The sequence below is a fragment of the Trachypithecus francoisi genome, unplaced genomic scaffold (genome assembly GCF_009764315.1).
Source record: "Trachypithecus francoisi isolate TF-2019V2 unplaced genomic scaffold, Tfra_2.0 Lachesis_group1, whole genome shotgun sequence".
Taxonomy (NCBI): domain Eukaryota; kingdom Metazoa; phylum Chordata; class Mammalia; order Primates; family Cercopithecidae; genus Trachypithecus; species Trachypithecus francoisi.
In genome coordinates this window covers 49604987-49749165 of record NW_022681454.1, presented here as the reverse complement: position 1 = coordinate 49749165, position 144179 = coordinate 49604987, and the positions used below count along the sequence as shown (strand labels likewise).

The 144179-nt window shown below is 41.0% G+C and overlaps 3 protein-coding genes and 2 pseudogenes across 15 annotated transcripts; 2 read left to right on the top strand and 3 right to left on the bottom strand.

Moving 5' to 3' along the window:
• Positions 1-22431: 22431 nt before the first annotated feature.
• Positions 22432-23566, bottom strand: LOC117085377 (annotated as a pseudogene).
• Positions 23567-47228: 23662 nt separating this feature from the next.
• Positions 47229-96176, bottom strand: HELQ (helicase, POLQ like). 11 transcript variants are annotated; one of them, XR_004437930.1, is made up of 20 exons: positions 95689-96176; positions 93687-94401; positions 89299-89477; positions 87257-87457; positions 86442-86514; positions 83970-84067; positions 81764-81862; positions 80373-80518; positions 77359-77598; positions 72623-72764; positions 72159-72263; positions 70200-70422; positions 68969-69052; positions 68621-68778; positions 66752-66850; positions 64143-64216; positions 62335-62508; positions 58263-58376; positions 56877-57011; positions 47232-47446 (listed from the first exon to the last, which is right to left on the bottom strand). XR_004437930.1 is itself a non-coding variant. In XM_033214204.1 (19 exons), exons 1-19 carry the CDS (start codon positions 95983-95985, stop codon positions 47339-47341), a joined length of 3390 nt encoding a protein of 1129 aa, XP_033070095.1. In that variant the 5' UTR covers positions 95986-96176; the 3' UTR covers positions 47232-47338. The 11 variants fall into 11 exon arrangements, 9 of the variants coding, with proteins under 9 accessions (XP_033070103.1, XP_033070104.1, XP_033070102.1 ...); XR_004437929.1 differs by lacking the exon at positions 58263-58376; XM_033214204.1 differs by lacking the exon at positions 64143-64216.
• A 57-nt stretch (positions 96177-96233) lies between these two features.
• MRPS18C (mitochondrial ribosomal protein S18C) lies at positions 96234-101510 on the top strand. Its single transcript, XM_033214217.1, has 6 exons — positions 96234-96476; positions 97200-97255; positions 98619-98702; positions 100021-100078; positions 101246-101305; positions 101394-101510. Exons 1-6 carry the CDS (start codon positions 96377-96379, stop codon positions 101468-101470), a joined length of 435 nt encoding a protein of 144 aa, XP_033070108.1. The 5' UTR covers positions 96234-96376; the 3' UTR covers positions 101471-101510.
• On the bottom strand, positions 98954-125147 carry ABRAXAS1 (abraxas 1, BRCA1 A complex subunit). 3 transcript variants are annotated; one of them, XM_033214215.1, is made up of 9 exons: positions 124957-125147; positions 121875-121965; positions 117238-117274; positions 112852-112918; positions 110861-111054; positions 109698-109817; positions 108127-108211; positions 103708-103822; positions 98954-99433 (listed from the first exon to the last, which is right to left on the bottom strand). In XM_033214215.1, exons 1-9 carry the CDS (start codon positions 125041-125043, stop codon positions 99072-99074), a joined length of 1158 nt encoding a protein of 385 aa, XP_033070106.1. In that variant the 5' UTR covers positions 125044-125147; the 3' UTR covers positions 98954-99071. The 3 variants fall into 3 exon arrangements, with proteins under 3 accessions (XP_033070106.1, XP_033070105.1, XP_033070107.1); XM_033214214.1 differs by lacking the exon at positions 98954-99433 and adding an exon at positions 101212-103125; XM_033214216.1 differs by lacking the exons at positions 98954-99433; positions 109698-109817 and adding an exon at positions 101212-103125 and having other exon boundaries at positions 124957-125144.
• On the top strand, positions 116873-119343 carry LOC117085375 (annotated as a pseudogene).
• Positions 125148-144179: the final 19032 nt, after the last annotated feature.

Below are 144179 nucleotides of genomic sequence, written 5' to 3'. Positions count from 1 at the left end.
TTAGCTCATGATTTTAAGTTGAAATATTATTGTTTTAACTTATTAGATATATACTGACATAAGAAAACGGGAAAGTTTTGTTTGTTTAAGCAGTACTTGAAGGAAAAATTAAATATGTTAAATGTATAAATATAGTTGGAAATATTTAAGGAAATTTACCCAATTAAATTAACATTTTTTCTTTAAAGTAAGTGTTGAAATTGTCTATATTTATAAGGAGTCTTATATGCTTTTAAAACCATGACTTCTGACTGAATGCAATGACTCATGCCTGAAATCCTAGCACTTTGGGAGGCCAAGGTGGGAGGACTGTTTGAGCCCAGGGGTTCAAGACCAGCCTAGGCAACATAGGAAAACTCTATCTTTACAAAAAAATGAAAAAATAAGTAATTAGTTGGGCATGGTAGTGCATGCCTGTGGTCCCAGCTACTTGGAGGCTGAGGTGGGAGAGTCACTTGGGTCCCTGAGGTCAAGACTGTAGTAATCTGTGATCGTACCACTGCACTCCAGCCTGGGTGGCAGAGTGAGACCCCATCTAAAAACAGAAAACAAAAAACAACTGTGACTTCTTGAAAACTAAAGAAATAATTAGATTTTGAACAATTTGAATGTTAATTTTTAAATAAAAATAACTTTCTGTGTACAAAAATCACCCATGTGGACGTAAGAAAAACAAAAACAAAACCCTTGCACTAACAATATATGTGTCACAGTGGAAGGATCAGCTTTAGATAAGCAGGGAGGAGGGCACGTTGCCGCAAGCATCGATACCAGGAACCGTGTGAGAATAGGAGCCTGCTCCTCTTGCCCAAAGCTCACATCGCCATGTTTTGGTTTCAGTCCCAAACTTAGCTTCAGCTGTGAATTTATCTGTGAATTCATAGGATACATGACCTAAATAGTGACACCCAAATGTCAAAGCACTGCCTCAATCAATTTGCTATTATCATCTTTCTGTAAAAGACACTTTAAAACTTACCATCAGTACCTAATCTTTCAAATAGGGTTCCACCTTGGCCCAGACTCTCTGCTTTTGCATTATTTATCCAGCTATTTATTCCACCCAGATTCTTCTTTGTACTCCCTGGGTACAAATTAGTGCTTTTGGAAACAACCTCAACTTTTCGGTCACTAGGGTCCTATTTACCCTCATTTACCAGAATAATAATTTCTTAAATGGTGCCCTAGTGGCCTGAATAAATGGATGCCCCTTTCAAATGGCCTAATTTGCATGCTGAGCACGATTTAGCCACCAAGCAAAATCTAAGTTCTGTTTTTATTTATCTCATTAATTAACTTTCTAGTTACTTTGATAACTATTCTCAAAGTAGCCATATCATCTTGCTTGCATAAGGGAAACACTAAAGCCACTGAGCTAATGTGGGCTATTTTAAGTTGCTATATGAGAATATGAGAAGTTGTTCCCTCGGTATCTGTAATGGTTAATACTGAATGTCAACTTGATTGGAATGAAGGGTGCAAAGTATTGATCCTAGGTGTGTCTGTGAGGGTGTTGACGAAGAAGATTTGAATTAGTGAGCTGGGAAAGGCAGACCCACCTCTAATCTGAGTGGGCACCATCTAATCAGTCACCAGCATGGCTAGAATATAAAGCAGGCAGAAAAATGTGAAAAAACGAGACTGGCCTAGCCTCCCAGCCTACATCTTTCTCCCGTGCTAGATGCTTCTTGCCCTCGAACATTGGACTCCAAGTGCTTCAGTTTGGGGACTTGGACTGGCTCTTCTTGCTCCTCAGCATGAAGATGGCCTATTGTGGGACATTGTGATCATGTGAGTTAACACTTAATAAATTCCTATATATATATGTATTCTATTAGTTCTGTCCCTCTAGAGAACCTTGACTAATATAGTGTTCATGGGGGGACTGGTTCCAGGACCCCCAAGGACACCCAAATCCCTGATGCTTAAGTCCCTAATATAAAATGGTGTAGTATTTGCATATAACCTATCTACATCCTTCTGCATACTTTAAATTGTCTCTAAATTACTTATAATGCCTAATACAGGCCAGTCACCATGGCTCATGCCTGTAATCCCAGCACTTTGGGAGGCCGAGGCAGGAGGATCACTTCAGACAAGGAGTTCAAGACCAACCTGGGCAACAAAGCCAGATCCTGTGTCTACAAAAACATTTAAAAATTAGCTGTGTGTGTTGGCTTGCACTTGTAGTCCTAGCTTCTCAGGAGGCTGAGGTTGGAGGATCCCTTGAGTCTAGGAGTTCGAGGCTGCCATGAGCCATGATTGTACCACCGTACTCCAGACTGGGTGATTGAGAGAGACCCTGTCTCAAAAATAAAGAAATTTTAAAAAAATAAAGAAAGGAAAAAGATAATACCTAATGCAATCTGAATGCTATGTGAATAGTTGTTATATTATATTTGTGTTTGTATTTTTTTTAACTGATGTATTGTTATTTTGGATTTTTTTTTTTTGAGACAAAGTCTTGCTCTGTTACTCAGGCTGGAGTGCAGTGGCATGGTCTGCACTGTAACCTCTGCCTCCTGGGTTAAAGTGATTCCTGTGCCTCAGTCTTTCCAGTAGCTAGGATTACAGGTGCACGCCACTACTCCCAGCTAATTTTTGTATTTTTAGTAGAGGTGGATTTTCACCATGTTGGCCAGGCTGGTCTCAAACTCCTGACCTGAAGTGATCCACTTGCCTCGGCCTCCCAAAGGTGGCATGAGCCACCACGCCTGGCCTTTTTCTTAATGTTTTTGATCTGCAGTTGGTTGAATTAGATCAGCTGGTTGATTGATGTGGAGGGTCAAGTGTCCATATTCACATGCAAAGGGCACCAGTTTGTAAATGTGAAGGCCATGATATTCCTATATGCGATTTAACAGTTACATTAATTTCACATTAAAGTTACAAAGTCTTTGTTCTCTGGGATATTGTCACCCAAATGCTCTGGTATGTTTGCCTCCACTTCCTGCCTCCAAGAACTGCTCCTCCCACCTGTCCACAGAGTTGATTTCTGTGCGGTTGATTCTGTGCATTTGTTCTATGTGATAGCCACTGTTTCCTGGTCACAGCTGATGGACCAAGAATGGGAATCTAATTTAAGCTCGGTTGCTGTTTTCTGGGAAATTGAGACAGACCCGGCAGGGTACCTATTGATATGCAAATGCATGGCCCTGTAAATGGGTTTCTGAGGCTACTATTTTGGTGTGGTCATCATCCCGTCACATGACATATCTGTAGAGGCCAAGGAGCCCATTTGCAGAGAGAGAAAGGGAAGCAGCTAGGCCTAGAAAATCAAAGGTAGATAATGGCCTAGTAGCCTGGGGGAGACAAAGCAGTTAGTTTCTGGTAGATTTCTGGTTCCTGGTGCCAGTCGCTTGTGAACCTGAGTGTATATCCTGCCTTGGGATCTATGAAATAGCCCTGTGTTTTACAATAAAGCCTCTGTTTCATCCTAGGTTACTTCGCGTGGGTTTCTCTTACTTGTGATTCAAAGAACTCTGACTAGGAAGTAAAGGCAATTTACTAAATATTAGTCACAGAATCTGAATATTTAAAAAATTAACTTATGTAGGAGAAAAATAGTGCAATAAGGATTATGGACCAAATAGTTTCATTAAGTTTTACCAGATTAGGGTTTCCTTTCCCAGCTCAAAGCAAATAAAGTGTTCAGCCAAAAAAAACCAAACTGAACCTGTATAGAAATAACCACATTACAATTTCCCCTTCATATACTCAGAAACTTTCACTTTCCCATGGAGATCCATGAATTCTACAACATAATAGACTCTGCTTAACAGCTCAGTTTGGCATTTAATGAGTGTGTAATAGATTGTGCCAATAGTGGGGATATGAAATGACTAAGAATGGTCTCTGGCCTCTAGAGGGAGTGTCCATCACATAAATAGAGAATGCCAGTGCCATCAACTGAATGTTTGTGACCCTCTAAAAATCATATGCTGAAACCCAATGCCCAAGGGGACGATATTAGAAGGTGGGAACATTGGAAAATGATTAGGTCATGGGGGCAGAGCCCTCATGAATGGGATGAGTGCCCTTATAAAAGGGACCCAGAGAGCTCTCTTACTTCTTCCACCATGTGAGGACACAGTGAGAAGGTGTCATCTATCCATCCATTCACCAGACATTGACTCTGCCAGCACCTGGATCTTAGACTTCCAACCTCCAGAGCTGTGAGCAGCAACTGTTGTTTATAAGCCTCCCAGTCAGTGGTACTTTGTACTTGTTACAACAGCCTGAACTAAGTCAATAAATTAAGCGTACGTTACTTTCCTCCCATTCTCTGCAGTTGGGCTCCATGGGCAGATGGAAGTGATCACAGGATCAGCTAGCAGATCTGGATAAGCCACCTTCTTTGGAGTCTGAGCTAACAAAAAAGCACTAACAAAAAAGAAGAATGGAGACGTGTGTTCCAGGCTGGGCTTTGCCAACACTGACACAGCTCTGTGTCTGTGGCTCCTGGATCTAGCATGCCAAATCCTTTTCCTAAACTAATCTTCCTGTGTATCTTCACAACTAGAAATGGGGCAAAGAGAAACTGAGAAAGAGGCTCACAAGGGTAGATCATTCAAGATTTAGTTATAGGAAATAGACACCACTCCATGTGTTTTAAGCAGAAAAGAATTTTTTTGAAAGCTAATTAAGCACTTATAAAATTATTGAAGGGGCTAGGAGAAAGGGCTCTAGGCTGGGCCTCTGAGATGATTCTCAGGAACACACTGCAGAATTGGCCCAACAGGGAATTAGAGGCAGAAGAGGGTGTGTTGACTTCAAGGACACACCTCCACAATGTTGATCCAGGGCAGCTGCTGCTGGATACCCATGAAGCTAATGGTAGACACTGGAACCCTGCTGGAGAAAGTCCCTGGAGATTGAGAGCGGTGCTTGCCAGAGGAAGACAGCACACATGAAAGATGGTCTCTGTCTCACTCCTACCCTCAAAACAACAACAATAACAATTACAATAGAGCTAACATTTATTGATATTAACTATGTATCAGGGTAATCAATTTGTATGCTTAACTTACTCAGTTCTCATAAAGACCCAATGAAGGCCAGGTGCGGTGGCTCACACCTATAATCTCAGCACTTTAGGAGGCCAAGGCGGGCAGGTCATTTGAGGTCAGGAGTTCAAGACCAGCCTGACCAACATGGTGGAACCCCATCTCTACTAAAACTATAAAAAAATTAGCTGGGAGTTGTGGTGGGCGCCTGTAGTCCCAGCTGCTTGGGAGGCTGAGGTGGGAGAATTGCTTGAACCTGGGAGGCAGAGGTTGCAGTGAGCTGAGATCGTGCCACTGCACTCCAGTCTGGTTGACAGAGTGAGACTCCATCTGAAAAAAAAAAAAAAAAAAGATGAGGTAGATACTGTTATTTATCCCCGTTTTGCAGACATGGAAGCTGAGGTAAGGCAAATTCAAGCATCCCCAGGTAATCTGGGTAGTCAGAAGCTGTAGGGTGGTGCATGCGGCTCATTGCTTAATCTGTTTCGTGTCTAGAACCTGGCTGCAAGGAATTCAGGGAAGCAAAGTGTGGGTTTTGATTTTCCCAACTCTGCAGTTCATGAGAGCACACTAGAAGGGAGTTAGGATGGCAGCTGTGTGGCTGTCCACCACATCCACCCCCATGGGGCAGCTGCAGACCCAGTGCTGACTATGGCCAAAATGCCACAGCAACAGCGAATGGTCATTCAAAGCATCCAATCTATTTGTCATCTCTTGCCCTAAGATTAGCTCACCACAAAACCCTATCAAAGCAATGCAGATGACTTTTAGATTGTATCTGGCACACATTCCTATTTGAACAAGCCTGAAATGAGTTTCTTGCCTGTGATCATTTTGTATATACAAAATTATAAAATTAAGTTTCATGTTTCAAATGTACTAGTCTTTGGCAAAATGAGAAGTTTTTTTTTGCTTGTTTTGTTTTGTTGTTTGTTTGTTTTTTTTTGACACCATGTTGGCCAGGCTGGTCTCAAACTCCTGAGCGCAGGTGATCCGCCTGCCTTGGCCTACTCAAGTGCTGGGATTACAGGCATGAACAACCGTGCCCAGCAGTATTTCCTTTAAAAACAAGCAAACCAACACAGAATAATAATTACAGGAGGATTGGTTGTCAACAGTTCTTTATTTTTCAGGATCAAGCTCAAATGTCACCACGTTTGTGAAGATTTCCCTCCTAGCTTGTTGAATACCTACTTTTATTTATTAATTGTATTCTCATCTGTAAACTATCATTTATGTCTGTATTACTTTGCTAGGGCTGCTATAACAGAGTGCCACAGACTGAGGAGCTTAACCAACAGAAAATTTTCACAATTCTGGAGGCTAGAAATCCAAGATTAAGGTGTTGGGCAGGTGTGATTTCTTCTCCTTGGCTTGTAAATGGTCATCTTCTCCCTGCACTTTCACACAGTCTTCCCTGTGTGTGTCTGTGCCCTAGTCTCTTCTTAGAGGGACGTCAGTCATGTTGGATTAGTCAACGTGACTGGTGTTGAAGTCAACTCTCGTGACTTCTTTTAACCTCAGTTACCTATTTAAAGACCATATCTCAAAATACAGTCACCTTCTGAGGTAATGAGGGTTAGGATTTCAACAAATGAATTTGTGGGGAGACTTAATTCAGCCTGCAACAGTGTCCTTTGCCAACGAAACTATTTTGCTCTCAGCATTTTTCATACCATAATTACATGACAATTTTGGTAAAAATACAGTTAACCGGCTGGGCGTGGTGGCTTACGCCTGTAATCCCAGCACTTTGGGAGGCCGAGATGGGCAGATCACCTGAGCTCAGGAGTTCAAGACCAGCCTGGGCAACATGGCGAAACCCTATCTCTACTAAAAATACAAAAATTAGCCAGGCGTAGTGGCACATGCCTGTAATCCCTGCTACTCGGGAGGCTGAGGCAGGAGAATTGCTTGAACCCAGGAGGTGGAGGTTGCAGTGAGCCTTGCTATGTTTCCCAGGCTGGCCTTGAACTCTGGGCTCAAGCAATCCTCCCCCCTCAGCCTTCCAAGTAGCTGGGATTACAAGCACACACCACTGTGCCCAGCTCTAGTTATATTTTTATAAATAGGAGCTAGATTTTTTAAATGTAGTTAAGTATGCCCTAAAGTTTGTCAACTTTGCTTCAACTTATAGTTTCTCATTTTTTGAATTATAGTTTAGTTTATTAATTTTTGTTCTTATAATTTACGTATCTTTAAAGTATCTTGAGCTTATTTTCATGTTATTGAGGTAAGAACCTAAACAGTTTTTATTTATCTGAATTTTAAACTAATTATTCCAACACCACCTTCTGAACGTGCCCTCCTTTCTTCATCTGACATGTGATGATACATCCTTTATAGAAACTGTATTCTTATGTAACTTTGTGACTTTGCCCCCAGGAACAAGATATAAATTCAGACCATTACCAGAAAGAACTGCAAAACATTTCTTTACATTCTCAGCTGGGTCATGTCTCAGCCATCTGGAAGCAGCTTAGGAAGATCTTAGGCAAAGCTACTTCCTTCCTTACTCTGATCTCCTCTCCTGTGCCCAAGAGTCCACATTCCAGTTTGCTTCCACTCCTAGTTGAGGCTGTGAAGTCATTTAGCGTTCACTTCTGAGAGAGGGAAGATAGGTTCCCCCTCCATCCTGGAGAGCAACTGAACTCACATCTTCAGGGATCTGACAGGTATGGAGACGTGAAGCCATTGTTCTGGTGAGTGGAAGAGGGAGGTGATGTGAGAAACGTGTGTGATCTCTGGGCAGGGCTGAGGCCCATTTGAGGTTGGGGATTAAGAATTTATGATGGAACCCAGCAGCTTCATTGTGTGAATCTTGTTGGTAGCTGTTGGAGAGACTCAAACTCCTTTGTTCATGAATTGAAGACAAGTAGAGAGGTTAAAATCAGGGGAGAGATGAAGAAAGAGGGAAGATATCTGCTGCAAAAAGAGATTTTTAAAAATATTAGCATTCAACAAGAGAGAAAACACTTCATCTTCTGAGGAGGTAGGAAAGAAAGAGTGTGTGTGAGTGTGTGTGGGTATATGTGGGGGGCAGAGGGACATGTTCAGAAACTGGAAAGGGCCTTGCCTAGCATGTCACAGTGTCCTCCTTCTTACTATGGAAGAGGAATTGGGAGGACACCTCTCTCGCCTCCCTTTGTGGCCAGGGTCAGGTTGTATGCTCCAAGTTCTACCAATCTGATGCTCACTTGGCACTTTGAATCTGGACCACATGACACCGAGGATTTGTTCATGACCACTGCAGTGATACTATTGAGATGACAGCAGTGTCTGTTGTCAAAGTGTCCCTCTTGACTCTCATGGTGAAAACAGACTTTATATACTTCCTCCTCCCTTGTTCTCTGGAGCTGCCTTTGTTCCAGCTAATTTTCCAAGTCTGGTCCTCAGGCCTCTGGCCAATATTGTAAACCTCCACTTTCCTCCTATTATAATTGTCAGAGTCAGTTTCTGTCACCTGCAACCAAGAACCTTGACTGATGCTTTTGGGGGAGCTTTGGAATTAAACACAGAAGGTTCTAATCACAGCTCTCGTACTAGCTTTGTGGCCTTGACAAGATACTCAAGCATTCTAAGCCCCAATTTCTCTCATTTTGTAAAACAATAATAATAATAATAATATATACTTACAGGATTGTTGTTATAATCAAATGAAATAGTAAGTGTAGGCCGGGCGCGGTGGCTCAAGCCTGTAATCCCAGCACTTTGGGAGGCCGAGACGGGCGGATCACGAGGTCAGGAGATCGAGACCATCCTGGCTAACACGGTGAAACCCCGTCTCTACTAAAAATACAAAAAACTAGCTGGGCGAGGTGGCGGGCGCCTGTAGTCCCAGCTGCTCGGGAGGCTGAGGCAGGAGAATGGTGTGAACCCGGGAGGCGGAGCTTGCAGTGAGCTGAGATCCGGCCACTGCACTCCAGTCCGGGCGACAGAGTGAGACTCCGCCTCAAAAAAAAAAAAAAAAAAAAAAAAATAGTAAGTGTAAGATTGCCTCAGTCATGCCTGCATTTTTGTAAGGTCTTGCTGAAGGAGTTATTCCTTACAAAGTACTTTCGTATCTTCCCATGTGACCTCCACAGCAAGGTACTGCAGAGATCTCCATTTTACAGATACGGAATCTGAGATTCATGGAGGCAAAGTGGCACCCTCAGGTTCACACAAGGAGTGAATAAGTATGGGGTTTAAATCCAGATTTTCTGATTCATGGTTCTGTTCTTCTAGAGACCTAGCTGTGAGCATGTAGATGGATATGAGAGTTTCATGTTTTTTTCATGGAAAACTTTAAAGACAGGCAATTTGGGGGAAAGAATGTGGAATGTATGACCAGCAAGATGTCTTTTAATCCTATAATTACAGTGAAGAGGAGGAGAATGAGTACTGTCTGATGTACCTCCGGGTCAGAGGGAAAGAAGAGCAAACAGAGGTATGGAGTAGTGGACAGAGAAGAGGCGGCTCAGTGCCTTTTAGGCCCCAAAGAATAAAGAAGAGTGTGGGCCTGATGGACAGAATTCACCATTTCAAAGAGGTCAGAGAGTACGAGGACTGAGAACAGGCCATTGGATGCGGCTACAGAGATGTCCCCAGTATTCAAAGACACCACGGTGTTCCCCAATCTACTTACCTCTACTTATCCGATCATCAAATTGACAAATATTTTAAAGCATTTCTTTCATTCACAAAAGTGGACATAAATAGAATAACATTAATGGTATCTTTCATTAAATATACTGTATTATGCTTTTCACTAATTACCATTAATCCTCTAAATGGTAATGTTCCCAGAAATGGAAGAACATAATAATAATAATTTCTAAAATCACCCCATAAAGATGAAGGCAACTGATGATTTTTAGTACATTTTTCTATTGACCACTAGAAAAATAGCTTTTCTAATACATGTAAGTGCACAATTAAAACACCAAAAAAAAAAAAAAAAAAAAAAATCCTGCAATACAAGTAATGTAAAACTATTTCCTAGTATATGGGAACAGGAAGTATATAATATAGCGAGTGGTTCAGACTCTTTTGGTTTTTTTTGCAAGGTTCAGGAGTATAAATAAGCTCTGTGCCTGATAGGTTTGCTCAGTTCTAAAGTCACATGTAAATGCTGAGCACATTATTTGAAATTAACTTTGGAGGTCAATCAACATGGAGAAGAGAACATGAAAAAACTTTTTATGGTGCTTTGCATGGTCTCCTCTCTATCTCTTCTCAGTATAATAATGACAATGTGTTCTATAATGGAAAAAATATGAAAAATACAATGTGATTCTATTTTCTTGGGCTATTTTGTTTGAAAAAAATACATATATATATATATATATTAGAGACAAAGTGTTGCCCAGGCTGGAGTGCAGTGGCACAATCATGGCTCACTGCAGCCTCAACCTCCTGGGCTCAAATGATCCTCCCACCTTAACCTCCCAAGTAGCTGGGACCGCAGGTGTATGCCACCATGCCAGGCTAATTTTTAAAAAATTTTGGTAAAAGTGAGGTCTCACTATGTTGCCCAGGCTTATCTTAAAATATATTTTAATATAAAAATATGTAAAATATAAATATAATATGATAAGTACATTTTATGAAAATGTACTACTGCCATGTTAACATCATCAAAACTAATGATCTTGGCCTTTTCTTGTCTCTCAAAAGAGAAGCACTGGCTCTTTTGGCAAAGGCTGACTCCAGGAAAATCACCAACAGCATGATCTTTGTGACCGAATCTAGCCACCAGAGGTAAGGTGTAGGTAAGTGATTTGGGTAACATTGTGGTGTCTTTGAATACTGGGGACTTCTCTGTAGCCACATCCAACAGCCTTCATCATTTTTCTCATTAAAGTTTGAGCAGCCATCACTGCTTGAACAGATGCATTGCTGAATTAGGCTGCTTTGCTTTAATCCCTACTTTACCAGCACAATTCCCTTTGCATGGGAAATGCCTCCAAAGGGGTTGGCCTTAAGGGCTGTGCCCAGATGGGTCTCCTTGTATGTTTATCATGACATTTCTCATCCCATTAATAACTATAGCACTGAGTTCTGGTAGTTCAAAGACCCTGACACTTGCCCACCTGCAGGCCTGAGCAAAGGAACAAGACAGGAGAGGCTCTTTTGCTAATTTTTGTATTGCTATTATAAACACACAAAAAGATTTTTAAAAGGAAGAAAAAGAAGAAACACAAAGGAAGGTTTAGTGTCTAAATGTCACGGAAACACCAGGAGTTTAGTCTAGGTTTTGCTGCTTGCCACACAGAAAGCCAATCACTGAGACAATGAGTATTGCCAAGGAGGAAGGCTTTAATCAGGTGCTTCAGCTGAGGAAATGAGAGATCAGTCTCAAATCCATCTCTCTGACCAACTAAAATTAAGGGTTTATACAGCAGAGAAGAAATGTAACTTCATGCACAAAAACAGGAATTAGGGAGGGCTAAGGAAGAGTTCATCCATAGGAAGTAGGTGGTCACTGATGCAGTCGTGATAGATGAGGGGTCTGGTGTCTCATTGTCCAGATGTAGTGATCTGGTAAGTTTCACTTCCTGGATAGTATGTGGGAGACCTGAAGGTTGGTTTCCTGAGAAAGGAACTCACATAAGAGAAATGTAACTTTCTTAAGTTTCAAGACTAGGAGGGTAAATTTCTATGTTTATTCAAAAGAAACTATTAAACCTCAGTTCCATGGGACAATTAGATGGGTTTCATAAATGTGATCTTAATGAGTGTGCCACTTATCAGTGTATTACTGCTCAGCTTAAAAGCTACTCTGCTATTTGCTCTGTGTTAACCCGCTGGACCCTATAAGCAGTTCTCCTTTGCAGCAAGCACTTTGTTAGGTTTTGTCGATAGAGGGTGCAAGAAGGACACTGCAAGAAGAAAGGACTTCTGGCTTTGATTCTTCCATTCATGTGACCCCCAGGCAGGAGAAGCACTGAACAATATAATAACTTCTCTGTGGTGGAGGTATGAGGTACCTGCCGGCCCAGATCCCCTTTGCCATCAGGTGCTCCCATCACCCTTGCCTCCCATCTGCTGTGACTCTGGGCTGATGGACTCCACAGCTGCCCTGTTGCTGGAGAACTACCCTCAGCCACATAGGAGCTACCTTGAACCTGCCCTGACCAGGAGGCTCTGCCACGTTCTCATCCATCTGCCCCTGGTCTGATGACTGACTCACAGGGAAGGAAAAAAAGGCCATCCCCCTCTCCTCAAAGGGACTGACTCTGTGTGGCCATTTGTGTTCCAGAGCACCTTCATGGGATTGAGAGGTGACAATGTGCTAGCAGCCCTCGCTTTCGGCGCCTCCTCGGCCTCGGTGTCCACTCTGGTGGCTCTTGAGGAGCCCTTCAGCCTGCTATGGCACTGTGGGAGCCCCTCTCTGGGCTGGCTGAGGCTGGAGCTGCCTCCCTCTGCTTGTGGGGAGGTGTGGAGAGAGAGGTGCAGGGCTGGTGGGCAGCTCCACCTGCTGCCCCAGTGAGAAATCCACTGGGTGAAGCCAACTGGGCTCCTGAGTCTGGTGGGGACTTGGAGAGCTTTTATGTCTGGCTGAGGGATTGTAGATGCACCAATCAGCACTCTGTGTCTAGCTCAGGGTTTGTAAATACACCAGTCAGTACTCTGTGTCTAGCTCAAGGTTTGTAAATACACCAATTGGTACTCTGTATCTAGCTAACTCTGTGTCTAGCTAACCTAGTGGGGACTTGGAGAACTTTTCTGTCTAGCACTGTGTGTCTAGTCCAAGGATTGTAAATGCACCAATCAGCACTCTGTCAAAATGGACCAATCAGCTCTATGTAAAATGGACCAATCAGCAGGATGTGGGTGGGGTCCGATAAGGGAATAAAAGCAGGCTGTCCAAGCTAGCCAGGGGCAACCTGCTTGGGTCCCCTTCCCCAGTGTGGAAGCTTTGTTCTTTTGCCCTTTGCAATAAATCTTGCCACTGCTCACTCTTTGGGTCCACACTGCCTTTATGAGCTCTAACACTCACTGCGAAGGTCTGCAGCTTCACTTCTGAAGCCAGTGAAACCATGAACCCACTGGGAAGAACGAACAATTCCAGATGCGCTGCATTTAAGAGCTGTAACACTCACCGCAAAGGTCTGCAACTTCACTCCTGATAGCGAGACCATGAACCCACCAGAAGGAAGAAGCTCCAGACACATCTGAATGTCTGAAGGAACAAACTCCGGACACCCCATTTTTAAGAACTGTAACACTCACCGCTAGGGTCTGTGGCTCCATTCTTGAAGTCAGTGAGACCGAGAACCCACCAATTCCGGACACAGGATTAGACTGAAGACATGCTGCAGCTGAGACCACTTCCTCACTTAGCTTTATCCTCCATGCCATCCTGCATTCCTCACTTGGCTTCTCCTGAGAGCATCCACCAGTGAAGCACTGAAACAAGAACTTTCATCTCAGACTCTGGTTCTTGGGAACCCAATTACATTTAGAGCTCTAACTCAGAGCATGGTAGAACTGAGCAGAAAGAAGGGAGACCCTCAGCGCAGGAGCAAAGAGGACAATGGGATAAGACAGAGCTAGGACAAGAGCCCTGTTCCTGTATCCCAAACTCAGCAATCACAATTTACTTCTCCTCTGCTGTGGAAGAGTGAGTGCAGTGAGAGAGAGAGGCGGGGGTATTATGATTGTGGAGCTCCCCTCAGCTGCCAGAAAGAGAACATCAGGAAGGGGAACGAAGGATCACAGTGTCTAACAATGTGACACTGTTGTATTCATTTCCTAGGGTGGCTGTAATGAAGTGTCACCAACTGGATGGCTTAAAACCATGGAAATGTATTCTCTTACAGTTCTGGAGGTTAGAATTCCAAAACTAAAGTGTCAGTGGGGACATCCTTGACTCTCAGACACATACTCCAGTGTCTTCCTCTGTGATCACATGATGTTCTCCCTGTGTGTCTTCACACCATCTTGTCAACCTAAAAATCATCCAAAGGGCCAGAATCTAGTTTAAAAAGTTTGCGCAGGCCTGGTACAGTGGTTCACACCTGTAAGCCCAGCACTTTGGGAGGCCGTAGTGGGAGGATCACTTGAGCTCAGGAGTTCGAGACCAGCCTGGGCAACATGGTGAAACCCGTCTCCACCAAAAATACAAAAATTAGCTGGGCATGGTGGTGCACACTTGTAGTCCTAGCTACTCGAGAGGCTGAGGTGGGAGGATCATCTGAGCCCAGGGAATTCCAGGCTGCAGTGAGCCGTGATCATGCCACGGTACTCCAGGCTGGGTGACAGGGGAACACCCTGTCTCTAAAAACAAAAAACAAACAAACAAACAAAAAAGAGTTTGTTCAAATGCAAAGTTTGAGGACAGCTACTCAGAAAACACAGATTCCAAAGAACGAAAGTCACTGTTCTGAAGTGTAGAAGTTTAGGATCGTTTATTTAGACAAAAGATAGAGAAGCATAACAGAATTTCAGTATCTTTCTACATGAGGCTTAGCGCATAGTTACAATGATTGGATTAGTTGAGGTGGTCTTTTTTCTCAGGAAAGGCATATTTAACATTCTACACTGAAGAGGTAACAGTCACAGGGTCTTCTGTGTCATTTGGTCTGTTTTAGATATGGGACAATGAAGGAAGCAGTTAATCTGTAACAAAAACCAGTGATTGGAAGGGGAGGGGCCTGGTTTCTGGTCTTTTCTAGTCATTAATGGAACATTTATGGAAAAGAGTTAATCTATAATCTAAGAAACAGAAGTTATAAACATGTTCTGTGTCTCAGTCTCCAGGGCTTAACTTTCCCCTGGGCGTAATGAATATAGAGGAGCCTGAAATTTTATTTTATTTTATTTTATTTTTAGATAGAGTCTCACTCTGTCACCCAGGCTGGAGTGCCGTGATGCGATCTCGGCTCACTGTAACCATCTCAGGTCAAGCGATTCTCCTGCCTCAGCCTCCCGAGTAGCTGAGATTACAGGCATGCACCACCACACCCAGCTAATTTTTAAAATATTTTTAGTAGAGACAGGGTTTCATCATGTTGGCCAGGCTGGTCTCAAACTCCTGACCTCAAATGACCCACCTACCTCAGCCTCCCAAAGTGCTGGGATTATAGGTATGAGCCACTGTGCCTGGCCTACAGTATTTATTTATTTATTTGATGGAGTCTCATTCTGTTGCCAGGCCAGAATGCAATGGCATGATCTGGGCTCACTGCAACCTCTGCCTCCCTAGTTCAAGCAATTCTCCTGCCTCAGCCTCCTGAGTAGCTGGGACTACAGGCTCACGCCACCACACCCAGCTAGTTTTTGTACTTTTTAGTAGAGATGGGGTTTCACCATGTTGGCCAGGATGGTCTCGATCTCTTGACCTCATGATCCGCCCACCTCAGCTTCCCAAAGTGCTGGGATTACAGGCATGAGCCACCACGCCCAGCCTACAGTCTTTTTATAAGGACATCAGTCATATTGTAGTAGGGGCCAACCCTACTCCAGTATAAATCTTTACTAATTTCATCTGCAACTACCTGTTTCCAAATAAGATCATATTCTGAGGTACAGGGGGTTAAGTTTCCATCATATCTTTTTGGGGACACAATTCAACCCATAACAATTGCATAGGTCAAATAAGATACCTCTCAGGTTCAGATTCAGCCATGGGGCTGCAGCCAGCAGATGCAGATGTTCCTCCTCTGTGTTTCTGTGGCACCTGTTTCTGTGCAGAATACCCATCTCTATCACAGCACCAGCCACAGTGTACAGTAATCATCAACCCACTTTGATTTCCCTTAGACTGCAATGCCTTCAAGAAAAAAGAGTTTGTTCAAATGCAAAGTTTGAGGACAGCTACTCGGAAAACAGATTCCAAAGAATGAAAGTCATGGTTCTGAAGTGTAGAAGTTTAGGGTTGTTTATTTAGAGAAAAGATAGAGAAGCATAACAGAATTTCAGTATCTTTTTACATGAGGCTTAGCGCATAGTTACAATGATTGGATTAGTTGAGGTGGTCTTTTTTCTCAGGAAAGGTATATTTAACATTTCACACTGAAGAGGTAACAGTCACGGGATCTTCTACATCATTTGGTCTGTTTTAGGTATGGGACAATGAAGGAAGCAGTTAATCTATAACAAAAACCAGTGATTGGAAGGGGAGGGGCCTGGTTTCTGGTCTTTTCTAGTCATTAATGGAACAACATTTATGGAAAAGAGTTAATCTATAATCTAAGAAACAGAAGTTGTAAACATGTTCTGTGTCTCAGTCTCCAGGGCTTAACTTTCCCCTGGGTGTAATAAATTCAGAGGATCCTGAAATTTTAACTTTTTTTTTTTTTTTTAAGATAGAGTCTCATTCTGTCACCCAGGCTGGAGTGCCGTGACGCGATCTCGGCTCACTGTAACCACCACCTCCCAGGTCAAGCGATTCTCCTGCCTCAGCCTCCCGAGTAGCTCAGATTACAGCTGAGATTATTTGGTTTTGCATCCTCAATGCCTGATTGTAAAATCTTCCACTTAGGGTTCACTCACTAAATGCTTGTGGAATAAAAGTAGAATGCTTCCACTTTTGTCAGAGACGTGTGAACCAGAGCAACTCCATCTTAAATAGGAGCTATGTAAAATGAGGCTGCGACCAACTGGACTGTATTCCCTGATGGTTAAGGCATTCTAACTTACAGGATGAGATAGGAGGTTGGCACAAGATACAGGTCATAAACACCTTGCTGATAAAACAGGTTGCAGTAAACAGGCTGGCTAAAACCTACCAAAACCAATATGGCCACGAGAGTGGCCTCTGGTTGTCCTCACTGCTGCACTCCCACCAGCACCATGACTGTTTACAAATGCCATGGCAATGTCAGGAAGTTACCCTATATGGTCTAAAAGGGGAAGCATCAATATTCCACCCCTTGTTTAGCATATCATCAAGAAATAACCATAAAAATGGGCAAGCAGCAGTCTTCGGACTTCGGGGCTGCTCTGTCTATGGGGTAGCCATCCTTTTGTTCCTTTACTTTCTCAATAAACTTGCTTTCACTTTATGGACTCAGCCTGAATTCTTTCTTGTGCAAGATCGAAGAACCCTCTCTTGGGGTCTGGATCAGGATCCATTTCCTGTAACACTTTCATGGAACTGTTGTGAGTCAAGAGCCCAGCCCACTGGCATGATTCAAAAAGCATTAGCTTCCATGCCTTGGTGGCTTTTCCTCTTTGAAGGTGTGGAGACCCATTTGGAACCCCAGATTTGATACAAAGAATATTTTGAGCTGTAGGCATTTGAGATTCAACAGATGCAGAAAGAAACCTACTTGGAGCTTCTCTTATCTGACTTAAAGCAGAAACCTCTGAGAAATGAGGACTGCCATAAATTCCCTCATGAGGTGGCTTCTACTCCCAGGAGAGAGAGAAAGAGTAAATCTACTATAAATTACCTCTCCTGGGGAGTTTTATGGCCCCAAAGAAGCTGGAAACACCACTTGCCTGTATAGGCAACATTATCACACATTTTCTTATCTCCTATTTGTTCTCCTAAAACTTCATTTATCTTTCCTAAAGAAACCTAATTGTTTTTTCCCACAGAAGGCTTTTCGTCTCCCTCCTTTTCCCCTGTTAATTTAGATATATAAGCCTTTAACTTTAACCATTTGATAAGCCAACTACTCCTTTTATTGGCTTCTGGGTGCATACAAATAAACCTTTTTCTCCTGTTTTTTTTAGACAGAATCGTCTTGCTCTGTCACCCAGGCTAGAGTGCAGTGGCACAATCTCAGCTCGCTGGAACCTCCACCTCCGGGTTCAAGCGATTCTCCTGCCTCAGCCTACCAAGTAGCTGGGATTATAGGTGCCCACCACCACACCCAGCTAATTTTTGTATTTTTTTTTTTTTTTTTTTTTTTGAGGCGGAGTCTCGCCCTGTCGCCCGGACTGGAGTGCAGTGGCCAGATCTCAGCTCACTGCAAGCTCCGCCTCCCGGGTTTACGCCATTCTCCTGCCTCAGCCTCCCGAGTAGCTGGGACTACAGGCGCCTGCCACCTCGCCCGGCTAGTTTTTTTTTGTATTTTTAGTAGAGACGGGGTTTCACCGTGTTAGCCAGGATGGTCTTGATCTCCTGACCTCGTGATCCGCCCATCTCGGCCTCCCAAAGTGCTGGGATTACAGGCTTGAGCCACCGCGCCCGGCCAATTTTTGTATTTTTAGTAGAGACAGGGTTTCACCATGTTGGCCTGGCTGATCTCTAACTCCTGACCTCAAGTGATCCTTCTGCCTCGGCCTCCCAAAGTGCTGGGATTACAGGTGTGAGCCACTGTACTTGGCCGCGTTTTCTCCTGCTAATCATGCCGAGAATGGTATGATCATTATTACTCTCATCAGCTTCTAGCGATTTCTGTGCTATGTCTGAACCACAGGAGTCCACAGTGACCCTGTCTCCTTTACACATGACTAACAAACAGCATATTCAAGTGCATTAATATTACAAGAAAAACCTGGAATTGTTTAGAAAAATGTTCCCTCAAAGTGGGAGGGAGCCAAGAGATAAAATAATTTTATTTGGAAAAGTCCAGCTTGGCAAGTAGATGTGTTCATTAAGATTTACATACAGGGCACTCCCGGACAGCAGCAGGACTGCTCTAGAGATCTGTGCCACCTCCCATCTCTAAACTATTTTTAAGCTAATTTTCTGGCTCTTTGCCTACTGTGTTTGAGTGATGAGGCTGTTTTTCTTGATAGGTTCTCAGACACTCCCCAGGATGCTTAGGTTCTCAGGGATACCTGCTCCTCGGCTGTACACCATGGCCTTGGCTCACTACCTAGTCTTCAAGGTTCAAGAAGCAGGTGTGCACCCTTCAGTAACCTGGTTCAGAACCCATCACACTACAATTAAAATGTGTGTGTGGGAAGAATGTATCCCAAAGGGTTAGCATGAATTATCCTGATGAGGAAACGTTTTAATGAACTTTTTTTTTGGCTTTTCTTTATTTTCTACTTTTTCGGCAGTGAATATTAGTTTTATGATAAGAAACCTCTTTCCTCTCAATAAATATTCATTTTAAAACAAAAAAATTAAAAGTTACAAGACAGCAATATCCTCTAGATCACTCTTTTGCTAGTATTTTTGTCTTTTTTTAACCTTCAGTTCAGATTTGACATTGCTGGTGAAGCACTTACATGTGTTCAGCATTCCTTGCTCTTTGGATGGCTATGTAGGTAGCAGAAGGGAAGGTCTTTCTTTGGGATTTTGCAGTCTCTGCAGGGGTTCAACATTTGCTTCCCAACCTGAATCAGAGCTTATTTTATTTTAGTGTTTTGCAATTGCACAGCTAATCACTACTTGTTATGTAAGCTCAGCTATGGGAATTATTTTTATTAGGCATAGCTCCTATTCATGAAGGATAGAATAATTTTTAAAAAAAGAAATTAGTACAATGGTGTAGGGAAGAAAGAGTAATATTTTTTCCTTGCTTGTTGCAAGGTTCATGGCTTACACCCCATAACAAAAAACAAATTAACATGAGAAAAGTGTAACAAATTTATTTAACCAAAGTTGTATGTGACATGCAGCCTTCAGAAATGAAGACCCCAAAAATGGAGGAAACTGTGTATTTTTATGTTTAGGTTTGATGAAAAGAGGATAGTTGTGGAGAAACATGATTGGATAAGGGGTATGATGTAACAGTAATAAACTGGGGGACTTAACAAGGGCTTTGTGTTCAGATTTATCTTGGAATCTCTGTGTCTTCATTCCGTTTCTCTGGCTGTCACATGAAGGTCTTATAACTGAGAAACAAAAAAGAAATCCTAAGTCCCCCAGCTGACTGAATGGACACTCTTTTGGCTAAGAGAACCCCAGAGAAACCTTGAACACCGAGTTCCTGGACATGACAGGATGGAAAGTCAGACACACCTTGTATTAGTTCATTTTCATGCAGCTAATAAAGACATACCCAAAACTGGGAACAAAAAGAAGTTTAATTGGACTTGCAGTTCCACATGGCTGGGGAGGTCTCAGAATCACGGTGGCAGGTGAAAGGAACTTCTTACGTGGCAGTGGCAGGATAAAAATGAAGACGAAGCTAAAGCAGAAATCCCTGATAAACCCATCAGATCTTGTGAGAGTTACTCACTATCACAAGAATAGCCTGGGAAAGACTGGCCCCCATGATTCAATACCTCCCCCTGGGTCCCTCCCACAATACATGGGAATTCTGGGAGATACAATTCAAGCTGAGATTTGGGTGGGGAGACAGCCAAACCATATCAATCCACCCCTGGCCCCTCCAAACCTCATGTCCTCACATTTCAAAACCAATCATGCCTTCCCAACAGTCCCTCAAAGTCTTAACTCATTTCAGCATTAACCCCAAAGTCAACAGTCCAAAGTCTCACCTGAGACAAGGTGAGTCCCTTCTGCCTATACGCCTGTAAAATCAAAAGCAAGCTAGTTATTTCCTAGATACAATGGGGGTACAGGTATTGGGTAAATACAGCTGTTCAAAATGGGAGAAGTTGGCCAAAACAAAGGGGTTACAGGGCCCATGCAAGTCTGAAATCCAGCAGGGAAGTCAAATTTTAAAGCTCCAAAATGATCTCCTTTGATTCCAAGTCTCACATCCAGGTCATGCTGATGCAAGAGGTGGGTTCCCATGGTCTTGGGAAGCTCTGCCCTTGTGGCTTTGCAGTGTACAGCCTCTCTTCTGGCTGCTTTCACAGGCTGGCATTGAGTGTCTGCAGCTTTTCCAGGTGCACTGTGCAAGCTGTTGGTGGATCTACCATTCTGGGGTCTGGAGGATGGATGGTGGTCCTCTTCTAACAGCTCCACTAGGCAGTGCCTCAGTAAGGACTCTGCATGGGGGCTCTGGCCCCACGTTTCCTTTCTGCACTGCCCTAGCAGAGGTTCTCCATGAGGGTGCTGCCCCATCCTTGCAGCAAACTTTTGCCCGCACATCCAGGCATTTCCATACATCTTCTGAAATCTAGGTGGAGGTTCCCAAACCTCAATTCACAACTTCTGTGCACCTGCAGGCTCAACACCATGTGGAAGTCACCAAGAATTGGGGCTTCTGCCCTCTGAAGCCACAGCCTGAGCTCTATGTTGGCCCCTTTCAGCCACAGCTAAAATGGCTGGGACACAGGGCACCAAGTCCATAGGATGCACACAGCGCAGGGACTCTAGGCCTGGCCCACGAAACCATTTTTTCCTCCTGGGCCTGCAGGCCTGTGATGGAAGGGGCTGTGTAAAGGTCTCTGACATGGCCTGGAGACATTTTACCCAAGGTCTTGGGGATTCACATTAGGCTCCCTACTACTTATGCAAATTTCTGCCAGCTTGAATTTCTCCCCAGAAACAGGGTTTTTCTTTTCTATTGTATAGTCAGCCTTCAAATTTTCCAAACTTTTATGCGCTGCTTCCCTTAAAAAACTGAATGCCTGTAACAGTATCCAAGTCACCTCTTGAATGCTTTGCTGCTTAGAAATTTCTTCCACCAGATACCCTAAATCATCTTTCTCAAGTTCAAAGTTCCACAAATCTCTAGGGCAGGGACAAAATGCTGCCAGTCTCTTTGCTAAAACATAACAGGAGTCATCTTGCTCAAATTCCCAACAAGTTCCTCATCTCCATCTGAGACCACTTCAGCCTGGACCTTACTCTCCATATTGCTATCAGCATTTTGGGCAAAGCCATTCAACAAGCCTCTAGGAAGTTCCAAACTTTTCCACATTTTCCCATCTTCTGAGCCCTCCAAACTGCTCCAACCTCTGCCTGTTACCCAGTTCCAAAGTTGCTTCCACATTTTCAGGTATCTTTTCAGTGATGTCCCACTCACTCTACTAGTACCAATTTACTGTATTAGTTTGTTTTCATTCTGTAGATTAAGACATACCCAAAACTGGGAACAAAAAGAAGTTTAATTGGACTTACAGTTCCACATGGCTGGAGAAGCTTCAGAATCATGGCGGCAGGTGAAAGTTACTTCTTACATGGTAGTGGCAAGAGAAAAATGAGGAAGAAGCTAAAGCGGGGCCGGGCTCAGTGGCTCACGCTTGTAATCCCAGCACTTTGGGAGGCCAAGGTGGGTGGATCATGAGGTCAGGAGTTCAAGACCAGCCTGGCCAACATAGTGAAACCCTGTCTCTACTAAAAATACAAAAATTAGCTGGGCATGGTGGTGGGTGCCTGTAATCCCAGCTACTCGGGAGGCTGATGCAGGAGAATTGCTTGAACCCGGAAGGTGGAGGTTGCAGTGAGCCGAGATTGTGCCACTGCATACCAGCCTGGGCGACAGAGCTAGACTCCGTCTCAAAAAAAAAAAAAAAAGCTAAAGCGGAACCCCGATAAACCCATCAGATCTCTTGAGATGTGTTCACTATCACAAGAATAGCATAGCCTGGGAAAGACTGGCCCCCATGATTCGATTACCTCCCCCTGGGTCCCTCCCACAACACCTGGGAATTCTGGGAGATACAATTCAAGTTGAGATTTGGTGGGGAGACACAGCCAAACCATATCATGCCTCATTATACCCCCTCCCTCGCTAACCACCATTTGACTTTTTTCTCTAAGGATTAAACAGAAACCAGCCCTTTGGAAAGACTCATTCCACCCTTCGTTTAACCAACACCCTGACACTGACCATCCCTTTTGCAGTTTCCACAAAACAACCAACTAGTATTCCTTCATGATAAGAGATTACCAACCATGGGCTGGTTCTTTTTTGTTGTTGTTTTCACTCAGATCAAGTTTCCATGTATTCAAAAAATAAATCAAAGTTTAAAAAGTTGTCTCACTAACTTTAGTTTCAAAACTGACTGACATCAGGCATTTCTTATTGTCAAAGTCCACCCTTCAGAGAAGATAGAAATTTCTGAAGTCTACCTTTGGATTCTTTTGGGATTCATTCTAAGGAACATTTTTTACAAGAAAAACCTGGAATTATGTAGAAAAACATTTCCCCAAACTGGGAGGGAGCCAAGAGGGAGCCAACATTTCATTGAGAGAAACGTTTCTTTGTTTTGCTCACATTCTTTGAGGAGCAAGAAAATACTAACTCTCCAGATGTAGGTGTTCTGAAATCAATATTGGGCTCTTGCCTTTGGAATCAGACATCTCATGATTTGGGTTTGCAGTCCTTCCCTTTGGTGTCTTCAGGCTGAGTTTACTTGTAGGAGTACTAGGATTGCTCTTCAATGCTGATAGAAAGCTTCTGCTCTTACCATGATGTCTCACTGTTCTGTGGCATGTTTTACAAATAATCAACAATACACTTTTGGAGTCTCTGAACTTTTTCACAATTTTTGCTTCTTTAAAACTAAGTGTATAATTTCATGCTTCTCGATTAATCAGTTTCTGTATTTTGGGTGTCAATGTGGATTTGGGTTTGAGACACATTCAAAAGTTATCCAGAATCAACAACTGCAAACAGTATGGACATGTTTCTTCAAAGTGCTCTTATCATAGGAGATAGCAGGCTTGGCCCTGGCAGCTGTTGTGCAGTTCCTGCTCTGAAGCTTCAAGGTAGTGCTTCTGTGTCATGGCCGTCACTGCCACTTCCTTGTCACAGGGACCTGGTGAGAAAACACGGCACCAGAAGTTGGCTTCCACCATGGGGTGGTTCTTGCCAGCCTAAGGAGGATGTGCAGTGAGGATTTTCATGTCTCAGCTTCACACATTTTTTTGTTTTTTTTTGTTTTCTTGTTGTTCTCATTCACTCTGTTTCCCAGGCTATAGTGTAGTGGCATGATCACAGCTCACTGCAGTCTCCCCGGCTAATTTTTGTATTTTTTGTAGAAATGGGGTTTTTTCATGTTGCCTAGGCTGGTCTTAAATTCCTAGGCTTAAGTGATCTGCCCATCTTGGCCTCCCAAAGTGTTGGTACTACGGGTTTGAGCCAACACACCTGGCCTGTTTCACCTTTTGACATCAGAGGCCCAAAAACTTCACCCTGGGATCATGCTAAGGCCACCATTTTTGAACATGGGTCTCATGGAGAGGTGTAAGGTAAATGGATGTGCTTTGGTCAAGAGTAGGCCGAGGCAGACATGCAGGCCAGCATGACTCAGCAAGTTTGGAGCACAGGCACACAACTCTACTTGTTGTATAATGCATGTGCGTAAGCTCATACTTGGCTTAAAGCCACTATTGTTTGTAAAAGCTACAGCTGTCCTGCAGACACTGTACATGGGGCACACACTCAGAGGGAGAGAGTGAAGCTCCTGACCCTGTAGGGAGAGCCAGCTATCTTGCAGATGGACATGGGGGGAGCCAGAAACCAGCAAGTGTGCCATGGAATGCAGCTGTAAGTGCAGGAGTGACAAGAGCTGCAGAGCTGGCTGCTGAGAAGGGATGCAGCTGGAGCAGACAGTTGAGACAAAGGAACAGTGTAAGAGAGCTGCTGAATAAAACCATATTTTACCTGCCTACAGCCCCCTGAGTGTTCTTTCAGCTATCTGCCACCCATCCACCCATTCCCCTTGGACCTCAGCATAAGCTGGAACCTGACACTTGGTGTGACAAGAGGCATGAAGGTCAATTGCACATGCGTTTCTCATTTTATAAATATTCATGACTCCTCCTATAGCTTATTGAATATGTATATTTGGCCACCCACTTCAGCATAAATTCCTGTCTTATTCTTCTCACCCTTGAAGTGCCTGTTCCTGGCTTCTAATGGGAGATTATGCTTTTCAGCCTATCAAAATGGCCACTTGCAGGCTGCAACCGTTTATGAAAAATAAAGCTCTTCTTTCCATACTTATGAACCTCATCATTCTTCAGTTGCCACTTTTTTTGAAACAAAGGTGATTTTAAGATCACATATAATTTATTTGAAAATAATACTAATATATATTATAATTTGGTCTTTAACCAAATTATAATAGATATAGTAGCTTTCTGAGCTAGTATATAATAGCTTTCTAAGAACATTTATATATATATGTTCATGTATATGTACATTTCATTTCTTATAATAGTTCTTTAAGAACATTTACATAATATAATAGCTTTCTAAGAACATTTAAACAACAGAGAACTTGATCTTAAACCAATCAAGATTAAATAAGAAAATAAGAATAACTTTGTGTTCAGTTTCCTCATCTGTTAAATGAAAAGAAAAAGAAAAAATAATAATAATTTGGTCAAAGAGCCTATCATGAAACCATGAAGAAATGTGTGTGTCCACATCTCTGACAGATCTTGCACTTTAACCATTGTAACTAAAATGGCATTTGTTTGGGCAATATAAGTAAAAATAAAAACAAAAATCTCCCATTTCAGAAAACTTCTCTACAAAGAGAAGAAAGAAAACAGTGCTATGATTAAATAAGCATTAAACCAGAATGTGATGCTCAGCTCAGACCATCTGCTAAAGAGATTGCAAGACAGAAAGAAACCCACTGACATACAGCTAGCTGGACATAACCCATCACGTTAGGCAGGTGATTTGCAAGTTGGAGTCAGGTGATAGCCAGTTAGCCCATCTCCTCCCAGGAGCCTGGGGAGATCGGGTGTTATCTTCCTTGGTGATTACCTTTCAAAGAAATGACTCCCAGGTCCTTGAGAAAACATTCCTGAATCATGAGCCTGGAAAGAGGCTTATTTAGCTATTTAAAAGACTTACATACATTTGAAAAGGGCTGAGAGAAATTCTTAAAAAAAAAAAAGATAGGGCAAAGTAAGAGGTGGGTCTCTTATTTTCAACAGGAAGAATTAAGTTTCTTATTCACTCTTACACACACTCTGGGGTTAGTTCATCAACTGAATTCGTGTTACATAATGAGGGATAAAAGGTAATTCAGCAAATGTCAAGGATACAGTTTTCCTTTTTGGCAAAGCAGCAGAAACATACTCACTTTCCTAATTGCCTAGGCCAGGATTTTTCAACCTTAGCACTGTAAAGGGGAAAAAATATCTTTCCTTCCCCTCATCTTAGGTTCCTTGGCTGGGGGGCCCTGTAGCAAAAGATAGATTCACAAGAGAAAAGCATCCAAATTTACTTAATACAAGTTTTACATGGCAGAGGAGCCTTCACAAGGAAATGAAGACCTAAAGAAATGGAGTAAACCTGAGTATTTTTATGCTAGGTTTGATGAAGAGTGGACAGTCATGGAGAAATATAATAGAGCAAAGAGTATGATCTAATGGTAGTAAACTAGGGGAAACAGCAAGTCTTGCTTTTCAGATTCTTCTCTGTGTCTCTGTGTCTTTGAAAATAAGGATGTTCCATTTCTCTTGGTGTACGGAGGATACCTCTCATATATAAGGTCTTATGATCTGCTTCAGGGGAAGTTCAGAAAATTCTTTACAAGTGCCTTTCCTTTTCCTTCTACTTTCCTTCCCCTTTTCCTCTCCTCTCCTCGCCTCCCCTCCCTTGCTCCTCCCCTTCTCTCCCCTCCCTTCCCCTCCCCTCCCCTCTGCTTCTTTTCCTTTCCTTTCCCTTCCCTTCCCTTCTCATTTCTTTCTTCTTTCTTGCAGGATCTTGCCATATTGCCCAGGCTGAAATCGAATTCCTGGGCCCAAGCGATTCAGCCACTTCAGCCTCCCAAAGTGCTAGGATTACACCTATGTGCTAGGAGCCACCACGCCTGGCCTGTTTTTGCTATAGGGGTGTCAACTGTGAACCTTACGACAAGTGAGGAGAATTACTTTTTCTCCCCTACACCATTCTACTAATTTCAGTGATTGGCTTTGCTGTGCCAGGCAACCCCAGTTTGGTTCTGTAACACCCCCAGATGATGTCTGATGACCCTGGTCTGACTTCAGCAAGAATCCTGTTAGGCTGGTTTAGCCAGAAGCCCCTTAATAATGTTTTCTTTTAATAATTTTCTATCCACTGACCCGTACCATGCTCCTTGGCTCTAAATTCCCACTTGCCCATAGTATGTTTGGAGTTGAGTCCAATCTCTCTCCCCTACTGAAAAATCCCATTACAGTGGTCCCTAAACATATATGAATGGTTCTGAATAAAGTCTGCCTTATGAAGGGGTTAAGAACCTGCCACCCCACAATATGCTCTGGCATATTGAGTATTTTGAGTTAGAGGCACTAAAAAAATGGCAGATGCAAGAAGATCACTCTGACCTTCCTTCTGTTTCCTAAAAGCAGGAGATGAAGTTCCCACATGTGGGATATTCTGCCTATTTCAGAAGGGAAGTATCATTCTTATCATTAAGGATGGGAAGTTGAGGCTGAGGGGAATCTGAACAAACCAGTCTCATAGACCAATCTTCCTAGCCACTGCACTACCCAATACCCTTTGCTGCGTCACATTTTCACAATTTACTACTCTTTGTTTAATTCTTTATATAAGTGTTCCTCTCTAGCAATGTCTTTGGATTTTCATTTCCTTATGAGGTCCCCTGTGCCATGTAAAACTGTACTAAATTTTTCGTATGCTTTTCTCCTGTTGATCCCTCTTACGTTAATTTAGTTCTCAGCTTGTGGGGTGAAAAAAACAAATCCTGAGGGCATTTTGCCTCTCTTTATGTAGGGGAGGAAAAATAATGCTCTCCTCCAACCTTCATGAGCTCTTAGCTGGCACTCCCTGTAACAAAAGACAGATTAACAAGAGAGAAACAAATGGAAGTTTAATAACATGTGTACCTCCTGTAACACGGGAGATAACCAGAGAAATGAGTGAATCTCTAGAGTAGATCTCAAAGAAAGATTTTAAAACCTCAGGCTTGAATGTCATTATTCTCTGAAACAAAGAAATAAGGATGGAGAAAATGGCCAGCTAAGATAAGATGTCCAGAAAAAGCATCTTAAACAAAGGTACATTTGTTATGCAGATTTAAGTTTATGCCTTCCTTCTTTATTGATTAAGCATCTCTAGAGACTTAGTCTTCCTTCTCTTCCTGGTGCAGAGAGGGAGACACACTTAAAAATGGAGACTGCCTTTATAGCTGCAAATTTCTCTTACACAAAAGGGTAACTTTCCAGAACTTCTCCTGTGTCTGCAGTTTCTCAAAATAACCAGCTCAAAATAAACCTTATGCCAAAGAGGTCTATTTTGGAGTGGCATATTCTGGACTCTGGCAGTCATATTTTGGAGTGATATGTCCTGAGCCCCGTCACTTACTGTGTTTTAACAAGGATCATCAAATAATTTTTTCTTTAGCAGAACTTAGTGTGCCACTGGTATACAGCACTCACAGGTTCCCCTTGTTACCAGAAAGGGGTCCCAATCCAGACCCCAACAGAGAGTTCTTGGCCTCCTGCAAGAAAGAATTCAGGACAAGTTCATACAGTAAAGTGAAAGCAAGTTTTTTAAGAAAGTAAAAGTTTTTTAAGAAAGTAAAAGAGTAAAAGAATGGCTACTCTATAGGCAGAGCACTGACATGAGCTGCTCAACTGAGTATATTTATAGGTATTTCTTGATTTTATGCTAAACAGGAGTGGATTATTCATGAGTTTTCCGGGAAAGAGGTGGGCAATTCCTGGAACTGAGGGTTCCTCGCCTTTTTAGACCATATGGGATAACTTCCTGATGTTGCCATGGCACTGGTGGGAGTGTCTTTTAGCATGGTAATACATTGTAATTAGCATATAATGAGCAGTAAGGATGACCAGAGGTAACTTTCATCATCATCTTGGTTTTGGTGGATTTTAGCTGGCTTCTTTACCACGACTTGTTTTATCAGCAAGGTCTCTGTGACCCGTATCTTCTGCCAATCTCGTATCTCATCCTGTGACTAAGAATGCCTGACCTATTGGAATGCAGTAGAGTATGTCTCAGCCTTATTTTATCCATCCCCTATTCAAGATAAAGTCACTCTGGTTCAATCGCCTCTGACACCCATGCCGTCTCTTTTTCCGAATGGGTCAGTGAGGTGGAGGTGGAAGCACATGCCTTTAACATCCTCTTCTAATCTCCCCCAGCACTATGTTCCTACCTCTCCTCTTCAATTCCTCTTCTTAACACTTTTGATACAGTTATTTATGAGGATGCTGTTATGCCCAGACCGTTTCTTCCCCGAAGAAGACCACCAGAGTCCAGAGTCAAAGCCAAGCGGCAAGGATCTAATAATGCAAGTTCGAACTTGGTCCCTCCGTTCTATAACATAAAAGAGGGCCTCGAATGACGCATGCGCCCACTTTTTATAGCTCGATGCATACAGGATAGGACAGGTAAGGTTACAGAGGTACAAAGAAATTCTTTTGGTCACAGTATCACAATTGGTAATGGTTAATATTCTAAGTTATACAATTAACAGTTTCTATTTGTTCCCGCGCATTTAGTAAAACTACAAACGGTTGTGACCTTATCAGGGGCTCTCTAGGTGGTGTTTCTAGGATGTATGGGGGCATGTGTTTGTACTGGGCTCAGGAAGTTTGGGACAAATAGAGGAATATGTTTGTACTGGGCCCAGGACTAAGATATATGGTAGACACCGGTAATTAGAACAGAACAGAGCAGGACAGAGACTTTCACAACGTTTGTCCTTTCAGCGTCTGGAGTCTATAGATAACCTAATCGGTTAGGTCCGGGGTCGATCTTTAACTAGGCTCAGGGCGCCGCCCGGGCTGTTTGCCTGTGGACTTCATGTCTGCCTTTTAGTCTTTTTATTTGATCTCTTTCAATGCCTTATCTCTGCTGCTAAGCTGCATGTTTTGTTAGGACTGCATCCTGTTAGATTCACCTTTATATCCTCTGTAGCACACAGCAAACCCTCAATAGAAAGTATGGGTGTCATGAAACAACTTCAAACAGGAACCAAACTGTAATCTACCTGTGTCTTAAATTGATGGCTTTCTGGTTTCCACAGTAAAATGAGAGAAAGGTTTTCTGCAGCGTTCAGATTCTGGAAGCTAGGCCTGTTTCTTCCCCCTTAGCTCTCTGGACTTTGTCTTTCCCTTCTCTGTATCATTTCTTGCTTATATTTATGGAAACACACCATGGCCAAACAGCTCTATTGTTCCTCCCTTTGCTGGCCAACAACTGTTTCTCCAGTTCCCATTGTCCTTAAAGGGTACCAGAATATCTCACCCCAGAATATGCCTTTTTGGCTTATGAATTATTTTGAGCTGAAGACAATTAAGAGCCAGCAGGTACAGGAAAAGCTTTTTATCTCCTGATGACTGCCTGAAAACAAAGTGTATTAGTCTGTTTTCGCACTGCTATAAAGAACTACCTGAGACTGGGTAATTTATAAAGAATAGAGGTTTAATTGACTCAGTTCCACATGGCTGGGGAGGACTAAGGAATCTTCCAATCATGGCAGAAGGCAAAGGGGAAGACAGGCACATCTTAAATGACAGTAGGAGAGTGGGGTGGAAGCGCCCCACACTTTTTAAACCATCAGATCTCATGAGAACTCACTGTCACGAGAGGAGCAAGGAGGAAATCCGCCGCTATGATCCAATCACCTCCCACCAGGCTCCTCCTCCAATTTGACATGAGATTTGGGTGGGAACACAAATCCAAACCATATCATTCTGCCCCTGGCCCCTCCCAAATCTCATGTCCTAGTCCCCCATTCTTTACTCATTTCAGCATTAACTCAAAAGTCCACGGTCCAAAGTCTTACCTGAGACAAGGTAAGTCCCTTCCATCTATCAGCCTGTAAAATCAGTTACTTCCAAGATACATTGGAGGTACAGGTATTGGGTAAATTGTCCCATTCCAAATGGGAGAAATTAGCCAAAACAAATGGGCTACAGGCCCCATGCAAGTCTGAAACCCAGCAGGGCAGTCATTAGATCTTACAGCTCCAAAATAATCTCCTTTGACTCCATATCTCACATCCAGGTCATACTGATGCAAGAGGTGGGCTCCCAAGGCCTTGGGCAGCTCTGCCCCTGCGGCTCTGCATGGTACATCCTGCATGGCTGCTTTCATGGCTGGAGTTTAGTGCCTGTGGTTTTTCCAGGCACACGGTGCAAGCTGTCAGTAGATCTACCATTCTGGGGTGTGAAGGACAGTGGCCCTCTTCTCACAGCTCCACTAGGCGGTGCCCCAGTGGGGACTCTGTATGGGGGCTCCAACACCACATTTCCCCTCTGCACTGCCCTAGAAGAGGTTCTCCATGAGGGCTCCCCCCCACCTGCAGTAGACGTCTGCCCTGGACATCCAGGCATTTCCATACATCCTCTGAAATCTAGGTGGAGATTCCCAAGCCTCAATTCCCAAACCTGTGCACCCACAGGCGAACACTATGTGGAAGCTGCCAAGGCTTGGGGCTTGCACCCTCTGAAGCCATGACCAGAGTTGTACTTTGGCCCCTTTTAGCCACAGCTGGAACTGGAGTAGCTGGGATGCAGGATGCCATGTCCTGAGGCTGCACAGAGCAGCAGGGCCCTGGGTCTGGCCCACTAAACCATTTTTTCCTACTAGGCTTCCAGGTCTGTGATGGGAGGTGCTGCCATGGTAGTCTCTGAATTGCCCTGTAGACTTTTTCTCCTAAAAAAGTTTTAAAAGGCTATTAAAATTTGGCTCCTCTTTACTTATCAAAATTTCCAGAACAGGCTGGAATTTCTCCCCAGAAAATGGCTGGCTACCATATGGCTGGGCTGCAAATTTTCCAAACTTTTAAGCTCTGCTTTGTTTCAGATAATCTCTTTGTTTGTCCATATGAACACACACTTTTACCAACAACCAAGTCATATCTTGAATGCTTTGCTGCTTAAAAATTTCTCCTGCCAGATACCCTAAATCATCTTTCTCAAGTTCAAATTTCCACAAATCTCTAAGGCAGGGGCAAAATGCCACCAGACTTGTTGCTAAAGCATAGCAAGAGTGACCTTTACCTCAGTTTTCAGTAAGTTCCTCATCTCCATTTGAGAGCACGTCAGCCTGGACTACATTGCCCATATCACCATCAGCATTTCTGTCAAAAACCATTCAACAAGTCTCTAGGAAGCTCCAAACTTTCCCATATCGTCCTGTCTTCTTCTGAGCCCTCCAAACTGTGCCAACCTCTGCCCATTACCCAGTTCCGGCATTGTTTCTACATTTTCAGGTATCTTTATAGCAGTGCGTCACTCCTGGTACCAATTTTCTGTGTTAGTCTGTTCTCACACTGCTATAAAGAACTACCTGAGGCTGGATAATTTATAAAGAAAAGAGGTTTAATTGACTCACAGTTCCGCAGGCTTAACAGGAAGCATGACTGGGAGGCCTCAAGAAATGTACCATCATGTTGGAAAGGGAAGCAAGCACCTTCTTCACATGGTGGCAGGAGAAGGAGGGGAGGTGCCACATCACTTTTAAACAATCGGATCTCCTGAGAACTCACTATCACAAGACCAGCAAGGGGGAAATCTGCCCCCATGATCCAATCACCTCCTACCAGGACCCCACCTCCAATTCAATGAGATTTGGGAGGGGACACAAATCCAAACCATACCACAAAGTAAGTACATTTTTATTGTAAAAAAATTTATATTTTTGAAGGACACTTCCATTTGTAAAGATGTCTCTGTACCAAGGACAGAGCTACTCCAGGGAGGTAAGTCCTATCCCCTCCACCCCCCTCCCGCCCCCAGAGAGTATTATCTGCATAACAGGACAAGTCTTCTTTACCTTACATTCCCCCCTCTCCTTCCCATAACTTGCTTCCTATGCTCAGAAGCCCAAAGCCTCTTTTATTTGTGTAGCTTAGTCTGTATATAAGTGTCAAGCATCTGGCTACCTCCTTGAGTCACATTTTCTCTCATTTGTACATATATAAATTAAACTGTTTTTTCTTCCTTGTTTGTCTGCCTTTATCAGTTTGATTTGCGGGCCTCAGCCCTTGAAGCTAGGAGGACAGAAGGAAAAAGATTTTCTTCTCTATATCCCTCAAACACTAACTCATTTCCTGTTCCTATAAATAATTTAAGGAAGACTGGCATTGGAAAGGCCCTGATGGTGATGAGGAAGACCAAGCCATGGCTACCTCTTTTATCAGAGAGTGTCCTTTTGGAAAACAGAGCCCATCTCAGATAATTTCGTTGAGAGAATTTGATGGAGGGAACCAAACAGAAAAGTGTTGAGAGAATTGAAAAGTCAAACAAAGGACAAGGAGGCAAGCCAAATATTAGCTACAGCAAATGGCTGCTACTACCCATAGGACTAGAAAGAGCAAGAGAAAAGGTGGTATTGGGAAGCCAGGAGCCAGAACCACCTCCCTTGGTGGGAGCTAACCACTTTGGAGCCTGCCCAAGGAGCTGAGGCTGCAGAGGGGCTGCCTCACAGAAGCTGGGACCTTAGAGGAGATGTAGCCAGAGATGCTGCCATATCTCCTGCCAGTGCCTCCCACTGGCCTATTGAGAAGGAAAAACTTTTCCTTTACTATCTTACATTCAGTAGCTCAGGGCCTGTGAATTTAACAGACAAAAGACAGAGTCACAGGAGAAAAGACAGTTTGTGTGTGCAATGCACACATGAGTGCTCAGTGAGGAGTCACTGGGTGTGGCGTGGTGGTTAGAATTTGGGGCTTACATTCCTAACTTCATGGGGAAAGGGAGAAAGGAGAAAAGTTTCCTCATGAAAAAACAAATAGATTTCTTTAGGAAAGACAAATAGGTTTTTAGGGGAAAAAAACAAAAAACAAAAAACAGGAGACAAGATGTTTATTTGGGAATAGAACATTGCAACAGGAATGCACATACCATAGTAAGCTATGTGCATATTTAGGGAGGTAAAGGAAGACAAAGGTTTTTAAAGGAAAAAATGAGGATTATGTAATTGTTGTGAAATAATTATCCTTGGCTATGAAGATCAATAATAATGGTGGCACCAGTCCAAGGTTGGACTGGCAGTTGCTGGGCAGAAGTCCTTGCAGAAGTATTTTATGTGCAAAGTTGTGTTTAGTTGTAGAGTCTTTTTCATGATCAGGCATACAAGCATGAAAACCCTCTCTTCATGGCCGTCCGGGCTCTATTGTCAGGGTTTTCTTAACATCCGTGACTCCATTTTGACTCTGACATCTTTCACAATACCAGCTCTGGAGCTCCGAGTGGGTTCTCACAGACTAAACCTAACTGAGCACCAGCTCAACAAGGAAGACTGGGAAATGGAAATGTCCAGGCTCTAGCCCCTACAATTCAGAGAAGAAAACAGCAGGGGATGGTTTTGAGAACAAATAAATAGCCATCCCATTTCTTTTTCTGTGGTCACTGGTGATGTAGCTCCACCATTGCCCCTTCTGGAGTACTCCACCATGCAGGAAACACTGCCCACCCCCAGACAGCAAGCCCAGAAGTTCACTTCCGGGTTTTCTTGAATTGCCACCTTGATGGTACTGCCTGAAAAGCAAGAAGAGCTTTTAATCTCAGAGACCTCCACTGCCTTCCACAGTCGCATACATGTAACTACTAACTTACATTGGTTTGTTAAGTAACATCAAACTGAAGTGCTTAAATAAAACACCCCAATAACACTCTGAACCTTCTTAATGCACAATATAGATGTGGCAAGTGTTCCCAGGGATAAGGAGTGAAACTCATTTCCTTCCAAGCCACTTGAATTACCTATGGAACAATTTATCTGCAATTCTAGCAGAGACCAGCCAGGACATCTGTTACCAAAGGTGGGACTCAAGCTTCTCATTCAACAGATCATTGACGTTCACTAAGGAAAAGCGAACTCTTGAGTGGGTTTCTCTGATCTTAGTCTGCTTAGTGGTCTGTATCAGACACAGGAACTCAATTGATCATTATTTATGGATGAAACCATTCACCACTATGAATCAGTAACATGCCAATTGTGCATTTGGAATAAATAATAGGAAAGACTTTTTCTCATTGCTGAATTAATAATAAAGTAGTTTTGACAGTGTCTGCTCATTTTTCAGGAAAAGACAACAAAAAGGGACATATGAAACTTGTAGGGAAGCCAGCCTCCACCTGCAGTTCACTCTGCCCACAGTAAAAGAAGTGCGGATGCAGCCACCGTTAGTGTGTTCTGCCCATGGTACTATTCAGTGAGGCATCAGACCACGCATCAGACCATTTGCACATTTTTCTGTGCGTGGACTCATGTCCTACTTTTGTGCTTCTCTCAAGGACTTTCGGCTCATCCTGAAAGAACACGTGTTCATCCAGCCCAACATCTTGGCAAAGGCAAGTTTTTTTGGCAGCAGGGCCATTAATGATAGTAGGTGCTGGCAAAAATGTAGGCAGCCAGGGCTCAGGGGAAGGCAGTGACCCAATTACTGACAGCTGTTAGAGCCTCGTTTCTCCGCCTTTTAGTTTCCCCAGCAGAGTGGTACCGACACCACCATCATTAACAGTTAATTTTGATTTAGTATGTCTGCACAGGCTGGGACAACTAAAATGCAGCCTGTTGCCTATAAAAGCTCAACTCCCCCCTTGAGGTCATTTTGAATTGCACCTGCTTAGGCCCAAGCGATGGATGGAAGAAGCTTTTCAAGGTCATTCCAGTTTCTAAAGGCTTCCTCCTGCAGCAGGAGTCTTGAAAGATGAACTTAAGAGCTATGCAAAGGGCTGGAATAACTTATGTAAAAACCCTCTTTCCCCTGTGATCATACTGAGAAAAAAACCCAAGAACTAAAATTAAGTTAAAGACCAAGACCCAGGTTTTATAACAACCAAATGTCAAGCTTAGTGATGGTATTTTTAAAAACGAGCTAAGTGGAGTATTTTGAACAAATATTGGAGAGTGACAAAAACTCTCTTCTTGACCAAACTTTATTTATTACTTTGTTTTAAAAATAGATACAGGGCCTCAGTCTGTTGCCCAGGCTGGAGTGCAATGGCATGATCATATCTCACTGCAGTCTGAATCTCCTGAGCTCAAGTGATCCTCCCACCTCACCCTCCCAACGTGCTGGGATTACAGACGTGAGCCACCACACCTGGCTCAAACTTCAGAAAGACTCCTCTGAGCCCTCTTTTTGATGAGGCCTCAACTTTGGCCTATAAAAACTACAGACTCCCAGAACAAATGATTTCATTCACACTCTCTCTTCCCCAATAAAAGACTTGAACCACCAGTAACATAGACTCTAACTGTTAAGGCTGAACCCCTAGGATGACCTCTCACTCCCCTTAAAGTGCCTGCCTGGGAATGCTCAAGGCTGCTGGAGAATTACTGTTTGTTCCAGCCCAAACCTGGTCATAGGCAGATAGGCCCCTTCACCTGCCTGCCTTAGAGCAGTACCTTTAGAAGTTTGCAGGTGTAGATAGATGCTTTCTCTCCCTCTTTGTGATGTTGATCTTCCACCATCCAGAACTGCCTCCTCAAGAACCTGAGGGCCATCTTTTTTTTTTTTTTAAGATGGTTGAAGTGATTCTCCTGCCTCAGACTCCTGAGTAGCTGGGATTACAGGCTCTCACCATCATATCGGGCTAATTTTTGTATTTTTAGTAGAGACGGGGTTTTACCATGTTGGCCAGGCTGATCTCAAACTCCTGACCTCCAGTGATCTGGTCGCCCAGACCTCCCAAAGTGCTGGGATTACTGGGTATGAGCCACTGCGCCTGCCGGCCATCTCTTTGAAAGGCAAAAATTCAGGGAAATAACTCTGCTCTCCTTACCAGATCTCCCAGCAGGGTGACCACTGCGCTCTAACTAGCAGCACTATCTCCTGTCACAAAGATGTGAGGGGAAATCTGCTTTTCTTCCACATAAGCACCAATGAACAAACCCAGTCCCTGCTCAAGCTCGGTCTGATCCCCTCATCCTACTCCCTCATTCTCCCTTTAAGACACCCAGTCACCCCTGCACAATCAAAGTAAGCTCAGTTCACACTGGATCTCTTCCCTATTGCAGTGGTTATGACAGAATAATGTTTATTTTAGCACTTTACTAGTGTCTGACTTTGTCTTTGACAAAGGTCAGATACATTTTCTTTTTGTCATAGGGAGCAGGGATTAATTTAGACAGACAGACTATGGAGCTAACAAGACCAAGGTTATTATGAACTTGACCTCCCGATGGCTCTGCCCATATTGTGGTGGCATGTGCACACCTCTGTCAGGCGTTTCACACATGCTTTCCATTGATCACAAGGGAGACCAGATGAGAAAGTAGTGCTGGCTCAGCACAAACCACATGCTGCTGCTCATTTCGTTTTCTCGTTACTGCCTTAAGAGCTCCAGCATACAGATGGTGCAGCTCACAGCCTCTTCTTTGGACACCTCGGCTGGAAGAGTACCTGTGCTCTTGCTCCCCCAAATGCCTTCTCTCTGACATCCCCAATTCTCCCGTCCCTTTAGCAACTAGTTCATGGTCCCCTTCTACCACAGGTCCTTCCCAGACTCTACCTCCCACTTTGCTCACTCTGGTGCCTACAATATTTATCTTGCATACTTGACATCTCATTTTGTTACCATGGGTAACAAAATTTTGCTACTCCTAAAAGAAATAAGGACCAAGTATTCCACCTCCTGCCTTCTACCAGTATCAGGCTAGTATATTGAAACTGTTCAGTAAAATGCACTTAAATATTTTAAATGAGCTTTCAATAGCTTTGACAAGTTTCAGTAAAATGATGTTGAATTCCTTCATCATTTCTAGGATGGACAATAAACTTTTATTACAACTCTCAAAATGCTTACAAAGTTATGCAAAATCAAACTAGTGTTGCTGCACTTTGTATGGAGTAGGTAGTCTATTGCCTATGGATTTTTTTCCAATTTTATGTGTGATCATACACTAATATTATATTTTACCACAAAGGAAAAACGTTTAGCATTTGGCATTATAATAGCTAGTTCTTTACACTCTCATTGCTGTTAGCCTACATTTTCATAACTTTATGCATATCTCTTTCTTATGATAGTATACTTTCTGCCCATTTTAAAAAGAGAAGAACAGTTTGGGAAAATGTTATAGACTAACTAAATGGCTCATAAAAACTCCTCTGCAGTTAGCGATTCAGACTTCCGGTTATCTGTGTTAATTGGATCTTTTTTGTTCTGTTTTAATCAACTAAGGATAGGACTTTTACATTTTACTTAAACTGTTATAATACTATAAATAAATACTTTAATACTAATACCATAAATAAAATATTTTCACTAGAGAAAAGTGCAATCAATAAAAATGTGAGGTATCCATCACAGTAAAGTTCTTTTTTTTTTTTTTTTGAGATGGAGTCTTGCTCTGTTGCCCGGGCTAGAGTGCAGTGGCATGATCTCAGGTCACTGCAACCTCTGCCTCCCGGGTTCAAGCTATTGTCCTGCCTCAGCCTCCCTAGTCGCTGGGATTACAGGCGCCCGCCACCACGTTAATTTTTTGTATTTTTTAGTAGAGATGGGGTGTCACTATGCTGCTCAGGCTGGTCTCGAACTCCTGACCTTGTGATCTGCCCACCTCGGCCTCCGAAAGTGCTGGGATTATAGGCGTGAGCCACCACGCCTGTCCGCAGTTAACTTCTATATAGTTTTCAGGAATATAAAATAATCCTGTCATGGGTATTTAACTTAGATTACTCACGTGCTAAGATCCAGAAGGAACCTTCCAGAATGGTGGTTTTCCATTTGTGTTCCACAGAACCCCAGGATGCTGAGGAGTTACTTTCAGGTATATTGGTTTTCTCTTACTGCTGTAACAAATTACCACAAATGTAGTGGCTTAAAAAAACATTGATTTATTTACCTTACAGTTCTGGAGGTCAGAAGTCTGAAAAAGGTCTTTCCAGGCTAATAACAGGGGTCAAGAGGGCTGTGTTCCTTCTTGGAAACTCTAGAGGAGAAGCTACTTCCTTGCCTTTTCCAGCTGCTGGAGGCCGCCTGCATTCCTTGGCTTGAGGCCCTTTCCATCTTCAAAGCTAGCAACAGCTGGCTGCGTCTTCCTCAGGTCAGATCACTCTGACTAACTCGCCTGTCTCCTGCTTTCACTTAGAAGAACCTTTGTGATTACACTGGGCCCACCCAGATGATTCAGGTCAATCTCTTCATCTCAAGGTCAGCTGACTAGCAAACTTAATTCCATCCACAATTCTAATTTCCTCTTGCCCTGTAACAAAACATGTTTATATGTTCCAGTCATTAGGAGTTGAACTTCTATGGTTGGCCATTCTACTGCCTACTACCTCAGGTATCTCACAGATTTGAGTTCAAATTCTAAAACAGCAAAAACAGGTTATTTAAAATATTTACAAGAAATAAAACATACACTCAAATTAAAAATGTACGGCTTTCTATTTTATTTTATTTCTGGAGACAGGGTCTCACTTTGTTGTCCAGGCTGGAGTTCAGTGGTGCAATCACAGTCCACTGTAACATCGAGCTCCGGGGCTCAAGCAATCCTCCTCCCTCAACCTCATGAGTAGCAAGGACTACAGGTGTGCAACAGCACACCCAGCTAATTTTCTTTTATTTTGTAGAGAAGGGGAGTCTCTCTATGTTGCCCAGGCTGATCTTGAACTCCTAGCCTCAAGCAATCCTCCAGCCTTGGCCTTCTAAAGTGTTGGGATTATAGGCGTGAGCCACTGTGACCAGGCAATGTACTAATTTTAAACACCAGAGTCTACCAGTGTATTAACTTGTGCTGCTAGGTCACTTGTTTCTTTGAGCACAAACCTTAGACGAAAACTTCTGCTGCCATCGATGTGTAGATACCTCATTTTGGAGGGGCGTTTGATCATCTAATATATGTGGTTCAGTTAAAGCAAAATCCAGTTATTTCCTCCAGAGTAATACCTATTCTGAACAGCAAAATTTTTATATATTGCATACCTGTGCTATCTTGAAAGACATTTATCACATCTTCAAGAAGTACTTCCAGTGGTCACATATCACTTCCATAGCTTCTGAAGACAAGGATTGAAGGACTATTTTAACAATGAAAAATGAAGGAAATGAAGCCCACTAATTCATCATACTCAGTTTTCTCCTCCAAGTTTGCTTTAGAACATTCTAAACATAATCATAAGGGACAACAGAGAGCTCAAAGCCACCTACTCAGTGGGGAAGGCAGATCATACCTCCCTACTATGCAGTGCAGAGTCCTTTGTTGGTGTGCAGTCAGTGGCAGAAAACAACTGCCCAATATTTTGGTGTGATTGTTCCAGCTGTCTGGAGGGTATGGCTCTCAGAAAACTATCCACTCATTTTATTTAGTCTGGTGCAATACAGCTTTAACCCACTGTCCCTTTTCATATGTATTAATGTCTTTCAAGAACATTTGAGTGAATCCATCATATAATATCCTGATAGATCCTACATTTTCACAAAAGGAACATTAAAAATCATTGTTGCTTGTCAATATTGCATTTCTTGTAATCTTCACACCTACCTACTTTTTTTTTTTTTTTTTTTTTTGGTTTTGAACCTTTAATGAGAAAAAAATATATAATGTCGAGCTCAAGAACACTGTGTGTTTGGTGTCATTGGGTCAAGGGTTGGGGATACACACGGCAGAATTCGGAAACAGAATATATACATCAACAAAAATATTAGTCATAACAAGAAAAACTGGTGCCTGGCACAATCAACTCTCAGTTTCCTCTTCACTCAGCAGCATGTTGGGGATCCCGCGGCTGATGGGGAACATACGTCCAGACTCCGGGCACTGCAGGGTGCCCTCTATCACTTCCACCTCCAGCAGCAGATGGTGCATGGTCCTCAGAAACTCTTCATTCTCCTCATATCCCTACATGTTTTAAAAGTAGAAGAGAAATACTAATTTATCTCTTGACCTTGCTTCAACCTGGACATTTTCCATTGTATTTAGAGAGTGAAGACTGCTTCACAGATACAAAGCTAACATCAGAACCTTTCTAAGAGACTGACATCTTCCTATTCCAGGTTAGGTATGAAAGGTGGAGTCATACATTAGATATTTTCCTTTGAATCTGATCTTTCTGAATTGTGCTAAAATAGCTCTCGCTGTGTTGATATCTACAGTCAATGAAGAATAAGCCACAGGGTTCTAATAGGTTACATCCTTTGAAAAAAGGATAAACTGTTGTGCTCCCTCAAATTTAAATGGCTTCAATAAATTCTCTCTCACAAAAAGCCTGAAGCCTTAGAGAGAATGTCTAATTCTGTAATTTCTTGCATGTCTCAAGGTGTTTGTCTCTATACTAGGATGGGCATAGATTACTAGGGTCTTTTCTCTATACCTCTGAGGATATGGCTTTATTGTCTTTCAGCACAGCAATAAATAGGTATTAATAGAATTCTCATACCTTTGGACTGTAATGTGTTCTTATTTTTTTCTCTCTAGTGGCTTTATCCTGAGCATTCTGATTTTTCATTGTCATGTGTCTAGGTATTGGCCAGGACCTGCTGGGGCCCTTTCAATCTGTTTTTCATCAGCTCCAGGGAAACTTATCTTGTATTTGTTTGTTCTTTCCCTCTGGTATGCTTTTTAGACATACAAATGTCTGAATCTCTCCTCTATGCCTTTCATTGTTTTCTTTCATAGTTAGCAATTTTTTTGTTCTATGGTTATGCAGCTCAGAAAGATTCAACTCAAACTTGGAAATCACTAGTTGGCTCTCCAGGTCTGACTATTCCTGCTATCTAATCCACCCTTTTTTTTTTTTTTTTTTTTTTTAACACAGAGTCTCTGTCATCCAGGCTGGAGTACAGTGGTGCAGTCAAGGCTCACTGCAACCTCCACCTCCTGGGTTTAAGCAATTCTCCTGCCTCAGCCACTTGAGTAGCTAGGATTACGGGCATGCACCATCATGCCTGGCGAATTTGTGTGTGTGTGTGTGTGTGTGTGTGTGTATTTATTTTTAGTAGAGATGGGGTTTCGCCATGTTGGCCAGGCTGGTCTTGAATTCCCGGACCCAAGCAATCTACCCACCTTTGCCTCCCAAAGTGCTGGGATTACAGGTGTGACCCACTGTGCCCAGCCAGCTATTGAGTTTTTCATTTTGATCAAAATATTAATTTCTGATATGTTAATTTGATCTTTGCCTTCTATCTATCTAGCATCCACCCTAAAATATTAATTATGGTTTTCTAAAATCTTGATCTGTTGCTTATTAATTGCCTCCTTAGATTGTAATTCTTCTGTTCGCTGAATTGCTGTCTCTATTTTATGGTGTTGACTTACTCACAAACATTTGGCATTCTTGGTTCTCCGAGCAACTTAGTACCTGAGAATCCTTGTTTTCTGCTTTTTCTGTTACCAGATTGTGGTAACATGTTGAGGGTTTGAGCCAGTAGCTTTTCTTGTGGGTGTGTGGAGGTTATCTTCTATCTTTCACTCCTTGCTGGATCCTGTAGGATACTGTTTTAGCTTTGTGGGAAATGCCACTAGTGTGTAGTATTCTGCATCAGTGAGGGAGCAGGAAAAGCCTGCTGGCCTAGGATGCTCCATTTGGCTTTTTAATCATCATGACCCTATGTGTTAGTGCCAGTCTTCACTGTTTTTCTGTGCTATTATATACTTAGGCTATTTTCAAATCTCTATTTTATTTATTTATTTATTATTTTGAGATGGAGTTTCACTCTGTTGCCCAGGCTGGAGTACAATGGCGTGATCTTGGCTCACTGCAACCTCTGCTTCCAGGGTTCAAGTGATTCTCCTGCCTCAGACACCCAAGTGGCTGGGATTACAGGCGTCCACCACCATGCCTGGCTAATTTTTGTATTTTTATTAGAGAAACGGTTTCACCATGTTGGCCAGGCTGGTCTCAAACTCCTGACCTCAAGTGATCCACCCACCTCAGCCTCCCAAAGTACTGGGATTACAGGCATTAGCCACCACGCCTGGCCCAAATCTCTATTTTAAATCATTTCATGGGATTTTAGGCAAGAGGAAAGGCAAATACATATGCTCAGTCTGCCATCTTGATCCACTCCTTTCTAAACACATGTAGAGTAGCTTGTGCTGCAAATGAACACAATCAAAAACAGAATTATCAGTGTGATCAGGGATGGGTCTAGGCTCTGTCACTTGATAATGAGGTGATCCTGGCAAGCCACACTTTCCACACTGGTAATGTGACGTAAAAAACATCTCAGATGGCTGCAAGGAATCATCTAGACAAAGCATGAAAGTGTTCAGCATAGTGCCAGCACTTGGCAAACCTTCAAAACATGGTAGTTTATTGTCACCCTCATTATTGTCATTGAGTATAACGAAAGAAAATATTACACTTTTGGCTGAGTGCAGTGGCTCACGCCTGTAATCCCAGCACTTTGGGAGGCTGAAGTGGGTGGATAACCTGAGGTGAGGAGTTCGAGACCAGCCTAGACAACATGGTAAAACCCTGTCTCTACTAAAAATACAAAAATTAGCCAGGTGTGGTGGCACATGCCTGTAGTCCCAGTGACTGGGAAGGCTGAGGCAGGAGAATCGCTTGAACCCGGGAGATGTAGGTTGCAGTGAGCTGAGATTGCGTCACTGCACTCCAGCCTGGGCAACAGAGCGAGACTCCATCCCAAAAAAAAAGAAAAAAAAAGGCCAGGTGCGGTGGCTCACGCCTGTAATTCTAGCACTTTGGAAGGCCAAGGCAGATGGATCACCTGAGGTCGGGAGTTTGAGACCAGCCTGACCAACATGGAGAAACCCCATCTCTACTAACAATACAAAATTAGCCGGGCGTGGCAGCACATGCCTGTAATCCCAGCTACTCGGGAGACTGAGGCAGAAGAATGGCTTGAACCTGGGAGGTGGAGGTTGCGGTGAGCCAAGATGGTGCCATTGCACTCCAGCCTGGGCAACAAGAGGGGGAAACTCTGTGCTCCTGTCTCAAAAAAAAAAAAGTACACTTATCAACATGATTATAAATTACTAGAAATTGTTAAATAAAACCAAGTATAACAATGCTTATATATTTTTGGTGTTACCTCTTGTCACAGTGAGATGGAGTTCAAAAGCTGCAGTGATGCTTGTGTGGAAAGGCTCTCACAAATGAAAGCATGAAGTCAGGGAAGGCCTTACCTTAGTCCTTCCTGAAAAAATACCAGTGTGGAGATTGGAGGAGAGGGTGGCTAGGTTTGAAAAGGCTCACACTTGACCAAAACGTGGGTGTGCTCCAACAGAAAAGCTTCTTTTGGGTGGTTTAAATGTACAATGCAAAGCAGAAGAGGCTTGGATGTTAGAAAGATCTTGAAGTTAAGCATCTTAGAAATGGGCCAGCTGGCTCGTAGCTTAAAAAGAATCTAAAAAGAAAACAAAATAAAACCTGACACCACACTGGAACTACTGACATTTTACTGTTTTGAAGCCTTAGAAGAAGGAACTGCAGATACGTTCTTTGATGCTTCAGCATAGATGACACCTTCAAAAATTCCACATTTGAATCTTTGATTTGCCTAAAGTTTAATTTGGTTTAAACCAATAGGTAGAAATCAGCTCTCTATTTATAATATGAAATATATTTTATAGAGTGCTAAATATATATATGTAGAAAGAGAGAGAGAGAGGAGAGAGAGGGTCTTGCTCTGTTGCCCAGGTTGGAGTGCAGCTCACTCTAGCCTCATACTCTCAGGCTCAAGTGATCCTCCCACCTCAGCCTCCTAAGGAGCTGGGACCACAAATATATATGCACCACCAAGCCTAGCTAATTTTTTAATTTTTTGTAGATACGGGGTCTCGCCATGTTGCCCAGGCTGAGCTTAATATTTTTCTAAATGGCGTGGTAGCCATTTGTCTCAATTCCATTCACTGAGTTATCCATCTTTTCCACTGTGACTTGAAGTGTCATCTGTACTAGCTGTTTTCTCTGCTTACCCCCACTTCTCTGTCTTCTGAAAAACCAAAACCCAAACCTAAACCCTATATCCTGCTCACGGGGTGGGAAATGGACCCACAAAGGACTAATGAGAACCCTTCCTGGAGATTTTTCTAACTAGAGTTGGCAGCAGAGAGCTCTTTTCGCTTTCATCTTGAAGCCATAAGGAAGCGAGTCTAGTGCTGTCCGACAAAGAAGAGATGGTGAGTATGGATGGTGTTAGGATTCTCTGGTTCTAGCTGCCCTAAGGCCAATTCTATTGCTGCCTACTGTTTGAGAGTGTGGCCACTAAATGTCCCTTTTTGCTTAAGCTACATATGCTTGCATTTCTATTACTCAAAACTGAAAAACCATGTTTATTAAATTTTTTTTTTTTTGAGATGGAGTCTTGTTCTGTCACCCAGGCTGGAGTGCAGTGGTACGATCTTGGCTCACTGCCTCCTCCGCCTCCTGGGTTCAAGTGATTCTCGTGCCTCAGTCTCCTGAGTAGCTGGGACTACAGGAATGTGCCACCACACCCGGCTAATTTTTTTGTATTTTTAGTAGAGATGGGGTTTTGCCATGTTGCCCAGGCTGGTCTCAAACTACTGAACTCAGGCAATCTTCCCACCTCGGCCTCCCAAATTGCTGGGATTACAGGCATGAGCCACTGCGCCCAGTCTATTACATTAAATTCTTAAACGTATTTAGGTCTATTTCTATTCCCTACTTTGTTCCTTCCCACTTGTCTACTTCTCTAGAACTAAACTGTTACAGTTTCTTTATATTTTAATATCTCTTAGGGCTAATCATCCACCATTACACTTGATACAACCCTTCATTGAGATTGACCTGGACACTGATAGAAGAGTGTGTGCATGTGTGTGAAGATTGTCCTGAACTGCAGATACAGGTATTCAAGTTACTGTAAAGGTACCCTTTTCCCTGCCCCCTCACCTCTAATCTTAAATTAATAAATTAATCTTGGATTATAAATCAGTCTTTCACAAATTGGTTAGCAAGAATTAGAGCTTTGGCCTGACACAGTGGCTCATGTCCATAATTCCAGCACTTTGGGAGGCCAAGACGGGCAGATCACTTGAGCCCAGGAGTTCGAGACTAGCATGGGCAACATGGCAAAATGCCTTCTCTACAAAAATTAGCTGGGCAGTGACATGCACCTGTAGTCCCAGCTCCTTGGAAGGCTGAGGTAGGAGAATCACTTGAGCCCGGGAGTAAGCCTCGAACTAGGTGACAGAGTGAGACCCTATCATCTCAAGAAAAAAAAAAAAAAAAGAATCAGAGCTTTACTTAATTGAGCCAACTAGTAAACCTGGGGTTTCTAGACTTAAAAAAAAATCCTCAAGACTGGACTATGGCCCATTGTGAATGCAATTCAGAGGCTGGTTCAAACAGCCAGCAGGCTAGCCAGCTGCTGTTTTATAAATCTTTTTAACTGCAACAAATGGAACATGTGTGGTGAAGCCCAGAATTCTGCTAGGACATTAGGATGCCGTACTTTGACTTGTGTAAGGAAATGCAGGGATGGGAGTAGGGCAAGGATGGTGGAATGTAACACTAAAGATAAAATCAAGGACAGACATCAGGAACACTTAGGAAGGAATAAAATGGACAAATTTACCAAGACATTATTGTATAATGATTAAGTGTGTGGATGTTACACTGGGGCTGCACGGGTCTGAATCCTTGCTGTGACTGACTAGTTCATGGCCTTGGGAAAGTTACTTTAGTTTCTCTGTGTGTCAGTTTATTCATTTGTAAAATGAGGATAATAATAGTACCTGTCTTACAGATACTATTGTATAAGAATTAAATTAGTTAATTCATATAAAGCACTTACAAGAGTTCCTGGCACATAGATATTTTCTATGTATTTGCCTAGTACTCTAGGTAAATGACTACTAGATTATAATGGCCTAAAATGTTAAGGCACAAATAACTTAGACTATGGATTTATTTGCAAAGTTTCCAAAGGATGTTTCTTAGACAGGTGGGTTGATCGTTAAGCAAGTTCAGTACTCATAAATATTGCTAGTTAACACTTTTTTTCTTGCACTAGTGTCATCTACATTTGAGCTATGATTGTGAAAACGGAGCGGCAATATTTAAATTGTGTTTAAAGAAAAGCTTCCAATTGTTAATTGTGGGCAGTATTCATTCTTCACTGAGATTCCTACTTCTTAAGTGTGTGGGTGTTGGTTGCATATACACATGGAGGACTTGGACATCCAGATTATAAAGTAGTGGCAGCAAAAAGACCTGAGCATAAATGCGGGGTCTATGATGCTTATAGGAGGGAAAGAGCATCTAGGTATGGGGTAGAGGTGAGGATGGACCTGGAATAAGTTCATAGAGGAGACCGTATTTTAGCATTTTTTAGTTACTCCTTGAAGTATTAGTACATTTTAAAGATAATTTTTATGCACTGGAAATAACAAAAAGCAGTTAGGAAATGGAGAGTTTGGAAATCCTAAGGAAAATTCTGGGGATTTCAAATAGTCCAATTTGATGAAAGAAATGGGTAAGAGAATAATGAAAGATCAAGATACAAAGGTTGAGCATAATGTTGATGAAGTGGAATTTCATTTTGTGGTGGACACTATAGACTGTTCAGCAGAGAAATAATGTGTAAGTATTCCAAAGAATGAATTGTTAGTGAGAAGAGGTATATTCAATTATTCATAATTCTTAATGCATACTTAAAATGTATTTTTTCATTTATAAAGTATAAATTATTTTTAATAAAACACATGTACAATAAAAAATTCATATGTGAAAATGCTCATCAGATAGCTTCATGCTTTGTCAGTGGAAGAAGCCACAGCACCAGGGAAATCAGAAGGTAATCTTAGTAGCTCTTCTACTTCTTCTTGCAGGGCCTCTGCTTTTTCATGCAACAGCATCTACATTAAAAAATTAAGACGTGAGGCCAAAATATGCATTGCTAGAGAATTGCCAACAATTTTACCACTGTCCATGGAACACCTGAATCCTTACACATCAGAAATCTAGACATTAAAACTATAATGAGATTGAAAAATGGCCACTTAAGAATAAACGATTATAGTCAATGAAGAGGAGGCATTTAGTTAAAACCATTTTAGCTGATCACTGCCTTTTAGTATACCAAAAATAAAGCTTTAATTCTCCCAAAGATTTGTTTTATTGAAGACTCAGCCACTTAAAAATTAACTTTTAATCTATAAAACCTAAGACAATTTTGCAAAAATTTAATTAGCTCCTGAAAATGTTATCCTTTATATATATGCACTTTATTATTCCTCAAAATTTAGTATGCTTTTAAAAAGCTACCAGTATTTCAAATAAAAGTTTTATTCAAGTTCCTAAACTTAAAACTGTTAATTTCAAAAGCAACATAATGAGCAAGAAAGTATTTCCAAACATGGCATATAAAAGATGTCAACGAATTTTTGCCGAATAACAAGCTATATAGATCAATAATAATAATAAGTAAACTACACAAAACCCCTGTGTCAATATTATTATAACACAGAGAGTATCAACAACTGCAAATTACTTGTTGTTTAAAAACACCCACCAATTTCTGGAAGAACAAATCCCGCCCCTCCACGTTTTTTTTTAAGACGGGTCTTACTCTGTCACCAGGCTGGAGTGCAGTGGCGTGATCTCAGCTCACTGCAACCTCCGCCTCCTGAGTCCAAGCGATTCTCCTGCCTCAGCCTCCCAAGTAGCTGAAACTACAGGCACGCCTCACCACGCCTAGCTAATTTTTGTTATTTTAGTAGAGATGGGGTTTCCCCATGTTGGCTAGGATGGTCTCCATTGCTTGACCTCATGATCTGCCTGCCTTGGCCTCCCAAAGTGCTGGGATTACAGGTGTGAACCACCGTGCCCAGCCTCTTTTTTTTTTTAAATTAAAAAAAATTTAAAAGGCTTTTTTCGTAGAGACTGGATCTATGTTGTCCAGGCTGTTCTCAAACTCTTAGGCTCAAATGATCCTCCTGCCTTGGCCTCCCAAAGTGCTGGGATCGTAAGTGTGAGCCACTACACTCAGCCAAAACCAGTTTCTTGAGCTCCCACCCAAGTGTTTGCAGAGATCTAGATGGGGTTGAGAAAAAAAGCACAAGATAAGCGGGAAATAGAGGGTCTAAAATGAAATAAAATCACCTCCATAGAGAGAAAGCCTACCCAAATATAAAAATACTGAAAAAAGAATGTTGGTTGATTAAAGCATTGTTTATAGGAAGATATTTATAATGCATGTGAGACTCTAGGAGGCAGTCTTCAAAAGGCAATGCTTTTAGGGGAGAGAATGGGTGAAAAGGGAGGTGCCTTTTGGAAGCTCAGTCATGAGGGGAAGAGGAAAAAAGGAAAAAATGGACAATCTTGTATGGCAAAAGGAAATTAAAAAAAAAAAAAAAGACAACAAAGGACACAAACCCTCCTCCATGCTTCTCCCACCCCAAGTCATCCATTAAAGAAAAATACTTTGCTACTCTGACAGAAGAGAACACTCTCGAACTAGGATCTCATAAACCATTCCAAATGACTGTGTTGTCCAAGATATGCAGAGGCACAAGCAGTTCTCATCTATACAAACTACTATACAAAAAGAAAACAAGGCTGGGCGTGGTGGCTCACGCCTGTAATCCCAGCACTTTGGGAGGCTGAGGTGGGCGGATGATGAGGTCAGGAGATCGAGACCATCCCGACTAACACAGTGAAACCCCATCTCTACTAAAAATACAAAAAAAAAAAAAAAAAAATTAGCCGGGCGTGGTGGCACACCCTTGTAGTCCCAGCTACTCGGGAGGCTGAGGCAGGAGAATGGTGTGAACCCGGGAGGCAGAGCTTGCAGTGAGTGGAGATCACGCCACTGCACTCCAGCCTGGGCAAGAGAGCGAGACTCTGTCTCAAAAAAAAAAAAAAGAATACAAATAACTCAAACTCTTTAGCTCATAAAAATTTCCCTCCCTGAAAGCAAACCATGAAGCAGAAAAACTGTAACACAACACTCCAAACAAAATTATTCTCAAATAAAAATCTGGAGATATGAGGAGGAGTGGAAATGCTCACTGAATAAGAAGTTAAAAAACTAAGAACCGACATGGACAAAAACTGGAAGAAATGATACAAAAGTTGACTGAGCTCAGGAATGAAATAAAAGAAAAAGGCAAAATCACATTAGAAATAAAAACTAATAACTATAACTAAATAGTTGGGTGTCCACAGAAAAACAGATTTAAATAAAAAAACCTAATTAGGGCCAAAAAAAAAAAATTAAAAAGCAGGAAAACAATAAAGAGAATAAAAATGAGACAGGCCGGGCATGGTGGCTCACAGCTATAATCCCAGCACTTTGGAAGGTTGAGGTGGGAGGATTGCTTGAGGCCAGAAGTTAGAGACCAGCCTGGGCAACAACAACAACAAATTAGCCAGGAATGGTCCATACCTATAGTCCCAGCTACTCAGGAGGCTAAGGTGGGATCGCTTGAGCCTGGGAGTTCAAGGCTGCAACGAGCTATGATGGTGCCACTGCACTCTAGCCTGGGTAACAGAGACCTAGTTCCTCCCCACTCCCCCTTAAAAAATATCCATGAGGGAAGGAGAAGAAGTAAAATGGAATACCAGTAGAATTTGTGTTTCAAATGTGTAGCAGCCACACTGAAGCAGATTTTTTTTTTTTGAGACGGAGTCTCGCTTTGTCGCCCAGGCTGGAGTGCAGTGGCCGGATCTCAGCTCACTGCAAGCTCCGCCTCCCGAGTTTACGCCATTCTCCCGCCTCAGCCTCCCGAGTAGCTGGGACCACAGGCGCCCGCCACCCCGCCCGGCTAGTTTTTTGTAGTTTTTGGTAGAGACGGGGTTTCACCGTGTTAGCCAGGATGGTCTCGATCTCCTGACCTCGTGATCCGCCCGTCTCGGCCTCCCAAAGTGCTGGGATTACAGGCTGGAGCCACCGCGTTTAAACCCCAAACCAAATAACATTTTAACACATTGTTTTAATTATATACTCTCAGAATGAAGATAAAACGTGCTGTAAATAAATACTGAATTTGTTTGGTTTTTTTGGAGTGGTATAATTTAACAATTCTGCAGTTACTTTCAGTGCATTCTAAGATTGAGGAAAACAGAGAAATATATTAATAAACACAGGGATGAGGTTTCTCATTATTGGAGAAAGGAAGTACAAATATGAAAAAGAAGAAGACTATAGCAAGTCCTGTATGGGATTAGAGTGGCAAATTAATGATTGGAAATTCTTTGACACCTTCATTGAGAGATGGGATCTAATTCTACTCTTGAATCTGTGCTAGCCTTTCTGATTCACTTGTAACTAATAGAATGCAGAAGAAATGATGCCGCATGACAGGGCTCAGTTTAAAAAAGGCCTTGGGGTCTTGAAATGAGATCATTTCAAGCTCATGTGACTCCTCCCTCTCAGACCCTAGCATCCACATTGTAAGAAAGCAAGCTAGGATAAGCAAGGTGGCTCATACCTGTAATACCAGCACTTTGGGAGGCCAAGGTGGGGAGATTGCTTGAGCCCAGGAGTTCGAGACCAAACTGGGCAACATGCAGAAACCCCACCTCTTAAAAAAAAAAAAAAAAATTATGTAAATTAGCTGGGTGTGGTGGCGCATGCCTGTGGTCCCAGCTACTTACGAGACTGAAGTGGCAGGATCACCTGAGCTTGGGAGGCTAAGGTTGCAGTGAGGCAAGATTGTGCCACTGCATTCCAGTTGGGGAGAGAGGGAGATCTTGTCTCAAAAAAAAAAAAGAGAAAGTCAAGCAACATAGAGATTATAAATAGATAAATAAGAAACTGCAATGTTTTAAAAGATATTATACCAGATTGACTAAAAAGAGACAAAGACAATACAAAACATCAAGTGCCTTTGAACATATATATATTTTTAAATTTGGAGATAGGGTCTCCCCCAGGCATAGTGGCTTACTCCTGTAATCCCAGCATTTTGGGAGGCTGAGGCGGGTGGATTGCTTGAGCTCAGGAGTTGGAGACCAGCCTGGGCAGCATGGTGAAAAAAAATAAAAAAAAAGTAATTTAGTTGGGCATGGTGGTGCCTGCCTGTGGTCCCAGTTACTTGGGAGGCTGAAGTGGGAGGACTGCTTGAGCCTGGGAGGTCGAGGCTGCAGCAAGCCAAGATCATGCTACTGCACTCCAGCCTGGGTGACAAAGTGAGACCCTGTCTTAAAATAAATAAATAAATAAATAAATAAAATTAATTAATGAAATTAAATTAAGATAGAGATAACTTTGCTTTGTCGCCCAGGCTGGAGTGCAGTGGCATGAGCATAGCTGACTGCAGCCTTTATCTCCCAGGCTCAAGTGATCCTCCCATTGCAGCCTCATGAGTAGCTGGGACAACAGGTGCACATCATCATGCCTGGCTAATTTTTAAAAAAAATTCTTTTTAGGAACAGGGTCTTGCTATGTTGCCCAGGCTGATCTCAAACTCCTGGCCTTAGGTGATTCTCCCACCCTGGTCTCCCAAAGTGCTGGGATTACAGATGTGAGCCACTACACCTGACCCTGAACTCTTGAACTTCAATATTCTTGAACTACATATAGGAAGCACATTGAGAAAGCTACCTACCAGCAAACATGGGCTTATTGTTTATGGAAAAGGTTCACTCAAATGACAGAACCCAAAGCCAAGAAAAATCATTCCCAGAGAGAAGAACTGGGACATAATTAAAGAACTGGCCACATGTGGCTGGCTGGATTTCAGAACTGCTGCTATGCACTACCCATTTTCCTTCTTTATGAATGAGAGTGTACTATGGTTATCCTATTTCTGGTTTCACTATTTTATGTAGTGTCTCTTTAGGTCACTGGTCTTCAGAGTAAGAAGAACTGTAACTTGTGAAACTGTATTGAAGGTGCATCACTCACACCTGGACTTGATTTAGAATACTAGATCTGAGTCTGATGCTATGATATTATGATATACACATATTGGTTTTCATCCACGGTTCCTGGCTCATAACTCCCACAGCCCTTGTTACAATGTTGGGGCACTTTAGACCTTAGAAAACAGAATTTCTGTCTCTGACCTTCTTCTGCCCTCCTTTCGCCTAAGGCAGAACTCTACTCTGATCATTGGGTCTTAAAACCCTCATTCCAGGCTGGGTGCAGTGGCTCATGCTGTAATCCCAACACTTTGGGAAGCCAAGGTGGAAGGACTGCTTGAGGCCAGGAGTTCAAGACCAGCCTGTGCAACATAGCAAAGCCTTGTCTCTATTAAATAGGGCAAAGATTAATTAAAAATTAAAAACATTAGCCAGGCGTGGCACCTGTCTGTATTCCTAGCTACGTCTGAGGCTGAGATAGGAGGATTGCTTGAGCCTGGGAGGGGATGGCTGCAGTGATCTATGATTGTGCCATTGCACTCCAGTCTGGGCAACAGAGCAAGACCCTGTCTCCAAAAGAAAGTAAAAAGATCCTCATCCCAGAGTGTCCTGCCCCATACTCTGGAGAAACGAATGCTGCACAGAGCGGCCAGAAGCATCTGAATAGACAGGTCTTGCTGGGTTTCCCCACTCAGTCTGTTAGTATTATTAATAAATCATACCCTTTTGGTCCAGTCACATTTCTACATGATTGTCAATCATGCCAACCCAATAAAGTTTCCATAAGAGGTCTAAGAGTACAGGGTTCACAGAGCTTCCAGACTGCTGAGCACATGGAGGGTGATGTGCCCAGGGAGGACATGAAAGCTCTGTGCCACTTCCCCCATACCTTGCCTTATGAATCTCTTCATCTGTATCTTTGTGATATCCTTTATTACATACATGTTTTCCTGAGTTTCGTGAGCTGACTGAACCCAGAGAAGAGGCTGTGGGAACCCCAACTTGAAGGTGGTTGGTAAGAAGTTTTAGAAGCCCAGACTCCAGCTAGATAGTGTCAGGACACCCAGCTAATGTCTGCTGCAGAAATGATTGCTTGTTTTTTGGGAACAAATCTCTCACATTTGGTCACAGAAATCTTCTGTCTGTGTTGTGTCTGTTGAGTATTCACTGGGGGAACAACAACAAAAAAGACTGAGTTTTTCCTAATAGAAGCTATAATGGAAAGGCCTTTTGGGGGTTAATATATTTTGCATGTGGGAGGAACAAAAACAATTTGTGACCAGAGGGCAGATTTTAAAGATGACTGCAAATTGTTTGACACTCTTCTCATGAGGAGGTGGTCTGATCCCCTTTCCTTTCAATCTAGGTCTTAATGGTTTTCTAGTAACCAACAATATGCAGTGGAAACGACACTGTCTGACTTCTGAGGTTGGCTCAGAAGACTTCTTGCATTTTCTGCCTGGATATCTTAGAATGCTCACTTTCTGGACATTCCCTCTGAAAACCTAGTTTCTATGCCACAAGGACTGAAGCCACATGGAAAGGCCATATGTAGTTGCTCCAGTTGAAAGCTGAAAAGCCCCAGTTGCCTCTAATTATCAGCTGTTGGTCATGTGAGTGAGTCACCTGAGTCATCCAGCTCGGCTGGGCCTTATGACTATAGTGCCAGTCAACTTCTGACTACAGTTGCATGAGACCCAAAGCACCCAGCTGCACCCCTCCAGAATTCCTAATCTACAAAAACATGAGCAAAATAAGATAGCTGTTTTAAGCCACTAAGTTTTGGAGTTAGACTCTGTTACACAGCATATGTACCTGGAAAAATCAGAATTAGGGTTATCAGTATGAGCTCACGGCCTTCAGTAATTTACACGTAAGTATAGAAAAATGCATAGACATACATCAGCTAGGGTGTTCCTAGCTAGTGCCCTAGTTCCATGGGCCCTAGAGCTGGCTTCTGGGCAAGTTCAACAGTACATTGTAGGCAGTTTCCTGGCAGTTTTGTCAGCACTCCAGTGGGCAGTTTCTGCTTATTAGCCTTGGCTGTAGAACCACAACAAACTTCCCAGCATCCAGTGGCAATGAACTCCGAATCCCATCCATAGGGGTGCTGTGGGGTGGGGGTGGACCATCTCTCAAATGTATTCCTTCCTGAATTCTTCAACATTCTGTTGACCCCTTAGAGGTCTGTTCAAATTACTATATGGTTTCTGCCTCCTAATGATTAGATGCTGACAGACACAGCCAGAAAGTAAGAAAATACTTCAAGAATGATGATGAAGATGAAAAAGCCACACAAACCAGTTTTCAGGGGCTTTCGCTGGCCAAATCTGAGGCCATTTGAGCACCAAAATAAGTAACGTTATTAATGGGTTATAACCCATTGAATATGTCTGAACCTATAAGCATGTACTGATAAATGAATAAATAAAGGAAAAGCTTTTCCTCATAGTAAAACATCAGTAAATAAATCCAGAAGGAATAATGAAGTTAGAAAACCACCACTTGATAAACATCATGGAAATAATGGAGTTAGACAAACATCACTAGTAAATGCTGAAACAAGTGTGTCAAAGTTTAATGAACTTTTTTTTTTTTAGGTGCTATAGCAAAGGAAATGACTATAACTTCATCCCTACCAACCCCAAGAACTCCTAATTTAACAGGACAAGGTCAGTCTTAGTGGTTTCATCTATAAACTCGGGGTAACACTGACTTTGTCCACCTCATAGGTTTGTTGTAAAGAACGATTAAGGTAATGTAAGCAATGTGAGCACCATTAAGAAATGATGGAAATTTGCTTTTTAGCTAATTCTGATTTATATATGCAAATAGTAAAACAATGAAGTTTCAAAGAAGCCAAGCAATTTCAGACTTAAAACTATAGTTGAGATCAAGAAGGAAATAATCTCAAATTGCTGTGGAATAGCTTTACCCACAGGGAGCAGAAGGCAGTGACAAACTGGGTTGCATCTAGCAAAGGGTAACTAGGACAGTGAATGGTCTAAAACTCCATTATTTAATACAGATAAAAGCAACAGAAAAGAAAAACCCTTGGGGGCAATAAGAGCTGTTTTTGAATATGTGAAAAACAGCATACAAACAAAAAAAGAGTCCAGTTCCAGAGGCGGTACTCTGATGCAATGGTAAAAATTTTAAGAAGGCAAAATTTAGCCTCGGTATATCAGGATAATTTTTGTAACACTAAGAGCATACAAAAATAGAACCACCTAATTTTTGATGATGCAAGTTCCTTGTCAATGATGGTGCTCAAAGGTGGAGAGACCAGATGTCGGGATGCTGAGGGAAGGATTCCTGTGACGAGAACTTTGGGAGGCAGAGCTCAGTGACTTCCAGGGTTCTTTGTACTTCAATGAACCCTTGAAATTGTCTTTTTTTTTTTTTTTTTTAAGACAGACTCTCACTCTGTCTCTCAGGCTGGAGTGCAGTGGCATAATCTCAGCTCACTACAACCTCCACCGCCTGGGTTCAAGTGATTCTCGTGCCTCAGCTTCCCAAGTAGCTGGGATTACAGGTGTGGACCACCACGCCTGGCTAATTTTTATATTTTTAGTAGAGACAGGGTTTTACCATATTGGCCAGGCTAGTCTCAAATTTCTGGCTTCAAGTGATCCATCTGCCCCTTGGCCTCCCAAAGTGCTGGGATTACAGGCATGAGCCACCACACCCAGCCAATTTTTTTTTTTTTTTTGAGACAGAGTCTCACTCTGTTGGCCAGGCTGGAGTGCAGTGGTAGGACCTTGGCTCACTGCCACCTCCGTCTCCTGGGCTCAAGCAATTCTCCTGCCTTAGCCTCCCGAGCAGCTGGGATTACAGATGTGTGCCACCAAGCCTGGCTAATTGTTGTATTTTCAGTAAAGATGGGGTTTTACCATGTTGGCCAGGCTGGTCTCGAACTCCTGACCTCAGGTAATCCACCCGCCTCAGCCTCCCAAAGTGCTGGGATTACAAGCATGAGGCACCATGCCTGGCCTTTTTTTTTTTGGAGAGGGGGGCGGGACAGGGTCTCACTCTGTCACCCTAGCTCACTGCAGCCTTGAACTCCTGGGCTCAAGCGATCCTCCTGCCTCAGTCTCCTGAATAGCTAGAACTACAGCACAAACTACCACGCCCAGTTAGTTTTTAAATTTTTTTGCAGAAACAGAGTCTCATTATGTTGCCCAGGCTGGTCTCAAACTCCTGATTTCAAGTCATCCTCCCATCTTGACCTCCCAAAGAGCTGGGATTACAGGCATGAGCCACCATTGAAATTTTCTTTATTTTTTAGCAAGTCATTTCTCTGTTTAGCAAGGCTTGTCATAACAGATGCACTATTTTGACTCACAAATATGAGTGTGTACTTTTGTATCTATAGAAATAAAGTCATGCAATGTTAAATGTTTTTGTTCTGATGTCTACAACACAAGCAAATAACAATACACAAGATTATTAAGGTTAAAAAATAGTTTGTTTGCTTACCTTTGCTGACGCAACAATTTGCTTGGCTTGACGTCTTGATAAATGATCAATTGTCCTTACGAGCACTTCAGGATTTGCATTAGCTAAGTGCATTAGACTTTTGTAACCTGCACTGTATAACTGTTTTGCTCGACCCTGAAAAGTGTTGCAAAAATCAGTAGGATAATAATTTGGGATTAGAAAAAAGAAAAGTAAGCACTTTACTGAAAAGAACAAAAACTGCATGTAAGAGACTGGGATAAACTAAGATAATAAAGTAAATATGAAGAGTTAAGACATGAGAATCCTGAGGAATTTTTAAAAATGCATTTGGGTGGTTCCAAACTGACACAAGATAACTATAGTTCTATCCAGCTTGAGTCAACTGATGTGTGCTGCAATCAACAATAGAAGCATGTTAAGGTACTTAGATTGGTGGCATAATCTCATATTCTCAAGTAAAATGTTCCAGTCCAGTATCTTTCTTTCTTTCTTTTTTCTTTTCTCTCCTTTTTTTTTTTTTTTTTTTTTGCGATAGAGTCTTGCTCTGTTGCCCAGGCTGGAGTGCAATGGTACAATCTTGGCTTATGGCAACCTCCACTTCCAACATTCACAAAATTTTCTTGCCTCAGCCTCCCAAGTAGCTGGGATTACAGGCGCATGACACCATACCTGGCTAATTTTTGTATTTTTAGTAAAGATGGGGTTTCATCACGTGGGCCAGGTTGGTTTTGAACTTCCTGACCTCAAGTGATCCACCCACCTTGGCCTCCCAAAGTGCTGGGATTACAGCAGAAGCCACCTCCTCCGGCCAAGTCCAATATCTTTCAATGTTCTCACCATCTACTCAGGGGACCACTGGTGTCTCTGTGTGTGTGTGTGTGTGTGTGCGTGTATCCTAAGTAGAACTCCTCTGACTCAAGAACTGAATAATAGAGAATAAACTAAAGTTGAGGGTTGGCTGAAAATAGCCGGAAAACCAGTTGTGAACCCTTTCTTCTTACTCTCTTAGAAAAAATACAAATGACCCTTGCTGCCACTGAATCACCATTACCTTAAACAAGCACTGAGTCCAAACTGACAGAAGGTAATTCTTCAAAGGATTGGAGGAAGGAGCAAGTGTTAAGGACAATTGGTAGCACAACATACTTGGAGACAGTCACCCCCACCTTTCCTGCTATGGTTTTTTTTTTTTACAACTGAGATTTTTCATCAGGTATGCCATCTAATAACAGTGGATTTCTGAAAGGCCATAGCAGCTATTTGTTTTAAATAAAAGACTCCCATGACAAATGAGCAATAAAGCTCTTGCTATCACTTCCCCTGTAATAAGACTTCACAAAATAATAAAACCTGGCTTCTGTATTAATCGACATAATTTCAATTGGGAAACCGCAAGCTACTGACCTCTAAAACTCCAGTAACTTCCATGAGAGGGATTAGTTCTGCCTTTACACAGTAAGTCAGCTTCTTCGTAAGTTCTACCAAAAGGGCTCTGTAAACCCAAAACTCCTCAAGCTCCTATAGAACACAAAGAAACATATACAATTTTAATTTTATAAGTTATTTCAAAGTTTGGTTTGTGTGACAGGGGGCTCAGAGAGAATGTTCCTTATGTAAGTTCTGGAACTTGAGTTAAGCCACAGATGAAAGATGATTCTAAGCAAAATGGATGTGAAGAAACATGGTGAGGACCCTGAGGAATCTGAGGAACTGGTTTTAGGATGAGGACAAGACTGAAAATTGAAGAATAAGTCAATAAAAAGAGTTCTGGTCATTTTAATCAAAATACCTGGAAGCAAATGCACAGTTTTTCTTTCCCAAGTGACTAAAAACAATTCCTACATCTGGGAATTTATCCTGAAGATGAATATTAAATATGGAAATATTCAAATATAACATGATGTTCAATGCAACAATACAATAATAAAAATACTGGAAGTCATGAGTCAGTAACTGTTCAAGCTAGATGGATAAATGAGAATTAAATATAGTATTTTGTCATATATATTTGCAATATTCTATTATAGTAGTTTATTTTATTTAAAAGATCTCTTTCTAGCCTTTGGATATCACTGTGAGAATACACGATGAATGGAACAGCATTAGCTAGCCTCTTGTGACCACTAAGAAAGAAATCAATGTGGCCGGGTGTGGTGGCTCACACCTGTAATCCCAGCACTTTGGGAGGCCGAGACAGGCGGATCACGAGGTCAGGAGATCGAGACCATCCTGGCCAACATAGTGAAACCCTGTCTCTACTAAAAATGCAAAAAAAAATTAGCGGGGCATAGTGGTGGGCGCCTGTAGTCCCAGCTACTCAGGAGGCTGAGGCGGGAGAATGGCGTGAACTCGGGAGGCAGAGCTTGCGGTGAGCCAAGATCGTGCCACTGCACTCCAGCCCGGACGACTGAGCGAGACTCTGTCTCAAAAAAAAAAAAAAAAAGAAAGAAAGAAATCAACGTAATGAAGATGGTAGAGTAAAAAGAAGAAAACCTTGAACAGAACTATTAAATCAATCAACCCTGAAGCTGCCTTAGTTTTGGCATGCCTGTTATATAAAATAATTATTTTTTCTTATTGTTTAAACCTTGATGGGTTTTTCTGTAACTTGTAGTTAAAAGCATCTTAGCTAAGACAATTAATGTACCATTTCACAGCATTTATAACTTTTTAAAATAAAAAATACTTGTCCAACCTGTGGCCCACAGAGCACATGCGGCACAGGATGGCTTTGAACGTCACCCAAAACAAATTTGTAAACTTTCTTACAACATCATGAAATTTTTTTTTTTTTTTAGCTCATAAGCTATTTTTAGTGTATTTTATGTGTGGCTCAAGACGATTCTTCTTCCAGTGTGGCCCAGGGAAGCCAAAAGATTGAACACCTCTGTCTTGAAATATTGAAAGTAGACCAGATGTGGTGGCTCATGCCTGTAATCCTAGCACTCTGGGAGGCCAAGGTGGGAGGACCGCTTGAGTCCAGAAGTTTGAGGCTAGCCTGGGCAATACAGCAAGACCCCTGTCTCTATTGATAATAATTTGAAAAATTATATACATGTAATATATATCATATAATTATATAATATTTATGTTATATGTAATTCTATAATTATGATATATAAAAATGAAGTAAATTAATTAGAGCAAAAATTGTCAGCTAGATTTTTCTTAGGATTAGCCATCAAATTATTGCTGTGTTTCTTGATGCTTTATAGAGTTTTTTACTTGAACAATTCTATAAGGCTCAAGTCCTCATAGTCACAATGAAAACAAAGGGAAAAAATATTAGGGAGAGCATCTTTAAATATAAAAAAACCACACACATAGAAAACCTAAGAAAATACATTTTAAAGGCTAGTTTCTTCTTATTACCCATAATTTTTGTCTTCTGTTTAACTAGCATGTGCTCAGGGGGTATAAACCAACATTTTAAAATCCGCACAAGTAAAAGACATTTAGAAAGCTAAATTTGTTAGAACAATTATCATTTAATCCAAAGTCAAGTATTTTTGAATTATTTACTCCCTTCATTAGCACATATGATAGAATTAATTGCCACATGCATATACAGAATATGAAGGTTTAAGAAAGGGAAAATGAAGTAAATTTTAAGTTTAGAAAACAATTCATGGGAAAAAGTTTTTAAAAATTGACTTGGAAACAAACATGGAAAGGACTATTATGCTATCCAATAAGAAGAAATTTAAATGCAGCAAAAATGGCTTATATTATAAACACACAAAAAATTATCTGGATGTAAATGTCTGGTAAGCTTTATTGTGCTATTTAAAGGAATTCTGAAAGCTTATTTTAATAAAGTCTTAAATCCATTGCAAATGCATATGGCCAGAATAAGGTTTTCTTCTTAAATTGTTCTATAAAATATACATTTGATGTAAAAACTTTAAATAGTTGCCTGACACTGGAAGCAAATATAATAAATTACAGTGGCAATCAAGAGAATATGGGGCCAGGCATGGTGGCTCATGCCTGTAATATTAGCACTTTGGAAGGCCAACCTGGAGGATCACGTCAGCCTTGAAGTTCATGACCAGTTTGGGCATCATAGTGAGAACCCCCCATTTGTACAAAAAAATTTAAAAAACTGGCTGGGCGCTGTGGCTCATGTCTGTAATCCCAAAACTTTGGGAAGCCCAGGCGGGCGGATCACTTGAGGTCTGGAGTTCGAGATCAGTCTGGCCAATATGGTGAAACCCTATCTCTACTAAAATTACGTAAATTAGCTGGGAGTGGTATTGTGTGACTGTAATCCCAGCTACTCTAGAGGCTGAGGCAGGAGAATTGCGTGAATCCAGGAGGTGGGGGTTGCAGTGAGCCAAGATTGCACGACTGCACTCCAGCCTGAGACTCTATCTCAAAAAAACAAAAAAAATTTAGTCAGGTGTGGTGGCACATGTCTGTAATCCTAGCTACTCAGGAGGCTGAGGCAGAAGGATCGCCTGAGCCCCAGAGGTCAAAGCTGCAGTGAGCCTGGATTGCTCCATTACACTCCCAGCCTGGGCAACAGAGTGAGACTCAAGTAGCTGGGACCACAGGCGTGTGCCACCATGCCTGGCTAATTTTTGTTATTTTTTGTAGAGACAGGGTTTTGCCACATTGCTCAAGCGGCTGGTCTCGAACTGCCGGGTTCAAGTGATCCACCTGCCTTAGCCTCCCAAAGTGCTAGGACTACAGGTGGGAGCCATGGCATCCATTCAAAATTAAATTTTTTTATTTTTATTTTTATTTTTTGAGACCGAGTTTCGCTCTGTTGCCCAGGCTGGAGTGCAGTGGTGCGATCTCCTCTCACTGCAAGCTCCGCCTCCCAGGTTCACGCCATTCTCCTGCCTCAGCCTCCTGAGTAGCTAGGACTACAGGCGTCCATCACCTCGCCTGGCTAATTTTTTGTATTTTTAGTAGAGACGGGGTTTCACCGTGTTAGCCAGGATGGTCTCCAGCTCCTGACCTCGTGATCTGCCTGCCTCGGCCTCCCAAAGTGCTGGGATTACAGGCGTGAGCCACCGCGCCCAGCCTAAATTTTTTTAAAAAGAGAATATGGTACTACATAGTCGCAGGTAGCTGTTGGATATAGGTAATTTAGTAACCAAACACCTGACATTTTTATTACTCAGGTGAAAGACATTCACACGGAATCTACATCAATAGGTTGTTTTTTAACAGTTAATTCCGAATACCTGAAACTATTAATGGTGGCTTTAACAGTTGGGTTAAAAAGACACTTTTCATTATGTGTTTTAGTTGACTCAGTAATTTTTGTATTGTTACCATAAGTACATAATAGTACTTTCATAAACAGATAAAGACAAAGGTACATTTTAAATAGTTTTTTAGTGCTTCGTAATAACAGAATATGTCAACAAGGAGAAAATGCTGACATACTAACTGGCTTATTAGTTTAGTAACAGTTAAAACCAGAAGATGCACAAAGTACATATCACATATTCAATGAAATTACCTCACAGAAATGTAACACACAAGATGAGAATGAGGCAGCTCCAGTGAGAAGATTTTGTATATATCCTCGAGGCATATTAAATTTTTCAGATACAGTCCAAATGTTGGTCTCTTTGAGCAAGGTATAAAGAACAAAAGACAGATATAGCCTGTTGACAACGTCCTTGTCCACCTTCTAGAAAGACACAATCAAATAAATTCGTTTACTAGACCTGCTAAAAATGTGTTATTAAAATTGGACAAAAGGAAAACTGAAGTTGTATTACAGAATAGCAAGGATAGAATAATTCCATAGAAACAAAACTAATTTCTAACAGATGTACTTCAGATTAATTCAAATTTATTATCATTTTTCCAACTATAAAAAAAAGATAAGGCCAGGCAGAGTGGCTCATGCCTGTAATCCCAGCACTTTGGGAGGCTGTGGCAGATGGATTGCAAGAGCCCAGGAGTTTGAGATCAGCCTGGGCAACATGGCAAAAATCCGTCTCTACAAAAAGACAAACTAACAAAAAATGTGGCCGTGTGTGGTGTGGTGTGCACCTGTAGTCCTGGCTACTTGGGAGGCTAAGGGATCACTTGAGCCCAGGAGACAGAGGTTGCAGGGAGCCGAGATAGCACCACTGCGCTCCAGCCTGGGCGACAGAGTGAGACCCTGTCTCAAAAAAATAAAAATAAAAATAAATAAAAGTTAAAAGATAAACCAAATTATTTCCAATATAAATTAAACTTCCTTCTACAGGGAAGGAATTGTACCCCCTCTCCATCACTCCACAAAAAGAAATGTACAAATCCTAACCCCTGGTACCTGTGAATGTGATCTTACTTGGAAACAAGATATTTGCAGATACAATTAGTTAAGTATCTCTAGGTGAAATCATCCTGGATTTACAGTGGGCTCTAAATTCAATGATTAGTGTCCTTATAAGAGGAGAAGACACAGAGAGATACAGAGAAGGCAGCAATGTGAAGATGGAGGCTGAGATTGGAGGGATGCATCTATAAGCTAAGGAACACCAAGGACTGCCAGTAACCACCAGAAGCTAGGAGAGAGGCACGGATGGCTTTTTTCTCAGAGGCTCCTGAAGGAATCAACATTGCTTATACCTTGATTTTGGACTTCTCGTCTCCTGAAGTGTGGGAGAATAAATTTCTGTTGTTTTAAGCCAACCATTTGTGGTAATTTATTATGGCAGTTGTAGAAAATGAATACAGGAAAGGAGGGAGTTGGGGACAGAGACCTTTACAGTTACTTGGTATTTGTAAATTGTATATGTGTGTGATTATTATTATAAACTAGACAAATGCACTTTAGATAAATATGTTAATAAGCTTGTCTATATTATAAACTAAGAGTAAATATTAGATCCTATTATTTCCACACAGTCCAAGCTAAAACACCTGAAAGAGATAGAAAAATGCTTCCTGTAGTTGATGATTTTGATTCTGTGTACCTGCTTTTGCCTGTGGTGCCTAATGACCATATTTGTGCATAAAGGATTTCATAGCTAGTATCAAGCTTAGAAACTAATTAATTCTTAAAACTGAGGAAAAAACGATGAACTTAAAAAAGAAAAAGTAGATATAAAAAATAAAATTAGAGGCTGGGAGTGGTAGCTCACACCTGTAATCCCAGCACTTTGGGAGGCCAAGGCAGGAGGATCTCTTGAGTTCAGGAGTTCAAGACCAGCCTGGGCAACATGGTGAAACCCTGTCTCTATTTAAAAAAACATTGTAAAATAATAAAAAATAAAATAAAATATAAAATTATATCCTCCATCATAGTAAAAGAATGAGATGAGAACTTACGGTGACATATTGAAGGATATATGAGTTACAGATTCTGCAGGTTGATACTGGATCACTTTTTTAAAAGCATTAAGCTGAAAAAGTATGACAGTTGAATATCAAGTAGGAAAAGAAAGCTATTTAATTTCCCAGTTTTAGTGCATATTCCGTACTAACTATAAATTGAGTCAATGTAGGTTTTTGCTTAGAATGTATTTCCTAAGCCAAGAAAAATGATATAATTATTATATGGCAAAACATAATGATTTATGCCAATTTCAAGATCTTTTGTGGCAGGGCATTATAGGTGGCTCACGCCTATAATCCCAGCACTTTGGGAGGCTGGGGTAGGTGTATCACCTGAGGTCAGGAGTTTAAGATCAGCCTGACCAACACGGTGAAACCCCGTCTCTACTAAAAATACAAAAATTAGCTGTGTGTGGTGGCGGGCGCCTGTACTCCCAACTACTTGGGAAGCTGAGGCAGGAGAACTGCTTGAACTTGCGGGGCAGAGGTTGCAGTGAGCTGAGATCGTGCCATTGCACTCCGGCCTGGGTGACAAGAGCAAGACTCTGTCTCAAAAAAAAAAAAAAACTTTTGCAAGATATCAAAAAATGTTAAAAAAAGGTGGATGGGGGGCTCTTTTTCAGTGTGGAGAAATCAATTAGATTTTAAGCATTTAAATATGTTCTGTAGAGTTTTAAAAAATTATACCTCCAAAACATTAAACTAGTAATTAATCCATTTGTAATAAAGATAAATTCATGTTCATACTATTTTAAATATGTATCAATTTGGTAAATTTTTGTTGCCTATATTACATTAAATGGAACATAAATAAACTCTGGATTCAAGCTTAAAAAGATGCATTATTCTAATAAGATTTTTGCATGTTTATTATTTGATAATGAGTTCCAAATTAATAATATTGTTTTTATTTTACATTTTAGAGTTTGATATAAAAGGTTTGTTTTAAGAAATATTTTTATTCAGTATTTTGGAGGTCTAAACAACACAGTCATTTCCAAAGTAAAAGACCCAATCTAAAAATTGTGATAATGTGAATGCTTAAGTACTAGAGATACTTTTATTTTTATTTTTGAGACAAGGTCTCACTATGTTGCCCAGGTTAGCCTCAAACTCCTGAGTACAAGTAAATCTTTTGCCTCAGCTTCCTGAGAAGCTAGGAGTATAGGTATGTGCCACTGTGCTGGGCTTGTGGTTTGTTTTTTTTTTTTAGACGGAGTCTCTGTTGCCCAAGCTGGAATGCAATGGTGCAATCTTGGCTCACTGCAACCTCCGCCTCCCAGGTGCAAGTGATTTTCCTGCCTCGGCCTCCCGTGTAGCTGGAATTACAGGCACCCGACACCACACACAGCTATTTTTTATATTTTAAGTAGAGACGGGGTTTCACCATGATGGTCAGGCTGGTCTCAAACTCCTGACCTCGTGATCACTTGCCTCAGCCTCCCAAAGCGCTGGGATAACAGGCGTGAGTCACTGTGCCCAGCATGATATTTTTGATTTTATGACACAGTGATGCATGGGACACCACACCATCAATTTAAGTGTAAGTAAATGTCATCTTCCTATTTTACAAAATGAAATCTGTACTGTCTACGCAAATTTAAAAGGTATAGGGGAGGCTGGGTGCAGTGGCTCATACCTGTAATCCCAGTGCTTTGGGAGGCCGAGGTGGGTGGATCACCTGAGGTCAGGAGTTTGAGACCAGCCTGGCCAACATGGTGAAACCCCATCTCTACCAAAAATACAAAACTTAGCCAGGCGTGGTGGCAGGCGCCTGTAATCCCAGTGACTCAGGACGCTGAGGCAGGAGAATCGCTTGAACCTGGAAGGCGGAGGTTGCAGTGAGCCAAGATCACGCTGCTGCACTGCAGCCTGGGCGACAGAGTGAGACTGCACCTCAAAAAAAAAAAAGAGGTGTGGGGGAAAATGGTAGCTAATTAGGTGTCAATGTAAATTGAACTGCCAAAGAAAATTTTAAATGAAAAAAAAAAAGTGTATTACAAGGGAGAAAAAAACATTCTCTTAAGGAAATTGAAGGTATGGTTACCAAAGAATTACTTCAATTTCTCCTAAAGTTAGTGTATGCATTTGATAACTTGCTTCATGCCTGCTGACTGAATTTTAAAACACCAAAATATATGAGTATTAGCTTATCCCCTTTAACCTTCTAAAATGCTTTATGTAATATAAGTACTAGACTAGGAGTTCTTTGAGGATGACAAAAGCAATAACAAAAAACCTAGACCTGTCGTATCTTAGAATCCTTGATACCAAATAGAAAGCCTAATATGAAGTTTCTAGAAAATGTATTTCCTCCTTTGAAATGAACTTATATCACGATTGTGTAATATTATGAAAACACTTCATGCTACCCAAAATAAGGCCATCACACCACCCAGAAATAAATGTTGTTTAAAAATATTCATACATTTTGGGTGCTCAGGTATGTTTTAAGTAGTAAAATGAGAATTATATTAATTTAAAGGAAAAAATCTAAACCAAAAAAGATCAATCTCATGGTATTAATTTTGTTGAGTGAACTTAGTGAGTAAACTAAGTGTTGATTGAACTTATTATTTAGAAAGAAAAAAAGAATGTGGTACCTTTCTGATGGCTTGACCTGATGCTTTCTTCCCAAGAAAGCTTTCAGAGACTCCAAGAATGGCAGCTACATTTTGTTCTGCTGGACTGAGTTGGCTAAACTACATGGAAAAAGAGCAAATAGATGGAAACATAAAAAAATCCGTCATGTGAACCAAATCCAGTATTTCTTTTGATATCACATTCTCATGATTCAGGACACAAAAAAACAAGATAAATATATTTGTAAATATTGTAGGTTTTAAAGTTGTATCATTAGGATATAACATACTCTAGAATTACTTAAAGGCATGGCCACAACTAGTGGTTTCTATGGACTATGTGATTATGTTCAATACCGGATGGCTGAGGGGAAGGAGAAGGAAAGGTTTTGAGAGTAATTGCATTATATAGTACCACTTAAAAACAACTTACTTCCTGAGTAATGTAAACTCAGGAAGTTGAGAAGAGATGAAGGAAAAACAAACAAACAGTAATGATTTAAAAATATGACATTAAAAATAAAGTTAATTTCCTGCAATTAAAAGATGTATATTACCTCTGCCTAAAAAATGTGTTTTTTTTTTTTTTTTTTTTTGGAGACAGTCTCATTCTGTCACCCAGGCTGGAGTGCAGTGGCATGATCTCAGCTTACTGCAACCTTTATCTCCTGGGTTCAAGCCAATTTTCCTGCCTCAGCCTCCTGAGTAGCTGGGACTACTGGTGTGCGCCACCATGGCCAGCTAATTTCTGTATTCTTTTTTTTTTTTTTTTTTTTTTTTTTGAGACGGAGTCTTGCTCTGTCACCCAGACTGGAGTGCTGTGGCCGGATCTCAGCTCACTGCAAGCTCCGCCTCCCGGGTTCACGCCATTCTCCTGCCTCAGCCTCCCGGGTAGCTGGGACTACAGGCGCCGCCACCTCGCCCGGCTAGTTTTTTGTAGTTTTTAGTAGAGACGGGGTTTCACCGTGTTAGCCAGGATGGTCTCGATCTCCTGACGTCGTGATCCGCCCGTCTCGGCCTCCCAAAGTGCTGGGATTACAGGCTTGAGCCACCGCACCCGGCCAATTTCTGTATTCTTTTAGCAGAGACAGGGTTCCACCGTGTTGGCCAAGCTGGTCTCGAACTCCAGACCTCAAGTGATCCTCCCACCTTGGCCTCCGAAAGTGCTGGGATTACGGCATAAGCCACCACACCCAGCCCTAATGTACATTTATACAGCTAGCCTGTTCACAGTAAAATCATAATATACTGTATGTTGCCACTTGGCTTTATAATAACTATGGACAGTTCTACTTTGTGATGGGTTGTAAAATAAATATTCCTTTTCAGTTATTAATATCATTGGGTTTAATGTATTATCATACCTGGCTCTGACCGAGCTTTCATATAATTAAACTCTCAAATCATCAGAGATGGTTTTCACTGTTTTCTTTGCATTCTAGGTATTATAAAATGTAGGGATCATAACATTAACTTTCTGTGGCGAAACAGGACCATTGATAATCCTTTTTTTAACCTTTATTTTTTCAATAACAAATATGTTTATATATATTTAAGAGAAAAGTAACAGTTAAGTTAAACAAACCATAAATGCTGTTGCCAGATTACAACTTTTAAAAACTGAAAGAAAAAATATCCAATTCCAAATATATTTTAACAGAGAAAAAGGTGAATAATCACTTGATAAAAAGCATATAATAGGCCGGGCACAGTGGCTTACTCTTGTAATCCTAGCACTTTGGGAGGCCAACGTGGGAGGATCGCTTGAGCCTAGGAGTTTCAGACCAGCCTGGGCAACATGGCAAAGCCTCATCTCTACAAAGCAAAACAAAACAGCATGTAATAATTAATAAACGAAGTAGCCTAAGTTGAAAAATGTTATATTCTCACCTGCCTGAAGTATATCATCCAATCAGGGTTACACTGTGAAATCAGATCATAGGGGGTTGTTAGGTAGATTAGATGAAGAAGGCTTTCAAGCACAAGTCCTTCAAGACCTTTCTTCAAGTCTCTGTAGAGAATGTCACAATAAGCTAAATCTATAGTTCCTAAAAGAAAGATACAAATATTCAATCTTTCACAATTACCAGAGGGGCAAAGAGATGGTTTTAAATAAAGTATTGTGTAGAAATTTTTAAAATATAGCAAAAAGTCTTCAAAATCTCTTACAACATCTTATTATATAACTATTTTGGAGGTCATTTTGATAGTACTCATCAACACTTAATAAGTACATACCTTCTGATCCAACTATTTTGGGGAATCTAACCCAGAGAAACATTTCCATATGTACCCCCAAATACATAGAGATGTCCATGCAGCCTTGTTTATAACAAAGAAAAATCAGAAAGAATGCAAATGTCCATCAACATTGAATGGTTAAATAAATTATGGTACATCCACACTACAGATAACTACAGTATTAAAAGAAAAATTAGATAGATTTAACGAGATTCATCTGATAAGATGTTCATGATATTTTATACTGAGAAAAGCAATTTGGAAAAAAATATTTAAATGATGATTCCATTTGAAAAATACATGCATAAAAAGATTTGGAAGAATACATATCAAACTGGTAGTAGGAGCTCCTGAGACAGTAGAAATGGGACAGGAGTATGGCACTTTCCTTAGCAAAATTCTGAGTTCTTAGGTGTTTTTTTTTTTTTACCAGCAGACATGTATTATTTTTCATTAAAAAAGAGCCTCAGCCTAGACAACATAGTGAAACCCCATCTCTACTAAAAAGACAAAAATTAGCCAGGCATGGTGGCATGCGCCTGTAGTCCCAGCTACTGGGGGGCTGAGGTGGGAGAATCATTTGAGCCCAGGAGACAGAAGTTGCAGTAAGCTGAGAGTGCGCCACTGCACTTCAGCCTTGGCAACAGAGCATGTTGTATGGTCGCTGGGGAGGGGAGCATGAAGGAGGGATGCCCACCTTATTCTCTATATACTTCTGCAGTACTTTAATTACTTATAATTCAAAACATTTTTCAACTCTTGAAAGTTGAAGGAGTTTATCAGCTTATAAAATAAGATTAATGCAATTAATATAAAATTACAAACGCAACTTAAAGAAAGTATAATTTTTTATTTTTTTATTTGTGAGACGGAATATCACTCTGTTGCTCAGGCTGGAGTGCACTGGCATGATCTCAGCTCAATGCAACCTCTGCCTCCCAGGTTCAAACGAGTCCCGTGCCTCAGCCTCCCAAGTAGCTAGGACTACAGGCATGTACCACTATGTCTGGCTAATTTTTTTTTTTTGTATTTTAGTAGAGACAGGGTTTCACTATATTGGCCAGGCTGGTCTCAAACTCCTGACCTCAGGTGATCTGCCTGCCTCGGCCTCCCAGAGTGCTGAGATTACAGGCGTGAGCCACTCTGCCCAGCCTAAAGAAAGTATAATTTAATTTTCATTTTTTCCAATGTGTTTCCTGTGATCAATAAGATTTAGGTAAATTCTTACCCTTAAATGAAGCTCGTCCCAACTTTGTAATATGAAAATTATGTTGGACCTCTTCTTCAGACTTACAAATAGTGTCTTTTTGTAGGAGTCCTTTTTCTGTCAGGTATCTAAGTGATTCAACAGTTATTTCCCAAAGACTTTTTTCTTTCAATAAAATCTTTTGCTGAACACCAAAAAATGTACCATTCATGAAGTGATAGATGTCATCAAGATTCGTTGCAATCTGAAACAATTCAGGACATCACTGGAGCATTTTCCTTAACTCAAGGCATCAACTTGAATGCATATTAATCAAGATGATAACTCATTTCCATATGTCAAAGCTATTTAAATAAAAAAATTAGTATTAAATCTACACAGTTGCATATATAAATTGATAATGGCAATTTAAAATTAACAAAAAATACAGGGGGATGATAGTTATTATATTCATGCTTTTTATGAAAATATATACACATTTTTCATTCCAAAACTCCTTTGAATAGGTCTTCAAATAATTTTTCACAATATCTCCAAAACTGTGCTATTTACTCCCCAACCAATTTTCACTAATTCTCACTCAGCCTCTTCCCTGCACTGCTTTCCACCCACCTGTGAAAACATCCTTTAGCTCTAAAAGTTGTATTAAAAAAAAAAAAGCATGGAAAATACAACAATTTCCACTAAAACAGGGTCAGACAATACTTTGCCTAAAATGTTACCTAAAAATAGTTGATCTCTACCTAATTTTGTCTCTCATATTCCTATCTCCATTTCTTGTTCTTTCACTGCCTTTTTCTCTCCCCCTGTTATTCGCTATTTACAACTTACAATGGCAATAATAAGGAATACTTAACCCTCCATTTGGTATTCAGATGTAGAGTTGGCTCTGAATTAGAATAATTTTTATTAGTCAATTTCAATGAAATCAGCATGTTATACTAAAACATAGTCAATCATTAAGTATATTTCTCTCTCTTACAATTCTGATGCTATTTCAACTGGAAAATTTAAGTCATAATTTCATGTTAAACCAATGTAAGGGGTAAGAAAAATATTATGGGGCACAGACATTTTCTATTTCTTCTCACTTTAATAAAAATCATTCTTAATGGAGTATTCAATTAAGCTAAAATTATACTTTGAAGATATTTAAGAACTGATACTTGGTTTTTGGATTATTAATGTACTTAGTTTTTGTACTATTTCCTACCTAAATGATTAGAGTTAACACTGGAGATGGAAGAGTGCAGGAGGGCAGGGGAACCTTTACTTGATCCCTCTATCTACCATACTACTGAAAAAGTTTTTTACATAGTAATTGAAACCCACTGGGCCAGCCTCTGCTTTTGGCTTCTCAAAGCCAGATTCTCCACTGATGCCCCAACTTGTAAGTTCACCCATGCTCAGTTCCAAAGTTAATTTCATCACCATGTCCCAGGTTAAAGAACAAACAAACAAACAAAAACAGGCCAGGCGCAGTGGCTCATGCCTATAATCCTAGCACTTTGGGAGGCTAAGGTGGGAGCACTGCTTGAGGCCAAAAGTTCAAGACCAATCTAACCAACATGGCAAGACCTCATTGCTAAGAAAAAAAAGCCAATTTCATTAATTCAAGTATTTATTAAGTGCCAACCACATGCCAAGCACTAGGATTCAGTGATCTTTTTTTTTGAGATGGGGTCTTGCTATGTTGCCCAGGCTGGTCTCGAACTCCTGGGCTCAAACGATCCTCCTATTTCAGCCTCCCAAAGTGGTGGGATTACAGGTGTGAGTCACCACACCTGCATTCCATGATCTTTTAAAAATTATTTACCTTAATCACTGAAGTGGATGAGAAAACAAAAAAAGAAAAAAGAAAAAGATTAAATAAAAAATTAGTATAAAATCTACACAGCTGCACATATAAAGTTACTGCATAACTTTTTAACTTCTATTATCTCAGATAACAGTAATAAGACAAAAAAATTTTAAAAATACCTTCAAACCAATCAAAGAGAGAAATAATGTTTGGATTCCCTTGGTGAATTCCTGAACAAGATGGCTGTAACAGTTTTCCAATGGTCTAGTTATTAACTCCAATACCTATAAAGGTCAAAGCAACACCATGCTTTGGTTATTATTAAAAATAAATGGCATTTAATATAAATATTTTATACTTTACATAAATCTTGTGGAGCCAGAAGGAGACCAAAAAAATAAAGACAAAAGAATTTAACATTTGTCCTTATAAAAATGGATGAAAAACAAATAGGAAAAATATTTTTTCATTGTCTGAAATATATACATTTTCAAACCACTCTTTCTAATTCTTAACCATATAGGAAAGAAAGCATCATTTAAAGAAAATTAATAATTAATTTGTAAAAGATTATTTCCTAAAAGGGCTAGACCAAAGACCAAGAAAAAGACAAAAACAACCAACCAACCAAATTCAGTATTACCTGTTGTTTGTCTTTTTCTTGCAGTATGAGGATACTCTCCCCAATAGTATCTATTCCAGCACGACCGGCTCTGCCAATCATCTGTTTATATTGATTCCTCTTTAAAAATTCCTTAGCAACATAGGGAGCTCTTAAAATAACTCTGTGGAATTAATAAAATTAATTAAAAGTAACACTCTACAGCAAACAGGACCAATTCAAAAAATTCTTAATTTCATTATATATTTGTGATATTAAATTTAATGACATACTAACACAAAATAATAGGTATTTAGTGTTTATGAAGAATCTATGATTTCTTAGGTTTTTACATATATTATCTATAATTCTTATAAAACTCTTAGTAATAACATACTTTTTAATTACATTTTTATAAAGGAGTTAAATGAAACTCAGTTAAGTGACTTAACCTAAACTAAAAAATTAGTAATTACCAGAGCTATCATTTGAACTCAAGTCTGTCTAGCTGCAATGCCTACGATCAATCTGTAGCAGTAGTATCCAAAATGTTTTGACTTTATACTCCATAAATTTAAAAAGTGACCATACACCATTAACATATACATAACTATTTATGAATTTTTGTTATTTTGAACGGTATAAAATTGCAAATTTCAGCTGGTTTTGACCTACAAAAATGGTGATTTTGGCTAGGCTCAGTGGCTTATGCCTGTAATCCCAGCACTTTGGAGGGCTGATGTGGGAGGTTTGCTTGAGTCCAGGAGTTTGAGACGAGCTTGGGCAATACAGTGAGATGCAGTTTCTACCAAAAACAAAACAAAACAAAAAACTGGTTGGGCATGGTGGTGTGCCCCTGTAGTCCCAGCTACTTGGGAGGCTGAGGTGGGGGGATCACTTGAGCCAAGGAGGTTGAGGCTGTAGTGAGTCGTGATTACATCACTGCACTCCAGCCTGGGCAACAGTGAAACCTAATCTCTTAAAAAAAAAAAAGCGTGATTTCAATTATGTTCATATATACAGAAGTCTATAGTCAGCTAGTCAGCTTTCCTATCCAAAGGGAAGAAAAAAACCTATTGTTTACCTATACTAATCAACTTCCTCTTTATTTATAAATCTCAATATGCAGAAAAGATTACCAAATACTTGAAGAAAACTAATAACATAAAAGAAACATAACATGAATATACAGAATAAATGACCACAAAAACCAGATACTATAGGGAACAGAAGAGAACTTTAAAAAATCCTAATTAGCATTCACAGAAAATTCCAAGGAGTATTATATCCACAATATAAGAGTAGACTATTGGCTGCACACAGTGGCTCACACCTGTAATCCCAGTACTTTGGGAGGCTGAGACCAGTGGATCACGAGGTCAAGAGATCGAGATCATCCTGGCCAACATGGTGAAACGCTGTCTCTACTAAAAATACAAAAATTAGCTGGGAGGGGTAGCGCACACCTGTAATCCCAGCTACTTGGGAAGCTGAGGCAGGAGAATTGCTTGAAGCCGGGAGGTGGAGGTTGTAGTGAGCTGAGATCATGCCACTGCACTCCAGCCTGGTGACAGAGCGAGACTTTGTCTCAAAAAACCCAAAACAAACCAAGTAGACTATTACAAGGAAAGAACAAAAGAGAGTTCTTAGAAATAAAAAAAAAATTTAAAAATTCATAAAAAATTTGAAGGGCCGGGAGTGGTGGCTCACACCTGTAAATCTAGCACTTTGGGAGGCCAAGGCGGGTGGATCACCTGAGGTCAGGAGTTCGAGACCAGCCTGGCCAACATGGTGAAACCCCATCTCTACTAAAAACACACAAATTAGTCAGGTGTGGTGGTGCGCACCAGTAATCCCAGCTGCTTGGGAGGCTGAGGCAGGAGAATCACTTGAACTCAGGAGGCAGAAGTTACAGTAAGCCGAGACCGTACCACTGCACTCCAGCCTGGGCACCCGGCAACAGAGCAAGACTTTGTCTCAAAAAAAAGAAAAAGAAAAAAAAGAAAAAGAAAAAAGAAAATTATATTGAAGAATTGAATAATGAATGAGAATAGTTCATGGATACAGTTAAATTCTGATTTTCTTTTTTTTTTTTGAGACAGGGTCTCTCTGTTACCCAGGGTGGAGTGCAGTGGTACAATCATAGCTAACTGCAGCCTCAATCTCCTGGGTTCAAGCAATCCTCCCACCTCAGCCCCTCGAGCAGCTGGGATCACAAGTGTATGCTACCATACCCAGCTAATTTTTAAAAATTTTTTAATAGAGATGAGGTTCTTGCTATGTTGTTCAGGCTGGTCTCAAACTCCTGGGCTCAAGTGATCCTCCCACCTTTGCCTCCCAAAGTGCTGGGATTACAAAAAACGGATTTTTTAATATGGAAGGTAAAGTTGAAAAAAATCACATGGCACAAACACGTGCTTACATTCTCACACATTTTGAAAAATGTGTAAGAAAAGATATGAGGCCGGGCACGGTGGCTCAAGCCTGTAATCCCAGCACTTTGGGAGGCCGAGACGGGCAGATCACGACGTCAGGAAATCGAGACCATCCTGGCTAACACGGTGAAACCCCATCTCTACTAAAAAAAATACAAAAAACTAGCCGGGCGAGGTGGCGGGCGCCTGTAGTCCCAGCTACTCGGGAGGCTGAGGCAGGAGAATGGCGTAAACCCGGGAGGCGGAGCTTGCAGTGAGCTGAGATCCGGCCACTGCACTCCAGCCCGAGCGACAGAGCGAGACTCCGTCTCAAAAAAAAAAAAAAAAAAAAAAAAGAAAAGATATGAAAGCTGAATTTAAGAGGCCTCAATCCTGTCTAAGTGAAATTATAAAAGCAAGGAACAGAGATAATGGGAAGAAAAAGAAATAATTGAAGAAAATTACTCAAAGAGGAAAGGCATAAAGCTTAGATTAAAAGCATCCACTCAAGTGCTAAGCCCTATGAATGAAAAGTAGTAATGTTGGGATTGTAAAATCAAACTTCCTGGGTTCAAACCTTGGCTTTAAAACTCATTTGTTGCATATAAAGTTGGGAAAGTTATTTAACTATTCAGTGCCTCAGTTTCCCCTTCTATACTAGGTATGTAATAAAATATGACCTTCCTCACAGAGTTGTTGTGAAGCTCCATGAAGTCAATGCATGTAAAATTGTTACTACATGAAGGGGAGGGGAATGTAGTAACTACAACTATTATTATACACCATGAGGAAATTGGAAGGTTAAAGAGAAAAGTCTAAAAGCTTCTGGAAAAGAAAAACAGCAAATCCATGCAGAGACAAAAATGAGCAACACTGGCCTCTAAAAAATATGGAACAATATTTACAAAGTCCCTAAAGGAAAAAATTGAATCTAGAATTCTTTTGCTAGTGAAGTGTGTGTTAAAGTGTGAGGCCAAAATACAGATACCTTCAACTATGCAGACAGTCAAAATGTTTTACCCCAAAGCACCATTCTAAAAAGGATTACTCAAGGAAGGCAAAAAAAAAAAAAAAAAAAATCAGAGAAGAAAGATGTGGGATATAAGAGGCAGTGGTAAGCAAAAAACAAGTATGATTTACAGGTAAGTTTAAATAATTACTATATAAGATGAAAGAAAATTTTAAAACCTGGCACTAAAATTCCAGGCAATTGCAACATTCATGGGGCAGAGTAGAATATATTAAGGACATGCTAAGCCTCTTGTTATGTTCAGGAGAGGATAGTTATTGATTAATTCTAAAGTAATAACAAATGTTTGATTACAACTTAAAATTTTAAGAGTAACCACTGGAATAACAGAAATAGGATATGTAACTTTCATTTTTTTCTTCGATTGTCTGAAAAATGGAAAACTTAATCAGAGACAGAAATTGAAAATAAAAGAATGGAAAAATGTACATACTTGGCAAAAAAAAAAAAAATTGAGTCCTGGTATTCAAAGCAAAATTATTAAATGAGCAAAATGAGTACTTATTGTATTGATAAAAGGTATAATTCAGCAATAAGATATTTGAAGTAAACCTTTGTATATCTAAATAGTGTTGAAATATAAAAAGTAATAACTTCTAGAAATGCAAAAAGGAGAAACTGACAACTACATAATTAAAGTAGGAAACTAACACACTTCTCTGAAATTGATAGACCAAGGAATCAAATATAGTAGGAAAATAGAGAAGCTGAAAACACAATAAACAACTGTGATATCAATGATATGTATAAAACTGCATATTCAACTGAAAATACATATTTTTAAAACACTCATGGAAAGTTTATAAAAGGTGATCATTTATTAGCAAAATACCCCAGGATCATAAATTATAAAGGGTCTAAGTCAATTACACAGGCCCATACCTTTGATAATAACTGAAAAGGTAATCAAGGATCTGCTTTAAAATATATATATTAGACTCAAATTGCCTTATGGATCAGCTCTCCAAGATTTTAAGGAAATCTCTACGTTAAATAAACTCTTTCAGATCATAAAAAAGGTGAAACACTTGCCAACTATTTCTACACAACCAGATTAATAAACCCTAACATCAAAACCAGATATAAAGAGCATAAAAGGATGGAATTCTAATATCAAGAAATCTACTAACATTATTTTTCATCACATATTTCATTAAATATTCATTAAAATATTAAAGAAAATAAACCAACCAATCAACTCAGCATATGCTAAAAGAACATTTGATAAATTCTCAGCCACTACGGAGTAAGCATAAAACAACAAAACTCCTTGCAAGCTAGAGATGGAAAAGTTCTGAGCCTGGTCAACATTTACTTATCTCTTACCCTCTTACCTTCGAGCTGGTAGGTTGACACCTGCTGCTAGGGTAGATGTGCAGGTAAAAAGACAGAGCACTCCTGTGGAGTAGGCCTCCTCCAAGAGTTTCCTTTCATCACTTGTTAAGCCACTATGGTGATAGGCAACTCCAAATGGGATAGTGCGCTTTAAAACAGGACACAGGTTGCCATTGCCATTATTCTTCAAGTTCTTAATTACCTCACATTTTTCTTTCTCCTTGTGCTTCAGATATTCCCTATGAAAAAGATCTGTTAGAAATATGAACCCTTGATCTTTTAGTGACAAAATTCCTACCATTTTCATTTTAGTAGATGCTAATGTAAACATTCTTTAATGTACTATTTTCATTAAGTACATTAAATGTTCTTAGAATTCTGATTCTGACTTCACTATTAGGCAGTCTCTTAATCTTTTTGTGGATTACAGAACCCTGTGAAAATCTTATCAAAACTAAGGAAAGGTGGGGTGCGATGGCTCACGCCTGTAATCCCAACACTTTGGGAGGTGGAGGCAGAAGGATTGCTTGAGCCCAGGAGTTTGAGATCAGCCTGGGTAATGAAATGAGACCACCTCCCAACAAAAAACAACAAAAATTAGCCAGGCACGGTGGTGCATGCACCTGTAGTCCCAGGTTACAGGGAAGGATGAGATGGGATGATTGCTTGAACCCAGGAGTTCGAGGTTGCAATGAGCTATGAACCTACCGGCCTGGGTGACAGAGCAAAGCCAAAGCCTCGTCCAAGAAAAGGAAAAATACAACGATTCACATAAATATAACACTTTACATATAATTTCAGAGGGTTTGTGGATTTCCCGAAATTCATTCCTGTACTTCCTTTGAATCCATGGATACCAGGTTTCCAGGTTTAGACCTTTGCTCTGGATGTTATGGCTGTTTTTTCTTTATAACATATGTCTTTATAGGGAATAGTTTTTTTAAGACATAAATTTTCTTCTCTGAAGATGGAAACATATATATTATTAAATCATACTTTTTTTTTTTTTTTTTGAGGCGGAGTCTTGCTCTGTCGCCCAGGCTGGAGTGCAGTGGTGAGATCTCGGCTCACTGCAAGCTCCGCCTCCCGGGTTCACGCCATTCTCCTGTCTCAGCCTCCTGAATAGCTGGGACTACAGGCGCCTGCCACCGCGCCCGGCTAATTTTTTGTATTTTTAATAGAGATGGGGTTTCACCGTGGTCTCGATCTCCTGACCTTGTGATTCGCCCGCCTCGGCCTCCCAAAGTGCTGGGATTACAGGCGTGAGCCACCGCGCCCGGCCTATTAAATCATACTTCTATGGTAAAACACTGTCTAAACACTAGAACTTTAGAAACTTCATTCATATTCTGCAATGTTTCCATCACTTGGCCAGTGTCTCCATCTTACTACCTTGAATTATTCTAAGAAAATGAATGATTTACTGAGAATACTTTTTTCAATAATTTAATGTCCTTAAGCTTTTATAATCAAAATCATTGCAAAAGCAGACTGTTACCAAAATGAGTGACTCCTTCCTGTTATCCCAAACATTTTTATCTTTTGCTATTCAATAAATTTAAGTCTATCTTAGACCAATCCATGACAGTAGGACTGAAAGAGGAAGTAGAGGTTGACGAGATTAGCATTCAGGTTAATAGACTATGAATAGTGATACAGCATTAGCTAAGGGGCTGAAAGAAATTTCAGAAGATGATAAAACCATACATGAGACAAATAGGTGCATAAAAAACTGAACTGTTAGTACTTAAAGTAACTTCATACTTATCTCTATGAATATGACAAAGCCAATATTAAGACACTACAAAATTACAAGCCAACACATTTCTTACTCAGGAAATTATATCCAAATGTCCATACAACTTAAGTGTGAAGTTTACTAAGAAAACAAAGGCAGGCCAGGTACAGTGGCTCACGCCTGTAATTCCAGCACTTTGGGAGGCTATGGGAGGGCGGATTGCTTGAGCTCAGGAGTTCAAAACCAGCCTGGGCAACATGGTGAAATGCTATCTCTACCAAAATTACAAAAAATTAATTTCTAATTATTTTTTGTAATTTTGGGAGGGGTGGTGTGTGCCTGTAGTCCCAGCTACTTGGGAGGCTGAGGTGGGAGGATCACTTGAGCCCAGGAAATGGAGGCTGCAGTGAGATGTGTTTGTGTCTCTGCATTCTAGCACAGGTGACAGAGTGAGACCCTGTCTCAGGAAAAAAAAAAAGGAAAAGAAAAAAAGGCAATGGAAGATACAATTAATCTCCACAGTGGTAAACACTGATTAGTCCTTTGACTGACTAAACCAGTGGTTCCTGTCTTTGGCTATATGTTGGACTTGCCTGGGGACCTTTACAAAATGATATCTGGGTATCACTCCCAGAAATTCTGATTTATCTAAGATGTAGCCTGGGCTTTGGAATTTTTAAAAGCCTCCAAGATGATTCACTATGCAGCCGAGTTTTGAATCACTGACCTAAGCCATTATATTACTTAACATTCTCTTACATGTTACCTTAGAGTTTTCTTTTCCTTTTTTTTTTTTTTTTTTGATGGAGACTTGCTCTGTCACACAGGCTGGAGCATAGTGGTGCGATCTCAGCTCACTGCAACCTCCGCCTGCCGGGTTCAAGAGATTCTTATGCCTCGGCCTCCCCAATAGCTGGGATTACACGTGCAAGACACCATACCCAACTAATTTTTCGTATTTTTAGTAGAGACGGGGTTTTACCATGTTGGCCAGGCTGGTCTTGAACTCCTGACCTCAAGTGATCCGCCCACCTCAACCTCCCAAAGTGCTGGGATTACAGTCATGAGCCACAGCACCCAGCTACCTTAGAACCCATTTTTCTGGCTATTTCACATGTGATTTTCAGTTAAAATTTCTTTCTTCAAGCCTTTAGTATACTGTAACAACTTAATATGATGTTTTGCAAGGCACAATTAGTGTTTGCCCAATCAACATAATACACAATCTGTAATTCATAATAAAAATAAAACAGGCTATTAAAAAAATTAACATACTTGCTTAAAAATTTGCATATCATTTCTGCTACATTTTCACAGTTCTTCTTACTAGGACAAAAAACTAAGCAGGAATAATTGGGAATAACTTCTGTAACCAATGCTACCAAGTGATCAGGATCCATCTTTTTTAGGGTATCAGAATACTGCAAAACAACAGGATGTAGGAACAAGGTGGTTAGTAAACACGAAACCCTGTCAATTTTTTACCAGTGTGATTTGAAGGTAAATAAACCATCTGTAATTCTAAACTTCTAATTTAATAATCTGATCATTTAAAAGATGAAATCTATATTAAGAATCAAAATGTCCAACCTCACTTTTCTTTTAGGTTATTATGATTTTCCTAGGTCTAGTTAGTCTAAAAAAACTAGAATTAAAGAAGTGAATTAAAGAAAATTAAAGAAGTGAAAATAGTTATTAATAGCCTAACTACATGCCCATCTCCATCACAGCAGAACAAAAAGTCCCACAGAGAGAAACACAAACTGATCCTAATAATAGCCTAAGTTTTCAAAAACACAGATTCAATCATACTACTGAATTATAACAATTTTTGTAGTGACACAAGCAACACAAAGAACATGAAAAATGTAAAGTTATTTAAAATCTGTTTCTTCAACTTTACTAAATACTAATGAAGACACAACTTTAGAATAACATACCTTCAGAGAATTCTAAAACTACTATATAATCCTTTCTTCCCCTTTCTAATATCCTTCATATAAGTCATAAAATACTAAAATTTACATAGTAGACATTAACATTTTAATACACCAATATCTGAACTAAATGGTCCATAAATTCTTCTTCTGTTGTTGTTGTTAAATGAATAAGCATTTACAGGAGAGGTTTCCAAATTTTCTTGGTTCACAGCCCCAATGCCAAAAGAAATACTTAACAGTTTTGTTAATTAAATAGTGAGGTCCAAACAAGTTAATAAATATGTACTTCATCACAACTTAGTAGCTGTTAGAATAAATACTACACATCAGTTGAATGAAAAAATATTTTTATTTCATTTTTAAATAACCACAACAGCTCACTAACAGGATGTGTGCACAACTTGGTACTGTCTTTCAAACTCTGGAATAAGACTGGACACAGCTATTCTTTTCTATTCTAGATTGATTTTCACACAGTACTTACAGCAACCGCAAAAACCCCAACTTCACAAAGATATGATGTCATAGAAAAGAATATGGCATGATCTAATGTTAAAATTGGAAATGAGCTATCTTGAACTGGTAGTCTGCATGGTGTCCAACAGATGTCAAGCATCAGCTGTGTCTCGCAAGAATCTAAACTATTCTACGGAACCCACTGGAAACTTCTGTGGTGCCCCAGACACAAAGCCTGGTAACCTGGAATTTAAAGGTTATCAACGTTACCTTAAAATTAAGGAGGCGTGAAAAAGTCATGCCATTCTCAGCTTTGCTGTCAATTTCATATATTGTATCATTTATTTTCAGATATTCTTTTAATTCAACCTTGAATTAAAAGGACATTTGCAATTAATACCACATATAAATTCCTCTTTCCAGAGTTTTAAATGTTGTAAAATAGGTTAAAAAAGGACAGCTATAAAAGATTTTAGCTTTTCTAAGACATATAAAACATGCTTCAACTTAAAAGTTCTTGCTTTACCATTTCTTCTTCTTCTTTTTTGGTCTCTTTTTCCCTTTAAATCAAAATAGGGATCAATATCCTTGAGGAAATATGTTTGAATTAAGTAAACATCATATCCAAAAAGAAACCACACACTTCTGTATTTGTCACAAAAAGTGTCAGTCTTGGTGTTCTTATCTTTTACTAAGGTGTTATCTGTCTTATGTCTCAAGATCTAAAACTTTGTCTTTTTTCTTTTTTTCTTTTGAGACAGAGTCTCACTCTATCACCCAGGCTGGAGTGCAGTAGCATGATCACAGCCCACTACAGCCTCAACCTCCAGGGCTCACGCTATCCTCCCACAGCCTCTCGAGTAGCTGGGATGACAGGCACGCACTACCACGCCAGGCTAATTTTTATAGAGATAGGGTGCCTCTATGTTACTCAGGCAGGTCTTGAACTTCTGGGCTCAAGCAATCCTCTAACCATAGCCTTTCAAAGTGCTAGGATTACAGGTATGAGCCACCGTGTCCAGTCAAAACTTTCTGTCTTATTACTCATCAGTTTTAATTCTAAATACCACCACATTATTTTCAGTATTTGTAGACAAAAACAGTTTGTAAACACAGCTCACTGCATTTTATTAATAACAGTAACAATATCTAATGTGGCAATTAAGTTCAAAAAATATCTCTCGAAAATGTTCATATCTGGTACAAATGTAAAAACACCATTTTTTTCTTTTTGTTTTTTGGAGACAGTGTCATCACTCTGTAGTCCAGGCTGGGGTGTTGTGGCACAAACACAATTTACTGTATCGTATCCTTGACCTTCTGGGGTCAAGTGATCCTCCCACCTCAGCCTCTCAAGTAGCTGGGACTATATGTGAGCACTACTATGCCCTAATTTTTTTTTTCTCTGTCGCAAGGCTGGAGTGCAGTGGCGTGATCTTGGCTCACTGCAACCTCCGCCCCACTAGGTTCAAGCGATTCTCCTGCCTCACTCTCCCAAGTAGCTGGGACTATAGGCATGCGCCATCGTGCCTAGCTAATTTTCGTACTCTTTAGTAGAGACGGGGTTTCACCATGTTGGCCAGGATGGTCTCGATCTCTTGACCTTGTGATCCACCCGCCTTGGCCTCCCAAAGTACTGGGATTACAGGTGTGAGCCACTGCACCCAGCTGCCCTAATTTTTTAATTTTTTGTAGAGATGGGAGTCTTGCCATGTTGCCCAGGCTGGTCTTAAAACTCCTGGACTCAAGCAGTCCTCCTGCCCCTGCCTCTTTAAGTGTTGGCATTACAGGTGTGAGCCACTGCACCCAGCTAAAACATCAAATTTCAAATTAAAATTTGGCAATTAAAAAAATTATTTTCTGAAAACCAACTTAGACACTGAAAACCTATTTAGATACAAAACATACACAATAGTACTACACACAAATATATACACATTACAAGTTATTTTCAAATAACTACAAATTACATTTGTTTACTTTCTTCGAGCATTTTGGGAATGCTGCTATTGAGGAGTTTACATGTAAATCCATGTGAAGCCTTTACTTTTTAAAAAAGTATTATAACTACTAACATACAAATATTTTAAAATATTTTAAATTTTAAGATAAATTTTTTAATGTGCCAATAACTCAAAACATGTCTCACTAAAATTTTGCCAAATAAAAAAATGTAGTTTAAAGAATAAGAAGTGAAAAAATAAAATCGGGGTCTGGGAAAACTCATTCAATGAATGCTCACTGAGGGCCTGTGGGCCAGGCTATAGATACATTAGTGACCCAACCCAAGATCCCTGACCTAGACACAAACTCTTAAATTCTCTATACATAACCTCTTATTAGCATATAGTCATGGTGAGTAAAATATGCCCCTTTGGTACTCTATAGAATTATTTAAATCCTATGTTTACTACTTTCATTTCTAAGTTAGATGAATACAAAACAAATCAATACAGTGCAAACCTTAGGTACATACTGGTCTAAATTGACTGGTATAATATTCTGCTTGAAGAAACTTTTGTAGGTCTTCAACATTGTTTAATGTTGCACTCATACCAATAATTTGAGTTGTTTCTAAAACACAAACAAAAGCCAAAGTGTTAAGGAAAATATGTTATTTAATATATCATAAAGTAATTTTAGCAAATCTTTTGTGCTCTGAATTCTTCCTGAGTGATTTGGGAAAGGGGTGGGAGAGGTAAGTAAGAAAAATACAAATAGCTGGGTGCCAACTTTGGGAGGCTGAGGTGGGAAGATTGCTTGAGGCCAGGACTTCAACACTAGCCTGGGCAACACAGTAAGACCTCATCTCTACAAAAAACTTAAAAATTACCTGGGCATGGTAGTGCACACCTGTAGTCCCAGCTACTTACGAGGCTGAGGTAGGAGGATCGTTTGAGCCCAGGAAGTCAAGGCTGCAGTGAGCCATGATCGTGACACTGCACTGCAGCTTGGGCAACAGTGAGACCTGACCTCTCAAAAAAAGAAAACTACAAATATATTACCAGAGTATTAATCTGGCATTTGAAGAATGAAATTTTTCAGGTATCCCGAAAGTTACTACTTAGAAGTTTATAGAGTTTTAAACTTGGCAAGAAGTAGGATATTAAGGCTTCTAAACAATAATAATGAGTATAAATTTGCTTAGAAGTGTCTATCTGGATCCCCTTTACGAAGAGCATGTTATGTTCCACAGGTATGGCTATAGACAGACGTACAGTTAGTAGGATAGAGGGCTAAATGAGTCTCCAACTCTTGGCCCGTGAAAAGTCCTTTATGAGATCTTGCTATCAAGCTAACTTTTAATTTTATTTATTTATTTATTTATTGAGACAGAGTCTTGCTCTGTTGCCCAGGCTGGAGTGCAGTGGCATGATCTCGGCTCACTGCAACCTCCACCTCCTGGGTTCAAGCAATTCTCCTGCCCCAGCCTCCCGAGTAGCTGGGACTACAGTTTTTGGTGATGTTATTGCTTTAAATAAAGGTGGAGTGAAGCTTATGAAGCCATATGACATCCTGGGCAATACAAAATGGATACTTTCTATAGACTTAGCTATTGAATGAAAACCCAAATAGGCCTTCTTTGCAAATGTTTCTTCATTGCTCCTATGTCTTGAAATGGTCATTCAAGAAACTGGCTGAAAGAAAAATAATTAGGAGTATCCTTCTCATTCCATAAGGATAGACTATGAAGCTGAAGAGGTGGGCATGGGGCCAAATCAAGAAAGGCTGTGCTAAGAAATTAGGGATTTATGCAGAAAGCAAAGGGAAGCTATTAAAGAATGGTAAACAGTAAAATAAACTAATTGGATTTATATTTTGGGAAAGATCATTCTACTTGCGCTAAAGAAAGATGGATTTGGTGGATGAAGGGCAGTGGGTAGACAGAAGAACTTGGTGATTTCTGTGGCAATTCAGGTAGAAAGGATGAGGTACTGAACTTAGTGGACTTAGACTTAGTGGTAATGAGGGATAGGAGAGAGAGAAGTAAAAATATATTTATGAGGTAAACCAGATAGGATTTGGTTGCTGAGAGAATATGTAGGTTCCTGGCTTGGCTGGCGGGAGAGTGGTGGTTGAGAATTCAGGCTGAAGAATGGCTTTGAAGGAAATGAGTTGGGCTCAGACTAAGCCTTCGTTAGGCTTAGCTGTTCATAGAATAGTCAAATAGGAATGCCCTAAAATACAGGCTTGATGAAAGCAGGGACTGTTTTCTTCACTGCTGTATCCCTAGCACTTAAAATAGTGCCTAGCACACAGTAGGTGATCAATATTTTTTTGAATGAACAATTACAAAATGCTATAACCTGCTTAAATATTATTGCTGTTGAAATTTTTTAAATACTTTTTAAGATTTGACCTTTATAGTTAATTTTCCCATATATACGGTAAATATTGCAATAGCATATCAATAGTAGGTTATGACATTTAGAATAAATTTTTCATATACTTTAAAGACTACCTGATGCTGTAAAATAGCTCCTTAAAGTGACCTATTTAAATGTAGTGCTTTACAATATTATTATTATATTTATATTATATGTATTATTATGGTGGTGATGAAGATGGCTGCAGTAGCAGCAGCAAACCCTTACTGAATGCAGTGTGCTAAGCACTGCTGAATGCAATACATGTGTTAATTCACACAATCCTTACAACAATTCCATCAGGCTGGTACCATTATCCTTGTTTTACAAATAAAGAAACATAGAGGTTGAGGGATGTGCCTGGGCACACATAGCTAGTAAGTGGCGGATAATAATAGAGGACTTCTTCAAATACCAATTTCATTTACCTTCAAAATTCTATTCATTAGAAATTTTAAAACAAAGGCAAAAAGCTTAAGTGTCTTGCTTTAGGTTACATAATGCAGCTAGTGATAGAATTAAGTGTTTTATAAGTTGCTTGATTATAAATCAATTCATGACCTCATTTAAAAAATACTTACTGCTAGTGTAGAGGATTTTTGCTAGGGTCATTTCCAGTGTAGCTCCACGGCTTCCTTCACCAATCATGTGCAACTTCGAGATTTTTTTAAAAAAGGCAGAGAAGTAAATCTTCATATGATGCTCATATAAAACATGCATATATTCATATGAAATTTGTAAAGAGTTGCTTATAACTCAAGTATTTTGAATATAACAACTATAATACATGTATATTATTTCACTGGTATTTAGGATAATGAGCTTTTCATACAAAATCCTTATAAATCAGGGATTCATAAGTACTATTAAAAAAAAATTTTTTTTGAAATGGAGTTTGGCTCTTGACCCCCAGGCTGGAGTGCAATGGTGTGATCTTGGCTCACTGCAACATCCACCTCCTGGGTTAAAGTGATTCTCCTGCCTCAGCCTCCCGAGTGGCTGGGATTACAGGAGCCCACCACCACGCCCAGCTAATTTTTGTATTTTTAGTAGAGATGGGGTTTCATCTGTTGGCCAAGCTGGTCTCGAACTCCTGACCTCAAGTGATTCACCTGCCTCGGCCTCCCAAAGTGCTAGGATTACAGGTGTGAGCCACCACACCTGGCCTATAAAATTGTATACTACACACATACGTGTTCACACTTTAAGAAACACTTGACACAAAACCAAATTTAAGATTATCAAGCATAGAATGTCTTCCCCTATATTGTCTATATGTTAAAATAAATTTATTTTTATAGAGGTACTAAGGTACTAAGCAGATCCACACAATAACCAGAATAATAAATATTTAGTATAATAAAAATGTTGACAAATTATAAAAGTATTAACCAACCTCGTCTACAACAACCAGACCCAGACTGTCAATTCTTCCACTTTCAATCAAGGAGTTCACCAAGCTATGTCCTTTTTCAATAGTGGCAATATATAGTGATTTCTTTTCCCTTCTTTTAGTTGGAGGAAATCTTCCTTTGCTTCCAGCATATTCTTCAACAAAGAAACCGAGTTCTACACCAAAACTTGACAAACCTGAAATCTAGAATATTAGTTACAATAAAGAAAAACAGGCCAGGCATCGTGGCCAATGCCTGTTAATCCCAGCACCTTGGGAGGCTGAGGTGGGAAGATCAGTTGAGCCCAGGAGGATGAGACCAGCCTGGGCAACACAGTGAGACCTCATCTCTATAAAAAATAAAAAATTAGCTGGCCATCGTGGCGCAGGCCTGTAGTCTCAGCTACTCGGGAAGCTGAGGTGGGAGGATTCCTTGAGCCCAGGGAATTGAGGCTGCAGTAAGCCTTGGTCATGCCACTGCACTCCAGCCTAGGTGACAGAGCAAGACCCTGACTCAAAAATAAATAAATAAATAAATAAATAAATAAATAAAATAAAACCAAAAAACACAGATAAAAACTCCATTAGATGTTCATGGGGTTCAAAAAAGCTTGTAGTGTTTAATACCCATCAAGTAGTGTTTAATACCCATCAACAGGAACAAGGTCACAGGTAAGACATACATAAAAAATGCTGTAATGTCTTGATCTTTGCAAAACAAATGCAACTTCTAAAATACATGTGAAAATAAATTTCAACTGTCTCCTTTGATGTCAAAAAGCACCAGGGGCATGGTGGCTCATGCCTGTAATCTCAGCATTTTAGGATGCTGAGGCAGGTGGATCCCTTGAGGTCAGGCGTTTTAGATCAGCCTGGCTAACATAGTGAGACACTATCTCTACTAAAATTACAAAAATTAGCCGGGCGTGGTGGCGTGTGCCTGAGATTCTGGCTGCTGGGTGGGGGTGGGGGTGGGGCATGAGAATTGCTTGAGCCTGGGGGCAGAAGTTGCAGTGAGCTGAGATCATACCATTGTACTCCAGCCTGAGCGACAGAGCAAGACTCTGTCAAAAAAAAGAAAAAAAAAAAAGGATCAGAATAACTCATTTTAATAATAGTTTCTGCTTGAAAAAGCAAGGTAAGGCCGGGCACAGTGGCTCACACCTGTAATCCCAGCACTTTGGGAGGCCAGAGTGGGAGGATCACTTCAGGTCAGAAGTTCGAGACCAGCCCATCCAACATGATGAAAACCCATCTCTACTAAATACAAAAAGTAGCCCGGTGCGGTGGCGCACGTCTGCAATCCAAGCTACTTGGGAGGCTCAGGCGGGAGAATCACTTGAACCCAAGAGGCAGAGGTTACAGTGAGCAGAGATTGTGCCACTGCATTCCAGCCTGGGCAACAGAGGGAGACTCCATCTCAAAAAAGAAAAAGCAGGGTAAATAGTAATAGAACATTTAAGATGATGTTTAATCCAATAGTTCAGAAAATGTAAAACTTTCAGCAAGAGGTAATTAGTATTTGAAGAGATTTTAAGTAGTGTATACTACTTTTATATATCCTAAAAATATTAATTCTCCATCAAGAGATACTTCTCACGGGGTGCAGTGGCTCATGCCTGTAATCCTAGCACTTTGGGAGGCTGAGGTGGGTGGATCACCGGAGATGAGGAGTTTGAGACCAGCCTGGCCAACATGGTGAAACCCCATCTGTACTAAAAATACAAAAATTAGCTGGGCATGGTGGCACAGGCCTATAATCCCAGCTAGTCGGGAGGCTGAGGCAGGAGAATTGCTTGAACCTGGGAGGCGGAGGTTGCAATGAGCCAAGATCGTGCCACTGCACTCTAGCCTGGGTGACACAGCAAGACTCCATCTCAATAAATAAATAAATAAATAAATAAATAAATAAATAAATAAAATTTTAAAAAAAGAGGTACTTCCCAACAATACAAAGTTATTACATTTAGGCTAGTTCTCAGATCTTAATGTCAAAGTATTAGCAAATAACATTTGTTTTAAAACACACACGCACATACACATACCTTTTCTTGGACAATTGCCACATATGGAAGAATCATTAAAACATCTTTCCGACAGCAAAGCAGTTCTTGTAGCATTAAAATCTCAGCCACGAGGGTTTTTCCACCACTTGTTGGCAATGAATATATTAAATTTTTTCTTTCTTGCACAGAATTCAATGTTAAACAAGTATGTTGCCATTCTGTGGAATTAAAAAAAAAAAGGCATTATTTTCTCCTTCCAAACTTTGAAACTCAAAAGTTTTCTAAGAAAAAAATCAAATCCCAGGCCGGTCACAGTGGCTCAAGCCTGTAATCCCAGCACTTTGGGAGGCCGAGATGGGCGGATCACGAGGTCAGGAGATCGAGACCATCCTGGCTAACACGGTGAAACCCCATCTCTACTAAAAAATACAAAAAAACCAGCCAGGCGAGGTGGCGGGCGCCTGTAGTCCCAGCTACTCGGGAGGCTGAGGCAGGAGAATGGTGTAAACCCGGGAGGCGGAGCTTGCAGTGAGCTGAGATCTGGCCACTGCACTCCAGCCTGGGTGACAGAGCGAGACTCCGTCTCAAAATAAATAAATAAATAAATAGAAAAAAATCAAATCCCTTCCTGTGGGGCAATCTTCTCATAAAGATAAATGTAATTATAACCAATGTTACATGTCAAAAATTCCAAATGTGCAAGTGGTACAGCCAGTGAGAGCCTAGTTCAGGCCTAAGCAACAAGGTGGGCAACCAGCCCATTTATTCACCAGCTGCAGACATGGGTCCAATATTACAGCAGGGCAGGTAGCAGCCTCGTGGACAAGGAGTGCCATCTGGGATATCAGAGGAACAAAGGGACAGTACAAGGACCTATGTGAATTCTAATGTCTTCCTCTTATGTTCTGCAAGGAGATTATGTATGCTTCCCTTCCTCATTCAGCCAAAAGCCATCTGAGAGAGAAGTATAGGGGGAGGAGGGAAACAAACCTATTAGGTTTTACACAAACAAATAAAAACTTTAACTAGCTCTCATGGAGACCTGAATTTTGAATGGGTCCAAAACCATTTTAAACGGTTAAGACTGTTTAAACTGCAAAAGACTAGAATTATTAACTGGCACGTCTAGGATTCCCACAATTAGGCAAGGTGGGATTCATGAAAATAGATCAGATCCAAGATATTATGTGAAAACTAGTATTAATTACTCTGTAGGATAATTTGACCATAAAAATCATCAAAAGTCTTTAAAGATGTGCTTCAGTGTTTTATCACTAGAAAAACGAGCAAAAAATTGAAGACATTTCACAGCAGATGGCAAATGGCCAATACATACATGGTCAAAAAGCAGCAGAAATGCAAATGGCCAATAAATACATGAGAAGATGCTCAACTGTTCTCTACTGGGTTGGCAAAATTAATTTTTAAAATAAAAAACAAATAACTACCAAAAAAGAAAAAGCCCCACACATGTAAAATCCAGAGCTGACTAACGTGGGGGAAAAACAGCCATTCTCATGTATGGTTGTGAGAACATAAACTGCTAGAATCCTTGTGGAAAGTAACCTAGTATAAAAAATAGAACTGCACATTGCCTTTGATCTGGTAGTATTACTTCTGGGATTCTACATCTACAGAACGGGAAGCCAAAGCATATAAAGATTATTTGCAGGATGTTCACACAGCATTGTTGGTAGGTAACAAAGTTCCATGGTGGTGGGGGTAAAGGCTGAATGAATTATTGTACAGTCATCCAATGTGATTCTTTGCAGCTTAAAAATGAATAGTAGATGGATATATGTATGTTCAATATACAGGTAAGTATATATATACAAAAAAAAAAAAAAAGCAGATCATTGGCCCGGAGCGGCAGATCACGTCTGTAATCCCAGCACTTTGGGAGCCTAAGGCAGGAGGACCACTTGCAACCAGGATTTCAAGATGAGCCCATCTCTATTAAAAAGAAAAAAAAAAAGAAAGTAAGTTATATCTGAAAGACAGTTACAAGTAACTTTAACTTATTGTGCTTTTGGGTGATTCCCAAATACTACAAGTGACTGTGAATATGTTTTCTTTAAAAATATTCCAAAAATACTTAAATTTAATATTGAATAAATGTTGAAAAATACCTCAGATGGGTATCACCTGAGTTATCAAATCAGATGTTTATGCCAAAATATAACGTAACCATAGCCACATTTTATCCAATTCAGATTTTTAAGTATAACATGACAAAATAACTAATATTTATGAATATAATCTTCACATCAAAAAAATAAATTAGCCAGGTATGATGGCTCATATCTGTAATTCCAACCCTTTGGGAGGCTGAGACAGCAGGACCGCTTAAGCCCAGGAGTTCAGGGCCAGCCTAGGCAACAAAATGATACCCTAAAAAATTAGCCGAGTAGGGTGGCATATGCCTATAGTCCCCGCGACTTGGGAGGCTGAAGTGGGAGGATTGCTTGAGCCTGGGAGGTTGACGCTGTAGTGAGCCATGATCATAGACTGCCAGGTCGTACTCCTAGAGGTTCTGATGCAGTAGGTCTGGGGAAGTGTCTAAGAACACGCGCTTCAACAAATTTCCAGGTGACGGTGATGCTGCAGTGCAGGAACCACACTTGAGAACCACTGCGTTAGCTTAATAAAAAGTAGCACATGTATTTATGCTTTAATCTGTCGTGTTATTAAGCCAGATTTAGAGGTAAAAAGATTTAAAAAGTTATTTACTGAAGTTCTTACTTAGAAGCTACCAGTATAATTACTGACAATCATTACCAACATCTAATTTGGCATGTCCTTAACAGAGACTTAACTTGCAAAAAAAATTATCCCTTTTTGTAGACAAGGAACGAGGCCCAGAGTGCTAAAGTTGCATTTTTAAGTGACAACCCCCAGCAGCTGAGAACCTACCAGAGTGTACCAGGCACAGTGCTAGTTAAGAAAAAGGTGAGTTAGAGCCCTGTCCTCAGGGTATTCATTCTGGCAGACTAAACAAAAACCAAGGTGCTAGGAGAAAAGCAGAGAGAAGAAAGTTAACATCTACTCCAGGGTAATACACACCATTAGCTCTTAAACCATGAACCTCATAATTTAGATTCTTGTAGAGTCTTTTATCAGACTTTGTTTCCTGTAGTTCTGCTCCAACCTGACTGTCTTCTCCCTAAGAACCCAAGTTTTCATATCATTCGTAAGATCCTAACAGGAGTTCCAGAAAACTTATGAAGTGGAAAGTTGATGGGTTGACTTTCCAGTATGGCAACAACTGTCCCTTATTTGTCTAAAATGACACGTATCTTAAATGTATGCAAGGACCCTGGATTTTTGAAAAACATTACAAGATAACCTTCTTAATATTACTGTTTCTTTGCACTTAAAACAAGCTTGTCCAACCCACGACCCTCATGAGGCCCAGAATCGCTTTGAATGCAGCCCAACACAAATCTGTAAACTTTTGTAAAACATTACGAGATTTTTTTTCTAATTTTTTTTTTCTTAGCTCATCAGCTATTGTTCGTTAGTGTATTTTAACTGTGGCTCAAGACAATACTTTTTCCAATGTGGCCCAAGGAAGCCAAAAGATTGGACATTGCTGACTTAAAACTTAATTGCAGCTGTCTTTAAAGATGTCTAGTTTTGGGAGAGGCAGCACAAGGCACAGCATCTGGGTGGTGCTGGGGATGCGCCCGTGGGGAGAGGTGGTGAAGGGGGAAAGATGTTTGGTTTAATCAACAGTATTACTAATATGGATTTCCTTCACTCAAGACATGTGAGTGTCCAAGACATACTGCAACAGCTAAGTTTTGGTAGAGAAGACAGAGTCAGCCAAGAAAATATAAGCTAAAAAAACTGAGGATCTACTAGACAATCAGAGTCAAAAAACAGGAGTGGTTGTAAGGATATCCAGAAACAAGAATTTCAGGAAGGGTGTAGTCAATAGCATCAGGGAAGTTATTGACAAGTCAGGGAAGGTAAACATTAAAAGTAAGTGTTTAGATGTCTTAGTCATCAGATCTTAAGTGAGAGCACAGAACCCAGAATTAGAGTGGGGTAATTTACTAAAGTTCTTACAAGCTACCAATATAATTACTGAAAATCATTACCAACATCTAATTTGGCATGTCTTTGAACCAGAATCTAACTTGCCTAACAATTTATTATCCCTTTCTTATAGATGAGGAATTAGAGGAATTATGTGAGATTAGGAAACAGAAAGGAAAACTGGTTTGATAAGTGTGACTGTGAGGGAAGGAAAGAGGTTGACTGGTAACAGGATAGGTAGGAATGGAAGGGGTTGAGAGATCACTAATACTTTGTTTTGAAAATGAGAAATAGTATGGACCATGAAAGCATTTGCTTCTATTGACTTGCACTAATATTATGGTAATGATAGGAAAAATTTTTTTTATTCCAGCAATAAGCATTACCATATAATTTTTCAATTCCCTTGAACTGGGCATAAAGGTCTCTCACTTTGCTGGGTAATGAATAAAAAGGACCAAGGTCATTTGATGATGACTCAATTGTTTTCTTAGCAACATTAATTTCCTCAGATAGGAGAGTGTCTTTGAGCTGTTTACTTCTAGAAAATATTGGTGTCTGGGCCTTGGCATTTCCAGTCATGGCACTTTTTAGATGATCTTTAATACTTTTTCTCCTGTTCATATCCGAACTAATTCTGACTTTGGAAGAGTGCTCATCATTTTGCTGGCGTTGCTCTGTGCAATTATGGGACAGTTCCTCATTCACAGTGTTGTGAGAGGATGACTTCCAATCCCTTTCTTTCATAGAACAATTGCCCAAATCATTTGAAGAGTTCTGTAAATTTTCAAAGTATATAGCCTGTGAGGAAGGTACATCATACAAAAGATTAGCTCCAGGTTCAACAGTGACACCTTCATATCCACTCTGGTTCTCTGTGTGCTTATCAGTTTGTAATTCAGTAAGATTGCCTATGGTAGTAATGCTGAGTTTATTTTTGATACTTTCTGAGTAAAGATTTTCAGTGGCAAAGTCTGTAGCATGTTTCTTATGTTCAGGGAGTTGCATATATTTTTGTTCCAGGTCGTCAACTTGAGCTATAAAGGAGTTTTCAGTAAAGCTATCATAGTCACCAAACATGTCCTCTTCACTGTCATTATCCTGCAAAGAGAACAAAAACGCTTATGGTCAATTCCAGTTTCATTAAGAATAAAAGCTTCACCAGCCTGGCCAACATGGTCAAACCCAGTCTCTACAGAAAATACAAAAATTAGCTGGGCACAGTGGCACGCTCCAGTAGCCCCAGCTACTTAGAGGCTGAGGCATATGAATTGCTGGGAAGCGGAGGTTGCGGTGAGCCGAGATCGTGCCACTGCACTCCAGTCTGGGCAACAGAGTGGGACTCTGTCTCAAAAAAAAAAAAGAAAAAAAACCCAAAAAACACTTCAGCCTAGGGCTGTACCAAGTATATAATTATATGGTCACATATGGATCATAGACCTATATGTAAATAGATATCATCACCAATTTACAGCTGAAGAAATGGAGGCCCAAAGAGGTTAAATTACTTGGCTAAACAGCAGGTTCCGGAGTGTCACGATGATACTGAGATTCTAATTTTTGAGACAGGGTCTGGCTCTGTCACCCAGGCTGGAGTGCAGTGGCACTTTTTTTTTTTTTAATAGAGACTGGGTCTCTATTGACTAGGCTGGTTTTGAACTCGAACTTCTGGGCTTAAGTGATCCTCCCATCTCGGCTTCCTAAAGCACTGGGATTATAGGCATGAGATACCACACTTGGCCAGATTCTAATTGTTAAAGCTATACTAAAACAGCAGGATGACTGCTAGACATCTACTGAAATGTCAGTGCATTCGAAGTTTCTGGTAACTGCAGCGCTTCCCTCCCAGACTACAATCTACAGAGACTGGCCTGTAACAGAAACATGGTTGTACCCCTAGACACTCCAAGGAGTTCCTAGGAATTTGGAATTGAGACTGATAATCTGAAAACTGACTTGGAGTGGTCTACCACACATTAGAAACACAAACCTGGAGGCAGCAATATAGTAAAGTGATCACCACAACAGGATTTGGAGCAAGAACTGGAGTATCTCAACTTTTCAGGGCCTGATTACTGCTGTAAAATCTAGACAATGTAACTAGTTTAACATAATGGGTCTTCAATAAACAGCAGATTTTATTTGTACAGTAGGAGCTGCAGTTATTTGGAAGCCTAGATTTGTGTCTCCGTCAGCCACTTATTTGCTGCGTGTACAACTTTTATGTCTCGGGGTTTACATTTCATATTTATATAGAGGCAATCAATACCTCCTAAGTGCCGATTAACAGTGGTAAAGAAAAGTAAACGAAGGCAATAAAACTGGTCAACTCTTTGCATCCGGGAAGGATGCCAAAGTTTGCAGTTTCAAGTTCCAAGCCTTTCGTACCTGGTCTCCCACCCCTCTGTCAATGGGCATGCGACGTAGGAGGTCCGGGTTTGTACCACCACCTCCAAGGATGAGACATTCGGGGGAATCTGAGAGTAGAAGGGGCTGTACCTCGACCCGCAGTACGCCCGCGGTTTTCCGCCTCCTGTTCTCAGCCACCAGTTCCTCCTCTTCTTTCCCCTCATCTCCGGGCTCGAGCTCGGCCGCAGTGGGACCGACAAAAATGCACCCCAGGCTTGGACGGTTCCTTTTGGGGAGAGACACCCGCCGGCGAATGCGGGAACCACCTTCATCCATGGCAAGGATCCAGGGCCCTATTCAGACGTCGTTCTCAGTGACCCAGACGCTAAACCCAAATGGAAAGGAGAGTGGGAGGCCAGCGCCCGCTTCTACATACACCTTGAGAAAAGACCCCAAGTTAGTTCTCTGGGCTCGCGGACCGGAAGCAAGCACAAACTTCTACGTTCTCGTTGTCCAATCATAAGCCTCACGTGACCTGCAGCATAGCGAGGGCTAGACCAGAAAGGTGCTGCGCATGCGTATTGAAAAAACCTCACCTACTCTCGCGGGTCCTCAGCGTTCTCCTGCGGAACCTTTGAACGGCGTACTCGAGCCCACAGGGGAAAAACAGCGGAAGGGGCCTTTCGGAACGATTCGAAACGAAAGGAAGCGGAACAAACGCGGAACCATGGCCGCTATGGTTGCTGTTTGCGGTGGTCTAGGGAGGAAGAAGTTGACACGCCTGGTAACGGCTGCTGTCAGCCTTACACATCCCGGGACTCACACGGGTAAAGTCTCCATATTCTATGCTCCGTTGTAGCGTTGCAGGCATTAACCTTAGTCCTAATAGTTGGTGGAGTCGTCCCTGTTAGCAAAACGACTCTGGTTTCTAGGCGATTACGTTTCTCCAAGATGGTTGGGAATCTGTAATCGCCTTTGACTGTTTTAGAGTCGTCTAATCCACTCCTTTCTTTAAACGTATGAGGAAGCTAGAGTGGTTCTTAAAAAGCAGAGACTTTCCTAAGATCTCTGGATAATCTTAGTGAGGAAGGGCCATTTCCAGAGTCGCCCAGCGGCAAATTCCAGTTTTCTAAGGTCCCCAAACAGAACAAAATTGTGTAATTTTACAATTTTATCTTCTCTGTTTCTCTATAAATTCTGGGACGGGTCTGTTACTCATTTTCTTTTTGGTATGACGGTGCCTGTTGCTTCTCCTGTAAGAATGTGCATTTTTTCTCTAACCATGGAATGAAGGGAAAATAAATGTCAGAAAGAGAGCAGGTATGGGCGGGAAAATACGTGCTTTTTCCCCAAAGCCCTGGAAAGCACACCCATGTTGAGTCTTACTCTGTCCCAAATATGAAGGTTTTTAACCAGTCATTCTGAATACAATGAATACAAAACCTTTAATATCGTGTCCCCTAATTCATCCTGTCTCCATAAAAACAAAAATCTTTAGCTATTCAGCTACGAAGAAGAAATAGTTAATTGCCGTTTCTGTTTAATCACAGTGCTTTGGAGAAGAGGTTGTTCACAATATAAACAGGTATCCAGCAACGAGGACCTGGTAAGAATTTTTTTTTTTCTATTAGTAAGGCATTTGCAAATATGACCAAATTTTTTTTCCTTTTTAAAACGATAACTGGTATTAGACTCTAACATCTTTTAATTTAGCTACTTGAATAGAGTTCTGCTGTAGGACAAAACAATTAGATAATTACTCTGAGTTAAGAAATGATGATGAATTGATTGTAGTCAGTTGAGTTTTGAACTAGGGGAATTCCTAGATTAGAAGCAAAGCTGCTATAATACCGTATTTTTCTTCCTAGATCTTAAATTTAAGGATATGTGATTTGGGAATCGTTTTTTTTTTTACATAGCCCTTTGTAAGCAAATGATTTGGGAATTTTAAAAGGTAGTTTGGGTGAGCAGAATTTTAGATAACTGAAGAGACTGTACAAAGCTTAGCTATAGGTTGGCTATAGTATTAGCATGGACTTGAAAGCACAGGTTCTTACTACATGCAAAGGTACTTTGACACTAATCAGACCATACAAAGCACTTGGCACAGAGCTGAAGAGTAGTCACATGAGCTGAATGTAAATGGAAAAGTTTGAAGAATTGGGAAAAACAAAAGAACTTGTCTAGTTTCTCTGAGCATCTGTCTTGGTAATCTAATCCACGCACCATACTTTAAGAAAGTAAAGGGACATTATTCCTTTTTCAGTTCATAAATCCCACTTTGTCTCTAATCAAAGTTATGGACCCTTTCCACAGAAAAAGGCACAAAGTTCCATTCATTTGAAGTTTTGCATACAATTACAGGGAGTCATGGGCTTCAGAGCCATTTCTAGATTAAGAACTTCTATCCTGGAGACAGCCATACTGACAGTAGGAGGGAGGCACTGTGGCAGAAGCATTAGGGCAATAGTGGTAACAGAAAAGCCAAAAAGGCTAATGCAAACTTATATAGTAGCCTGGGGTGATAAAGTCAAACAACCTTTTATTACAGTAAGTCATGGGCCATTATGTATAAAAATAGTGAAAAAATACTTGATAGAGACATGGGGATGGATAAATTAGGGATTGCACTCATTTAAGAATGCCGTATGTTATCTATTGTAAGTTTTCTTAAATCTAAAAAGTTTTTCATTATCTACAATCTGAGCAAAGCATTGGAGCACTTTATCAGACATCATTTTTGTTCTGCCATAAACTCTTTTATTCTACAAAGATTGTACTTTATTCCAGAATCTTCCCATTAGTTCATTTGTAGGCTAAACTGAAACAAAATAAAGTGCTTATATAAAATATGTACACAGTAAGAAAGGTGTAACTAATCATTTGAATGGATTTGAATGTAGAATAGTAAACTTTTAAAATTCAGAATTAACACATCCTATTATCACACTTTTCGTTTTTTTCCCTAGCCCATTACAATGGAAAATCCTTATAAAGAACCTCTTAAGAAATGTATCTTGTGTGGAAAGCGTGTAGATTATAAGAATGTACAGGTGAGATCTGGTTTTACTTCACTATATTTTAGGGTTTTTCTTCTGATCTGCTTAAAGAGAATCAAGTCAGTTTATAGCAGGCTTTTGTAGCGGTAACTTTTAGCAACTTCGTAATTTCAAATTTGGTTATAATTCTATGTATAAGCGTATCTCTGTTTTATTCAAGTAAAAGCACCTTGGCTTTCCCCCACTTACTATTATTTCCACTCTGTTTTTTTCACTACACCAAACATCTTAATAGCTCACTGTAATTTTTTTTTTTTTGACAGTTAAAATTCTGTCAAAATTCTGAATTGGGGAGGGTCAGAACTTTGGAAAAAGCTCATCTGGTGAAGCTGATCTCTTTACCTCACCACCCATATCACTGATTCACATATTACTTATCTCTTGTCTAACTCTCAGCAAGTTAGAAGTTGCAAATTTGGGGCAAATGAATAGCACTACAATTCTGTATGGTGCCCGAGTGCGGTGGCTCACGCCTGTAATCCTAGCACTTTGGGAGACCAAGGCGGGCGGATCACCTGAGGTCAGGATTTTGAGACCAACCTGGCCAACGTGGTGAAACCCTGTCTCTATTAAAAATACAAAAATTAGCTGAGTGTGGTGGTGCATGCCTGTAATCCCAGCTACTTGGGAGGCTGAGGCAGGAGAATCGCTTGAACCCAGAAGGCAGAGGTTGCAGTGAGCCGAGATCGTGCCATTGCACTCCAGCCTGGGTGACGAGAATGAAACTGTCAAAAAAAAAAAAAAAATTCTGTATGTTGACAATAGTATAAGGTGATAGCTGCCTTTGAGAGAGAACCAAGAAATTACAGAAACACACATACTAGGAAGATTATACAAAGTGCCAATAATAATGACTGGCACCTAGAAAGTTCTAAAAAAGTATTTAAGTAAACATAAATTATAGCAAATGCCTGGTATACTTGTAACTCTGGAAAATCTCATTACCCTCTGATAATTTATCTTAATGATTATTATCAGAGGGTAATGTGATAGCTTGTCATAATAGATGAAATTTTTTAGTAGCTTGTTTCAAGCAATATTTTAGAAAAGTATCTGTGGAAGTCAAGAAAACAGATTTAACATTGAATGAATATGCTGATTAATCTGCTATTTAATTATATATAGACTTTTGACACACTGGATAGAAAATATTTAAAAGGTAACAAGATGGATAACAATATTTTTTCTCATATTTTATGAAATATGTCTGAAATGTAAAGCTTTATATAACTTGAAGGTTTTTTGAAATTTATGCATTCAGAAATAAATAACAAATACATTTTTTTCCCCTCCGAATAAAACTCCAAAACAGCTTTTGTCCCAGTTTGTTTCTCCATTTACTGGATGCATTTACGGAAGGCACATTACAGGTATTTTGTTTTTTATCATGGGAATATAAATGTAGATAAGAATTATATCAGTCTATTTCTGTCATTTAAGAAAACTGTCAAATTTTCAAATTGTGCTATAAATTACTACTAGATCAGATACTACAGGGACTAGAGCTGGTTACTATGAAAAAGCCTCCTAGGCCAAGGGGATTATTATTTTGCTGTCTTATGCAGAGTTAACTATATAGAAAACTTGGGCTTTACAAAACTGTTGTTGGTGTTTTGGAAGATCCTATAATCATTCCTAGATTGATACTTAAACTTGGTGCCAGCAAACTGTGGCCCATAGGTCAAATCCGACCTGCCCCCTTTTTATCTTGATCAGGTTCATCATATACAAATGCCACTTTTTTTTTGAGATGGAATCTCACTCTGTCACCCAGGCTAGAGTGCACTGGCACAATCTCGGCTCACTGCAACCTCTGCCTCCTCGGTTCAAGCGATTCTCATGCCTCAGCCTCCCGAGTAGCTGGGATTATAGGCATGCACCACCATGCCTGGCTAATTTTTGTATTTTTAGTAGAGATGGGGTTTCTCCATGTTGGCCAGGCTGGTCTTGAACTCCTTACCTCAGGTGATCCACCCACCTAGGCCTCCCAAAGTGCTGCGATTATAGGCATGAGCCACTGTGCCCAACCCCACTTGTTTTTGTAGTTTTGTTTACATAGTGCCATATGGTGGTTTTCAAGCTACAACAGCAGAGTTGAGTGGTGGTGATGGAGACTATATGGCCCAGAAATCCTAGCATATTATTATTCTGGCCCTTGACAAAAATGATTTACCAACCCTTGACTTAAAAACTTGTTGAGGCTGGGTGTGGTGGTTCACGCCTGTAATCCCAGCACTTTGGGAGGCTGAGGTGGGCGGATCACCTGAGGTGAGGAGTTCAGGACCAGCCTGGCCAGTATGCTGAAACCCTGTCTCTACTACAAATACAAAAAAATTAGCCGGGTGTGGTGGTGCACACCTGTAATCCCAGTTACTGAGGAGGCTGAGGCAAGATAATTGCTTGAGCCTGGGTGGTGGAGGTTGCAGTGAGGCAAGGGTGCGCCTCACTGTACTCCAGTAAGACTGTCTCAAAAAAAAAAAATTGCAAACTTTAAATATTGACATTTTTTATGAATAAGAAAGCTTTTTATTTTACAGGTCTTTGTGGGAAGAAACAGAAAGAAATCACAAAAGCAATTAAGAGAGCTCAAATACTGGGTAAGAAAGAACACCTCAACAACTGAATTGAGCTAGCTGAAGTTTTGCTCATTATGTTTTGTCAAGAACTTTAATTATCTCTTTACAGGGTTCATGCCAGTTACATACAAGGATCCTGCATATCTCAAGGACCCTAAAGTTTGTAACATCAGATATCGAGAATAAATTATATCACGTTTCCACCAATAAACTTATTTTACAGTAAGTGGTTGTATGATGCCAATATTGACTCAAACCAAACTTTGGATAGAAAAGTGTTTGAGGAGTGAGGTAAAGAATGACAGTTCCCTTCATACCAATGTCCATTAAGCAGACTGCTTATTTAAAATGTTAACACTCATCACATTTTACATATGTTGAATAAAAGTGGTTCTGTGTGATTTTCATTTATATCTGATCCCCAAATAGCTCATACAATAATCCATTCAATTGAATGGAATTAAAACTGCTCAGAATGATTTTCCAACTAGCAAATATAAGTATGCCTGGTTAAGGTATCTTCCCTTTGTAGAAATGTTACATTGGGATGGATAGTGGTGTTGTCACAGGAGGACAAAATATTCCTAGACAAGTCTATCCTCAAACCAGTATTGTCTTTTACATAATGATTTACACCTAATAGACATTGAATATAATAGACATGTATGTATACATGTATCAATTCTGAGTTCCACTGGCCTATCCCAAATACACTGGATTACCAGGCTTGTACTGTATTCAAAATGATGGATTTGCTAAATTTCGTGCAAAGGACTCTAGGGGACTCTAGGGGAGAGGTTTATGTTGCATTATAGTTGTGTAGTAATTAAGGCTGCCAGATTTAGCAAGTACAAATGTAGGACAAATTTAAATTTTAGATGATGTTTTGCAAATTTATTGCATGGTATCCAGCATTTTATCTGGCAACTCTAGCCATAACGTACTTTTTTCATATAAATTTCCTTCCATATTGTGAAAATAAGGCTATTCTTGCTTTTCCAATATTTTTCTTTTTTAATAGAGATGGGTCTCAATACGTTGCCCAGGCTGGTCTCTAACTCCTGGCATCATCCTCCTGCCTTGTCTTCCCTAAGTGCTGGGATTACAGGTGTGAGCCACTGTGCCTAGTCTCACTTTTCCAATTCTAAAGAATGTTTCTGTGTAAGCCTTCCCCTCAACAACTTAGTGAAAGGTGAAAAAAAGGTTTGGAAATAAAAGCATCTCATGTCTGAAAAAGCACTTTGTGAAATAAATGCACTAAGACTTATCTGTGTACTACTGCAACCAGGTGAACACAGTAAAAACAAATGAACTTACTGCAAGTAGCTCAACATAGTAAAAACAATAGAAATGTTTGGCTTTACCCATCAGCCAAATAAAAAAAATCTCCTTTTAAGGTTAAAAGGATCAAAATGTAGGAGACCGTGAATATTCACCAAAACCTTTCATCTTCTCAATTTCTTCATCCGTTTCTGGGCTGCTCATTTTGGACGCTTTATCTTGGTTACTACTATCAGTATCTGTTTTAGATCGTTTATCTTGTGTATCTAACAACCGTGATCTTTTGAATTGCCATCTGTCATCTAAGTCTAAGGCTTTATGCTTAATGATTTGTGGTGTACTAGCTGAACTAGCTTCAGGAATGTCAGTGTGTTCTACCATTAAGGTCAGATTGTCTACTACATCGAGGTGGTGGCTGATGTTACAGCTACTTTTAGAAACATGTCTACTTTTTAAAGACATAACACATGAATGAAGAAATTCAGAATTTGGAAAAAAGGTCCGTAATGCTTGACAAAGAAAAATATTCTCCTGAGGGTCTTTTTGGATGTTCTTCTCTCCTAAACAAAATAGAGTAACAGTTCAACATTCAACATTTCTTCTACAAAGCTTTTATAATTATTTGTAAGTAAAACTAAGTCAAAAAGATTTTTAACAGTTTTATTATCTAAAGTAAGAATAACATACATAATTCTGAATTCTAATTTATATGCCACAGTATTCTAAGACAAAATTAAAGTTGTGTTCTTTCATGTCAGCAATATAGCTACTGTAGTATTATGTTCTTTAAAAGCACAGGAAGGGCCGAGCCTAGTGGCTCACACCTATAATCCCAGCACTTTGGGAGGCTGAGGTGGGTGGATCACTTGAGGTCAGCAGTTGAAGATCAGCCTGGCCAACATGGTGAAACCCTGTCTCTATTAAAAATACAAAAAATTAGCTAGGCATGGTGGCAGGCACCTGGAATCCCAGCTTTTTGGGAGGCTGAGGCAGAAGAATCGCTTGAACCCAGGAGGCAGAGGTTGCAGTGAGCTGAGATCACACCACTGCACTCCAACCTGGGTGAGAGTGACACTCCATCTCAAAAAAAATAAAAAATAAAAATTTTTAGCACAGAAAGTAGAGATGTGTTGTTTACTTACGTGCTGCCTGAATCTGTGCTCGTCTCCTTTTCTCAATTTCTCGTTTTAATCTGTTTACATCCTTTACTAGTTTATCTACTGCTTGTTCACTGTCTTCTACCTTTTTGCATATACTCTGCAAAATAAAATAATTTAAGGGCATAGGTTGAGATTTCAAGCTCTGTACTAATTAGTCTGGATTCACAAATAATATAAAATCATTGGTGGCATATAATACCCAAAATTATTTGCCTTTTATATACATTTTATTTATTTTCTGGAGGACCTCAGTAACAAGCACTTCTAGGTTATAAATAAGCATTACAGGTTATAAAATGCTTTTTCAGAGGTAGTAACTTCTCATTTATACAGTTTTTATCATGCCAGTTAATTTCATTGAAAATACACAGAAATAAACTGAAATATGAACTCATGGGCCGGGTTGCGGTGGCTCACGCCTGTAATCCTAGCACTTTGGGAGGGTGAGGCGGGCAGACTACCTGAGCTCAGGAGTTTGAGACCAGCCTGGGCAACATGGTGAAACCCCGTCTCTACTAAAAATATAAAAAATTATCCAGGTGTGGTGATGCATGCCTGTAGTCCCAGCTACTCAGGAGGCTGAGGCACGTGAATTAAGCTTGAGCCCAGGAAAGAGAGGTTACAGTGAGCCGAAATCGCACCACTATATTCCAGCCTGGGCGATACAGCGAGACCCTGTCTCAAAAAAAAAAAAAAAACTTTGAAACAAAAAATACAGATGCAGAGTTACTGCATACATTTAACACTAAGAAACTCACAGTAAGTGAAAACAAAGTGACTTTTACTATTATGAAAGGATACTATTGCAGAGTTTTTCCTGTAAGAGACACTACTTTTGAAAAGCAGATGAGTTCTGTGTATCTTTAGTTTTAAAAGTACGAATACCAATAACTTTTGATGCCATAATTCCATTTGGGAATATATCTTAATAACAACAAAAATATAAGATGATGTTTCTTTTTTTTTTTTTCCTTTTTGTGGAGAACGGGGTCTCGCTATATTACCCAGGCAGGTCTCGAACTCCTGGGCTCAAGCTATCCTCCTGCCTCTGCCTCCCTGACAGCTGGGATTACAGGCGTGAGCCACTGTGCCCGGCCAAGATGATGTTTCTTAGGATAACATAAAACAACTGGGGGAGGGGAGAACATTAAAAAAAAAAAAAAACTAGCTGGGTGCAGTGGCTCACGCCTGTAATCCCAGCACTTTGGGAGGCCGAGACGGGCAGATCATGAGGTCAGGAGATCGAGACCATCCTGGCTAACCCAGTGAAACCCCGCCTCTACTAAAAAATACAAAAAACCAGCCGGGCGAGGTGGCAGGCGCCTGTAGTCCCAGCTGCTCGGGAGGCTGAGGCAGGAGAATGGCGTAAACCCGGGAGGCGGAACTTGCAGTGAGCTGAGATCTGGCCACTGCACTCCAGCCCGGGCGACACAGCGAGACTCCGTCTCCAAAAAAAAAAAAAAACTAATTTCCAACTGTAGGCTAATAGTTGTTTTGCCAGTTTTAGTGGACACTTTTTAGGATGTCTGCCAAGCCTACTTTTTACAAACTTTTTGCCCTGACATGAGAGTTTGCCAGTTATCCCTGTACCCACCTTTCACCCGAGCTGACCCAAACAGAACCAATTAGATTCTTGCCTGGCAATCTGGAGGTATTACATAGCCAACTGGCAAATCTTATGCTCTAGAAGACATCTAAATGCAGGAGCTATAGGTTGGCTGTTTTCTGGTCTGCCGGTGGATGAAGAAACAAAAAGGTCTGGAAGGATTAACAATGTGCAGACAGAGAAAGTTCTGTTGGCTTTCTAGCCCCTGGTTCCAATTCCTTCCTAAAGTTCAGCTGCTTTCTGCCTACAGTTCTTAGGATATACCTCTACGTTACATTCCCTATTTTCGCCCAAGTTGTTATTTTTCCCTAACATTGCTCTATGAAATATACTGCCATTAAAAATAAAGAGGCTGGGTGCGGTGGCTCACACCTGTGTACTCTGGGAGGCCGAGGCAGGTGGATCACCTGAGGTCTGGCGTTCGAGACCAGCCCAGGCAACATGGCAAAACCCCGTCTCTACTAAAAATACAAAAATTAGCCTGGCATAGTGGTGGGTGTGTGTAATCTCAGCTACTTGGGAAGCTGGGGCAGGAAAATCACTTGAACCTGGGAGGCAGAGGTTGCAGTGAGCCAAGATTGCGCCATTGCACTCCAGTCCGGGCGACATACTGAGACTCCACCTCAAAAAAAACAAAAAAAAAAATGCAAAAACAAAACAACTGAAGAATATGTAGCAACAGGAACAATGTTTGATGTATCAAATTTTTTAAAAATCATGACACAAATTTATGTCACTGTGACTGTCAACTATATCAAAGTATACATATATTAAGGAAAAACTGGAGCACATGGCAGAGTGAAAATAGTTATGTTAAAATGGTGAGAGTTCAGGCTAGATGTGGTGGCTCACACCTGTAATCCCAGTACTTCAGTACCTTGGGAGGCCAAGGAGGGTGGCTTGCTTGAGCTCAGGGGTTGGAGACCAGCCTGGGAACATGGTGAGACCCTGTCTCTACACAAAATACAAAAAAAGCTGGGCATAGTGGTGCACACCTGTGGTCTCAGCTACTCTGGAGGCTGAGAGAGGAGGATCACTTGAGCCCAAGAGGTGGCGGCTGTAGTGAGCTGAGATCATGCCATTGCACTCCAGCCTGGGTAATAAAGCAAGACACTGTCTCTAAAAAATAAATAAAAGGGTGAGATTCTGGATGTTTTTACTATCTAAAATTCCTGTTTTATATGAAAAAAGTAGTGTAATATGAATCAAAATATTTTAACTGCTTTTCTGTTAGTGTGCTCTACTGATGAGTATGGTGGCCATGGAAATATACTCCTTACTAAGATCTCCAACTGGGGAAAGCATAGTTGACTTAACAGCCCCAGCTGTGGATCTACCAGTGTGTTTGCTCTTAAGCCACACTTCCCCTGGGCTGTTCCTAGCCAATGACTAAGCACAGTGCAGGTATTAGTGCAAGTCCATGCCTATGGAACAATTTTTGGGCAACTTTGCTCAAACACTCCCCACCAGCCTAGTGGAACTTCCTTAAAATGGCACTGCAGTCCGAGGCTCTTCATAACCACTTGTCCTCTTACCCCCTCTCCTTTTGCAGGGGTCAGACTTGCAGTGTTGTCTGAAGGCTCTTCATGCCTGTTACTGCTTCCTCTTCTTTATCCTCAGGTTCAGTAAATCTCCTGCACTTATAATCCCATCTTGACATCTAGTTCTCAAAAGACCTGAACTGACACATGAAGTAGAACTGACACATGAAGTAGAGGGAAGTATATACTGTTATCAAATATACTTCCCTATTCTGTAAGAAGGATTATATATCCCTGCCTATTACTATGTGATGTGTTCAGGTCAATGAAATGTGAGTGGAAGTGACATGGCCATTTTAAGCAAAGTTTTCAGAGCTGTTGTGAATTTCCATTAGCTTTTTTTTTTTTTTTTTTTTTTGAGACAGAGTCTCGCTCTATCACCCAGGCTGGAGTGCAGTGGCACGATCTTGGCTCACTGCAAGTTCCACCTCCCGGGTTCACACCATTCTCCTGCCTCAGCCTCCTGAGTAGCTGGGACTACAGGCGCCCACCACCATGCCTGGTTAATTTTTTTTTGTATTTTTAATAGAGACAGGGTTTCACCGTGTTAGCCAGGATGCTCTCTATCTCCTGACCTCGTGATCTGCCTGCCTCAGCCTCCCAAAGTGCTGGGATTACAAGCGTCAGCCACTACGCCTGGCTCCACTAGCTTTCTTACTGTTTGCCTTATGCCATGAGAACATGTCCCAAATAAGGGCTGCTCCTTCAGCCTGGATCCTGGATGAAGGTGACATTCAGAAAAGGAATAGAGCTACAGCCAAGATATAATGTGAGCAAGACCACACCATGGTTGTTGTAAGCCACTGAGATTGCAGTCTTTGTTACTACAGCTAAAGAAATACATCTCAGTCAATGAAGCTAAAGGAATAACAACATCTTGTTCAACAAGGGACAGCATCTATGATGGGGTCTCACAAGATTATACTGGAGCACATATAGAAAGCTGATATACAGCACGTGATATTGGCATTACAGATCAAATAGGGGAAATGATTGATACTTAATAATTTGGGGACATTTGGTTTTCCCTGTGAAAACTAAAAAGTAAAAATACATATAGATTTGTGTAAGTATATGTTTGCACAATGATGAAATTGCCTAATGACACATTTCTCAGAAGGTATAGCCCTCATTAAACAACACATAACTGTATAAATCTAATCAAGATGTCAGGTTATCCCTAAAAAATGTCAGTCATTAACTTGATATGAACTCTATCTAGAAGTGGTTGAAGTGTTTGATATGTTAACTTACCTTTAATTCCCCTTGTAATGAAGCATACATTTCATTTATCTTATGTACCTCCTTTAAGGATCCATCTTCTTCAAAAAATTTAGAGCTGTAAAAAATTACCATTTCCTCAGGCAAATACACAAAACTCATTTTAATGATAAGGTGAAAAACTTACTGTCAAGGAGCAATGGAAGATTCTTTTTACTGGTTTTGTAGGAACCATAATTTTGTCAATCTATATGTATGCAGAAAAACCAACCACAAAACCTACTTCATTGATCTTCACATTAGCAAACATTTTAGCCTCCTAAGTACTATTGACAGGTCTCCCAAAAAGGCAAGGATGGGCAGGGGATGGGGGAAGATTGCATAAAAACAGATAAAAATTGAAGGAAGGAAAAAAGGTCTCTATTGGCAATGGGAACCAGAGTCAATTTTTAAAATATTTTACTGAATTCAAGTTACCTTTACTTGAAAGAGACATCATTATTTTATTATCCATGAAATAAGGAAAAAAGTAATTCTAAGAAGGCATGACTCGTAAGACATCCCAATGTCAGAGATAAATATGAAAAATGTGCATCTCGCCAGGTGTGGTGGCTCACGCCTGTAATCCCAACACTTTGGGAGGCCGAGGCGGGCGGATCACCTGAGGTTAGGAGTTTGAGACCAGCCTGACCAACACAGAGAAACCCCATCTCTACTAAAAAACCACAAAATTAGCCGGGCATAGTGGTGCATGCCTGTAATCCCAGCTACTCAGGAGGCTGAGGCAGGAGAATCGCTTGAACCTGGGAGGCAGAGACTGCAGTGAGCTGAAATCATGCCATTACACCCCAGCCTGGGCAACAAGAGCAAAACTCCGTCTCAAAAAAAAAAAAAAAACAGGAAAATGTGCACCTCAGAATCAAAGAAATATGGTATTCAGTTTTTAAACTGGTAGCACTGTGGGGACACAAAAGTAAGTAAGTAAAACCTAACCCCTTAATCTCAAAGTTTACACTCTAGTAGGTGTCCTATACTACCAGTGTTGCTGTTTTTGACATTACTTCCTTAATGGCCACAAAGAAAGTTATATCTAAGCAGCCTATAGTATGAGTGAGTCTTGGCTAAAGTCTAATTTTTACAAATACCTAATTTCGAAGCCTTTAATCGGAACCGCTGCCTTAGAAAATTATAATTTTTAGGCTATATACTTATTCTCACCTAGAATAGATATGCTAAAATTTACAGGATATGCAACAAGCTCCTCCCAGTACTTTTTTTTTTTAATTTCTTTTGTAGAGATGGGGTTTTGCTGTGTTGCCCAGGCTAGTCTCCAACTCCTGAGCTCAAGAGATCCTCCTGCCTCAGCCTCCCAAAGTACTGGGATTGCAGGTGTGAGCCACCATGCCTGGACTAACCACCACCTTTTTTGTATCTTGTAAGTAGACAAGCACTAACAGGAGGGGATGAGGAAGGTAAAAACAGCCTAGTTTACTTGAGTAATGGATTAGTTTTCCCTTTCGTTCTTATTCTGCTGTTGTTTGAGAAATAAGAAAATTAATTTCAAAGGTGAATAGAAGTTTTGTAAGAAAGCAGTTGAATCTTACCTGTGTGTTTGTACTGCTCGGCTAAAACCAGTGGACATACAGGAACCTGATACAGTTTTATAACCTAGTTGTTCAGACATGCCCAGATTGGCAACCACTAAAGGTACCCTGTGAAAAAGTCTGACAAAATAAAACTTTATAAATTTAGAATGAAAAGAAAGATTAGTATCTACCTGCTGGAATAGACTACTTATCCCCTACAAGATTTAAAAAATATGCTCCCCAAAACCCATTCTTTACTGCTTATCCAAAATAGAATTTACTGACTTGAGACAACTGTTTTTTTTGTTTTTTTTGTTTTGAGACAGGGTCTCACTCTGTCTCCCAGGCTGCAATGGAGTGGTGCAATCATGGCTCAATAATGCAGCTTCAACCTCCCAGGCTCAAGCAATGCTCTTGTGTCAGCCTCGCAAGTAGCTGGGACTACAGGTGCCCATTACCACACCCAACTAATTTTTAAGTTTTTTGTAGAGATGAGGTCTCCTTATGTTGCTCAGTGATCCTCCTCCCTTGGCCTCCCAAAGTGCTGGGATTACAGGTGTGAGTCACCACACTGGGCCCAGGTGACATGTAAAGCTGTGAAATGTGCTTGGTATAATGGTGTGGAAAAGCAGTTTAATGGCTCCTTGGATTAGTACATGTATAAATAAGGCAGTATTAACACTGAGATTTACCCTATCTTCCATGAACAATAAAATTATTCTTAGTTGGTACTCTTTTAACGTAATTCTCATATTCCATGAAAATGTAGTTTACTATATACAACCTGTAGGGAGTCCCTGGTTAGACTCATTTTAGTGGACCATCAAGAGCTACTTTGTTTCTTTGCTCAGTTATAGAAAAGCTACTTAAGTATCTAGGCTTAAATTCTAAATTATACCCTTTATCAATCAATATAAAGTTTTTTCCACCTTAAATAGTAAATAAGAGCAAATCTTCAGTGCCAGAATACAAGTCATCATCTCACACTGGGCTTCTAATTTCCTTATCTGACCATTATTTTCCCACCTATAAAGTAACAGATGGTAAGATCTACTTCTGAGGGTTACTGTGACAATCTGATGCGACAATATATGAGAACACTTTGTAAGCTGCAAAAGCTACTGAACACTAGATATATTTTTCTATTAGTTTAATACAGCCAGTGACTGGCCAACATTTACCCTTTTTGAGGTTTATATAAGGAATGTTCCAGTCGATGAGTAGAGCAGCTTTCTGTTATTATACTTGGTGTTAATAGCAGAAAAACAAGGTCTTGGTTTGAAAAATGCTCCTGCAAGTTCTTGTGAAGCAGCCTCTCTCTAAACGTCATGATCTGATCTGAATGACGACGGAATTTGTACCAACCTACCACATTCTGAAATACAGAAAAAAAAGAATGTACATCTTAATAGTTACAATATGTCTTACTACTATAATTAAATAAAACAAACAACCTTAAAATGGTTTTCTTAATATTTAGAAAGATTTTGGGCATATATAAACAAAGAATACACTTAATCACATGCTTAAAAAAATATACAAACCGACTTACTTTCCATTCATTTAAAAGCATATAATTTTGATCAATAGAGATTAAAAGGGAGAAGTAAATTCTTGACTTCCTGTAGCTTCTTTTATGGCATTTGCTATCTTGCAATCTTAATCTTTAGTCAAAATTTAAATGAAAAAAAATCAATGCCAATGATTCACTTAAAAGGCAATCACTCCCTGAAAACAAATTAATTGCCTGTATGGATACTTGGTTTGTTATAAGTTAAACTGAACCCTACAGCTTTTACCTAAAATTTATATGGGAATGATATCACCTACCTGACAAAATTGGTTTCAAGATTAAGATCAGATTAAAGGGTTTTGTAAACTACAACATACTAAGCAAATGTGTTTATATTACTAGACCTTTTTTTAACTTGGAAAATAATTCTCCTTTACTTAAGACAAAGAGAAAACCAACCACTTTGCTTAGACCTGTGAGTTTCAGCAACTAAATTTTATATCTGCACATTTAAATTGAGGAAATTAAAATTAGTTTTTAAAAATAAGGCATTTTTACAGGTACATTTTTAAATACTCAAATTGATTGGGGAGGGAAACAATCATTTTCAGCCAAACACATTTTTTGAAAGAAATATCTTTTTTTGTTTGTTTTTTGAGACAGTGTCTGGCTCTGTTGCCCAGGCTGGAGTGTAATGGCATGATCTCAGCTCACTGCAACCTCTGCCTCCCGGGTTCAACTGATTCTCCTGCCTCTGCCTCCTGAGTAGCTGGGACTACAGGCATGTGCCACCACACCCAGCTATTTTTTTTTTTTTTTCTATTTTTAGTAGAGACGGGGTTTCACCTGTTGGTCAGGCTGGTCTGGAACTCCTGACCTCGTGATCCACCCTCCTCAGGCAACCAAAGTATTGGGATTAAAGGCATGAGCCACTGTGCCCAGCCAAGAAACATCTTTCAATTAATCTATTTTTATTTTCAAATCAAAGTTTTAAGAGAAAAAGTAGTGCCTTGAAAAAAATTTGTGTTTGGGGGAAAAATCCATTTTGATCATTCACAACTTTTAACCAAACACGAAGTACGTTGTAGAGGATCCAAATTCAGTGCTATATAGGAAACATCCCTGCAGTATCTATCAAAAATAATAACTGAGGCCAGGCACGGTGTGTGGTGGCGGGTGACTATAATCCCAGCTACTCGGGAGGCTGAGGCAGGAGAATCGCTTGAACACAGGAGGCAGAGGTTGTAGTAAGCCGAGATCATGCCACTGCACTACAGCCTGGGTGACACAGCCAAGACTCCATCTCAAAAAAAACAAAGCAAAAAAACCCAAAAAACTACAGCCAAGTAAAATAAAAGAACTGATTAGGTCACAGAATAAATGGTAGCGGGAAGGGGTATGGTGGAAACACAAGAGAAAGAGATAAATGTTAATTATATTAGTCAAAGGATGAGAACAAAATTAATATTTTTAATTACTAATTTTATTTTCAGAGCAACCGCTTTGAATTTCTGGGAAGAACAAACCTTTTCTTACCTACTTTACAGGATACCATGATGTCAAACACTGCTTAAAAATTCTGTCAAAGTACTGTGTGTTTTTAAGAACCAAAAACAATGCAAGTAATACCAAAAAAAGGAAAGATAAATTAGAGAATACCTTTTTGACATTTGATAATATTTTCTTCAGTGCTTGCTCGTTTACTTCACCTGAAGAATTATAAAAGCTGTAAAAGCCAAAATTAAAGGTATTTCAAATATGCTAAAAATATAAATAATTTTATTAGTATTTTAAATTTTAGTTATTCCTAACCCAATACCCAAAGCCCATATACCTATTTGCCTGTCAGATGAAGTCCTAAAACAAATAGTAGAGAAAGTTCTCAAATTAACTGACTTAAAGTGGTAGAAACATAAAGTCCATAAAGCAATGAAAAGGAAAAAGGTGTAACTTAAGAGACAAGTTTTGGGAATCGTTTTTCTTTGAACCTGAAACAATAAACTATCCATGAAATATAGGTATTAAAATGTAAGTTCACATAGCCGGTTCACAATTCATTCAGTTTACTCATTTATATTTTTTACAACATTGATACATACGAAAGAATGTATAACCAGTAATGAAGCACAATAACAAAAGGTCAATTTATTATTCACTGCTGGTTACAAAAGCTATGTATTTTAGGAGATAGCTGGGTTTTTTGGGCTGGGGGAAGGGAATAGGTTTTGTTTGGTTTAGTTCAGGAGTTGGAATATCCCAGATGTAGGAAGAATTAAAAGATAATTCTAAAAGATTGTACTTCCAGCTTTCTTTCCCTTCCAATAACAGAGACTGCAAATAGTATTTTCTTCTTTTTACCATTCATTAAGATCAACAATATTTTCTATGATGGTTAAATATGTTATACAAAATCCTTTATAAATAATTTTTGCCAGGGCGCAGTGGCTCACACTTGTAATCCCAGCACTTTGGGAGGCTGAGGGGGGTGGATGGCTCGAGCCCAGAAGTTCAAGACCAACCTGGGCAATGTGGCAAAACCCTGTCTACAAAAAAATACAAAAATTAGCTGGGGCATGATGGTGTGTGCCTGTAGCCCCAGTTTCTAGAGGGAGCGAGGTGGGAGGATCACTTGAGCCTGGGAGGCACAGTTTGCAGTGAGATGAGATGGCTCTACTGCACTGCAGCCTGGGCAACAGAGCAGACTCTGTCATCTAGTTGTATTTCCAGTATTTGCCTACTTACAATTCCAATATCAAAATACAAGAAATTATTCTCTAAATACAAGAATTTATTCCTGTATTTCCCTAGAATGGTCCACTTCTGAGCTCAAATCAGAGCATAAAGCAGTATATTAGGATAAGATTAGCAACAGGATAACAGTGCACATCATCTGTGGAAGCACTAGGTTTATGTGAAGTTTCTGGGGAGAAGATGAATAGGGTGGCATTTTATGTAGAAACTGATATATCATGCAGAATTCATGTCAAACTGCATAATTTTTTTTGAGACACGGTCTCGCTCTGTCACCTGGGCTGGATCCCGGCTCACAAGCAATCCTTTCACCTCACCCTCCCTAGAAACTGGGACTGCAGGCACGCCAACACACCCCGCTAATTGTTTTGTATTTTTTGTAGAGAGGCAGTTTCGCCGTGTTACCCAGGCTGGTCTCCAACTCCCTGAGCTCAAGTGATCCAGCCACCTCACCTTCCAAAGTGCTGGAATTATAGGTGTGACCCACCTGCATAATTTTTTAAAAAGTGACTTTAAGTTTTAAGTTTCAGAAGCCGGGCACAGTGGCTCACGCCTATAATCCCAGCACTTGGGGAGGCTGAGGTGGGTGGATCACTTGAGGTCAGGAGTTTGAAACCAGCCTGGTCAACATGGCAAACCCCCATCTCTACAAATACAAAAAAGAAAAAAAACCCAGGCGTAGCGGTGCACGCCTGTGGTCCCAGCTACTCATAAGGCTGAAGTGGGAGAATCGCTTGAACCTGGGAGTTGGGAGGTTGCAGTGAACTGAGATCACAGCACTGCATTCCAGCCTGGGCAACAGAGACCTTGTCTAAAAAAAAAAAGAAAGAAAGAAAGAAAAAAAACTCTATCTATCCATCCACACACTAAGTTTCAGTAGGCTATTTCCGAGGTACTTCCTCCAGATTTCTGAGGTAACCAAATCAGTGTATTTCAGTGGAAAAGTCTGCATCACAATGTATTTAGTGCAGGGTTAACAAACTTTCTGTAAAGGATTGTATAGAAAATATTTCAGGCTTTGACAGCCACATCCAGTCTCTATTGCATATTTTTCCTCCTTTTTTTTTTACAACCCTTAAAAAATGTAGTAAACAAGGCCAGGCGTGGGTGTCTCACACCTGTAATCCTAGCACTTTGGGAGGCTGAGGCAGGCAGATCACGAGGTCAAAAGATCAAGACCATCCTGGCCAACATGGTGAAACTTTGTCTCTACTAAAAATACAAAAAAAATTCGCCAGGCGTGATGGAACCTGCCTATAGTCCCAGCTACTTGGAGGCTGAGGCAGGAGAATCACTTGCACCTGGGAGGCAGAGGTTGCAGTAAGCCGAGATTGCGCCACTGCACTCCAGCCTGGTGACAGAGCAAGACTCTTGTCTCCAAAAAAAAAAAGTAGTAAACAGTCTCAGATTGAGGGCCATATAAAAATACATCATGGGGCTCTATTTTAGCAACCTCTGTATTACAGCAGGAAGAGGAAGAAACTGCATAGTATGATGGTGGATTAGAGCTCAAGAAATCCTTATTCTTCTAATTTTTGCCCTGCCATTAACTAGATCTGTGGCCTTGGTTAAATCATGAACTTTTCAGGCCTATTATTGTGTTGTTTAATGAAGTATGTAGTTACCCTCTGAATGAGAAGTATTTCACATGCCTCTCCTAATGCCTTTCTACCTCGCTTTAATCCTGTAAGAGCTAAAAGGCTCAGGCATTGGTTTCTTATCACTGAAATAGATAGTTTCTTCAGGTCTCAGCCTCTTTTAAATTAGTCTAATTATTAATGTGGTTGAAAAAGGTACTGAATCACTTTTTGCTCCTCCTTTAAATCCTTTGTTGGTCCAGAAGATCCTTATGAGTCTCCACTAAGAGTTCCTCAGTTATCTAACAAATATTTTTGCATATCCATTACACATAAGGCAGTGTAGAAGCTGTACCTTTTCTTGGTATAGCAGTTTAAGACCACGCTAAGCTCCTTTTTTCTGCTCTTCTCCTACAGTTATTTCTCACCTTAACCATATGCTCCACTGTAATTCTTACATAACTTTAAAGATGTGTATAGTACGTAGTCTGTAAAATAGTTATGCTGATCTTTTTCTTTTTTTTTTTTTGGAGACAGCGTCTTGCTCTGTCACCCAGGCTGGAGTGCAGTGGCACGACCTCAGCTCACTGCAGCCTCTGTCTCCTGAGTTCAAGTGATCCTCCTGCCTCAGCCTCCCCAGTAGCTGGGACTACAGACGCATGCCATCACTCCTGGCTAATTTTTGTATTTTTAGTGGAGACAGTGTTTCACCACGTTGCCCAGGCTGTTTGTGCTGATTTTTCTTGCATGGTTTATATAAATCATAAAACTATTTCATTAAAATTACACATTGCTACGGTTACCTGATTACATGTGTTTGCTTTGTGAAAATTCATTTATTTGTGTACTTTTCTACGTGTATACTATACTCAATAAAAAGCTAAAAAATACACAATGTATTAGAGTTAACAGAACTATGACTATCTGTAGGACTGAGTGCAAGCATTCATCCTAGAAAAGCAATAGGAAACAGGTTAAAGAACATAACCAGCTGAGTGCAGTGGCTCACGCCTGTAATCCCAGTACTTTGGGAAGCCAAGGAAGGAGGATGGCTTGAACCCAGGAGTTTGAGACCAGCCTGAGCAACATGACAAAACCCTGTCTCTACCAAAATACAAAAATCAGCCGAGTGTGGTGGCTGGTGCCTGTGGTCCCAGCTACTTGGGAGGCTGAGGTGGAGAGGGTCACTTGAGCGCAGAAGATGAAGGCTACAGTGAGTTGTGTTCACGCCACTGCACTCCAGCCTGAGTGACAGAGTGAGACCCTGTCTCAAAAAGAAAAACAAAGAACATGACCAGCTAACAGATAAAAGATAACACTAAAAAATATAAATGAGGAACCAGTTGCTAAAATATGCTGAAATAAAAGGGTAGAAAAAAGGGCTGCTATTGATGATGTATAAGAACACTTCATTTACTGAGTTTATAATATGCAATGAGGTGACTGGGTGTGAGAAGGAAAAGCAATTCTCAAGGTAAACTGGTGCCTGGGAAAGGTAATGGAGATCAGCTTAAAGTAATATAAATACAGAGAAAGAACTACTAGGGTGGACAATACACAAGTGATTTTTTTCAGCTACTTAAAAAAAACTTTCCATTCTACTCAGTACCACCATGTATAGGTGATAACTAAGATAATCTGTTAGTTTTAAAAACTATTTCACTTGCAGAGAGTAATTTTCACAATAGATCATTTACTTACTAGCACTACTACTTACCTAAAAAGCTGATAGCATGGAATATATTTCTGAACGTCTGGAAGAAAAGGATTTTTTAGTTATGATTACATTAATTCAATTCACAATCATATGAATACTGCATATTGAGCCTTTACCTCATGCCAGGAAGTATTTTACCACTGATTATCTAATTTTTAATCCTCACAACAAATCTGAGACATATACTATCATTATTCCCCTTTCAAAGATGATATAACAGGCAAAGAGAGACAAGTGGCTTGCCCAATCCAGTGGCAGGGCCAGAGTTCAAAACCCAGAACCTCGCCTGGAACCACAATGCTATATTTCCTCTAAATAATGGTCTAACAAGTCCAACACAAAAGATAAATTCCAAGTTGCCACATTTTCACTGAGTTCTAAAAACACTGTGCTCTAAATTTACCCAATTAATAAAATCACCTGTTAAAGGAATTTAAAATGATGAAAATCTTCTTAACCAAAGCAATGGAATAATATGTTGATCTTGGATTTTACGTGTTTAAACATCTGTGATAATCCAACATTTAAATTTGAGCAAATACCTTAGAGCTTAGCACTGTACCTAATACCACAATGTAGTTGCTCAGTAAACATTTGCTTAATTAAATCAAATGCCTAGAACTATGTTAGATACTTTGGGCGGCACACTAATTTCAATTAGGGAAAAAAATATGCTCTAAGGGCTTGCTTTTATTTTTTAATTTTTAAAAAATAATCTTGTATTGCTATAAAGGGCTTGCTTTTAAAACTCAAGTGTTCGAACACCCCCCCCAAAAAAAAACTACAGTAAAATTACAAACTACAGGGTTTCAATGCTTCCGGGTTGGCACTGCAGTGGCATTTGTGACTGTGGGAACCTCAGTTTCCTAGTCGCCCAATGAGCCTGAGCAGCAGCAGCAAAGTACCACAGCCATGAGATGTCTGGTCTGAATTGTATATGGCGGCCTTGCCTCTATCATTGCTGAGTTTGGAACTTTCCCCATGGACCTTACCAAAACACACTTCAGGTAGGTTCAAGGCCAAAGCACTGATATCCGTTTCAAAGAAATAAAATATAGACGGATGTTTCATGCTTTGTTTTGGATCTACAAAGAGGAAGGTGTATTGGCTCTGTATTCAGGAATTGCTTCTGTTTGTGAAGACACGCATCATATGGCACCATTAAAATTGGGATTTGCCAAAGCTGGAAGCAATTATTTGTAGAACGTTTAGAAGATGAAACTCTTTCAATTAACATGATCTGTGGGGTGGTGTCAGGAGTGATATTTTCCACTACAGCCAATCCCACTGATGTTCTAAAGATTCGAATGCAGGCTCAAGGAAGTTTGTTCCAAGGGAACATGATTGGCAGCTTCACTGATATACCAACAGAAAGGCACCAGGGGTCTGTGGAGGGGTGTGGTTCCAACTGTTCAGCATGCTGTCATCGTTGTGGGAGTAGAGCTACCAGTCTATGATATTACTAAGAAGTATTTAATATTGTCAGGAATGATGGAAGACACAACTTTAAAGTGCTTTGTTTCCAGCTTTACGTGTGGCTGGAGCTCTTGCCTCTAATCCGGGTGATGTGGTAGGCACTCGTATGATGAACCAAGAGGGCAATTGTGGGATATGTGGATCTCTGAAAGCGTACTTTGGATGGTATTTTAAAGATGTGGAAACATGAGGGCTTTTTTGCACTCTATAAAGGATTTTGGCCAAAGTGGCTTCAGCTTGGACCCTGGAACATTATTTTTTAAATTACATATGAGCAACTCAAGAGGCTTTAACTCTAAGGACTGAATTATACGTGAGCCCAGCCCTGCCAGCCTTTCTACTGCTTTTCCCTTTTCCGGTGTTCTAATGTATTTTGGCAAAGTTATAAGTGTTTACCAAATTGTTGGTCTCCTAAGGGCCTCCTGAACAGTAGGATGGTTCAAAGTTATTTATATGTTTGGGTTACCATGTTAACTTTTCCCTGAGAGAAAGTGTTAACATTGAGACTCTAGCCTCTGATTGGTATGTTCTGTGAAGATGGATACTGATGGATGACACTGAAAATGGCCTGCTTTCCAAATGTGAGTTAAATGTAATTGGTTGAGGCCGGGCGCGGTGGCTCAAGCCTGTAATCCCAGCACTTTGGGAGGCCGAGACGGGCGGATCACGAGGTCAGGAGATCGAGACCATCCTGGCTAACATGGTGAAACCCCGTCTCTACTAAAAAATACAAAAAACTAGCCGGGCGACATGGCGGGCGCCTGTAGTCCCAGCTGCTTGGGAGGCTGAGGCAGGAGAATGGCGTAAACCCAGGAGGCGGAGCTTGCAGTGAGCTGAGACCCGGCCACTGCACTCCAGCCTGGGCGGCAGAGCGAGACTCCGTCTCAAAAAAAAAAAAAAATGTAATTGGTTGAGCCCAGACTTGGGCTAGAGCAGAAGGCATAGGCCAGGGTGATTACCGCTATATATGTTATAGACCTTGTTTCTCATTAAAGTATTTATTGGCAGAAAAAAAATTATAAACTGCATTAGCATATGTATAAAACATACGATAAAAGCCCAGTTTCCTTAAATAATGTGATTACAAATCACTAAAAGCAAAATAGTACAAATGCAGCCAAAGAATAGGATAGGCCTCTCCTTTTCAAATAAAAAGGCCAAGAAAAAAAGTAAAAAGTATGAAAAAATACTTAACCTCTTTTGTAATTAAGAAATGCAAATTAAAATGCTATTTTTTTCACTTATCAAATTGGCAACGATTAAAAGATTTGATAATATCTGGTGTTGGCAAGAGCATGGGGGCTAGGCATGGTGGCTCAGGCCTGTAATCCCAGCACTTTGGGAGGCCAGTGAGGGCGGATCACCTGAGGTCAGGAGTTCGAGACCAGCTTGGCCAACATGGTGAAACCCTGTCTCTACTAAAAATACAAACATTAGCTGGGTGTGGTGGCAGTCGCCTGTAATTCCAGCTACTCGGGAGGCTGAGGCAGGGAGAATCACTTGAACCTGGGAAGCAGAGGTTGCAGTGAGCTGGGATCCCACCACTGCACTCCAGCCTGGGCGACAGAGCGAGACTCCATTTCAAAAAAAATAGGAGTATGGGGACCTAGGCACCTTTATATACTGTGGAGAAGCCTAAAATGGCATAAGTCTTCCAAAAGGCAATCAGCTAGTCTACCTCCAGGAATGTGACTTTCAAATATACACTCAAAGGCACAAAGATACGTACAATACTAAATGTTCATGGTAATACTGTTTAACAAAAACACAGAAAATCATTCTTACACGGTTAAATAAATTATAAATTATGGTATGTCTATACAATAGGATATATGTAGCCAGCAGAAAGAATGACGGGCCCAGTACAGTGGCTCATGCCTGTAATCCCAACACTTTGGGAGGCCATGACAGGAGGACTGCTTGAGCGTAGGAATTTGAGACATGATGAAACCTCGTCTCTAATAAAAATACAAAAAATTAGCCGGGCGTGGTGGCACACGTCTGTAATCCCAGATACTCAGGAGGCTGAAGCAGGAGAATTGCTTGAACCCGGGAGGCGGAGGTTGCAGTGAGCTGAGATCGCACCACTGCACTCCAGGCTGGGAAACAGAGTGAGACTCTGCCTCAAAAAAAAAAAAAAAAAAGAAAAATGATATTGTAGAGGATTATGCATTATGCAACACTGGAAAGTGAACATGACACAATATTATGCCAAACCTTTTATAAGGTACACTACCAATTTTGTTTAAAAATATATATACACATATAGAGAAAAACTATGTTAGACAATCAGAAAACTCCCTATACATTTTATTTCTTTTAAACATTTTTTTCCCTATACATTTTAAAGGTTCTCCCCTGCTCTTCCCTGACAGAAAAGCTGCCACCAGCTATAACTGCTTTACCACCCACCCCTCAAACCCTTTGTAGCGTGGTCTCTTCCCCATTACACTCCAGAAATTACTGAGGATTTTCAGTCATCTAATAATCCAATTACTGCATTTTTCTCAGTTCTCATCTTCCAACTTTTCTGCAGCATTTAACATTTTATCTTTTTCCTTGGTCTTCCTATTGCTGGGCCATCTTCCTGCCAACTAAATAGCAAGTGTTTCATCCTTGTTTCCCTGGGAGTAATCTTACCTGCTTCCTAACTCTCATACTATTTCTTACTTTAGACCAGTCCATGGCCATAATTTTAACTGCAAAATGAGTGCAACATATCCTTTTAAATTATTTTAAAATTAATATATATTTCTTAATTTATTTTTATTTTTTGAGACAGAGTCTCGCTCTGTTGCCCAGGCTGGAGTGCAGTGGCACGATCTTGGCTCACTGCAACTTCTGCCTCTCGGGTTCAAGCAATTCTCGGGCCTCAGCCTCCCAAGTAACTGGGATTATAGGCATGCACCACTACACCTGGCTAATTTTTATATTTTTAGTAGAGACGGGTTTCACCATGTTGGCCAGGCTGGTCTCCAACTCCTGACCTCAGGTAATCCACCTCGGCCTCCCAAAGTGCTGGGATTACAGGTGTGAGCCACCTTGCCCAGCATCTGTATTTGTTAATTTAAAAACAATAACTTATGCTGACCCCTTTCAGCATACACTATCAAATATGGGAGACACAAATGACTCAAACATAGGAGAAATAAATAACTCACCAATTGTATAAACAACTTCAACATCATCCATTTGGGAATCAGTAATGCTATTCTTGGCTTCACCTTTTACTTCTCCAAGAAGAAAACCTTCCTATGAAGATAAAGAGGCAGTATATAGAATACACCAATAGAATTACTGTTCAGACACTTAACTAACCAGTATTTTCTGAGTATTTTACTATGTATACAAGTATGTGCTACCAGTCAGGGGCACATGAAAGATCTGAGATGCTTCTAGTTTACTTGGGAAAGATGAAGAGTTAAACAAAAATGAGAAGAGGCCAGGCACAGTGGCTCACACCTGTAATCCTAGCACTAGGAGGCTAAGCTGGGCAAATGGTTTGAGCCCAGGAGTTCAGTACTAGCCTGGGCAACAGGGTAAAACTCTGTTTGTACAAAAAATACGAGAAAAATTAGGCATGGTGGCACATGCCTGTAGTCCCAGCTACTTGGGATCACCTGAACCCAGGAGGTTGAGGCTGCAGTGAGCTGTGATCATGCCACTGCACTCCAACCCAGGCCATAGAGTGAAACTCTGCCTCAAAAGAAAAAAAGTAGAAATAAAGAGGAGAGGAAGGGAGAGATTAGCCTGGCTTGAAATAATTAAGAGTTGGCCCTGGGGAGGCAAGTACAGATTAGACTAAAGCGGTGGGCAGTATTTGTGTAAGCAGAGCATGGAGAACTCGGCACACTTGGAAGCATACAAGACTTAAAAGCCAGAAATGAGCACACACCGAGGAATGAGTAGAGCACCATGCCTTGGAGCAGAAGGAAATCAAAGGTAAATTAGAGCGAGCCAATAATGGGACACCCTGAATGACTACTCTGGATTTAACCACATGTGCTTCTGGGAGTTACAGAAAGCTTCTAAGGTATGAAATGACATGATTAGTGTTTTCTGATTAAAACTCATGCACAATATGAAAGATTAAAATTCAATTTGAGTCTCCTTTCTAAAAGGAGTGCTGTGAGCCCAATTCTTTTTATTTTATTTTATTTTTTGAGACGGAGTCTCGCTCTGTCACCCAGGCTGGAGTGCAGTGGCGCGATCTCGGCTCACTGCAAGCTCCGCCTCCCGGGTTCACGCCATTCTCCTGCCTCAGCCTCCCAAGTAGCTGGGACTACAGGCGCCCGCCATCTCGCCCGGCTAATTTTTTGTATTTTTTTTAGTAGAGACGGGGTTTCACCGTGTTAGCCAGGATGGTCTCGATCTCCTGACCTCGTGATCCACCCGTCTCGGCCTCCCAAAGTGCTGGGATTACAGGCTTGAGCCACCGCGCCCGGCCAAGCCCAATTCTTTTCAACTACTTGTATTCTGCCACCCCCGTGGTAATTCATCTGAGTTTTGGAGAATTCAGTTTCTCTAGGTACACTTAAAGACCCAATGTGCTTGACAATGAAGATTTCATATCTTCTTTTTTTGAGAAGAGGTCTAGCTCTGTCATCACCCAGGCTAGAGTGCAGTGGTGCAATCACTGCTCACTGTCCTTTGACCTTCCGGGCTCAAAGCAATCCTCCTGCCTCAGCCTTCCAAGCAGCTGGGTCTACAGGCATGTGCCACCACACCAGGCTAATTTTTAAAATTTTTTGTAGACATGAGGTCTCCTTACGTTGCCCAGGCTGGTCTTGAACTCCTGGGCTCAAATGATCCTACCTCCGCCTCCCAAACTGCTGGGATTACAGGAATATTTTATATTCTTAATAATTAATAATGTTTTCCCCTAAAAGTAAACAAGGATTATTTCCATAATGTGAGTCTTTACTGGAATCACACCGGGGGATATCCAGAATCTAGTGTTCTTGATTTTGATACTCCCAAAGACGAACTCAGGGAAGGTGAGCAGGGGCAATCCAAGTGCAACTACCCAGAAAAACCAGCCTTTAAAGACTTCAGGAAAAAGATCTGAGAAACAGGGGCCTCCCTAGCACCCAGGTATTTCCCAAGGGCTAATCCTTTCAGCTACCGAGGAATTAAGGTCCCACTCTATCTACACTAAAGACATTCCAAAATAATTTCCACAGCTACACATATATTTTAAATGGCCATATATTTGTTTTTATTAGGTATTAATTTGTAAGGTTATCTGAAATTGTATACATAAAACATATCAATTCCAACCTTTATTAGGATTGTGCTAAAAAGCAATTTTGTAATGTTTAGATTTCCTAGAGACCGGGTCTCAGTAGGTTGTCCCGGATGGTCTCCAACTCGTGGGTTCAGGTGATCCACCCACCTCCGCCTCCCAAAGTGCTGGAATTACAGGCGTGAGCCACCGCGCCCGGTCTATATTAAGGCAATTTTGAGAGTAAAACAGGTGTTATCTTAAAATGTACTTAGCAGAAATTAGTAGGCATTGTTCAGCATGGTATTCTCTGAACCGTACCACACAGCAGGGAAGTTATTTTAGATGCTTAGACGTTCTTTCTGCAAGTTACTGAAAGTACTACAGGACATTAACTACTTCCGAGCTCAACGTTTTACAGTGTTTCTTTAATTTCATAGAACTTTTAGAAAATAGGCAACGTACTTTTCAAAACTGTTTTACAAATTTAATAACGCAAATAAAAAGATATCTGATATACCAGATTAAGCTGTTCCATCCACTTACATCTATTTTTATTCCCTTACCATCCTCCTATCTCAACAAACACGCACAGGCGCTGCTCTGCATGACAAAGTCCGCCTGGCTTTGCAAACGCCTGTCGGACGTCGCGAGAAACGGAAAGTTTACCGCAGGCTCCGCAGAGCAGCGGGAAGACTCTCCGTGAACTTTCCATCTTTTCACGCCCAAGTTTCCACAGCGAAAGGGGCGCCGAGGAAAGATGGGAGCGTGTGGGACACTGGTCGGAAAAGGGAAATCAACAGAGGATAGCAGAGGGAGGGCTAATGCTGGAGAAGACTTCGTGGGCACGAGGCACCTTAGGGACCGCTGAGGGGGAGAGAAGGCAGAGCCGCCACGGCAGGGAGGAGGCGCGGCGGCGTCGGGGGAGCGGGCGGGGGACCGGGGCAACAGCCGCGAGGCAGGCCGCGCGCAGGGGTCTTCCTAGGCCACGCCGGACACCGCCCCGTCCCTCGGCTCACCGTGTCCGAGTCCGTGTTGAGGTGCTGGAAGGCGAGTGCGCCGAGCACAAAGCCCGAGAGCACCGCCGACGTAGTCTCCCCCTCCATGCTACCGTCGCCTCCGGCTCCACGAGAGGACGAGGGCGGGGTGCGCGGATCCCGGATCCCGTGGTGGCGGCGAGGCGGGGCCCAGCGAGGAGGCGGGGCCTGCGCCGGCGCATGGGCTGCTGCGCGCTCCGCGGAGGGGCCGGGCGAGGGGGCTGAGGGCTGGCGTGGGCGGGTCCCTAGCCGGGCTCTCGACTCCTCCTTCACGTCTGCTGCCTGCCTCTCCCGGAAGGCCGCTAAGTGCCGGTACCACTGCAGAGCGCCGGGAATTGCGTTTTGGTGGCGTGCGGCTGCTGAGCGACTTTTCACAAAGATGCAACGCTATCAAAGTGAACACGGTTGACAGGATCATTTTAAGACCAGCAGTGATTACAAGATTAAAAGAGTTGAGTAGCAGCATTACGATACCACAATGGATATGCCACGGTTTTGGTTTTCAAACTGCATTTTAGCGCCCTTCACTCACTGAAACTTCTAGAATACTAATAACCATTTGGTTATTGTCTCTGCTAGAACTCTGAAGCCATGCTCTCTGTGTGTGTGTGTGTGTGTGTGTGCATACGTGTGTGTGTTCCCTTGCTTTTAGAAAACTTAAGCCTAGTTTAAACAATACATGGATTTTTAATGTTCTGACAGTTTAATGATGGGCATAATCATAGTGTGCTGGTTTATTTAATGTAAATGGTAAGGTGAGTGGACAAGGGCTTAGCAAATATATTTTACACACACGCACACGTAAACCTGTTTTTTGCATAACTGAAAGTAAGCGTAATAACAGACTACTGAATTAGTGTGGCACATTTGTGGGTTTTGTTGTCCAGCAGTTGTCTGTGGCTGCATAACACCCGGTACATATGTATATAATTAATGATTATATATTTATTACCTAAAATTGAGTTTCTTGCCTTCATTTTGTAGCGGTGAAGGGAAAGCTCTGCCCTCTGAAGCTTCGTTCACTGGAGTGAAATAACAAAAGAAAAGATGAAGAGAAGAAAAGGGCTAACGAATTTATTTTATTTTTTATTTTTTCGAGACGGAGTCTCTCTCGGTCACCCAGGCCAGAGTGCAGTGGCACCATCTCAGCTCACTGCAGCCTCGACCTCCCCAGTTCAAGCGATTCTTCTGCCTCAGCCTCCAGAGTAGCTGGGATTACAGGCAGGTACCAACAAGCCTGGCTTATTTTTTTTGTAGTTTTGTTAGAAACAAGATTTCACCATGTTGGCCAGGCTGGTCTTGAATTCCTGACCTCAAGTGATCTGCCCCCTCTTGGCCTCCCAAAGTGCTGGGATTACAGGCGCTCCTGGCTGGCATACAAATTTATTAATATGCCCTGGAGAAAATCACAGTAGAGTGATTACCCCATAACCCAATGAGGTTCAGATGCTTATGTACACTTTTTTGTAAGGGAGAGGGAGATGGAGGAATGTAAGTAATTTTGAGGGTCACAAATGATTCTTTGGATGAGCTTGAAAGATGGACGATTGCTTGCAAAGGATTCTTTGTGGAAGTTGGATGAGCCCAAGCAGAAGTCAATAGCTTCGGACAAAGTTCCTCTGTACTCTAGGTTTGATGTTTGACTTTCAATCTTCTTCCTGCAGTCAGTAGATAATGAAATTTCAATGAAGGAGTGGAAGACAATTGTCGTAGCGTTGATAAAGAGTGGACAGTCGTGCAGGAGTATGATTACACAAAGGGAGTGTGATGTAATGGTAACAAACTGGGGGAACTTAGAATGGACTGTTTGTTCAGGTTCTTTCTTCTCTGTGTCCTTGGGTCTTCAGAGGTAAGGATGTTCCTTTTCTCTATGTAAGGGGAGGGTACCTCTCAAATGACGGTCTTATGACCTACTTCAGGGAAGGACACCAGGTTTTATGGCCTGCCTCAAGGGAAATGGCCAGAGTATTCTTTCTATGGTTTATGACCTGCTTCAGAGGAAAAGGAGTGGGGTGAAGGTGAAAATGATCTCTTTGCTTCTGCTATTTTCTCAAATGCTCAGGTGCTATATTTTGGAGTAGTGTGTCCTGAACCACATCACTAGTTTTACTGCCTGCAACCCAGAGCAGCATAGTAGCTGAACCAAATACTCCTTCCAAAGCCAAAAAAGCTTGGGTATGAGATAAGGAGAAATAGTAGATGAGAGTAAAGGAATAAATAAATGGGTTATATAATGAGGGAAATCCAATATTCATTAAGATCTCCAAAGATAGGGAAGATATTATCTCTTAGCTTAATTATATCAGATGCCTGAAATAATGAAGATATATATTGCTAAGAACTCTGCTTTTGAAACCTGAAAAGATCAAATGGAAGCCTGAGTGGCCACACCCTGGGAGACATTTTCATATGATAGGCTGATGGACTGGACAGGTTATTAGTGATTGAATGGGGTTTTAGAAATGTGCCACTGTCTTTTAACTCTTATGATTCTTTGCCAAAAGGAATCAGTGGTCAAAGATCAAGGATTTGTCTGTAGTATAGTAAAAAAGAAAATAAATATTTAGTCTTTGTCCTGAGTTCCTGGCGTGGAGGCTTCTAAAACCTTAGGAATGTACTGGTTTTTGTGTGCTAAAGAATGACTCATGGGAGAGTGTATTCATCCCTTCTTGCACTGCTATAAAGAAATACCTGGCCGGGAACAGTGGCTCATACCTAAAATCCCAGCACTTTGGGAGGCTGAGGTGGGCAGATCACCTGAAATAGTAGTTTGAGACCAGCCTGGCCAATATGATGAAACCCTGTCTCTACTAAAAATACAAAAATTACCTGGGCCTGGTGGCATGCGCCTGTAATCCCAGCTACTTGGGAGGCTGAGGCAGGAGAATCACCTGAACCTGGGAGGTGGAGGTTGCAGTGAGCCGAGATCCCTCCACTACACTTCAGCCTGGGCAACAGAGTGAGAATCTGTCTCAAAAAAAAAACAACAAAAAAAAGATTGGGCACGGTCACTCATGCCTGTAATTCCAGTGTTTTGAGAGTCTGAGCAGAGAGTATGGCTTGAAGTCAGGAGATTGAGACCAGCCTGGGCAACATAGCAAGACTGTCTCTTCAAAAACTTTTAAAAAATTAGGCCAGGTGCGGTGGCTCATGCCTGTAATCCCAGCACTTTGGGAGGCCGAGACGGGTGGATCACAAGGTCAGGAGTTGGAGACCAGCCTGGCCAATATGATGAAACCCTGTCTCTACTAAAAATACAAAAATTAGCTGACCATGGTGGTGGGTACCTGTAATCCCAGCTACTTGGGAGGCTGAGGCAGGAGAATCACTTGAACCCAGGCAAAGGTTGCAGTGAGCCGAGATCACACCACTGCACTCTAGCCTGGGTGACAGAGCAAGACACCATCTCAAAACAAAAACAAACAACAACAAAAAATTAGTCCAGGTGCGGTGGCTCATGCCTATAATCCCAACTCACGCCAGTAATCCCAGCACTTTGGGAGGCCAAGGCAGGTGGATCACCTGAGGTCGGAAGTTCAAGACCAGCCTGGCCAACATGATGAAACCCCGTCTCTACTAAAAATACAAAATTAGCCAGGTAGGTGGCATGTGCCTGTAATCCCAGCTACTCAGGAAGTTGAGGCAGAATTGCTTAACCCCAGGAGGCCAAAGTCGCAGTGAGGCAAGATTGTGTCACTGCCCTCCAGCCTGGGCAACAGAGTGAGACTCTGACTCAAAAAAATAATAATAAATAAAAAATAAAGAGTTAGTTGGCCAGGCACGGTGGCCCACACCTATAATCCCAGCAATTTAGGAGGCTGAGGTGGGACGATCGCTGGAGCCCAGGAGGCGGAGGTTGCAGTGAGCTGAGATCATGCCACTGTACTCCAGCCTGGGCCAGACCCAGTTTCAAAAAGTAAAAAATCAGTCAAGTGTGGTGGTGCACACCTGTAGTCCCAGCTACTGGGGAGGCTGAGGCGGAAGGATTGCTTGAGTCTAGGAGCCTGAAGCTGTAGTGAGCTTTGGTTGTGCCACCTCAGCCTAGGAGACAGAGTGAGACCTTGTCTCTGAAAAAAAATTTAGAAGAATAACTATGAAAATAAGACAAACATTTTAGCTGCTGTATTAGAATCATGTTAATTATAGGGTTGATTGCTTCAGAAGGATGTGCTTGCTTGCTTTAATTGGGATCCAATAATATTCATCTCTGTTAAATTTGTGGTATTCTATTTTAAATAGGGTTAATGGAACCTCAATTTCAAGAAAAAACTAACTTCTATTTGAATTTTTGGATATTGATTTTTTCTCATGAAAAGGATAAGAATATGATTTTTAAGTAATGATTTCACTCACAACAGATAAACTTTTAAACAAATATGCTTACAAATAAATGAGTATCATAAAGGGAAATATATCTTATCTTCATAGAATATTATTAATTATACGGTGTATTCAAAATGAATGGAGTATTTGATGGCCATGGACATGCTCCACTCTGGTTGAACCTGCAGGGGGAGCCACTGTTGGCTGAAAGCCTCCCCCTGCAGCTTCTGTGAACATTGCCGCCCTCTAACCTTCTCTGCCACAGCATCAGTGACCGTGGTGGGGTATTAACATAGGCCCATTCTTACAAGATGCAGGATTCCTGTAATGGGACTTTGGCTCTAGGACTCTACATCAGCCTTGCTAAGATTATGTTAGCTTGCACTGAAGTCTGAGACTCCTATCCTTCCCTTCCTCCTTTCCCAGGTGTCAGATAAGCATGGTTTTCTGCAGCCTCTCCTTGCTTACTCCTGCTGTCTTCCCTTTATCTTTCACAGACATTTCCCCAATAGGTCTCTCTCTTGCACATGGACTCCTGTCTTTGTGTCTGCTTTTCAGAGCATCCAAAGTGAAACAGAGTGCTTGCTTTTTCATATCACGTATGAAGGGCTTTCAGGGCCATAAAGATCACATTTTCAAATATCTGCCAATTAAAAAAAACTTCAAATACAACATACTCAAAATATAATATGATGAATTTCATGTTTTAATTATAGACATGATTTGTTTCTAATGGCGAACAAGTATTATTTTAATTTTTTTTTTTTTTTTTGAGACAAGGTCTCAATCCTGTTGTCCAGGCTGCAGTACAGCTGTGTGATCATGGCTCACTGCAGCCTCCACCTCCCAGGGTCAAGCGATTCTCCCACCTCAGCCTCTTGAGTAGCTGGGATTACAGGTGCACGCCACCATCCCTGGCTAATTTTTTGATGTTTTGTTGAGATGGGGAGGTCTCACTATGTGGCCCAGGCTGGTCTCAAACTTTTGAGCTCAAGCGGTCCTGCCGCCTCAGCCTCCCAAAAGGCTGGGATTACAGGAGTGAGCCACTGCCCCTAGATAAGTATTATTTGTTAAGGCTATGTTATCTGGGAAATACTATTATAAACACATTTTGTTTTCTTTATAATATTTTTGTGTATTAAAAATGTAATGAGAGTTTTAAAAAGCTCTGATAAAACTTGATATAACTCTAAGATTATAGACACAGAAATAAATTTATCTGAAGTTCCAGGGAAATTTAAAAACGTATTAATGTGATAACATTCTAATTTGTTATTATTTCATTCCATCTGTTAAAGAAACATAAGGAAAATTACACAAACACCGTTAAGAAATATGCCCCCTCAGGATGCACATCTACCTGGTGACCTGCAGGGGACACTGTGATAGTAGTTCTGAAGGAAAAGGCCTTTGATGGGGACTGCAGACCTTATTATTATGTAAAAATAGTTAATAGGGCCTAATCTGTTATAATGTGTTAAAATAGTCTGCTTTGAAAATCCTTGGTGATTTAGTAAAAATGACTTAAATGATGTATCTTGGGTAAGGATCATTGGTTTTAAAAAAAAAAATACCCTTGAACATATACAAATATAAAAACAATAGAACTCTGGCAAAGGAGATAAAGTAACTGCAGAAATAGTGGTGCTGACTCATGCTTTAAGAATTATTGCAGACAGGGTTAGGAAGCTAATTTGAATTCCAACAGAGTCCTCCTTAAGATAAAATTCCAAGAGCAAAGTAAGTTTCACCAGTGTTAGTTCAGCTAATCCTGAGAAGGCGTTCTGACAGGGAATTCCAAGAGGCATTAGTTTGATCTGAGCTTGTATAGATGACTCTAGGTATAAGGTTGTTTCTGGTAGAAAATTAATTTCTATAGCTTCAGTGAATAATTTACGCTAGTTTAAATGATGAATAAGTGACTGGTTTGGGTTAAACAAAAAAAGCACCTGCCTCCCGGTGAGGTGGCTCACACCTGTAATCCCAACTACTAGAGAGGCTGAGGCCGGAGGATTACTTGAGCTCAGGAATTCAATGTTACAGTGAGTTATGATGGCACCACTGCACTTCAGCCTGGGCAACAGAGCAACATGCCGTCACAAACAGACAAAAAATATGTTATATATTTATATAATGAGATAAGAGAAAGTTCCCATAATCCTTCCATCCAAAGATATTACAGTGAATGGTTTGGCTTATATTCTTTCAGGTTTTTAATATATTCATATGTGTATTAATGTATATAGGTGTTTGTGTATATTTTGACTATTATATTACAATATATTTATTTATTTTTTTGAGAGATTCTCACTCTGTTGCCCACGCTGGAGTGCAGTGGCACTATCTCAGCTCACTCCAGCCTCCACCTCCTGGGTTCAAGCGATTCTCCTGCCTCAGCCCCGAAGTAGCAGAGACTACAGGTGAGCACCATTCCCAGCTAATTTTTGTATTTTTAGTAGAGACAGAGTTTCACCATATTGGCCAAGCTGGTCTTGAACTCCTGAGCTCAGGTAATCCTCCTGCCTTGGCCTCCCAAAGTGCAGGGATTACAGGTGTGAGTGAAAAATCCTTTAAAAGTGAAAGTCTATTTTCACTTTTAAACATACATATTATACTTTATTATTAATTTTATAACTGAAACATATTAATGGGATTCAGGACACACCACCCCAAAATATGACTGTAGAGTCCAGAATGTGCTATCCCAAATATGCCTCTTTGTCATAAGGATTATTGTGAGCTGGTTATTTTGAGAAACAACAGACATAGGAGAAGTTCTGGAGAGTCACCCTTTTGTAAAAGAAATTTAAAGCTGTAAAGGAAATCTCTGTTTGTAAGTGTATCTCCCTCTCTGAATCAGGAAGAGAAGGATGACTAAATCTTTAGAGACTTTTATTTTTTTTTTTTTTTTTTTTTTTTTTTTTTTTTTTTTTTTTTTTTTTTTTTTTTTTTTTTGAGACGGAGTCTCGCTCTGCCGCCCAGGCTGGAGTGCTGTGGCCGGATCTCAGCTCACTGCAAGCTCCGCCTCCTGGGTTTACGCCATTCTCCTGCCTCAGCCTCCCAAGCAGCTGGGACTACAGGCGCCCGCCATGTCGCCCGGCTAGTTTTTTGTATTTTTTAGTAGAGACGGGGTTTCACCATGTTAGCCAGGATGGTCTCGATCTCCTGACCTCGTGATCCGCCCGTCTCGGCCTCCCAAAGTGCTGGGATTACAGGCTTGAGCCACCGCGCCCGGCCTTTTAGAGACTTTTAATCACTGTAGAAGGCATCACCTTAATCTGTATAAAAAACCTTACCCTGGATTTATGATATCTTTCCTGGCCGTGTAATTTTTTTTTTTTTTTTTTGAGACTAGGTTTTGCTCTGTTGCCCAGCTTCTCACTACAACCTCAATCTCCTGGGTTCAAGTGATCCTCCCACCTTGGCCTGCCGAAGTGTTGGGATTAGGTATTACAGTTGTGAGCCACTGTACCTGGCATTTTGGTTCTTAATTATTGAACTGCTGGGCATAGATGGGCACAGCTAAGTGTTTCCTGAATTTTTTTTTTTCTTTCCCCAGGAAGATTCTAATCTCTTAAAGGGCAAAAATCTTGCTTTCCACTTCCCTTATGTTCATGAATTCACAGCTATTGACTGCCTACTTTACATCAGGCACTGTGCTAGCCACTGGAGGTACACTGAATAACAAAATAGAGATAGTGCCTGCCCTAATAGGATTTATAATCCTGTGGGGGAAAGGAAAATTACTTACATCATCTCTCATATGATGACATAATTATGATTCCAATAAATACGTACTAGGAAAAATAGAAAACTAGAAGCAAGGGTAACTGAGATACCCACTCCCCTAGTGCTGGGATCAGAGAAAGTCTTCTCAAAGACCTGGATACTTGGGAAAAGGGAAATAAGTGGGGAAGAGTGTTCCCAGTTAAAGGAACACCATGTGTGAACACGCTAAGGCAATTAGAAGATTCCGAAACCTGGAGTGTGGGAGGGAGGGAGGCAAGAGGTAAAAGCTGGCTAGTGAGAAGAGCCAGACCATGCTGGCTGTTGTAGCATAGGATTTTAGAATTTATCCTTTTGGTTTTGAAACAAGGTTTCACTCTGTTGCCCAGGCTGTGGTGCAGTGGCACGATCATGGCTCATTGCAGCCTCAACCTCCCTGGGTTCAGGTGTTCCTGCCCCCTTAGCCTCCTGAGTAGCTGGGACTATAGGCATGCACCACCATACTGGGCTAATTTTTGTAGCAATAGGATTTCGCCATGTTGTCCAGGCTGATCTCCAACTCCTGGGCTCCAGCAATCCTCCCACCTTAGCCTCCCAAAATGTTGGGATTACAGGTGTAAGCCAACATGCCCGGCCCAGAATTTATCTTAAAAGAGTGGAAACAGCCGGGTGCAGTGGCTCACATCTGTAATCTCAGCCCTCTGGGAGGCCAAGGCGAGTGGATCACCTGAGGTCAGGAGTTCGATACCAGCCCGGCCAACATGGGGAAACCCTGTCTCTACTAAAACTACAAAAAATTAGCTGAGAGTGGTGGCAGGCATCTGTAATCCCAGCCACTTGGGAGGCTGAGGCAAGAGTGTCACTTGAACCCAGGAGGCAGAGGTTGCAGTGAGCCGAGATCGCGCCACTGCCCTCCAGTATGGGTAACAGAGCAAGACTGTGTCTAAAAAAAAAAAAAACAAACACCAGGCCTGGTGGCTTATGCCTGTAATCCCAGCATTTTGGGAGGCCGAGGCAGGTGGATCACAAGGTCAGGAGATCAAGACCATCCTGGCTAACACGGTGAAATACTATCTCTACTAAAAATACAAAAAATTAGCTGGGTGTGGTGGCATGCACTTGTAGTCCTAGCTACTTGGGAGGCTGAGGCAGGAGAATTGCTTGAACCTGGGAGGTGGAGGTCTCAGTGAGCTGAGATCGTATCACTGCACTCTAGCCTGGGCGACAGCAAGACTCAGTCTCAAAAAAAAAAAAAAAAAATTGTGGGAACGGCTGGTGGCCCAGGCCTGTAATCCTAGCACTTTGGGAGGCCGAGGCCAGGAGTTGGAGACCAGCCTCGCTAACATGGTGAAACCCCAGCTCTACTAAAAATACAAAAATTAGCCAGGCATGGTGTCAGGAGCCTGTAATCCCAGCTACTCCAGAGGCTGAAGCACGAGAATTGAGAATCGCTTGAGCCTGGGAGGCAGAGGTTGCAGTGAGCCAAGATAGCACTGCTGCATTCCAGCCTGGGCAACAGAGTGACACTCTGTCTTAAAAGAAAAGAAAAGAAAAGAAAAGAAATATATACAAACATACTTTAAAAAAATTAAATTTAATTATAAAAAGATACTGAATGGGCTGGACGTGGTGGCTCATGCCTGTAATCCCAGCACTTTGGGAGGCTGAGGTGGGAAGATCAGTTGAGGTTAGGAGTTCGAGATCAGCTTGGCCAACACAATGAAATCCCATCTCTACTAAAAATACAAAAATTAGCCGGATGTGGTGGCACGCTCCTGTAACCCCAGCTACTAGGGAGGCTGAGGCAGGAGAATGGCTTGAACCCAGGAGGCAGAGGTTGCAGTGAGCCAAGATTGTTCCGCTGCACTCCAGCCTGGGTGACACAGCCAAACTCTGTCTAAAAAAAAAAAAAGAATACTGAATGGATAGAAGCTAAAAATACTACAAAAACGAATCCAATTAGTTGCTGTCAATATTACATTTACATGTTTTTTTCATTTTTTTAAAGAATAATAATTGTATATATTCATGGGCTACATAATGTTTTAATACAAACAATGCATAGTGATCAGATCAGGGTTGTTAGCATATTGGTAATTTCGAAGATTTATCATTTCTTTGTGTTGACAACATTTAATATTGTAAGAATTAAAGAGGCGAGAAACACAGAAGATGGCTTTTCAGTCAACAGGGACAGGTTTATTTTAAACAAACCTGAGAGGGACAGTTGGCCAAGTTAGGTTAGAGCCACACTCTCTTACAGACTAAGAGTTTTTAAAGATTCAGGGTGGGAGAGTTTATGAGAGGCTTGGACTGCTTCTGTGTCTCTTTGTTGTGCTTCTCTGGGAGGGACAGTTGCATGTTTGTTCCCATACATCTTTTTGCAGCTGCAGGCATATCCCCCCGAGTCTGCTTTTAGCTTTTCTATCTTAGGGTACCTGAAGGGAAAGGAAAGTGCTTATTAAGGCCACTGTTTTACTGGGGCCCATTGTATGAGGGTGAAGTTTGGCAGTTACCCCAGGAGACTTTCTCCTCACCTGTCTCTGTGCCCAAGCGGTCTTACCTGTGTTTTACTGTCTGCTCTTTCTGGCTGCTTGTAGTTAGAAGTGATTTCCTTGAAATGCATGAGGCTAGAAAGGGAGTTGGAACTTAAAGTGTCAGTGTTTGTCCGAGATGACGGTGCTCCTGCTCTATCAAGTATCCTGCCAGGCGTAGTGGCTCATGCCTGTAATCCCAGCACTTTGGGAGGTGGAGGCCGGGGGATCACCTGAGGTCAGGAGTTTGAGACCAGCCTGGCCAACATAGTGAAAAAATCTCTACTAAAAATACAAAAATTAGCTGGGCATGGTGGCGCACACCTGTAATCCCAGCTACTTGGGAGGCTGAGACACTAGAATTGCTTGAACTGGGGAGGTGGAGGTTGCAGTGAGCCGAGATTGCACCACTGCACTCCAGCCTAAGTGACAGAGCAAAACTCCATCTTAAAACACCCACACACCCACCCACACACACACACACACACACACAGCAGCATTCAGTATCCTCTCTTCTAGCTATTTGAAACTATACAATGCATTATTGTTAAATATAAGCAACCTGCAATGCTACAGAGCGCTAGAACTTTCTCCTCCTATCTAGCTATAATTTCATATCCTTTAATAATTCTCTCCCTGTCCTTCCCTTCCCAGTCTCTAATATCCTCTGGTTCCACTTTTACTTCTATTAGATCAACTTTTTTTAGCTTCCACATGTGAGTGAGAACATGCAGTATTTAACTCTCTGTTAAGATCATTTGCCTACTTTATAATCAGACTTTTTCTTGTTTTGTTTTTTGCTGTTGAGATGTTTGAGTTCTTTGTATCTTCTGGATATTAATCCCCTGTAGGATGAATGTCTGCAAATATTTTCTCTGATCCTGTAGGTTGTCTTTTCACTCTGTTGATTGTTTCCTCTGCTGTGTAGAAGATTTTTAGTTTGATATAATCCCATTCATTTATTTTTGCTTCTGTTGCCTGTGCTTTTGAGGTCTTATTCATAGAACCAAGCCTGCTGACATCTTGATTTTGGACTTAGAGCTTCCAGAACTGTGAGAAACTACATTTCTTTTTAAGCCACCCAGTCTAATGTAACAATAATATATGTAGATACATTTTGACTTCTCTCCCTGCCCCCACCAAATATTTAATGGTCAGAATAAATAATAGCAGGGAAGACAAACATGTTTTGTTTTGCTTGAGAATGAAATGCACCTAATCATAGTGGATTTTAAGCTCTTTCTGTAGATATAGTGGGGGAATGGCTGGATGTCTTTTTTCATAATTATTACAGTAAGATCACATACTAGTTAGTAACTTCAAATAGGGCAGCCAGATAGGCTTCACTTGCCTCCTTCAAAGCACTAAAACCGGCCGGGCGCGGTGGCTCACGCCTGTAATCCCACCACTTTGGGAGGCCGAGGCGGGTGGATCACAAGGTCAGGAGATCGAGACCACGGTGAAACCCTGTCTCTACTAAAAATACAAAAAATTAGCCGGGTGCGGTGGCGGGCGCCTGTAGTCCCAGCTACTCAGGAGGCTGAGGCAGGAGAATGGCGTGAACCCGGGAGGCGGAGCTTGGAGTGAGCCGAGATCGTGCCACTGCACTCCAGCCTGGGTGGCAGAGCGAGACTCCGTCTCAAAAAAAAAAAAAAAAAAAAAGCACTAAAACCTATACTCTGGAAGCTCCAAGATCAGTGTTAAAGTCCAAAACAATTTCTCACACCAGATGCTGGATGAGACATTTGAAAAATAAAAGTTTAGTGAACTTCTAACAATGTCTGGTTTCAAGGAATGCCAGAGTGCCAGGCCTGTAGTCATAAGATTTCTTCACTTCCTGGTTGATTTGCAGGCAATCAGCTTGGAAAGAGCTATGGTATAGAAAACTTGTTCCTTACCAGCCCCCTGCCTTTTGCCTGGAGCTCAGCAAGCTAGAGGTGAAACTGATACCTGAGAGAAATGGCTGAGCAGCTGCAAACACAACTGAGAGAGGATCTTGGCTATGTAAATTTTATCTCAAAATAAATTACTACCTTCACAAAGTTGTGGAAAAGTTACTGCATTTAGATATGACAGTTAGGCCAGGTGCAGTGGCTTACACCTTAATCCTATCACTTTGGGAGGCCGGAGCAAGAGGATTGCTTGAGCACAGGAGTTAGAGGCTACAGTGAGCTATGATTGTGCCACTGTACTACAGCCTGGAGCAAAAACTTGTCTCCTGGAGAAAAGGAAGAAAAAGAAAAGAGAGGAGAGGGGAGAGAGAGAAAGAAGAGAAGAAAAGGAAGGAAGGAAGGAAGAAAGGAAGGAAGGAAGGAAGGAGAAAGAGAAAGAAAGAAGAAAGAAAGGGAGAGAGAGAGAAAAAAAGAGAGAAAGAAAGGAGAGAGAGAACGGAGAGAGAGAAAGAAGGAAAAAGAAGAAAAATGGACTCTGTATGTCCTGTAGGTTCATGCTGAAAAGTTAAAAAAACAAAATAAAATAAGGACAAACTCTTTGATAGCTGTTTAATGAGACAGAGAGGAAATATATATAATGATCTTATATATTACTGTGTGTGGTAGTTTGTCTGCAAACATGGCCATCAACAATTCCCACACTATGCACTCATGCTGCTTCTGCCATCAAGTAGTCTATTTTCCCTTCCTTTTAACTGAGGTGGCCTTGTGACTTCCTTTAATCAATAAAATGCATCTTGTGTAACTTTGCCACTTCCACACCTAAGCTTTAAGTGTTCTGGAAGCTTCCATCTTCAGTATCTTTGAAGTCAGCCACTGTGCTATACAAAAGCTCAGGCCAGACCACTGAATGATGAGAGCCATGTGGAGAGACACTTTGGAGGATGTGCTTCTCTGGAATGGTTTGGCTCCAGGTATGCTTCAGGCTGAACACAGCCTCATGAGTGACTTCAAATACAACAAGTGGAGTGGAAGAACCACCCAGCTAAATTCAGTCAACCTACAAAATCATGAGAAATAACAGATCGTTGTTATTTTAAGCTACTCAATTTTAGAGTGATTTTTTTTTTTTATGAAGCAAGAGAAAACTAAAATATCTTATTTAAATGTTTATTTTTATTTTTTTGAGACAGAGTCATGCTCTGTCACCCAGGCTGAAATGCACTGGCACAATCTTGGCTCACTGCAACCTACACCTCCCAGGTCTGAATGTTTCTCGTGCCTCAGCCTCCTGAGTAGCCAGGATTAAAGGCATGCACCCCCACGCCTAGCTCATTTTTGTGTTTTTAGGAGAGTCAGGATTTTGCCATGTTGGCCAGGCTGGTCTTAACTCCAGCCTTGGCCTCCCATAGTGTTGTGATTATAGGCGTGAGCCACCGCGCCCAGTCTAAATGTTTATGGGTTTTTGTTTTGTTTTGTTTTGTTTTTGAGATAGAGACTCACTCTGTTGCCCAGGCTGGAGTGCAATGGTGCCATCTTGGCTCACTGCAACCTCTGCCTCCTGGGTTCAAGCGATTCTCCTGTCTCAGCCTCCCGAGTAGCTGGGATTACAGGCACATGCTGCCATGCCCAGCTAAGTTTTTGTATTTTTGGGAGAGACAGGTTTCACTGTGTTGCCCAGGCTGGTCGCGAACTCCTGAGCTCAGGCAATCCACCCGCCTCAGCTTCCCAAAGTGCTAGGATTATAGGTGTGAGCCACCGCACCCAGCCATTTGTGTATTTTTTTAATCAGAAAAGCTAAACTTAAGAATATTTCTTTTTTGTGTATACAATAGAACCTATGTGTTCCTACATAAAAGATACTTAATTACATGCAAAACATCACTTCTTTTGCAAATAAAGTTCACAACACACATTTTCTCCATGTTTATGTATTTGTCTTCACTTCGTTTGTTCAGAAGAGAAAATATCAGGGAAATAAAAATCATCTCATAAGAAAGTTTAATTAATTCATTTTCTTTTATGCTACCTTATAAGAAATATTTCTACTTCAGGTATTGGCATGATTTATAGAGGAAGAGAATGTGCTAAATTCTTTTTTGACTGGGTTCGGTGGCTCACACCTGTAATGCCAGCACTTTGGGAGGCTGAGGAGAGCAGATCACTTGAAGTCAGGAGTTTGAGACAAGCCTGGCCAACATGGTGAAACTCCATCTCTACTAACAATACAAAAAAATTAGCCGTTCATGGTGGCGGGTGCCTATAATCCCAGCTACTTGGGAGACTGAGGTGGGAGAATCAAGTGGGAGGCGGAGATTGTAGTGAGCCGAGATTGCGCCACTACACTCCAGCCTGGGCAATAGAGTGAGACCCTGTCTTAAATAAATAAATTCTGTCTTTTTTAATGTAGTAAACGCTCTTTAAAAAAAAATAAAACCTTGGCCCAGTGTGGTGACTCACACCTGTAATCCCAGCACTTTGGGAGGCCCAGGTGGGCGGATCACCTGCAGTCAGGAGTTCAAGACCAGCCTGGTCAACATGGTGAAACCTTGTCTCTACTAAAAATATTAAAATTAGCTTGGTACGGTGGCGCATACCTGAAATCTCAACTACTCGGGGGGCTGAGTGAGGCAAAGAATTGCTTGAACCCAGGAGGCGGAGGTTGCGGTGAGCTGAGATTGTGCCACTGCACTCCAGCCTGGGCGACCGAGTGAGACTCTGTGTCAAAAACAAAAACAAACAAAACATTTTTGTAGAGATGGGTTTTCCCTCTGTTGCCCTGGCTGGTCTCAAACACCTGGCGTCAAGTGATTCTCTCGCCTCCATCCCCCAAAGTGTTGGGATTACACAAATGAGCCACTGGGCCTGGCCTTTCTGATGGTTTTAAATAAAAGCTTAACTTCAAATTTGTATGTACTTTGGAATACTACAGAAACTTTTATGTAAATAATGACAATGCAGCTCTCTGTCTTCTGAGCTTATATAATGACAGCTTTTTCTTTAGAGATCAAAGCTGTTTAAACAGGTAGAAGGCTCTCAAGAGGACATGAAGGTTTATATGACTAAAACTGGAGGACCCTAAATTAAGTGATGTGCCCATTTAGTGGCATTGCCAAAGCTAGAACACTGGTTTCCTAATTCCTAGTCCAAGTGCTCTGCCCATACAATTGCACTTTCTCCTACAAGGTAGAAAATGCAATTAAATAATTGTTACTTATGTGTTTATACTTACACACAATAATCCCTAAAAAAGTTTTAGGTAACAGGGATTTTTTTAAATGTATATTTCTAGACTCCTTGGATACATATACAACAAAGAAAGCAGAATTAAATGTGACAGGGTCTTGCTCTGTTGCCCAGGTTGAAGTGTAGTTGTGCAATGATGGCTCACTGAAGCCTCGACCTCCTGGGCTCAAGAGATCTTCCCACCTCAGCCTCCTGAGTAGCTGGGGCTACAGGTGCACATCACCACACCTGGCTAGTTTTTAAATTTTTTTTGTAGAGATGAGGTGTCACGATGTTGCTCAGGCTGGTCTCAAACTCCCGGGCTCAAGCGATTCTCTCGCCTAGGCCTCCCAAAGTGCTGGGATTATAGGCATGAGCCACTGTTGGACTTAATACCAATGGGCTAGGGGAGAGGTCCCCAAATGCCAGTGGGACCTTGACTCTGGTTGGTGTCCAGGCTCTTGACACCATTGCAAGAAAGAATTCAAGAACAAGTTGGTAAAAATAGTGAAAGTATGAAGATTTGTTGCAAAGTGAAGAGTACACACTCAAGAAAGGGGAGTGCAGGTGTACTCAAGAGGTGCACAGTGGGGTCTGGGGTTTCTATCTCTATGAGTTTCTTTAATCAAGGGGTGGATAAAGAAATAAAAAAAATAAAAATTAAAATATTAAAAAAAATAAATAAAACAAAAATAAAAAATAAAAATCAAGGCATTGAATATTTCGTGAAGATTCCTGGAAAGGTAAAGATTTCCTGGAACTGTGGTACCACCCATTTTTACACCAAATATATGTGTTTCTGGAACTGTCATGGTGCTGGTGGGTGTGTGATCGAGTATTTTAATGAGCATAGAATGAGGTCCTAGGTGAAACTCAGGTCAAATCCAGCACTATGATGGGTCCGGTCAGTCTTAGCCAGCTTGGTTCACACCTGGTTTTCAGGGTCTTATCAGCCCCTAGTTTATGCAGACATTTCAACAGTTTCCTTTCTTCTAATCATGTGTAGCTCCTGCCTAAAATTTTCAGTTCTCCTGTGACCATCCAGTATTCTTTCTGTTTCAGACTCACTGAAGCCCCAAACTCCTGGGCTCAAGAGATCCTCCCACCTCAGTCTCCTGAGTGGCTAGGACTATAGACATCCACCACCAGTCAACCAGTTAAAAAATTTTTTTTGTAGACATGGGGACTTGGTGTGTTGCCCAGGCTGGTCTGGAACTCCTGGCCTCAAGTGATCCTCCCACCTTGGCCTCCCAAAGTTCTGGGTTTATAGGCATGGACCACTGTGCACAGTCATCTGCTGTTCTTAATCAATGAGACTGTGATGATAAATTGGGACATATGGTCTCCAAAGAGAAAGAAGCTGGATGGCTCATGGCCTGACAATTGATGTAGCTTTACTGAATGCTTTACAGATACGGAAAGCTAAGAGTAATGCAAAACTACAAGGGCTGCATAGTATTCCATGGGGTATATGTACCACATTATCTAGTCTTCCATTGATGAGATCTTGTCCTTTGCAAGAATATGGATGAAGCTGGAGGCCATTATGTTACTGGTGGAAGGTATCTGAGTTACTGGTGGCAAATCTGTATGGGTCTGCAGCAACCTCAGTTCTTGCCTCCTCAGAAGAAAGAATTCAACTGAGAGGCATAAGGCAGAAAAGGAGACCCAGACAAATTTCAGAGCAGGAGTGGAAGTTCATTTAAAAGGCTTTAGAACAGGAAAGAAAGAAAAGGAGAGTAGGCTTGTAAGAGACCCAAGCGGGCACTGAGATCAAGTGTGGTGTTTAACCTTGATTCTGGAACTTTATAGGCTGGCCCCTTTCCCATGACTCTTCTCTTAGGGTGAGCTGCCCACACGCACAGCGCCCTCCTTATCTTTGGGTGCACATGTTTAGGAAGTTGTACACATGCCCATCTGAGGCTTTCTCCCCTTTTTCGGTGGTGTTTTCTTGGAGGGTCATACTCCACCATTTTATCTCTTAATGCGCATTCCTGGGAAGTTGCTTCTCCCTGGTGTCTGCCTTCAATTAACGCTTTAGTGCAAAAGGTGTGGACCATCAGGAAATGGCCTCTCCCTGGCACTGGCTGCCAATTTATCACTTTTAGAGAGGCGATGTGATAATACTGAACCATCATCCACATTCCTAGTGGGTTGGGGAGTCTTCTCCTGCCCCACTCATGCCTAACTACCTGTAACAATTATCCTTAGCAAACTAATCCAGGAACAGAAAACTGAATACTGCATGTTTTCACTTACAAGTAGTAGCTAAATGATGAGAACACATGGACACAAAGAGGGGAACAACAGACACTGGGGTCTACAGGAGGGTGGAGGGTGGGAGGAGGGAGAGGATTAGGAAGAATAACTAATGGGTACTAGGCTTAATACCTGGGTGATGAAATAAGCTGTATACCAAACACCTATGACACAAACTTACCTATGTAACAAACCTGCACACGTATCCCTGAACTTAAAGTTTTTTATTTTATTTTATTTATTTATTTATTTATTTATTAGACAGAGTCTCGCTGTGTTGCCCAGGCTGGAGTGCAGTGGTGCAGTCTTGGCTCACTGCAACCTTCACCTCCCAGGTTCAAGCGATTCTCCTGCCTCAGCCTCCCAAGTAGCTAGGATACAGGTACCTGCCACCATGGCCAGTTTTTTTTTTTATTATTATTTTTTATTTTTAGTAGAGATGGGGTTGCACTATGCTGACCAGGCTGGTCTTGAACTCCTGACTTGGTGATCCACCTGCCTTAGCCTCCCAAAGTGCTGGGATTACAGGTGTGAGCCACTGCGCCTGGCCTAAAATTAAAGTTAAAAACAAACCAAACAAAAAACTATAAGGGCCAGGCCCTTACTCAGGGTCTTTTATGGAACTTTCTCTCACTGGCCCCAAACCAACACTAGTATAGCCCAAGTCTCAGTCCCACTACTATTGTGTGTAGCGTTAAGCTTCTCTACTCTCAGAGTCTAAGCCGAATGGCAGAAGACAAGATAAAGGAAAGTTTTTCCTTCCTCCCTTCTAATGAAAGGTGCACTGCCCCACATTATTTTCTGTTCTAGAATCCGCCTCCCCTCAGGATGACTGCCAGTGAGAATATGCACACCTCCACACGAAGATCTGCACCATCACAGAGGGTGTGGTCGTGCCCTTCACAACTCTCTCAGACCAATTGCCTCAGAACCCATTGAACTAACTTTCTTGCTTTCTTTCTTGCTTGCTCTCTCTCTCTCTCTCTTTCTTTCTTCCCTTCCTCCCTCCCTCCCTCCATCCTTCCCTCCCTTCCTTCCTTCCTTCTTTCCTTCTCTTTCTTTTTTTTGATGGAGTTTTGCTCTGTCACCCAGGCTGGAGTACAGTGGCGCTATCTCGGCTCACTGCAACCTCTGCCTCCCAGGCTCAAACACGATTCTCGTGCCTCAACCTCCGGAGCAGCTGCCCGGCTAATTTTTGTGTTTTTAGCAGAGATGGGTTTCTCCATGTTGGCCAGGCTGGTCTCGA

Excerpts from the sequence above, each read along its gene's own strand:
- MRPS18C (XM_033214217.1), top strand. The coding sequence starts at position 96,377 with ATGGCCGCTATGGTTGCTGTTTGCGGTGGTCTAGGGAGGAAGAAGTTG. Across the intron at positions 97,256-98,618 it reads TATCCAGCAACGAGGACCTG|CCCATTACAATGGAAAATCC; the intron begins GTAAGAATTTTT and ends TTTTTTCCCTAG. Across the intron at positions 98,703-100,020 it reads TAGATTATAAGAATGTACAG|CTTTTGTCCCAGTTTGTTTC; the intron begins GTGAGATCTGGT and ends ACTCCAAAACAG.
- ABRAXAS1 (XM_033214214.1), bottom strand. The coding sequence starts at position 125,043 with ATGGAGGGGGAGACTACGTCGGCGGTGCTCTCGGGCTTTGTGCTCGGC. Across the intron at positions 121,966-124,956 it reads TCAACACGGACTCGGACACG|GAAGGTTTTCTTCTTGGAGA; the intron begins GTGAGCCGAGGG and ends TTATCTTCATAG. Across the intron at positions 109,818-110,860 it reads TTATATAAACCTCAAAAAGG|ACTTTTTCACAGGGTACCTT; the intron begins GTAAATGTTGGC and ends TTATTTTGTCAG.
- HELQ (XM_033214204.1), bottom strand. The coding sequence starts at position 95,985 with ATGGATGAAGGTGGTTCCCGCATTCGCCGGCGGGTGTCTCTCCCCAAA. Across the intron at positions 80,519-81,763 it reads CACGCCTCCTTAATTTTAAG|TATTCTGATACCCTAAAAAA; the intron begins GTAACGTTGATA and ends GTTGTTTTGCAG. Across the intron at positions 66,851-68,620 it reads GGATGATATACTTCAGGCAG|TTTAGCCAACTCAGTCCAGC; the intron begins GTGAGAATATAA and ends TTTTCCATGTAG.